The sequence below is a fragment of the Oncorhynchus mykiss genome, chromosome 17, assembly GCF_013265735.2.
Source record: "Oncorhynchus mykiss isolate Arlee chromosome 17, USDA_OmykA_1.1, whole genome shotgun sequence".
NCBI lineage: Eukaryota > Metazoa > Chordata > Actinopteri > Salmoniformes > Salmonidae > Oncorhynchus > Oncorhynchus mykiss.
In genome coordinates this window covers 64,591,879-64,736,057 of record NC_048581.1, presented here as the reverse complement: position 1 = coordinate 64,736,057, position 144,179 = coordinate 64,591,879, and the positions used below count along the sequence as shown (strand labels likewise).

At 42.5% G+C, this 144,179-nt stretch overlaps 3 protein-coding genes across 10 annotated transcripts; 2 read left to right on the top strand and 1 right to left on the bottom strand.

The window, feature by feature from the left end:
- The first annotated feature begins 37,996 nt into the window (after positions 1 to 37,996).
- On the top strand, positions 37,997 to 98,104 carry LOC110494387 (cyclin-dependent kinase 18). The gene is made up of 16 exons (XM_036950442.1): positions 37,997 to 38,270; positions 68,152 to 68,287; positions 77,778 to 77,926; positions 79,313 to 79,459; positions 81,191 to 81,247; positions 84,358 to 84,472; positions 85,158 to 85,252; positions 85,367 to 85,429; positions 87,948 to 88,071; positions 88,538 to 88,658; positions 94,508 to 94,605; positions 94,721 to 94,826; positions 94,914 to 94,956; positions 95,050 to 95,140; positions 95,268 to 95,345; positions 95,468 to 98,104. The coding sequence occupies exons 2-16, from the start codon at positions 68,179 to 68,181 to the stop codon at positions 95,500 to 95,502; spliced, it is 1,431 nt and encodes a 476-aa protein (XP_036806337.1). The 5' UTR covers positions 37,997 to 38,270; positions 68,152 to 68,178; the 3' UTR covers positions 95,503 to 98,104.
- A 210-nt stretch (positions 98,105 to 98,314) lies between these two features.
- On the top strand, positions 98,315 to 110,029 carry LOC110494388 (major facilitator superfamily domain-containing protein 4A). 3 transcript variants are annotated; one of them, XM_021569396.2, is made up of 11 exons: positions 98,315 to 99,003; positions 103,088 to 103,286; positions 103,469 to 103,723; positions 103,959 to 104,088; positions 104,350 to 104,465; positions 104,551 to 104,742; positions 105,217 to 105,364; positions 105,440 to 105,510; positions 105,591 to 105,711; positions 105,797 to 105,835; positions 106,253 to 110,029. In XM_021569396.2, the coding sequence occupies exons 1-11, from the start codon at positions 98,771 to 98,773 to the stop codon at positions 106,255 to 106,257; spliced, it is 1,509 nt and encodes a 502-aa protein (XP_021425071.1). In that variant the 5' UTR covers positions 98,315 to 98,770; the 3' UTR covers positions 106,258 to 110,029. The 3 variants fall into 3 exon arrangements, with proteins under 3 accessions (XP_021425071.1, XP_021425070.1, XP_021425072.1); XM_021569395.2 differs by lacking the exon at positions 106,253 to 110,029 and having other exon boundaries at positions 98,317 to 99,003; positions 105,797 to 105,899; XM_021569397.2 differs by lacking the exon at positions 106,253 to 110,029 and having other exon boundaries at positions 98,321 to 99,003; positions 104,569 to 104,742; positions 105,797 to 105,899.
- Positions 110,030 to 110,946: 917 nt separating this feature from the next.
- On the bottom strand, positions 110,947 to 127,864 carry LOC110494386 (ETS domain-containing protein Elk-4). Of its 6 annotated transcripts, none has more exons than XR_002469268.2 (7): positions 127,357 to 127,864; positions 115,035 to 115,252; positions 113,242 to 113,976; positions 112,828 to 113,076; positions 112,380 to 112,488; positions 112,036 to 112,161; positions 110,947 to 111,821 (listed from the first exon to the last, which is right to left on the bottom strand). XR_002469268.2 is itself a non-coding variant. In XM_021569390.2 (6 exons), exons 2-6 carry the CDS (start codon positions 115,239 to 115,241, stop codon positions 111,723 to 111,725), a joined length of 1,416 nt encoding a protein of 471 aa, XP_021425065.2. In that variant the 5' UTR covers positions 115,242 to 115,252; positions 127,357 to 127,864; the 3' UTR covers positions 110,947 to 111,722. The 6 variants fall into 6 exon arrangements, 4 of the variants coding, with proteins under 4 accessions (XP_021425065.2, XP_036806336.1, XP_021425067.2 ...); XR_005037048.1 differs by having other exon boundaries at positions 110,947 to 111,777; XM_021569390.2 differs by lacking the exon at positions 112,380 to 112,488.
- Positions 127,865 to 144,179: the final 16,315 nt, after the last annotated feature.

Here is a 144,179-nt window from a genome sequence, read left to right as displayed (position 1 = left end):
TGTTTCATCTGTGTATTTGTTATAGTTGAAAACAAGTTGTATGAGCTCAGGTCAATGAGGCCTACAGGCCATAACTAGCAAATAGAAGTTGAAAACGTTTAATGTTCACAAGAACTTAATAAAAAGATCTAACACAATATTAGGTGATAATATATGTATTATTATGGATTTATAATCAGCTATAAGGGGGCGCTCATTTTGGACCGGGAACACAGAATTAATTAACATGAAGCGAACACAACAGGAGGGTTAAGTACCTATCTAACTTTGCAAATTTTGCCCTTGGTGCCGTAATTGCAAAGTGTAAAGCCATGGGTGGCCTACATTTTCCCTGTTTTACTAAACTGTTTGATTCATTGGTGCTACGTATCATTACTTATGCTGCAGCAGTATGGGGGAACAGAATTGATTATTGTGTTAATTCTGTTTTTAACCGTGCCTGCAGATTTTATCATGGATTTGATACATTTATGCCAAAGCGATGTGGGCTGGAAAACTCTTTTGGCATAACCCATGGCTATGTATTTTATATAATTGACAGAGATTATGCGGCATGCCAAATGAACATTTATGTAAGCTCGTATTTTTATGGGCTAGTGATGTTGCAATTGCAACAATAACAAAAAATATACCATGTCAAGTCTTTTATTTTTGCTCCATTTATATTACTCACCTCACTGACAGTGTTTTCAAGAAATGACCGAAATGTTTTCGAATCAGCACTTTCAATGAGTGAAGAACTTAAATGGCAACTGATAAACAAACACGAAAGTAACAAACTACACACACACGGCCCCTCTTGTTATTGAGATTGGTCGATACACAAACACTCCCCTAGATAAACGTTTCTGTTATTTTTTATGCCTACCACAGTGCATTGATTTTAATTTGAGACTTTAACTCGAGACCTTTCAATGACCTGAGGATTTTTCTCTCTTCCTTCACCTTTTTCAGTCTCTGTTTTGCAGCCTGTTTTGCAGCCTTTTCCATTCTGTCTTCTTTACAACTACTCTACCCATTTCAAAATGTTTACCATCTTTGTCTGCCACCATGTTGTCAATTTTCCACAGAAGCTCTGGGACCCGTTGAAAGTTGAAGACGTGATACCTGTTCCCACATTTCTCAACCAGTCACTGGAGGGCCTCCCCTTCACTCAGAAGTACTCCTCGATGCCTGCCTTTCCCAGACATTCTCCATTGATGAACAGCACTATAGTGTGACTCCAGACGTTATCACTGAGAAGCTCAATGTGATCCTCCACTGCTCTTCTACGTTCCTCTGTAAATGAGTGGAATGCCTTTATGACCAGGAGGATTGCATGGGGTCCTGGAGGACACAAAGATGCACTCGCTTTTATCTGCTTTTTAACCAGCACAGAAGTTTTTTCTTCAGGACAGGAATTCCACCAGCCTGGCGTATCAACCACAGTGACCTTCCACCCTTCTACTTTCCCTTGTTTCTTCACACACAGTATAGCTCTCTTCAGTAAGGAATAGCTCCATTTTAATCTGGCCAGGATGGTGTTCCCTACTGCATTCTTTACACTAAACCTGCACCCCAGCAGCACAATCCTTATGTGACGGTGAAGAGGACGATCTAAAATGGAGAGGGAAGGAGAGTCAAAAAGAAAATGACATGGATTAGCTGTCTTGTGTCAGGCCTAGTAAATGGATTGATCGACTCCACATCAAAATCAACTTAGCTTTTATTAAAGTAGACTCTGGGATCTGGGTCATTTCAATTCTTGATATTTACCCATTAGGCACTTACCCATTGTCACGCTGGATCAGGCCAACACATGATAGTGTCAGAGAAGTTTGAAAGTCAAAAGATGCAATAAGCAATTCCATTACTTACCATAACTCCTGCAAGTGCGAGGAATATTCAGACAGAAGGCAATGGCATGTTCTTATAGAAGTAATGGCTATTTGAGTCCATTGTGATTCTGTGTGTCTGGCTGGACTAGCATGAGAGAGTTAAACAGATTGTAAAGGCTGGCTGGACTAGCATGAGAGAGTTAAACAGATTCAGCTGCTGACAGTGTGTAAGTGTTGTGCTTTTTCTCCAAGTTGCAAAGCAAGCAGAGCAGCAACTGGCTATTCTTTAGTTGAGCAGCCTGGTCTCATGGACTAAACTTAACATATTAAACATAAATCCGGGAAACTCATTTGGTATGGTTTCATAAGACACATGGTCACTTCATGCAAAAACAAAATCTTTTTAGCAACTTTTCAACTATTTACAACTTCAATTTGTGCATTGCAAATTCTAAAATATTACATTCAAAATGACAGATTCTAATAGAAATGAAAAATTATGAAATGCAAATACAATTTCTGATGAAACCACCAGATGGTGACAGGTGTCCCAGCAGGGTTAGAAAGCCAGGGAAGACCAGTCTACAGAGCTCAGGTGATATTAACAATATCAGTGAATGATACAAAGTTCCATCTTGAGTTGATCTTAAAGCTACATTCTGGGGTCTGGGAATAATGGTCAATTCAATTATTGAACCTTTGATTCTATTATTGGATAATATATTGTATAAATGTACACCAAGATAATTCTTTGTCATACCTCATCTTAGGAGGATCAGATGGGGACAGGGGTCTCAGCAGGTTCAGGCAGCCAGTCTGTGACGGAGCTGAGGTGAATTTTTGCAGATAAAACACTTTATTCTCTCTGTGCAGCAAACACTGGACAAGCCAGAGGCTTCACAGATTGAAACTATTTTAAGGCAGTCTGATAAACCTCCAAAGTTGATTTCCAAACTGTATCGAGGGTTGATGGAGGCTTTTCCAGATAGAAGCTATAGATGATGATGAATGGATACAGATATGTTTGAATGTCCAGTCATGTTCATATCATCTCAGACATCAATAGAAGGTTCTATATGCCAGTGAAACTGAATAACATGCACTCCGAAATGTAATTTCTCTGCTGGAGGTGTAAAACACAAAAAGGGACATCTTTTTATGTTATGGCCTTGTGAAGAAGGTTGGCTGAATTCTGGCAAAAAGTATGTTGCTTTATATAAACATGTCTACAGATTCTCCCTTCTCACTGTTTTTGTTTGCTTGGAAATGTTGATACTGGAAAATGTGTAACCAAGCATTTATAGCGTCTAAGAAATGCATTGCCATTAATTAGAAGGTTGGTTATCCTCCCACAATGTCACAATGGACGGTAGAAATGTCAAGTTATGTATCACTAGATTTGATCTATTACAAGATTAAGGGTATACTGGGCAACTTTCATAAGGTCTGGATGATTTATATGAAATACAGTACGATTAGTCTGTACTGAAAACATGCCCATGTCAGAGGAGATATCTATTTAGACAATTGCTAGCGCCCTGGGTGTCTGCTGTCCTGTGGGTTGTCACTCTGGCCTTGGCCTAACACACCCGCAACCAATAATGAATGTTTCACTAAGATCCTAAAGCTGAGTGGGGTGTTTTGGGTTGGGGCGCTACATGGTGGTGGACCCCTAAGGACAGAACGGGGTGACCCAGCTATATTGTGTGAAGTAAAAAGAGCTCTACAGTACTATTAGGCCTATGAGATGAATTATGTGGACGATGTGCTGTTTCTGTGTGTTAAGTGCAAAACTTTAAAATTGCAACTTCAATGGAAATGTCTATTCTATTATCTATACTTTTATGATTGTACTAGGTTTCCTATGGAAGATACTGTATACACTCCAATAAGTGCTCACATCATCTATAAATGCTTTACCAACATGTATAACTGTTAAAGTGGCAGACATATGAACACTTATAAATACATTATCATCATTTAAAACTGCTAAAAAGGATACATTATTTTAAAGGAGCAGACCTATTAACATGTATTAATACGTTATCATCATTTAAAACTGCTAAAAAGGATACATTATTTTAAAGGAGCAGACCTATTAACATGTATTAATACGTTATCATCATTTAAAACTGCTAAAAAGGATACATTATTTTAAAGGAGCAGACCTATTAACATGTATTAATACGTTATCATCATTTAAAACTGCTAAAAAGGATACATTATTTTAAAGGAGCAGACCTATTAACATTTATTAATACGTTACCAATATTTATAACTGACAAAAAGTGCTTAAATTCAACTCTAAATACACAGACCATTATCAAATGAGTTAACATTTATAACTTCTGAAAAGACACCTTAAAATGCATTTACATTTTTACATTTTAGTTCGACGCTCTTATCCAGAGCGACTTACAGGAGCAATTACACTTAAGTGCCTTGCTCAAAGGCACACTGGCAGGTTTTTCACTAGTTGGCTCTGGGATTCAAACCTCAATTTGCAAAAATAAGTCCTCCATCCATATTGGAAATTTAAATGCATCTGTCCAGGGGTGCAAATTTGGTTTTGGAAGTGGGGGGGACATAACGGTGAATGTACACTAGATAGCGATAAATTGCCGCGTGCCACTTAGCCCGCCCATTGCGACTCACTTGTGGGCGTGCTGGCAGCATATAGCAGCATGTTCGATTGTGCATCAAGAATTCAGCATATCAAGTTTCAAGTGGTGTTTACAGTATGTATTAATTTGTGATGCTATCCTTGATATGATCCTGTTATTGTCACATCTGCACATGCACATATGTGTGCCCATGCATCTATCAATCCAATGTTACCTTGATTTGTTATCAGGGATATTATACTTTAGTAATCCACAATGACCTGGTGATGTAAAAGTCTAATAATTACATTGTTCTCCATATTCCTACAGATACCTTGTAACTGGAGATTCCTTCAAAACGATTGCCTACAGTTAACGTGTAGGGCACAGCAAGGTTGGGTGACCAGGGCCATCTGGGACTGCCTCCTGGAGGAATTCAGGTGTGTGAATAACTTCATGAGGATGGACACAAGAGGATCTGTAGCTCACCACCATGTGCCAGAGGAGAAGTCTGCTGTTCTGCAGGATGTTTCAAGGGTGGGGTCTAACCACGCAGCAAGAGAGGCAATCCGTGTGCGGGAGCTCTTCACCTCCTACTTCTTCGAAGAGGGTGCTGTTCCCTGGCAACACCATAGACTATACTATGCACAACCAAAGTATCTTTTTAGAGCCATTCACATTGCAATAAGAGTATTCTTCCATTTACTTATCTATGTCAACTGCAGTTATTCAATTCCCAGTTTCTCTCCCTTTGATTCCTACTTCTCAGGTGAGGATGCTGTTTAGGTAAGGGTGTGATGTCTGTATAAAAACAAAACAGGCTATTTTAACCTGTTGAGTGTAGGGGGCAGTATTTTGATGTTTGGATGAAAAACGTACCCAAATGAAACTGCCTATTTCTCAGGCCCAGAATCTAGAATATGCATATAATTGTCAGAATAGAAAACACTCTGAAGCTTCCAAAACTGTCAAAATATTGTCTGTGAGTATAACAGAACTGATATTCTGTTATACTTCCAACCCGGAAGTGCTGTTTTTCCTGAAAGCTCTCTGTTCCATTGCCTGCCTTTGCTCCATTTAAAGGGATATAAACCAGATTCCTTTTCCTATGGCTTCCACATGTTGTGAACAGTCTTTAGACATAGTTTCAGGCTTTTATTTTGAAAAATGAGCGAGAAAGATCACATCGCGTCATTGGATGGCTGGGTTCCAGCAGCGTTTTGCACGCGCAACAGCTTGGAGCAGATATTTTCTCTCTCCTATTGAAGAAGCTACAGTCAGGTTGAAATGTTATCGATTATATATTGTAAAAACAACCTGAGGATTGATTATAAGAAACGTTTGACATGTTTCTACGAACTTTACGGATACGATTTGGAATTTTCGCCTGCCCGGTCGTGACCGCTCAAGCCTGTGGATTTCTGAACATAACATGCCAACCAAATGGAGGTATTTTGGATATAACAATAATCTTTATGGAACAAAAGGAACATTTATTGTCTAACTGGGAGTCTCGTGAGTGCAAACATCCGAAGATCATCAAAGGTAAGCGATTCATTTTATTGCTTTTCTGACTTCCGTGACCAATCTACTTGGCAGCTAGCTGTTTGTAATGTTTTGTCTGCTGAGAGAGATGTCCTTACATAAACGCTTGGTATGCTTTCGCCGAAAAGCTTTTTTGAAATCTGACATGCCAGGTGGATTAACAACAAGCTAAGCTGTGTTTTCCTATATTGCACTTGTGATTTCATGAAAATTAAATATTTTTAGTAATTTAATTTGAATTTGGCACGCTGCAAATCAGCGGATGTTGACGAAAATGATCCCGCTAACGGGATGGGTGCATCAAAAAGTTAAATCACCCACATTGAAAAAATGTAGAACAATTAGACACCCAATAACCCACACCTACACACTCATATATCAATATGATTGATGGATTGTGTTGTGCAGGCTCAGGTGTATAACTGTGGCTCTTTCCACCTTCAAAGAATCGGCAAGAGGGCCAACCATGGAGAATAGTAAGACACTTCATTATTTCTATAACTACACTAAATTGTTTGTCTTTGTGTGTCCTTTCATGTTTTTCAGCATAAAGTACTCTGCAGCCACTTAGTGTGGTGTGGACACCAGATGAGGCCACACACACAGATTCCTGTTGAACAGTGTCTTTAACTACCTTATTTTCTCCATAACAGTCTCTCTCCTTCACTTCTACCCTCTCTCCTCTTCTCCCTAAATCCTCTAGGTTATTTCAGCTGTGTCGGGGAACCCCTCCCGCATCTGAACTGGCTACATAGAGGGCACAGCATGATCAGAGGTGAGAGGTCACTTGGTCAGATCAACAGGAAGTATTATTAAGGAGATGCTTTGCATTGAAATACAGATAAAAATGCAGTAGTCCCAGAGTTAATGATCCCAGGTCAGTTTTGCATGTCACCTCCTGATGATTCTGATGACCAACAATGTTAGAATAAAAAATCCATCTGTCTCTCGTCTGTAGATATGTTTTGATGAGTGGGAGGATGCCAACCCCCAGTCCCATTATCACAACCTCACCCGCTCTCAAGATAACCTTCGGGCCTACTAGAGACACTTGTGTAATTGTGATGAACTGAGAGAATATTTGGCTAGCACTGATTCATTAATCAATGAATTAATTCATTAATAATTCATTAATGCTGCCTTCCCTGCTCCTAAGTTCTTACCTCTTTCCGTTTGTCTTTCACACCTCTCGCTTCCTCTTTCTTCCTCTGTTTTTATAATCCACAACAGATGTGCATTGAAGTACAGATTGAACTTGTATTTAAAATATTACAAGTATATTTATAATGCATGTATTTATAATACTTGGATAATTAACTTATTTCAATAAAGCATTTCACATTATCTACTGGGTGAAATTAAGTCCCTCATTTAATGAAATACTACACCTATCCTGTGTTTATCAGATCAATGTAGATGAAGGGCATTAGATATTGAGATGAGCTGGTTTTAGTGTACTTACATGATGCATAGGAAGTGGAGTGTACTGTTTAAAAAAAAAATATTTCTGCATATATTAGTTACAAATCAGCCTTTAACTAGCGAAATCCTGTTTCTAGTCGATTAGTTATAATGTGTAACCATTGATGTCCCAGGACGAAGATAGGTAAACACTGTTTTAGTGTATAATTGTAAATGTACAGGCTACAATGTGGGGATCTCATGAATGGTAATGGTAATTACATGTACAGTGGGGCAAAAAAGTATTTAGTCAGCCACCAATTGTGCAAGTTCTCCCACTTAAAAAGATGAGAGAGGCCTATAATTTTCATCATAGGTACACTTCAACTATGACAGACAAAATGAGAGAAAAAAATCCAGAAAATCACATTGTAGGATTTTTAATGAATTTATTTGCAAATTATGGTAGAAAATAAGTATTTGGTCAATAACAAAAGTTTATCTCAATACTTTGTTATATACCCTTTGTTGGCAATGACAGAGGTCAAACGTTTTCTGTAAGTCTTCACAAGGTTTTCACACACTGTTGCTGGTATTTTGGCACATTCCTCCATGCAGATCTCCTCTAGAGCAGTGATGTTTTGGGGCTGTTGCTGGGCAACACGGACTTTCAGCTCCCTCCAAAGATTTTCTATTAGGTTGAGATCTGGAGACTGGCTAGGCCACTCCAGGACCTTGAAATCCAGTGTGCAAAAACAGTGCAATTACCAAATTCGGACACTTTGGAGAGGTTGAAAGGGCACTTGAATGTACCCTGGATACCCCACTAAGCTGAAGCATTGGCATTTACCCAATGCAACTCTTCAGGTTTCAGGGAAGGTTAGGCCTACTCATTATGCATTACTGGTTACTGAACTACCTCAGTTACAATTCCCCATCCTTTGACCTCCTCTTCCTCCTCCTCACAGAGACCAATCTGAGCCACGGCACAAATATGACTGACAGGATTTGAAAAAAGGGTATTTTTCATGTCAGAAGAGCACATTAGCCCGCTAAGCCAAAGCCTGTAGCCAATGCAACTCTTCAGGCAAGGAGACTGTATGTTGTGCTCTGTGGAACCAACGCGTAATAGATGTTGAATTGAGGTCTGTGCCCAGTGAGAATTTTCTCATACTCATAATGAGTAGGCCTAACCTTCCCTGAAACCTGAAGAGTTGCATTGGGTAAATGCCAATGCTTCAGCTTAGTGGGGTATCCAGGGTACATTCAAGTGCCCTTTCAACCTCTCCAAAGTGTCCGAATTTGGTAATTGCACTGTTTTTGCACACTGGATTTCAAGGTCCTGGAGTGGCCTAGCCAGTCTCCAGATCTCAACCTAATAGAAAATCTTTGGAGGGAGCTGAAAGTCCGTGTTGCCCAGCAACAGCCCCAAAACATCACTGCTCTAGAGGAGATCTGCATGGAGGAATGTGCCAAAATACCAGCAACAGTGTGTGAAAACCTTGTGAAGACTTACAGAAAACGTTTGACCTCTGTCATTGCCAACAAAGGGTATATAACAAAGTATTGAGATAAACTTTTGTTATTGACCAAATACTTATTTTCTACCATAATTTGCAAATAAATTCATTAAAAATCCTACAATGTGATTTTCTGGATTTTTTTCTCTCATTTTGTCTGTCATAGTTGAAGTGTACCTATGATGAAAATTATAGGCCTCTCTCATCTTTTTAAGTGGGAGAACTTGCACAATTGGTGGCTGACTAAATACTTTTTTGCCCCACTGTACATGTAATTACCATTACCATTCATGAGATCCCCACATTGTAGGCCTAACCTTTTATACACTAAAACAGTGTTTACCTATCTTCGTCCTGGGACATCAATGGTTACACATTATAACTAATCGACTAGAAACAGGATTTCGCTAGTTAAAGGCTGATTTCATTTTCTATTTTAATTTTATATTTGCAATTTCATTGTGGCATGATATGAAAATATAAATGGATTCATCATTTTTACATTCTTATTTAACATTTAAGCATTTCATTTTCAAAGGGGCATGTAATCCACCTAATCCCTGACAAATAGGCAAGTTCAAACCAGCTACATCTGCCTGTCTCTTGTGGCACTGGGCAAAGTTTCATCAAATTTGAATTTTTGTGACACTGAATGCAGTAGTTGTTAGAGAAACAGCTTCTTAAAGACTAACTGAAATCAAAATCAGGAATGGGCAATGATTTAAATAGCTTCAGTAGGTTGTTGTTATAACTCATTGCTATTTAAGTTGTTGTTTCAAATTTAAAGGGGGGGGGGGGCTGAACATCCTGATTTGCCCTAATTTTTCTGCCTGGTCATGACTGAAGCCAAACGAGAGTAGTCTTGGAGGGGGGTTAATGTGTGTGTCCCTTGTGTGTTTGCACATGGCAAGAGTTTGTACATTCACTCTGACAAAACAGTACACAGTTACAGTCACTCAACCTTCTACGTGACCTGAAACAGTCTAACCAGGTCTTGTGTCTTGAAGTCAATAAATTACACAATGTAAATGGGACAATATTTTCATGTTGCACATCTTTTAGTTGTCTCATTAAATGCTTTCAATATTGTATATGAATTTCTACAATTTATAATTGGTTAGAGGTTTTTAAGTCAATGTAATTTGGAGCTATTGACATTTAAAAATATTGTCCCATGTATATTGTGTAATTTACTGATGATTCCTAACTATCCCCATAGGGATATAAAATGTCAAACCAAATTGACCGTGGGCATTACGATCAGGCCGAGTGCAGCTGCGCTCTGAGTTGATGGTTACTTGGGTGCTGCCAGCTGTGGGCAGGATTGAAATAAACCCAGCAACCCAAGGAAAACAGTTATGGTTCCCTTCATTCCTTTCATCTCGCCAATCTCCGTTTTGGATGAGACTGACTTTATTACCCAAATGATCCTATTTGCACTTTGTAGTACATTTTTGACACAAGCATCTATATTCCTCACTCATATCGATGTCATATAGGCTGTTCTCAAAAAGATACGTTGCTTATTAGTGGTAGTTGCTCTTTAAAGTACAATTTGAGATATTACCATAAAAACATATGATGATAGACATGCACCCTCTGTTTTTGTGTTTGTTAATGCAATTTTCCAAATATTATTAATGAGCATAAGCAATAACACTCAATGTAGCTGCATGCCGCAATGCAGGTTCCTAGGCATAGACAGGCAGACATACAGGTAGCTAGTCAGACAAAGGTCATTAGTATTAAGATATTTTCACAGAACAACCTTTATAATCATGATTTTCTTGCTGCTGATAGACACATAGACAAAGACACACACAAATTACCAGTTTCAATTACCAGTTTAAAATTCATATGCAAGGTGAGGTGGGTCCAAGATAGGCATAAAGACTGACAGACAGACAATTTTAGCATGATGAGCAATGAGAAATACATTTGCAAAAGCCTCACCATGTAGTTTTATTTATTTTGATTTATTTTCACCTTTATTTAACCAGGTAGGCTAGTTGAGAACAAATTCTCATTTACAACTGCGACCTTGCCAAGATAAAGCAAAGCAGTGCGACACAAACAACAACACAGAGTTACACATGGAATAAACAAACATACAGTCAATAACACAATAGAGAACAAAGTCTATATACAGTGTGTGCAAATGAGGTAAGATAAGGGAGGTAAGGCAATAAATAGGCCATAGGGTGAAATAATTACAATTTAGCAATTAAACACTGGAGTGATAGATGTGCAGAAGATGAATGTGCAAGTAGAGACACACTGGGGTGCAAAGGAGCAAAAAAATAATAATAACAGTATGGGGATGAGGTAGTTGGATGGGCTATTTACAGATGGACTATGTACAGGTGCAGTGATCTGTGAGCTGCTCTGACAGCTGGAGTTTAAAGTTAGTGAGGGAGATATGGGTATCCAGCTTCAGTGATTTTTGCAATTCGATCCAGTCATCGGCAGCAGAGAACTGGAAGGAAAGGCGGCCAAAGGAGGAATTGGCTTTGGGGGTGACCAGTGAAATACACCTGCTGGAGCGCGTGCTAGTTGTGGGTGCTGCTGAGATAAGGCGGGGCTTTACCTAGCAGAGACTTATAGATGACTTGGAGCCAGTGGGTTTGGCGACAAATATGAAGCGTGGGCCAGCCAACGAGAGCATACAGGTCGCAGTGCTGGGTAATATATGGGGCTTTGGTGACAAAACAGATGGCACTGTGATAGACTGCATCCAATTTGCTGAGTAGAGTTTTAGAGGATATTTTGTAAATGACATCACCAAAGTCAAGAATCAGGCAGGATAGTCAGTTTTATGAGGGTATGTTTTGCAGCATGAGTGAAGGATGCTTTGTTGCGAAATAGGAATTGATACTAAATTTGGAGATGCTTAATGTGAGTCTGGAAGGAGAGTTTACAGTCTAATCAGACACCTAGGTATTTGTTGTTGTCCTCATATTTAAGTCAGAACCGTCCAGAGTAGTGATGCTGGACGGGCGGGCAGGTGCAGGCAGCCATCGGTTGAAGAGCATGTATTTAGTTTTACTTGCATTTAAGAGCAGTTGCAGGCCACAGAAGGAGAGTTGTATGGCATTGAAGCTCGTCTGGAGGTTAGTTTACACAGTGTCCAAAGAAGGGCCAGAAGTATACAGAATGGTGTAGTTTGCGTGGGGGTGGATCAGAGAATCACCAGCAGCAAGAGGGACATCATTGATGTATACAGAGAAGAGAGTCGGCCCGAGAATTAAACCCTGTGGCACCCCCATAGAGACTTCGAAAAAGAGGCAAACGAAGCGGTCTTCTGGTCAGGCTCCGGAGACGGGCACATCGCGCGCCAATCCCTAGCATACTACTCGCCAATGTCCAGTCTCTTGACAACAAGGCTGATGAAATCCGAGCAAGGGTAGCATTCCAGAGGGACATCAGGGACTGTAACGTTCTTTGCTTCATGGAAACATGGCTCACTCGAGAGACGCTATCGGAGTCGGTGCAGCCAGCTGGTTTCTCCACGCATCGCGCCGACAGAAACAAACATCTTTCTGGTAAGAAGAGGGGCGGGGGCGTATGCTTTATGGTTAACGAGACGTGGTGTGGTCACAACAACATACAGGAACTCAAGTCCTTCTGTTCACCTGATTTAGAATTCCTCACAATCAAATATCGACCGCATTATCTACCAAGGGAATTCTCTTCGATTATAATCACAGCCGTATATATTCCACCCCAAGCAGACACATCGATGGCTCTGAACTAATTTTATTTGACTCTTTGCAAACTGGAATCCACATATCCTGAGGCTGCATTCATTGTAGCTGGGGTTTTTAACAAGGCTAATCTGAAAACAAGACTCCCTAACTTGAATCAGCATATCGATTGCGCAACCAGGGCTGGTAAAACCTTGGATCATTGCTATTCTAACTTCCGCGATGCATATAAGGCCATCCCCCGCCCTACTTTCGGAAAAGCTGACCACGACTCCATTTTGTTGCTCCCTGCCTACAGACAGAAGCTAAAACAAGAAGCTCCCACGCTGAGGTCTGTTCAACGCTGGTCCGACCAATCTGATTCCACGCTCCAAGACTGCTTCCATCACGTGGACTGGGATATGTTTCGTATTGCGTCAAACATCAACATTAACGAATACGCTGATTCGGTGAGCGAGTTCATTAGAACGTGCGTTGAAGATGTCGTTCCCATAGCAATGATTAAAACATTCCCAAACATTGATGGCAGCATTCGCGTGAAACTGAAAGCGCGAACCACTGCTTTTAATCAGGGCAAGGTGACCGGAAACATGACCGAATACAAAAAGTGTAGCTATTCCCTCCGCAAGGCAATCAAACAAGCTAAGCGTCCGTATAGAGACAAAGTAGAATCGCAATTCAACGGCTCAGACACAAAAGGTATGTGGCAGGGTCTACAGTCAATCACGGATTACAAAAAGAAAACCAGCCCAGTCACGGACCAGGATGCCTTGCTCCCAGGCAGACTAAATAACTTTTTTGCCCGCTTTGAGGACAATACAGTGCCACTGACACGGCCCGCAACCAAAACATGCGGACTCTCCTTCACTGCAGCCGAGGTGAGTAAAACATTTAAACGTGTTAACCCTCGCAAGGCTGCAGGCCCAGACGGCATCCCCAGCCGCGCCCTCAGAGCATGCGCAGACCAGCTGGCTGGTGTGTTTACGGACATATTCAATCAATCCCTATCCCAGTCTGCTGTTCCCACATGCTTCAAGAGGGCCACCATTGTTCCTGTTCCCAAGAAAGCTAAGGTAACTGAGCTAAACGACTACCGCCCCGTAGCACTCACTTCCGTCATCATGAAGTGCTTTGAGAGACTAGTCAAGGACCATATCACCTCCACCCTACCCGACACCCTAGACCCACTCCAATTTGCTTACCGCCCAAATAGGTCCACAGACGATGCAATCTCAACCACACTGCACACTGCCCTAACCCATCTGGACAAGAGGAATACCTATGTGAGAATGCTGTTCATCGACTACAGCTCGGCATTCAACACCATAGTACCCTCCAAGCTCGTCATCAAGCTCGAGACCCTGGGTCTCGACCCCGCCGTGTGCAACTGGGTACTGGACTTCCTGACGGGCCGACCCCAGGTGGTGAGGGTAGGCAACAACATCTCCACCCCGCTGATCCTCAACACTGGGGCCCCACAAGGGTGCGTTCTGAGCCCTCTCCTGTACTCCCTGTTCACCCACGACTGCGTGGCCACGCACGCCTCCAACTCAATCATCAAGTTTGCGGACGACACAACAGTGGTAGGCTTGATTACCAACAACGACGAGACGGCCTACAGGGAGGAGGTGAGGGCCCTCGGAGTGTGGTGTCAGGAAAATAACCTCACACTCAACGTCAACAAAACTAAGGAGATGATTGTGGACTTCAGGAAACAGCAGAAGGAACACCCCCCTATCCACATTGATGGAACAGTAGTGGAGAGGGTAGTAAGTTTTAAGTTCCTCGGCGTACACATCACAGACAAACTGAATTGGTCCACCCACACAGACAGCATCGTGAAGAAGGCACAGCAGCGCCTCTTCAACCTCAGGAGGCTGAAGAAATTCGGCTTGTCACCAAAAGCACTCACAAACTTCTACAGATGCACAATCGAGAGCATCCTGTCGGGCTGTATCACCGCCTGGTACGGCAACTGCTCTGCCCACAACCGTAAGGCTCTCCAGAGGGTAGTGAGGTCTGCACAACGCATCACCGGGGGCAAACTACCTGCCCTCCAGGACACCTACACCACCCGATGTCACAGGAAGGCCATAAAGATAATCAAGGACAACAACCACCCGAGCCACTGCCTGTTCACCCCGCTATCATCCAGAAGGCGAGGTCAGTACAGGTGCATCAAAGCTGGGACCGAGAGACTGAAAAACAGCTTCTATCTCAAGGCCATCAGACTGTTAAACAGCCACCACTAACATTGAGTGGCTGCTGCCAACACACTGACTCAACTCCAGCCACTTTAATAATGGGAATTGATGGGAATTGATGTAAAATATATCACTAGCCACTTTAAACAATGCTACTTAATATAATGTTTACATACCATACATTATTTATCTCATATGTATGCGTATATACTGTACTCTATATCATCTACTGCATCTTTATGTAATACATGTATCACTAGCCACTTTAAACTATGCCACTTTGTTTACATACTCATCTCATATGTATATACTGTACTCGATACCATCTACTGCATCTTGCCTATGCCGCTCTGTACCATCACTCATTCATATATCTTTATGTACATATTCTTTATCCCTTTACACTTGTGTGTATAAGGTAGTCGTTTTGGAATTGTTAGCTAGATTACTCGTTGGTTATTACTGCATTGTCGGAACTAGAAGCACAAGCATTTCGCTACACTCGCATTAACATCTGCTAACCATGTGTATGTGACAAATAAGATTTGATTTGATTTTGATTTGGTAAACCAGGCGAGGCAGTCATTTGAGAAACCAAGGCTGTTGAGTCTGCCGATAAGAATGTGGTGATTGACAGAGTTGAAAGCCTTGGCCAGGTCGATGAATTCAGCTGCACAGTGTTGAATGAACTGTTTCGCTGCCAGACAAGGCTCTGCTGATAGCCAGGTGTAGCAGTGGTAAGATGTTGGGACTGTTGTTGGGACGGCTTTATGTAGGCCCTAACAGTTTGTGGTGTGCATCCCACTTGTTTAAATTTTTTTGCTCCACCAAGATTTACATGCTAAAATCTCCACTGGGTGTTGTCTGTAGATTGATACGGTAAAACATTTATTTAACCCATTTTAGCATAAGGCTGTAACATAACCACACGTGGAAAAAAGGAAGGGGTCTGAATACTTTCCAAATGCACTGCATGTTAATGTGGGCAATTTGTAGAAGTTTTCTGGGAGACTTGATTGTTTTTATTGCTTTACTAGGAAGCTTATTAGAAGTAGACATGCCAATGTTATTTATGTTTGAGCTGATAGTGTAGGGTGAGCTGCACAGAGTGGACTTCCTACTAGGGCACAATGCCTCAGTGCTAACAGTATAACTGGTTCATAGGCACATGATAGTTGTAGGATCGACAGAGGCATTCAGGGGAGTTTAAGGGGCATAAATGAGGTTACTTACATTGTGACTGCCAACGCCCCTGGGATAATGTACATTTGTTGCAGCATTACGACAACTCAGCGACACAATGGTAGGGATTACCTGAGCTGGGCTTGGGTCATTGATAAGAAATTGTCCAGGAGCCAAGATGATTTGGATGGACTCTGTCATTTCCAGAAAGTGTCAAAGTTAACTATAAAAGGTATTCCAACAAAGCTACAGTAATCTTTTAGCCAGATGTTTAATGCCAGTAGCATCTTTCAGCCAGGTGTGTAATGCCAGTAGCATCTTTTAGCCAGGTGTGTAATGCCAGTAGCATCTTTTAGCCAGGTGTGTAATGCCAGTAGCATCTTTTAGCCAGGTGTGTAATGCCAGTAGCATCTTTTAGCCAGGTGTGTAATGCCAGTAGCATTTAGCTACTGCCAGTAGCATCTTTTAGCCAGATGTGTAATGCCAATCTTTCATACCTGCGGCACAATGATGGTACCGGACATAAAATAATTGGCAGCTTTTTGGAATCTTTCAGAGATAGAATCAGGTCTTTAACTGGCTGCAATTTATAGAAAATGGAGATAACAATAAATGGTTAAGTTTTCTCTAAATGGTAAACTGTGACAAATCCAGAACCAGCCATAGCCTTATTTCCGAAATTGCTCTCTGGTTGGCACGTGACGGTAACATCTTCAGAGATATCTAAAACACAGGAAAAGTTCTAAAATCAGGGAGTGGAGCATTGGAATAAAGCAACAATATAGCATCAACCATTTATTTTACAGATTCAGTTACACCATGAACAATTATGTTTCCATCTTCAGCTCAAGGTACATGTTCCAGAGAAGCTCTGGTATACAGTCCCTATAACCAGACATAAATTCAAATTATATAAATATACTGAACAAAAATATAAATGCAACATGCAACAATTTCAACGATTTTATTGAGTTACAGTTCATATAGGGAAAGTCAATTGAAATACACATATGCACAAAAAGCTTATTTCTCTCAAATGTAAAAATGTGTTTACATCCCTGTTAGTGAGCATTTCTCCTTTGCTAATATAATCCATCCACCTGACAGGTGTGGCATATCAAGAAGCTGATTAAACAGCATGATCATTACAGAGGTGCACCTCGTGCTGGAGACAATAGAAGGCCACTCTAAAATGTGCAATTTTGTCACAGATGTCTCAAGTTTTGAGGGGGTGTGCAATTGGCATGCTGACTGCAGGAATGTCCACAAGAGCTGTTGCCAGAGGATGTAGTGTTACTTTCTCTACCACAAGCCGCCTCCAACGTTGTTTTAGATAATTTTGCAGTATGTCCAACCGGCCTCAAAACCGTAGAGCACGTGTATGGCTTTGTGTGGGGGCAAGCGGTTCACTGATGCCAACGTTGTGAACACAGTGCCCCATGGTGGTGGTGGGGTCATGGTATGGGCAGGCATAAGCTACAGACAACGAACATAATTGCATTTTATCGATGGCAATTTGAAAGCACAGAGATACTGTGACGAGATCTTGTCGTGCCATTCATCCACCTCTATCACCTCATGCTTCAGCATGATAACGCACGGCCCCATGTCGCAAGAATCTGTACACAATTCCTGGAAGCGGAAAATGTCCCAGTTTTTCCATGGCCTGCATACTCTCCAGACATGTCACCCATTGAGCATGTTTGGGATGCACTGGTTCGATGTGTACGACAGTGTGTTCCAGTTCCCACCAATATCCAGAAACTTTTCATCGCCATTGAAGGGGAGTGGGACAACATTCCACATGCCACAATCAACGGCCTGATCAACTCTATGCGAAGGAGATGTGTCGCACTGCATGAGGCAAATGGTGACTGGTACTGACTGGTTTTTGGATCCATGCCTCTACCATTTTTTAAGTATCTGTGACCAACAGACCAACAGATCTGTGAAATCCATAGATTAGGGCCTAATGAATTTATTTCAATTGACTGAGTCCCTTATATGAATTGTAACGCAGTAAAATCTTTGAAATTGTTACATGTTGCATTGTACATTTTTGTTCAGTGTATATATATATTAATAATACTGTCCATTGACTTCTATAATCAATTTAAACAAATGAATCAACAACATGGGTTTTGGTACTGTTTAGATCTCTTTTGACTTTGCTGAAACACCCTTTCTTTTGGAGTTTCAGAATAGGAATAATGTTGTGTGGCAAAGGAGTTCCTATCCTGAGTTGTCTCTTCTGTACTTCTCTGACAGAGAAGATGCCTCTGATCTGACATCTAGGGTTACAAACACAGCAAAACCACTAACTGGAAAAAAAGAAAGTGTTATTCTATCTACCTCTCTCTTTGACTAAATACAAAGAAAAAAGATGTGACTGACAATTTTAGGATGTCTCTGAAATCTTAACTGGTCAATTGAGCTGTTCCTTCGTAAAAACAAGATTATTTAGCTCCAAACTGAAATAGGCTTTCCTTGGCTGTAGGATGTTAATGATGAACATTACCATCTTCTGGTACAGCATGTGAAGTCTCCCTGCTGAACTACTAACACCGAGACTCTGTGTTAGTACATTTGGCTAATTTCCTAAATAATTATGTAGTACAGTAAGCAGACCCCATCATTTATTGCAATGCTGATAAGCTTATTATTTTCTGAATTTTGTATTTTTTACACTTTTGAGCTATATTCTTATTAGTATATCTACTTGTTTTTAGGTGTATTGTGTGTTCAATTTGTGCTCACCTCTCACTCCTTCCCTCCCTTAATCTCTGTCCATCTCTCTCTGTAAAGTCAGTCTTATCTGCTGGGCTTGTGGCCAGTGGTGTTGTTCAGCAGGTTTTCATCAAGGATCTCTCTGTACTTTGCTCCGTTCATCTTTGCCTCGATCCTGATTAGTCTCCCAGTCCCTGCAGCTGAAAAACATCCCCACAGCATGATGCTGCCACCACCATGCTTCATCATAGGGATAGTGGCAGGTTTCCTCCAGACGTGACACTTGGCATTCAAGCCAAATAATTCAATCTTGGTTTCATCAGACCAGAGAATCTTGTTTCTTGAGCTCTGTCAGAGTGACCATCAGGTTCTTGGTCATCTCCCGAACGTTCCAATCTTCTTCCATTTAAGAATGATGGAGGCCACTGTGTTCTTGGGGACCTTCAATGCTGCAGACATTTTTTTGTAACCTTCCCCAGATCTGTGCTTCGAAACAATCCTGTCTCGGAGCTCTACGGACAATTCCTTTGACCTCCTGGCTTGGTTTTTGCTCTGACATGCACTGTCAACTGTGGGACATTATATATACGGGTGTGTGCCTTTCCAAGTCATGTCCAATCAATTGAATTTACCACAGGTGGACTCCAATCATGTTGTAGAAACACCTCAAGGATGATCAATGGAAACAGGATGCACCTGAGCTCAATTTCGAGTCTCATAGCAAAGGGTCTGAATTTACTTATGTAAATAAGTTATTTATGTTTAAACATTTTTATACATTTGCTAAAATTAAATAAAACTGTTTTTGCTTTGTCATTATGGAGTATTGTGTGTAGATTGCTGAGGATTATTTATTTTTCAATCCATTTTAGAACAAGGCTGTAATGTAACAAAATGTGGACAAAGTCAAGGGGTCTGAATACTTTCCGAAGACACAGTAAACACAAACACAGTGCATCAACAAGTTAATTTGCTCCTCCTCATGAAATATAATCGCTTTCTTCCCAGTTTCTCCATGTCATAGCCTGGGTGAGGGACTTGGGTGGGCAAGCCCATTGCACACACCAGCACATACAGTACACACACACACAATGTGGGCATAGAGGATTGTATCACCCCATGTCCCTGCTCGGTTTCCCCTTCCACTCTTACTCTGTTCACCCTTTCTTTTTCTATCTTCTCTTCTAGTTTTCTAAACAGGTACCTTCTTCTTCATCTGGCTACATTCACCTAATTTCTCTATGTTCAAAAAGAAAGATATGCAGGCGTCTCCTGATAGGTGCACAACAGATCTCCTCCCATTTGTTTTTCCTACACCTGCATGGATTTGTCTCTATTGTTGTTCCATACAAACCAGACCTGACTACACCATTCATACATATATAAGGCAAGATACCTGCACCCACATTTCTCAACAAGCCCCTGGAGGGCCTCCCCTTCACTCTCAATGTACTGCTTAATAGTTTTGTCTCCCAGCCACTTAGAAAAAGTGAACAGCACTATGGTGTGACTCACAGTAAGACGGCACCGAAGAGGATGGCTCCTAACCAACTGTGCTATTTTGTTAGTTTTTTGTGTTGTTTGTAACTTTCCCAAAAACAGGCCCAGGCTGACTTCTGAGAATCCAGAGGCGAGCAAGTAATTTCCCACTGCCATCCGTAGTGCATTGACGACGTCGTCCTCAGAGTGACAATACGTACATATCCCAACCAGAAGCCATGGATAACAGGCAACATCCGCATCAAACTAAAGGCTAGAGCTGCCGCTTTTAAGGAGTGGGACACTAATCCGGACGCTTATAAGAAGCTGTGCCCTCAGATGAACCATCAAACAAGCAAAGTGTCAATACAGGATTAAGATTGAATTTTACTCCACCGGCTCTGATGCTGATCAGGTGTGACAGGGCATGAAAACTATTACGGACTACAAAGGGAAACTCAGACGCAAGCTGCCCAGTGACGCGAGCCTACCAGACGAGCTAAATGCCTTTTATGCTCACTTCGAGGCAACCAACACTGAAGCATGCACGAGAGCACCAGCTGTTCTGGATGACTGTGTGATAACCCTCTCGGTAGCCGATGTGAGCAAGACCTTTAAACAGGTCAAAATTCACAAAGCCATGGGGACAGACAGATTACCAGGGCATGCGAGGACGAACTGGCAAGTGTCTTCACTGACATTTTCAACCTCTCCCTGACCGAGTCTGTAATACCTACATGTTTCAAGCAGACCACCATATCCCATGTGCCCAAGGAAGTGAAGGTAACCTGCCTAAATAATTACCGCCCCGTAGCACTCACGTCAGTAGCCATGAAGTTCTTTGAAAGGCTGGTCATGGCTCACATCAACAGCATCCTTCTGGATACCAGAGCCTGGCCCGCCTGACCCGCCACTATGTTAAACAGCAGAGAAAACCCCCTAAATGATATTTAATTCAACTTGAAATTTGTTGACTTTTCCTAGAGTGACCCCAACATTAGAAAAAGTGAAACATTGCCTTTGTTCATATTTCCATGAAAGCTGTATACCACCAGGGTACAAAGATTGTCTTAGGGTCATTTTTGACCTGGCAGTTATACAATCATTTACACACCACAAAAAACACAAAGACACACACACACACACATACAATGAAAAATTGAGATTATGGGTGCTACTGATTGAACTCAGCCAGCAGCTCCTGAAGAGGAAGATCACCATAGTTGTCACAGTTAGAAACAACATGCCTGAGCTCCCTCCTGAACTCCTCGCAACAAGGGGGAGAGAGGCCTTCTCATCAAAGCCTTCACCCCCACCACCACTCTAGTTTCTTACCTCCCAAAGAAGAACAAGAATGTGGTCCTCCTGAGCACTGCACAAAGTGGCTGAGTTCAGTGATCGTGAGGTCAGGAAGCCAGCCATCATCCTCGACCACATCCTCAACAAAGGGGGCATAGACAACCTGTAGAAGGTGATTGGAACTTACAGCTGCAGGAGGATGATTGCCCGCTGGCCCCTGGCCCTGGTCATCTTCCATAACATCATTGATGTGTCCTCATACAATTCCTTTGTGATATGGAACAAGATCAACCCTACCTGGATGCCTGATAAGCAGAACAAGAGGAGGGTGTTCCTGGAGCAGCTGGGAAAGGCACTTGTAATCCCACACATTCAAAGAAGGGAGCGCCTCCCCCACACAGCAGCCTCTGCAGCGCTTGTGAAAGCTGTTCAGGGGGCTGAATCTTGTCCTGATTCACCAGAGGCTGCAGCTGGGGCAGGCAAGAGGAGGAGATGCCAATTCTGCCCCCCAAAGAAGAACTGTAAAACAAATACTATGTGCTGCACATATGAGAAATACATCTGCAAAGTTCATGCACATACACTTGTATACTGTCCTACATGTGCTAATTAGAGTTGATTGATTTATGTTCTTCATGTTTTTGTTTTGTATCTATTATCTTATTTTATTCTTATTTATTGTTGTTATTTATAAGACTAGTATTTTGTAGTTGAATTCCTCATTGTACAGTATTTAAGAATATATCACTATGTTGCCAAAAAAGTTCAAGACTGTTATTGTTTCCCTTCAACAAAATGTCTTCAAAACTACTTTCTGCACATTTCTGCTACTTACTAAGGCTATACAAGTGATAACTCTTACTAAAAAAAAATTGTTTACACCTATGCAGTACCTTTAGTAATAATAATAAACCTCTACTTTAGTAAAGCAAACAATTATGACAGGTGTATTGTAATAAAAAGAGTGGTGTCCACTGATTAAATGCAGTCTTTCTGCATGGTGAACAGGGAAAACCCAAATATTTACAAAGTTTGTGATGAATGACATGTTCTTTCTTCATGCAAAATAGATGTGGGGGTTAAAATCCATTTAAGCTGCTTTATTTTAGGGTTTTAGTGAAGGCGGGTTATTTTTTAACCTTAGGACAAGGGGAGTATACAAAATGTTAAGACTACACAAGGGCTAGACTCACTCCAATTCGCATACCGCCCCAACAGATCCACAGATGACGCAATCTCAATCGCACTCCACACTGCCCTTTCCCACCTGGGCAAAAGGAACACCTATGTGAGAATGCTATTCATTGACTACAGGTCAGCGTTCAACACCATAGTGCCTATGAAGCTCATCACTAAGCTAAGGACCCTGGGACTAAACACCTCCCTCTGCAACTGGATCCTGGACTTCCTGACGGGCCACCCCCAGGTGGTAAGGGTAGGCAACAACACATCTGTCATTTGAATCCTCAACACTGGGGCCCCTCAGAGGTGTGTGCTTAGTCCCCTCTTGTACTCCCTGTTCACCCACGACTGCATTGCCAAACACGACTCCAACACCATCATTAAGTTTGCTGACGACAACAATGAGACAGCCTATAGGGAGGAGGCCAGAGAACTCTCAGTGCCGTGCCAGGACAACAACCTCTCCCTCAATGCGAGCAAGACAAAAGAGCTGATCGTGGACTACAGGAAAAGGCGGGCCGAACATGCCCCCATTAAGATTGATGGGGCTGTAGTGGAGCAGGTTGAGAGTTTCAAGTTCCTTGGTGTCCACATCATCAATGAACTATCATGGTCCAAACACACCAGGACAGTCATGAAGAGGACACGACAAAACCTTTCCCCCCCCAGGAGACCGAAAAGATTTGGCATGGGTCCCCAGATCCTCAAAAAGTTCTACAGCTACACCATCGAGAGCATCCTGACCGGTTGCATCACCACCTGGTATGGCAACTGCTCAGCATCTGACCGTAAGGCACTAGGTGCTCCTCTACTGGTCTTCTGCTTACCTCTTTAAATTAAGTATCTGTATCTATGACAAAGAGGAGTGCATGGGGTCCCAGAGGACACAGTGACACACTGTGCACAATCTCCTTTTGAACCAGCTCGATGGTGTTTTCTATAGGGCTGTATCGCCACTAGCCTGGTGCATCAACCACAGTGACCTGCCCCCTAACACATTCTCTTGTCTCTTAACAAACTGGGCAGTTCTCTACAGTATTGAGTAGTGAAATTGAATGCTTCACGGGATGCTGTTTCCTACAGCACTCTTCCTACAATACCTGGAGCCTAGAACCACAATACTCTCTGAGAGATGAGGAATATCACCTAAACAAGGGAGGGAGTTGACCAAAATGAACATTAGTTTTAGATTGTTGGACTTCAAATCAACTTCAATCAATTTGTCATATGCGCCGAATGAAACAAGTGTAGACTTTAAACTTGAAATGCTTACCAAAATATTTACCAAGTAGACTAAAATAAAAAGTAATAATAAAAAGTAAGACAATAAGAATAACAAGGCTATATACAGGTGGCACCGGTACCGAGTCAAATTGTCCGGTGGCGATTTTCTTAATTGTTCAGCAGTCTTATGGCTTGGGAGTAGAAGCTGTTGAGGAGCCTTTTGGTCCTAGACTTGGTGCTCCGCTACTGCTTGTGCGGGAGCAGAGAAACCAGTCTATAACTTGCAAACCAGTATCAGTCAGATAAATATCTGATTCAATAAAATAAAACATATTTTCTCACCGTCTGATCTGATTTGCATCCTCTTCCACCACTCATTTGATCTTTTGTTTTCTTCCTACTTTTTCTCTTCAACTTCCTGTAAAATTGTTCTGTCGATTTCATAATGTTGGCCTCTGTTTCTTTCCACCATCTTCTTTATCTTCTTGAGCAGCTTTGTGACTTGAGTGCCATTACCGCTTTTCTGATTGTTGAAGACCTGACACCTTTTCCCATTTTTCTTTTAGAGCCACTAAAGAGCCTCCCCTTTACTGTCAACGTACTGCTCAATGGATGTCCTTTAGTGTACAGCACTATTGTGTGACACCAGACTCGCTCACTGAGAAGCTCCAAGTGCTCCTCTGCTACTCTTCAGAATTTCTCATAGAAGTTCTCTAAATTCACATCAAATGAATAGAAGGAAAGTATGGAGTCCTGGAGTACACCGAGACACACTGCACGCAATGTCTATTTTCACAGTGACCTGCCTCCCTGCTACTCTTCCCTTTCTCTTCACACACATAAGCGTTGCCCCTGAGTTAAGGTTGCGCCTGTGTTAAAAGCCTCTCTGCCGAGAATGGTCTCTTCCCAACTTGCCTCGTCCCCAGCAGCAGCTCAATCTTCAGTTCTGAAGGAAGGAGAGAAAGAAATTATATACATAAATCTCACAAAATAAACTATAAGAATAGTTTCATAAATCAAGTAATCTCATTTACAAATGTTAAGATACTTTAGGACAAATTTTCTCACTACCTCTACAGGCCAGAATGCTGAATAAAATTACAGTTGACCAGTTGTCTGTTTGGTTGGTCCTTTTTGCAGGTAGAAATGTGCGACAAAATATCCACAAATTAGTGTAATCAACTCGACCTTAAGTCTGCTGGTCTGTATAGCGTTTGCATTTCCGTTTTTTATTTTCAATACAGTTGCAAATCAAACGTGACAAACACTTGTGTAATATGGCTGAGCCTAACTGAACTGCAAACAATTCCAGCTGATTGCAAGGAAATGTGCTTCAGTCGACTACATTCGGTTACATGTCATTATTGTTTACACATTGTGCATCGCGTGCAATGCGGCAACAGATTGAAAATGCAAGTGACAGAATTTACTGGCGCCACAAACAACGCTTTCCTGTGGATACCCTACCTCCACCTCCTACCGTCAAAAGGACCAACAGCATGTTCAACCGGCAAAGTAAGTATAAATATACTTTTATTCAACATTCTGCCTTGTAGAGACTATTTCATCTTTTTTTTACAGCGACTTCTTTCAGACTGATATTCATGGTGTAACCATGGTAACAGTCTGATGTTTAAGCAACTCCATACTCTTTCACTGTTCTACAAAAAACAGTTTTTGTCTCGATCATTACTGAGATTGGGGGAATTCCATCCTCTGTCAGCCAATGATCTATCTACAGTGACTTCAGAATGTACTCACACCACTTGACCTTTTCCACATTTTGTTATGTTACAGTCTGAATTTAAACTGGATTCAATTTAGATTTGTTTTTGTCACTGTTCTACACACAATACCACAATGTCAAAGAAATTATATATTTTTTTCTGAAATGTTTACAAATTAATTTAAAAGGAAAAGCTGAAATGTCTTGAGTCAATAAGTATTCTAGGACTTTGTTATGGCAAGCCTAAATAAGTTGCTTAACAAGTCACATATTAAGTTGCATGGACTCACTCTGTGTGCAATAATAGTGTTTAACATGATTTTTGAATGACTACTTCATCTCTGTACATCACACGTACAATTATCTGTAAGGTCCCTCAGTCAATTAGTTAATTTCAAACACAGATTCAACCACAAAGACCAGGGAGGTTTTCCAATGTTTCGCAAAGAAGGTCACATGTTTGTAAAAATAAAAAAGCAGACGTTGAATTTCCCTTTGAGCATGGTGAAGTTTTTAATTACACTTTGGATGGTGTATCAATACACCCAGTCACCACAAAGACACAGACTCAGGGATTTCACCATGAGGCCAATGGTGACTTTAAAACAGTTACATAGTTCAATGGCTGGGATAGGAGAAAACTGAAGATGGACCAATAACATTGTAGTTATTCCACAATACTAACCTAATTGACAGAGTGAAAAGAAGAAAGACTGTAGAGAATAAAAATATTCTGTTTGCAACCAGGCACTAAAGTAATATTGCAAAAAATGTGGCAAAGCAATTCACTTTTTGTCATGAATACTAAATGTTATGTTTGGGGCAAATACAATACAATACATTACTGAGTACCAGTCTCCATATTTTCAAGCATAGTGGTGGCTGCATCGTGTCATGGGTATGCTTGAAATCGTTAAGGACTGGGGAGTTGTTCAGGATAAAAACTAAACAGAATGGAACTAAGCACCGGAGAAAATCCTAGAGGAAAACCTGGTTCCGTTTAATTCACCTTACAGCAGGACAATAACACATGGCCAAATATAACTGAAATTGCTTACCAAGACAACATTGAATGTTCCTGAGTGGCCTGGTTACAGTTTTGACTTGAAAATCTATGACAAGACTTGAAAATGGTTGTCTATATAATCAACAACCGATTTGACAGAGCTTGAAGAATTTAGAAATTAATAAATGGGTAAATGTTGCACAATCCATTTGTGAAACGGTCTTAGAGACTTACCAAGAAAGACTCACTATAACTGCTGCCTAAGGTGCTTCTACAAAGTCTTGACTCAGGGGTGTGAACATATGTAAATGATATATTTCTGTATTTCATTTTCAATACATTTTCAATAAAATCACCTGTATATAAGTTACCCTTGTTTATTGAGGTGACAAGACATGTGTGCCCATTAACTAATTGGAACGTTATCTCAGGCTGAATGATGCTGGGGATACTTCAGTAGTGGAATGTTATCCCAGCATGAATGATGCTGGGGATACTTAAGTAGTGGAATGGTTAGTTGTCTGGTTGTGAAGGAGAGTCTGTGAACGGGCTGTCACAAACAGACCTGCCCTTACATCTTTCCAACGCCTAATTGACCTGTGTTTGGAGTTTTTTATGTTGAACGTGGCAAAAATCATACAGGTTCCTTCATATTCCTTTAGAAGTCGGGTAGGATGATAACGTGTCCGATAGTAACTGTGGGTGGTTGGCTGGTATTACGGTCTAGGGCAAGCCTAGAAGGAGATAAGGAGAGTGACGGAACCGGTGAGGGTGTTCTCAAGATAACTAGAGCTAACTTGGAGTGTAGGTCATAGACTACGACTAAGAAGCGCTAAAGTTTTTGCCAACTCTGTAAAACATCAACTCCGTCAGAGTGCTAAAAGATCTGATAGAATGGTTATGTTTTTATTAATAATTTTCCATATTTTACTAATGTTTGTATTGAACTTTTGTTTTTAGAGGCAAAAACAAGTCTGTTTTGAGTATTTGTCAACTCTGTCATTGGCTTGTCAACTCCATCACCAATGGCTAACCTCCATTGAATGGTAATCACCATTCAGCAACATATACTATTTGCTGTGCTAGACCTAAGGGAAAATGTTTGCTTTATAAATGTTGTTTTATGTTCTAAATCTAAAAAAACATGACAAAATGCTAACACATTTAGCCCTCGAGCCTTTAATAGTGCTAAAATAAAAGAAAAATAAGTTTGGAGCTTTTTATTACATATTTCAGTAATCTAATGTTATAATTAAACAATAAATGCCTTTAAACACTTTTTGGACAATAATTGTACAAATGAAATACCTTTTCTGGTGGCTGACAGAGTCGACATAAATAGCCCCAATGTTTCTTTTAATGGTTGTTCCTTAACATGGTGTGATAGCGGATACTTCGGTCTATCAAAATATATATCTCTAATTTTGTTAAGACAAATATTTGAGATTGTACCGTCTTTCAAGAATCCCTAAGCTCTAAAACAGCAATATTTTCTCTCAGTCTCATTGCAAAATAGCATGAGATTGGCTACAAAACTGCACATTTTCCCCTTTGCCCCATGGCAACAGAAAATATGTATACAAAAATGAATACAAATAATAATTTTTCTTTTTTTGTGTTGGGGGGGCTTGCTCGAACCTCGCGAAACTGCGCTAAAGCACTGATGTTCATAATACAATCTGTATGAGGAACTAATTGATACATTTTTTTTTAAAGATGATAGCTCTGCATTATAAGAAAATAAGTAAAGCACAGGTTAATATTCATTTGACAGGTTTGCAAAAATTATCTTCCTTTGTGTTGCTTCAAGTTAAGGAAGGTTTGAAAGATACAGCGCACAGTTAATTTCTCCCTCATAACAAGATATAGGTTTAACCAGTCAAATGAGAGGAGTCTCTCATGAAAAGATACTGTACCTATGTCTATGACATATAACTTGAAATATGAACGCACACCTGATAGACATAGACTAGTCAATAGAAAAAACTGTGAAACAAATGTTGTTGTTTTTTATCACAATGACTTTGCTGGAGTTCCTATCCTGAGTGGACTCTTCTGTACTACTCTGAGAGAGACATGCCTTTAGTCTGACATCTAGTGATACAAACACGTCAAAACAACTAACTGGGGAAAAAAGTGTTATTCTGTCTTCCTCTCTTTTTATCGATAGCTAAACACAAAGATAAAATGACCAGATTGACAATTTTAGGAAGTCTCTGAAATCTTAAGAAATAAATCACCACTGGTCAGTAAAAGCTTGTAAAGTAGATTCTTGAGTTGAGCTTCAAACTGAAATAGACTTTTCTCAGGCTGTAAGAAGGTTACATGGGTAAACATTGTCACCTTCTGGTGTGTTGGGGAAGTACACAGTATGAGGTCCCTCTTCTAAGTCCCCCTTCTATAATTACATTTGGCTCATTTGGCAAAAACTAATTGTGAGGTGTGGTAAGAAGATCACACACTTTATTGCAATGCTGATCTACTGATTATTTTCTGAATTTGAGTCTTTTTCACACTTTTGAGCTATATTCTTGTAAGTGTGCACTGAACATTTGAGGCTTAATGTGTGTTCTATTTGCTCCCTCCCTCCCTCCCTCCCTCCCTCCCTCCCTCCCTCCCTCCCTCCCTCCCTCCCTCCCTCCCTCCCTCTCTGTAAAGTCAGTCTTACCTGCTGGGCTTGTGGCAAGCGGTCTTGTTGGTAGAGCAGAAAAAAGAGAAGAAGACAGGTGGGAGGAAGGAAGAGGCAGAGCAGAGAGGGGGAGGAAGGAAGAGGCAGAGCAGAGAGGGGGAGGAAGGAAGAGGCAGAGCAGAGAGGGGGAGGAAGGGAGAGGCAGAGCAGAGAGGGGGAGGAAGGAAGAGGCAGAGCAGAGAGGGGGGAAGGGAGAGGCAGAGCAGAGAGGGGGAGGAAGGGAGAGGCCTATGCCCATTGAGGCTAGAAGGAGAGAGCTGTCTTGATAAAAGACAATGTGTCACTTACATATGCAACACGCCATGCTCATGAGTTGTTTAAAACAACAGGATTACAGGGTGTAGGCCTATGTTCTATACAGCCACGCTGAACAGAACACGCTATAGCACGCATAACGAATTACACGCTTGTTAGGGCTAAGACTGTTAGCCCTCAGAGGTGTGAAATGACTGGGGGATATTAACACTTTCAGCTTTAAGCTAGAAAGGAGGGGAAAGAACAAGCACAAAAGGTAATAATTTCAATCAAAGTATTTTCTTATATCTTTTGGGGTATATAACATATAATAATGATGGATTACATAACATTTAAATAGTGCTTTTCACATGGTTTTCCAAGTACCTAACCTGAGTGATGCACGGCAGCCATTTTGTGCTAGAATGGGCCATGTATCTACCTGCTCCTCTCTGAATATTGTGGATGGGTGGATGATGGATGAGAGTAAGCAGCAAGCTCCACGAGCTCCTTGACCCTTACCTTTAACATTCGGAATTAATGCTTAAACTTAACCTTCAAAATCTCCCCTGCCTCTCCCTCTCTGCCTCTCCCTCCCTCTCTCTCTCTACATTGCTCTTTAAACCCGCATCTCTCTGGTTGAGGAACGGTCCATTCTCTCTCCTCTTCCTCCCTGTCTTCTATAGCGCATCTGGATTGCATAATTCAAAAAGCTATTTTATCACTGAGAATTGAATTTGTATGAATGGAGCAGACTGAATGACACACACACACACACACACACACACACACACACACACACACACACACACACACACACACACACACACACACACACATCAATAAAGTGTTTGGACACTCTGATATATCTGAAAGGGAATGGTATTCACCATAATATTAAACATAGACTAGCCAATGCACAAAACTGTGGAACAAATGTATTTTGGTAATGTCTAGATTCTTTTTTTTACAACAATGACTTTGCTAAGCTCCCATTTATTGTGTAGTTTCAGAATAGGAAGGAATAGGCTAAATAGTTCCTATCCTGAGTGGCCTCTTCTGTACTTGTCTGAGAGTGGCACAGACACAGCAAAACCACGGAGAAAAAATGTTTTATTATGTCTTGTGCTCTCTTTATGTATAGCTAAACACAAATATAAAATGACCAGATTGACCATTTTAGAATGTCTCTGAAATTTTAGGAGATTAACTTAACTGGTCAGTAAAAGCTTGTAAAGTAGATTCTTGAGCTGAGCTTCAAACCAAAATAGACTTTTCTCAGGCTGTAAGAAGGTTACATGGGTAAACATTGTCACCTTCTGGTGTGTTGGGGAAGTACACAGTATGAGGTCCCTCTTCTAAGTCCCCCTTTGTAATTTTATTTGGCTATTTCGTTAAAAATAATTGTGGAATGCGGTAAGAAGATTACATCATTTATTGCAATACTGATCAACTGATTATCCCTCCCAGCTCTCCACCTCTCTGTCGCAGCTGGCAGGGACAGCCCCGGTCCAAACATAACCAGAAACCCAGAGAGAACACGTCTTATACAGTCAGTTATGATAATTCATGGTAATAACCCGAGTCTCCAGCATATCAAATTGTCAGTTCTCCCAATTAATGTCACCTCTCTGGGAGTACATTTAGCAGGCAGAGGAAAGAACAGTCACCTGTTTTGGCAACCTGAGCCTCACCACAGCAGACAGAGAGACAGATGTTTACCTACACCTGAAAACCTACCAAACAATGATTTACATGATTTTAACTTAAACCTATCCTATGCATTATATAATATTTGTGTACGATGATACGTTATGTAATAAAGCTTGTCAATAAGGAACCATAGAACAGGTTAACATTTAATCCATTGTAGAGGCTCTTGTAGGTACACACGGAAGCCATGTTAAAGTGAGGGAGTCGAGAAGAGTTGCAGAGTTTGAGGGGTATCTATAGATCAGATCTTTACTGGCCACATGTCCAAATACCTCCATGCCTCTACTCAGTTACCCAACTCTACCTAACTGGACTCAGGGGTAGACGTAACAGAGTAAACGTAAATCCGAGACACTCCAGTTGGTATGATATGTTCCCAAACCTTAAACCTTTAGCATAACCATTCGGAATGAATGCCTGAACTTAACCTTTGAAATCTGATGTTTATGGACAAGCCTCAGATTCTGCAGTGAGACTGTGAGAGCTTGTTGCTCTCTCTCTGTCTGAGGAAGGGTCCATTCTCTCACATCTCTGTCTTCTAAAGCCTCTCTCTCTGGATAGCATAATTAAAAGAGCCATTTTATCACTGAGAATTGAATTTGTATGAATGTTGCAGACTGAATGACACACACACACACACACACACACACACGCACACACACGCACACGCACACACACACACACAGTCTTGTATAACTAACACAATTCAGTCCCATTCAAAATTCTATTTTCCCTAACCCCTAAACCTAACCCTAACCTGAACCCTAACCCCAAAACTTAACCCTGACCCTGACCCTAAACCTAACCCTAGCTCCTAACCCTAACTCCTAACCCTTCCATAACCATAAACCTAATACTAACCGTAACCCTAAACCCCTAGAAATAACATTTGACCTTGTGGGGACTACCAAAATGTCCCCAGTTTTGTTTGTTTACCATTCTTGTGAGAACTTCTGGTCCCAAAAAATATAGTTAATGCATCCACACACACACACACACGCACGCACGCACACACACACACACACACACACACAGACACACACACACACACACACACACACACACACACACACACACACACACACACACACACACACACACACACACACACACACACACACACACACACACACACACACACACACACACACACACACACACACACACACACAGGAATAATTGCCTCTCTGCGATCTTCCCTCCAGTCTTTGGTGTCACCATCACCAAATGGACAATAAAATAATAGTCTACAGTGTGGTTCTCCAGTATGTGGCTGTCAGAGAGTTACACTATTGTGTAAATAGACAATATTTTAAACAGACAGTGAATACATTATTACCTGTCAATACAGCATAATCATATTGAGAAACCACTACAAAAATGTACATTAATTATAATTCACATTTCCTTTTGGTGTAGGATTATTTTCCTGCTGTAGCAAACTGGTTCAAATTAAGATCCTACATCTGTAATTAGTCTAGGCTGGAGGGTTCCTTCCTCTGCCTCTGCCTCTTCATGTGATGCTAATCATCTGCCCCTGCTTACCAAAAGTGTGTGTGTGTGTGTGTGTGTGTGTGTGTGTGTGTGTGTGTGTGTGTGTGTGTGTGTGTGTGTGAAGCAGGAGACAGTTAACTCTACTGTCTATGGTGAAATATAGTCAGTTGATGGCGAGACTCTCCTCCCACACTCAGAAGTCCTCTGAGTAATCCATGTGCAAACCACAATATTGCAGGCTAGTTTGCATTCATGTGTGCATGGTTGTGCATGGATGTGTGTGAGAACACACAGGAACGTGTGTGCAACAACCCATTCTGGTCTTGAAACTGTATCCATCCTACTGGACATCCTACTGGCTCTTTACAGGCTATCCAACTGGTCCAGTTGACTTGGTTGATTCAAAGTGTTGGATTCAGCTCCTGCATTGGGCACACACAGTATATTGATTATACAAATTTCTGTCGCCAAAATATGAGGACACAAACACGCACAGATTGTTCCCTCTCCTCTGCATATACCTGAGCAGAGAGAGAGAGAGAGAGAGAGAGAGACAGAGAGAGAGACAGAGAGACTCAGCTCCATGTCCTGTTCTCTGTTTGTTTATTTTAAAAAATGTACCCCTTTTTCGTGGTATCCAATTGGTAGTAGTTACAGTCTTGTCTCATCGCTGAAACTCCCGTACGGACTCAGGAGAGGCAAAGAGCCATGCGTCTTCCGAAACACAACCCAACCTAGCCGCACATCCAACCCGGAAGCCAGCCGCACCAATGTGTTGGAGCAAACACCGTACACCTGGCGACCTGGTCAGCGTGCACTGCGCCCGGCCCACCACAGGAGTTGCTAGTGTGTGATGAGACAAGGATATCCTTGCCGGCCAAACCCTCCCTGACCAGGACGACGCTGGGCCAATTGTGCGTCGCCCCATGGACCTCCCGGTCACGGCCGGCTGCGACAGAGCCTGGGCGCGAACCCAGAATCTCTGGTGGCGCAGCTAGCACAGCGATGCAGTGCCTTAGACCGCTGCGCCACCCAGGAGGCCCATCTCTGTTTGTTTATTAAATAGTAAACCCCCACTTTGATGCCAGCAGCTCCCTGGAATAGATTTACATTTACTGTTAAGTTCTTCTCCTAACCCAGCAGTGTGTTTCTGTATGTGTGTACACTCTGTAATGAAGGACACAGCCAATCTAATCAGTCTGAAGAATGTTCCAGGCTGAGCTCCTGGCAGTTGTTCCATGCTGGAATAGATTTACATTTTCTGTTATGTTCATCTCCTCATCCAGCACTGGATGTGTGTGTGTGTGTGTGTGTGTGTGTGTGTGTGTGTGTGTGTGTGTGTGTGAGAGAGAGACTACATTTCATTCATGTGTTTATTTGTGTTTCAATGGATTGTGCTGTTGTAAATACAGTATAAGACCACATTACTGATCCTAATTCTATTTTGTTATTTATATGAACTAACAATGGTGATTCTAAATAGAGAATATAATGGACTATTCTGGGATAGAGAGCTGCTTTAAGAGCTGACCTTCCGGCCCTAATAATTATGTCATGAGCATAACCTTCTTTCTGCACTAATGACGACCTTAGCATACAAGATGGATGGTTTTCTATAAGGTACATTATTATTTGTGTCAGTTCCATCAATATCAGGAAACTGAGACCATGAGATGACTTGGGTTTCCTAGGCTGTGCACACATCATATTTAATGCAAGATCATACCTGTGCTTTTAATTTGGCTGTGTCTCAAGTCAAATGACACCTTATTCCTAGGGGGAAGTAATGCACTATATGAGGTATGGCAGATTTTCCCTTTGTGACCCACTACCTGTGGTGGAAAGTTGTTTAAAAGGACACCTCCCCCAGAGAGGGTCAGATAGTCCCTGAATGAACAGAGAAGGTGTTGGGAGCTAAGGTTGCTGTGGAGGGTAAAATGAAATTAGGTCGTTGAGGAAGGTGAGGTAGCTGTGGAGGGTGAGGTGGCTGTGGAGGGTAAAATGAGATTAGGTCGTTGAGGAAGGTGAGGTAGCTGTGGAGGGTGAGGTGGCTGTGGAGGGTAAAATGAGATTAGGTCGTTGAGGAAGGTGAGGTAGCTGTGGAGGGTGAGGTGGCTGTGGAGGGTAAAATGAGATTAGGTCGTTGAGGAAGGTGAGGTAGCTGTGGAGGGTGAGGTGGCTGTGGAGGGTAAAATGAGATTAGGTCGTTGAGGAAGGTGAGGTAGCTGTGGAGGGTGAGGTGGCTGTGGAGGATAAAATGAGATTAGGTCGTTGAGGAAGGTGAGGTAGCTGTGGAGGGTGAGGTGGCTGTGGAGGGTAAAATGAGATTAGGTCGTTGAGGAAGGTGAGGTAGCTATGGAGGGTGAGGTAGCTGTGGAGGGTAAAATTAGATTAGATCGGTGAGGTAGCTATGGAGCGAGAGGTGGAAGGTGAGGTAGCTATGGAGCGAGAGGTGGAAGGTGAGGTAGCTATGGAGCGAGAGGTGGAAGGTGAGGTAGCTATGGAGCGAGAGGTGGAAGGTGAGGTAGCTATGGAGCGAGGGGTGGAAGGTGAGGTAGCTATGGAGCGAGAGGTGGAAGGTGAGGAAGTTATGGAGCGAGAGGTGGAAGGTGAGGTAGCTATGGAGCGAGAGGTGGAAGGTGAGGTAGCTATGGAGCGAGAGGTGGAAGGTGAGGAAGCTATGGAGCGAGAGGTGGAAGGTGAGGTAGCTATGGAGCAAGAGGTGGAAGGTGAGGTAATTGAGAGATGGTTGTGTTGATAATTCACCAGCAGAGGCGACGTAACAATGCACCAATGCAGATCAGTTATGTAGAACATGAAAACATAACAAAAATAGCCACTGACATACTTACTTACTGTAGGTAGACAGGAGAGGAGAGGAAGAAAACATCACTTCTGTCCCCCCCCTCTCTCTCTCCCTTCCTTCCAGACAGTCTTGCCTATGGGGACTGTTGCTAGTTACATTTTGAGGGATTTGTGTTAATTCCACTGCAAGCCAATAATACAATTAATCCTATAAGCATCCAATCATCAGCGGGCCTTTGTTACCCTACTTCCTGTTTTCTGGCCTCATTCCGGTCAGGAACTCTGATCCTGACATCTGAACCCTCAGCACCATTGCCATCAGTTACAAAACAATCTTATGCACCGCAAAGACCACTGTTCACACCGGTACACCTCCATTGAGAGGTTCAACACGTCCCCGAGTTATTCAATACTTTCATGTCTGAATGTCTATTAAATGTTGTTGGTTGGTTGTCCAATAGACAGTACCAGGCGAATATAGACAGAGGCAGGCACAGAAGAGTAGTCCTGTGTTGGCATCAAACATCTGTGGCCATATGGGCATAACCATGCCAATGGAATGCAGACAAGCCTGAATCAGATGCTGGGAGTTTGTGTCTGTCTGAGGAATGTCCACTTCTATGTTAAAGCAACATGAGCTCTACAGATAACATTCAGAATTGTATTTTTCCTAGCTCTCCGTTCAAGGTCAGGTTTGGTGACCAAACGTTCAAGGTCAGGTTTGGTTCGGTTCTACAGAATGATTGTATGTCTCCTTTCAGTGGCCTTAAAAGTCATGACCACAATACAGTCTTACTGTCCTACCTAACAGCTCTCATGTATGACCATTCACATTAGCCAGCTGAGCTGAAGCCTAGATGTTAGGTTTTAAGGGTTAACCTGAGTATTCAGGTGTCAGGGAAGGTTACTCATAAGGTGAGGATTGCTCAGGGAACTACCCCTGCTACATTCACACGTCACTGAGTTCCCCACTCAATACTCATAGATGCTGACTCACACACAGTCACACACACACTGCTGAAATGGGCTGTAGTGGAGCCGGTCGAGAGTTTCAACTTCCTTGGTGTCCTCATCACCAGCGAACTATCATGGTCCAAACACACCAAGACCGTTGTGAAGAAGGCAAGACAAAACCTTTTCCCCCTCAGGAGACTGGAAAGATTTGGCATGGGTCCCCAGATCCTCAAAAAGTTCTACAGCTGCACCATTGAGAGCTGGTTGCATCACTGCCTGGTATGGCAACTGCTCGGCATCTGACCATATGGCGCTATAGAGGGTAGTGCGTACGGCCCAGTACATCACTGGGGCCAAGCTTCCTGCCATCCAGGATCTATATAATAGGCGTTGTCAGAGGAAAGCCCATAGAATTGTCAGACTCCAGTCACCCAAGACATAGACTGTTCTCTCTGCTCCCGCATGCCAAGACTAGGATCAAAAGGCTCCTTAACAGCTTCTACCCCCAAGCCATAAGACTGCTGCTGTTTATCATCTATACATAGTCACTTCACCCCTACCTACATGAACATGTTCACCCCTACCTACATCTAACCTGAACCCCCGCACACTGACTCGGTACCGGTAGCGGTACCCCCTGTATATAACCTCGTTGTTGTTATGCTAATGTCTTACTTTTATAATTTGTTTATTACATGTTTTACTTTAGTTTATTTGGTAAATATTTTCTTAACTCTTCTTGAACTCCACTGTTGGTTAAGGGCTCGTAAGTAAGCATTTCATTCTTCTTCTCTTCTAGATGCTATGTCATTACAACTATCCCCACTTCAAAAATGTGTATTTATTTTACCTTTATTTAAGGTAATTAAGAAGAAATTCTTATTTTCAATGGCGGCCTAGGAACAGTGGGTTAACTGGCCTAGTAACTGTGGGTTAACTGGTCTAGGAACAGTGGGTTAACTGGCCTAGTAACTGTGGGTTAACTGGTCTAGGAACAGTGGGTTAACTGGCCTAGTAACTGTGGGTTAACTGGTCTAGGAACAGTGGGTTAAACAACAACCTTGGGGATTTGAACTTGCAACCTTTCGGTTACCAGTCCAACACTCTAACCACTAGGCTACCCTGTCGCCCCGCCAGTCAATTGTCACCATGTTCGAATAGTTCTCTCTCCTGTCACACACACACACACGCACGCACGCACGCACGCACGCACGCACACACACACACACACACACACACACACACACACACACACACACACACACACACACACACACACACACACACACACACACACTAGGAGGCATATTGAATTAGCTGATTAAAGTAAGAATCATGTCAACACTGCAGGGCTGGCTGAGGAAGGCTTGTGCTATGCTGAGCTGTGATTGGCTGTTGCTATAACAATGAGGGAGGGGGAGAAAGAGGTAGGGGGGCGGAGAGAGAGGCTGATTATAAAACCCTCCATATAGCTCTCTTTTCCTCTGGGGATTTTCTCTTCAGGTTTTCTTTTTCTTTTTCCTTTTTTCAGGCAGCGGAGTGATTGCATGCAGGAGGACGGAGGGGTTGAGTCGTGCGCTGTCAGAGGGGAAGACTGGAGTTGTTGTCTCTCTCTACCATTCTCTCTCTGTTTCTCGCTCTGGTCTGCGTCTTCTGCCTGCTCCGTCAGAATAACATTAAGACACACCTGGGAAGTCTTTGGACACCGTGAACAGAAGGAGAGCGGCTTCTGTTTCCTTTAGCAGACGACCTCTTCACTCCTGTAAGTACAACTGTTGCTGCTCTCTGTCTTTATCCCTCCCTCACTCTAGATCTTTCTCTGTATATCTCTCTCTATGTCTCTCTCTCTCGCTCTCTTTCTATCTATTTCTGTCTCCTTACTTTGTCTTTCTATTTATCCCCCCTCTCTCTCACCCCTTCCCCCCTCCTCTATGTCTCTGTGATTGTGATGGTCTGGGACATGTCATCCTGACTATGATTGATCAGAACCAAAAAGGTGACATCAGGTTTAGACTGACCCTGGGACAGTTCTAAGGGCACCTTCTCTACTGTGCTATGGACCATGCTCTGTTTTTACATATCTGGAACTTTGTGTGTTTCAGTTAATCCTAGTCACTCTGTGTTTGACTCCCGCAGTATTTTATTGTCAGAAATATTATTGTGGGAAATGTGTGTGTGTGTGTGTGTGTGTGTGTGTATACAGTGAGTTCAAAAAGTTTTGGGACAGTGACACATTTTCTTTTTGGCTCTGTACTTGAGCACTTTGGAACGATACAATGACTATGATGATAAAGTGCAGACTGTCAGCTTTAATTTGAGGGTATTTTCAGCAATATCGGGAGAACTGTTTAGAAATTATAGCACTTTTTGTACATAGTCCCTTCATTTTTGGGGACCAAAGGTATTGTGTTCACTTACACAGTAAAGTACCAGTCAGAGGTTTGGACACATCTACTGAAGGGTTTTTCTTTATTATTCTACATTGTAGAAGAATAGTGAAGACATCAAAACTATGAAATAACACATGGAATCATGTAGTAACCAAGTGTTAAACAAATCAAAATATATTTTAGATTTTAGATTCTTCAAGGTAGCCACCATTAGCCTTAATGACAGCTTTGCACACTCTTGCCATTCTCTCAACCAGCTTCATGAGGTAGTCACCTGGAATGCATTTCAACAGGTGTGCCTTGTTAAAAGTGAATTTGTGGAATTTCTTTCCTTCTTAATGTGAGACTTACTTGGAAAACGAGCAACGGACATTAGACCAGTGGAAAACTGTCCTTTGGTCTGATGATTCCAAATTTGAGATTTTTGGTTCCAACTGCCGTGTCTTTGTTAGACGCAGAGTTGTAGTTCCCACTGTGAAGCATGGAGGAGGAGGTGTGATGGTGTGGGGGTGCTTTGCTGCTGACACTGTAGGTGATTTATTTAGAATTAAAGACACACTTAACCATCATGGCTACCACAGCATTCTGCAGAGATACGCCATCCCATCTGGTTTGCACTTATGGGACTAACATTCGTTTTTCAACAGGACAATGACCCAAAACACTCCTCCAGGCTGTGTAAGGGCTATTTAACCAAGAAGGAGAGTGATGGAGTGCTGCATCACATGACCTGGCCTCCACAAATACCCGACCTCAACCCAATTGAGATGGTTTGGGATGAGTTGGACCGCAGAGTGAAGGAAAAGCAGCCAACAAGTGCTCAGCATATGTGGGAACTCCTTCAAGACTGTTGGAAAAGCATTCCTCATGAAGCTCGTTGAGAGAATGCCAAGAGTGTGCAAAGCTGTCATCTAGGCAAAGGGTGGCTACTTTGAAGACTCTCAAATATAACATATATTTTGATTCGTTTAACTTTTTTGGTTACTACTTGATTCCATATGTTATTTCATAGTTGATGTTTTCACTATTATTCTACATGGTAGCAAATAGTAAAAATAATATATATTCATATAATATATATACTGAACAAAAATATAAACGAGACAATTTCAAAGATTTTACTGAGTTACAGTTCATGTAAGGAAATCAGTCAATTGAAATAAATTTAGTAGACCCTAATCTATGAATTTCACATGACTAAGCAGAGGCACAGCCATGGGTGTGCCTGGGAGGATATAGGCCTACCCACTGGGTGGGCCCCACAAAAGGGCTTTATTACAGACAGAAATACTCCTCAGTTTCATCAGCTGTCCGAGTGGCTGGTTTCAGACGATACCACAGGTGAAGAAGCCGGATGTGGAGGTCCTAGGCTGCATGGTTCCTGTGGTCTGCGGTTGTGAGGATGGATGGATGTACTGCCAAATTCTCTAAAACGACATTTGGTAGAGAAATTAACATTCATTCATATGGCAACAGCACTGGTGGACATTCCTGCAGTCAGCATTCCAATTGTACACTCCTTCAAAATGTGAGACATCTGTGGCATTGTGTTGTGTAACAAAACTGCACATTTTGGAGTGGCTTTTTATTGTCCCCAGCACACGGTGCACCTGTGTAATGATCATGCTGTTTAATCAGCTTCTTGATATGCCACACCTGTCAGGTGGATGGATTATCTTGGCAATGGAGAAATATTTACTAACAGGGATGTAAAACACATTTGTGACAGACCACCTCGATTAGGTCTTTTGTAGCAAAATTTGAAACTGTGTTTTTTACATTGGATAAAAGTAGAGACTACGCGCTAAAAAATGGTATATCTTACACTGCAGTTGAGGAACAATAGGAAAGTAATTCTGTTTTGAAAGTTCACGCGCCAAGTCTAGGTCCAAGAAGCTTCTAAACAGCTTCTACCCCCAAGCCATAAGACTCCTGATCATCTAGTCAAATGGCTACCCAGACTATTCACATTGCGCCCCTTCCCCTCTCCACACCACTGCCATTCTCTGTTGTTATGTATACATAGTCACTTTAATTAACTCTACCTACATGTACATACTACATACTAACCGGTGCCCCCGCACATAGACTCTGTACCGGCACCCCCCTGTATATATTGACTCTGTACCCCCCTGTACATATTGTTATTTTTTTACTGCTCCTCTTTAATTACTTGTTACTTTTATCTCTTATTCTTATCCATATTCTTTTAAACTGCACTGTCGGCTAGGGGCTCGTAAGTAAGCATTTCACCTGTTGTATTCGGCGCATGTGACTAATAAAATATTATTTGACGTGGTAAACACACACTATATCAAACAAAATCTATGTTTATTTGTCACATGCACAGGATACAGAAGGTGTAAACGGTGCACTGACATGGTTACTTGCATAGTAGCAATATCAAAACAGAAAGTGTCCAGATAAAACTATTTTATAATTATTAGATGACGGTTACCCGACACCCTTTCCTAAATTGATGGGTCATGTGATGGAAATGCGCTAACCACCCCCCAGCCACATCTAGCTGAGTGGATGGGTCACTATAGTCTAGACATGTACACATGTTCATGAAATACAATAGATGGACGTAATCACACCCAGACACACCTGGCTAATGTGATGGGTCATGTAATAATAGGGCCAAAGTGGAGTCTTTTGTTTAGATCAAAGAACCGGCATAATCAATGAACCAGCATAATCCAATCCCTGTAGTATGAATCTGCAGGTAGCTAAAGCTCCTGTTAAATTCAGGGCATCAATGTTGTTGAGAAAAGTAGCAAAACTTGTGTAGTTCTCGATGGCTAACGTTATATCTTTCAAAAACGGCACTGTAGAAAGTACTATCAACACGTACTGAACAGCTCATGTTACAGACAGAAGCGTGCTACAAGGCAGACCAACTCTCTAGGTTTATTCCTAGGTTCTGGCCTTTCTAGGGAGTTTTTCCTAGCCACTGTGCCTCTACACCTGCATTGCTTGCTCTTTGGGGTTTTAGGCTGGGTTTCTGTAAAGGACTTTGAGATATCAGTAGATGTAAGAAGGGCTTTAAAAATAAATTTGATTTGATTTGAATCCAAACTCATCTCCCGTCATGTCCAGCACATCCATTATCTCAGCCAATCATGGCTAGCAGGAAGGTTCCTGACATTTTCTGTGGCTAAACCAACTCATATTTTAGCAATTTATTTATATTTATGGATGGAATACAAGTTTGTTATTAAGGCTCGTGAAAGATCATCCAAAAGGCATTTCTGCCCCCCAAAAAGTAATTCTGCTTTGAAAGTTGACAAACTTGTAACCCCACTTTTGAGAAAATGGCCCTTGAATATTTTTGGTACACCTACTGGAGAGCTCTTCTTTGTCTACACACATTCAGCATTGTTCACACCCTCTTAAGCCAGCCCCACCTATCTCTTTAAAGGATTCACATGTGAGGTCAAATGCTAAACAGTGAGTAGTGTAGTAAAGAGTACGACTAGTTGGTAAAAGTAGTAGCCAGCAATAAAGAAAAATTCAAGGTAAACAGAAAGTGTCCAGATAAAAAATTTAAAATATTAGATGACACACTTGTCTAAATTGACGGGTCAAGTGAAAGAAATGCTATAACCCCCAGCCACATCTTGCTAAGTGGATGGGTCTCTACAGGAGGTGTAAACGATACAGCCAAATGGTTACTTGCATAGTAGCAATATCAGAAACAGTGTTAATATAAAGAAAAAAAGAACAAGTGTCAATGCCAGCAGAGAAAGAACAACATAATATACAGTATGTACAAGAACAATATCAGTGATAGATGGGGTAGTTATATGCATACAATCAGAGGTAAAGTGGCTGAGCAGCAGGATAAAAAAATAAATAGTAGCAGCAACGTATGGCGTGTGTGTGTTAGGAGTGAGTCATGTGAATAGAGGCACTGCAGATAGTGCTGCTGACTGAGAACTCGCCCCCAGTGAACTGGTACGTCCGAACCACAAATGAACAAGGGAGTCTACATTTGGAGAGCCTGTTTCTGTCCTGCCCTTGACTTTGGTGCAGGGCATGTGATGTCCATAGCATCTTCATCGCAAAATTCCCTGATCTTCTCAAAAATATAAGTTTGTCTAGCTTTTGTCCTGTCCAGGTGGTGCTTGTACAGGCAGACCATCTATGGGAGGAAGGATGTCAGCGTTGCGCAGCAGCTGAAACCTGGTCCCTTCTAAGTCCGAACCCTCCTTGGAAACAATAACATCAGGCTCCAGAGTATCGAAGCTGTAAAACAGGAAATGACAAAGAAAATGTAAGACATTACAACCTTGCATAACATCAATTCACCTCCAAAGTTTAGATACGAATAATAACCTCATACAATACAATGAAAATTATATTCACCTGAAGTCCTGGTACTGCTTGATCTGTGTCAGCAGCCTGAAGTACGGAGTCAGGTGTTGTTGCCAGCCATTACTTTCCACCAGCACCGTACCATCCTCCAGTCCAACCAGCTGTTGGATGTTGACCCCTGTCACAGTGCTGTCCTTCCTCAATGATCATGAGGAAGGTGAGGGATCAGCCCCGAACTACACGGCAGGACCTGGTCAATGACCTGAAGAGAGCTGGGACCACAGCCTCAAAGAAAACCATCAGTAACACACTACGCCGTCATGGATTAAAATCCTGCAGCGCACGCAAGGTCCCCCTGCTCAAACCAGTGCATGTCCAGGCCGGTCTGAAGTTTGCCAATGACCATCTGGATGATCCAGAGGAGGAATGGGAGAAGGTCATGTGGTCTGATGAGACAAAATATAGCTTTTTGGTCTAAACTCCACTAGCTGTGTTTGGAGGAAGAAGAAGCATGAGTACAACCCGAAGAACACCATCCCAACCGTGAAGCATGGAGGTGGAAACAAAATCATACAATGTTATTTTCTGGATATTTGTTTTAGATTCCGTCTCTCACAGTTGAAGTGTACCTATGATAAAAAAATACAGACCTCTACATGCTTTGTAAGTAGGAAAACCTGCAAAATTGGCAGTGTATCAAATAGTTGTTCTCCCCACTGTGTGTGTATATATATTGTGTGTGCATCTATCCATCTATGTCCTTAATCAGTATAAAGGAGGACATATTGCTTACTTGTTGAGCAAAATCAAAGCTGTAATACATCCTGATGTCTTTGCTTGTTGGTTCAGTAGGGACCCCCAGAGACAACTGCAGGTCTTGACAGGTGGTCTTGCAGTCAGCAACCATCTTCTGGTAGACAGACCGCTCACTCTGAACAAGTGCTTGCTTGGACCAGCTCTCTTTTTGATTGGAGGTGTTAGACCATTATCCTTGTATGACTGGTGGAGGAGAGTGAAGCATGTTCTACTGATGCTAAAAGACAAATTCCAGATACAAATATTTTAGCATTATTATACAATAGATAGCCGTAATCACCGTCAGACACACCTGGCTAACTTGATGGGCCATGACATCATCTGGCGAAGTGGAGTATTTTGTTTTAGACATGTAGCTAGCTAGCTAGCTAGCTAAACAATTAACCAAAATCCCAATCCATAGAGTACTAGCAATACAAACCGATTGTCATAGCTAGTTAAAGTTAACAAAATAGGTTCAATGGCAGCTAGTTAGCTAGCTAACATAAGGCTATAACTAGCAATGCAAATGGCTTTCTGAGATAATATTACTCCACAGATCATACACGTTATGTTAGCTAGCGAGCCAGCCACCTAACATCAGCTAGCTAGCTAACAGTAAGCTTTAACTTGCAATGAAACAACTTTCTGACAAAATTAGAAACGTGTAACATCTGAACCTGTAGCTGGACTCTTGCCCGTATACATGAATGAACTCTTCACGACAGACTGCAACCCCTTTCATTAAATAACACGTCCTGTGTCGTTTCCATTTTGTTTGTACAGCTTGCTTGGCTCATTGTGTCATGTCACTCTGGTTCACATTGTCTGATTCATTTTCAGAGTCAGAGAGAGCCTGCATGATTCGGTCGTCCTCCTGAAAGTAGTACATCACAACTTCTTCCCACTGATAGCGGGAAGCGCCTGATAAGCACCTAGACATATAGCGGCCTAGACATGTAGCGCTATCGACTAGCCTGATAGTTCAGGGCAGCAATGTTATTGAGAGCAGTAGCAACACATTTGCACTTCTCCATGGCTAACATTATATCTTTAGAAAAAACTGCAGTTGAAAGGATTATCTACTCATAACGAGCATCTCATTATATAGACAGAAGATGCTATACGGCAGACCAATCCGAAACTCATCTCCCGCCGTATCCAGCCCATTCATTATCTCAGCCAGTCATGGCTAGCGGAAAGGTTCTTGTCTTTTTCTGTGGCTAAACCAACTAGGCTTGTAATGTAACAACTTCACCCGTATTTACAGATGGCATACAGGTTTGGTATTAAGGCACATGAAAGTTCAAATGTTGAAGAAGGCATTTCTGCCAAAAAACACATTTTGATAAAAAAATAAATGTTTGAACGCCTCTCCTGTGAAGGTAATGACTTGCGACATATGCCTAGTTTGCTGAAATGAGTCACATTTGTGCATAACATTTGAGAGACATTTTTTGGGGGTTTGTTTGAAAACTTTCTGGGATCTTTTACTTCATCTCATGAAACAGTATATATACATACAGTACATACTAAGTCGTGGAGGCCATGGGTGTTCAGTGGCATGTGTATGATGTGCCACTCAAACCACCTCGCTGGCCGGATTGAATGGGCCTGCTGGCCGTATGTTTGACACCCCTGCTGTAGAGTGTGTGTGACGTGTGCATGCTGCCATGATTGGCTGCTCTGTGCCAGGAATGGAGTGTTCATTGGCTGTGTGTGTGTGAGTGTGTGTGTGTCATGTTGGGTTGTATGGGGCACATTACACTATTTACATAATTCACATCCTATTGTTGGCTCTGACTCATCGAACACCCCCAAACCCGTTTTTAATCATGTTAATATGAAGCAAGAGCCACAGCATAGAGAAACAATGGGCCTGGATTCATCAAAAAAATACCACGGATATAAATACACTCACTGGGAATACAATCAAGCCCAGATTTATACACACATGCTAAGCCACACACCAAGCTGGTATCATTGTGTGTGTGTTTCAGTTAAACTTCTCACCTCTCCCACTACAAGATGTCCAGGCTCGAAAGTGATTCTCTCTCTCTCTCTCTCACACACCAAGGGAGAGAGAGAGAGACTGATCTGTTTCCCAAAACCATCGTTATTAACACTCGTAATCTTTTATTTATTTATTTCCCCTTTATTTAACCAGGTAGGCTAGTTGAGAACAAGTTCTCATTTGCAACTGCGACCTGGCCAAGATAAAGCGTAGCAATTCGACACATACAACAACACAGAGTTACATAATAAACAAAACATACAGTCAATAATAGAGTAGAATAATATAATTTATGCTATGAAATCCTAAGATTTTATTAGGGCAATTCCCCCTCATATCAAATAGCTGGCAAAACAATCCAAGCAATGATGGCATGGCCTATGCCCCCATGGAGGCAGAGCTGCTGCTGCTAGCAGACACTAATGGGCAGAGACGTAAGTAACTGAACAGCTTGTTTTGAACTATATCTTTTTTCAACGGGAAAATGTACACATTTACCACACTTTTATGAGCATTTAAAACATAATGGTGGGGCGCCACCCTTAACACCCTAATTGGTGGGCTGCCGCTGATTTAAATACATACCATGTTCAATCAGTTTAGTTATATTTTGCTACTTGTAGGCTACTGTCTGTAATTTGTCTCAATATACTTCACGATGTGTAACAACATGTGCATAATAATGTGCCAAATCTTGATTTAGGGTAAGCATTAGAATAACCACCAATATTTGCAGCCATAGATGATATCTTTCCAGGAGATGATCCGTCATCAGTATTGTGGAATGATTCTAAAGTTAAGGTAAGCTTTCAATGGAGAAAGCTGACCCGAGCGCAGCTTGCCTTTCTTTTCATCCTATCAGCATCGACACATGCCTCAAAAACACATTTAGCGAACGTTCTCTCTCTGCGGTGTTTTGGGAAACGAATGTTACATTTTTGCCTGTTGTAGGAAAGATGCAGTGTTAAAACACTAGTAAGCCTAAGTTCAATCGCTATCGGGAAACCGGGCCCAGGTGTCTAAGCCAAGGTCAGTCTGACATTATCAACCAACTCAGTGGAACTGTGATCAAACACCATGCTAAATCCAGTGATCTCTCCCTCATTCTCCTGGGGGTGTGCTTGAGGTTAGAGGAGGAAGGGGAATACCTGCACACTGTTTAGATACAACAGAGACACTAATGCAGCTCAACAGGAACAGTCAGCACATATGAGCTTTCATGAAAGACACATAATAGCCTTAACCCTTACACCCCCTTAACCCCAGCTGCAGAACATCATGTGCTGCTCAGAGGCCCCGGCAGAGACAGCAGATCAGGTGTGCTGCTCATAACAACAGCCATGTAATTCACACAACCCTTGCAGTCTGCATGGGGTCAATTTTATTCCAGAACAATCAGTCATTTATACCTGAAAGCTACAGTGTTTTCACAGAAACCATCCGCCTGATGTCTTCTGCCTTGAGAAAAATATGTCTTAATCCGATAAGGTGTTTTTACATTTTCACATCCAGACACATAGTTGTTTATAGTAAGAGCTTCTAGTCTTCCAGCTTTATAGTCATGTTCAGTGACTTCTAATGAGATGCATACAGAAACTTATCTGAGGCAACAAATTATCCACAATGATCATTGCAGTGACTTCTTCATCTCTGGCACTCTTGCACAATCACACTTTTTGAAAATAAGGATGTTTGTGCTAATTGTCTCTTTCTGTTTTTTTCCCCTCTGAGTGGTGAAGTGAACTGATGAGACCTCTGCCTGCTGGTCTGGTAGACTGTATTCTAATCTGGCTGGCTGTTCTGAGGCAGTCTGATGAGGTGATTTTAGATAATTGCCAGCTTGGTTCTCCAGAAGCTAACTCCAGCTGGGTAAGAGCTCATTAAAGACACTGGTTGTGTCCGAATACGCATACTACATACTTAAACCGCGTACTATTTACTCATCATCGCACACTATTTATCACGTACTGTTTAGTCAAAAGTATGCAGTATGCCATGGCGGTAACGAAGTATGGGCTCCTGATTGGCTGAATAGGTGGGATTTTTCCAAATTCAACAAACATTTAGGAATGGATCTATAGGCCTACTCAGGTTGGTTATAGGCAGACTATCACATTCAACATACAGTGCCTTCAGAAGGTATTCATACCCCTTGACTTATGCCACATTCTGCTGTTATACTGCCTGAATTCAAAATGTATTAAATGGTTGTTTTTTCACCCATCTATAAACAGTACCCCATAATGACAAAGTGAAAACATGTTTATAGAAATGTTTGCATATTTATTGAAAATGAAATTCAGAAATATCTAATATATACTGAACAAAAATATAAATGCAATATGCAACAATTTCAAAGATTTTACTGAGTTACAGTTCATATATGGAAATCAGTAAATAAATTAATTAGGCCCTAATCTATGGATTTGACGTGACTGGGAATACAGATATGCATCTGTTGGTCACAGATAACTTTAAAAACAAAAGGTAGGGGTGTGGATCAGAAAACCAGTCAGTATTTGGTTTGACTGCCATTTGCTTCATGTAGCATGACACTCCTTCGCATAGAGTTGATCAGGCTGTTGATTGTGGCCTGTGGAATGTTGTCACTCCTCTTCAATGGCTGTGCAAAGTTGCTAGGTATTGGCTGGAACTGGAACATGCTGTCGTATATGAGTATTTACACCCCTGAGTCAATACATGTTAGAATCACCTTTGGCAGCGATTACAGCTGTTTAGTCTTTCTGGGTAAGTCTCTAAGAGCTTTGCACACCTGGATTGTACTACATTTGCACATTATTATTTAAAAAATGCTTCAAGCTCTGTCAAGTTAGTTGTTGATTATTGCTAGACTGCCATTTTCAAGTCTTCCTATAGATTTTCCAGTTGATTTAAATCAAAACTGTAACCAGGCCACTCAGGAACATTCAATGCTGTCTTGGTAAGCAATTTCAGTTATATTTGGCCATGTGTTTTGGGTTAATGTCCTGCTGAAAGGTGAATTTGTCTCCTAATGTCTGTTGGAAAGCAGATTGAACCAGGTATACCTCTAGGATTTTGCCTGTGCTTAGCTCTATTCCATTTATTTTTATCCTAGAAAACTCTCTAGTACTTGCAAATGACAAGCTTACCCATAACATGATGCAGCCACCACCATGCTTAAAATTATGAGGTGGTACTCAGTCATGTGTTGTGTTTGCCCCTAAACATGCCTCAAACATAACACTTTTGTATTGCACCCTCCATATGGAGCCTCCGACGACATTTTCTAATCAAGCATAAACTGTCTTTTAGCCCTAGCGCTGAAACCTGTAGTGGCGGTCACTCCTCAACCATGATATGAGTAATGTTGATTTTTTTTGGTCTGAGGCACAGACGTATGGGCGAAAGGCCAGCAGTCAGCGCTAACCTTCTCCGGCCTCTATTTCACACACACACACACACACACACACACACACACACACACACACACACACACACACACACACACACACAAACACAGTCTTGTATAACTAACACAATTCAGTCCCATTCAAAATTCTATTTTCCCTAAGTGTTAGGTTATTGATTGTGAGAGAGCTGGGGGACAGATCGTAATAGGCAATTTGAGAGTACTCTGACATAAGGGCCAGATAAAACCATCAACAGAGCCAATTCGTCACCACTCAGCTGTCCAGGATATGATTACTTCACTACAACTGATCACATTCAAATGGTCAGGCTGGTGACATCATCAATGACAATCAGTAGCGTTTAGATGGCCAGGCTTTGACATCATCAATGACAATCAGTACCGTTTAGATGGCCAGGCTGTGACATCATCAATGACAATCAGTAGCGTTTAGATGGCCAGGCTGTGACATCATCAATGACAATCAGTAGCGTTTAGATGGCCAGGCTGTGACATCATGAATACTTTATGAAAGAGAATTGTTCAGCTCACTTAAAGCATTCCCACTGCCAGCCATTGTTATATTTGGGTCATTCTTGATTTTTGTTTTTACCATTATGATAACATTATGCCACCAGTAGGAGTATTAACACAAATGATGGTAACACTAATGACACATTTTAGATAATTGAGGATTTTCTAAAATTGATGCCACATTCAGTATTCTCAAATCTAAGGCCATTTACCCTTTCAAAACCATTTCCTAAAGTGTTATGATTAATCCTTTTGCTCGTAATATAAATTTAAATTGAGTAACACCAATGACACTTTATTTAGACACCAAATTATCAATGGAATCCTAAAATGTATGACATGCTAAAGTGTATAAAACTTTGGGACACAATATGTTATGTTACTTGTTATGTGTGACAAAACTGCACATTTTAGAGTGGCCTGTTATTGTCCCCAGCACTAGCTGCACCTGTATAATGATCCTGCTGTTTAATCAGCTTCTTGATATACCATACCGGAGGAGGGGGATGGATTAACTTGGCAAAGTAGAAATGCTCACTAATAGGGATGTGAACAAATGTGTGCACTTTAGAGAAATAAGCTTTTGGTGTGTATGGACATTTTCTGGGGATCTTTTATTTCAGCTCATGAAACATGGGACCAACACTTTACATGTTGTGATTGTATTTTTGTTCAGTGTAATAGTGATTTGTATTGTAAGGGGGGGGCTTGCTGATGTGTAGTACCCAGTTTTGTGCTGTTTAGGAAAACTAAGAAAACTGATGCTGTACATGATGGAGACGGAATCAGACCTCGGAAGAAACTAACTTACAGTAATAACAGTGATCGCTGTAGGGGAGAGTGGGGAATGTTGAGCTATTTTATACATTCAGCATCACTACATCAAGGGAAATGTTGTATTATTTCTAACAAAGATATCTACATATATTTTAAAATGTTGTCTATCCCTGGAGGTAATCAGAATTCATGCTGTCCAAAAAAATTGTCCTCTTGGCACAACATACGCCGGATATGGGGTAAATTGAGCATAGGGACAGGACAAGTTGAGCCACCTTGGGGTAAGTGGGTGATGGTAGTTCAAAGTTGAATTCATAGAATGGGGGTGTGGTATATCTTAAATGTATGCCTACGTTCAGATATTTTATCTTTTGTCAATGTACCTATTCAGTGTCATTCAGTCCATTGTTTCATCCTTTGCTGCTGCTCCAATGGAGTTCTTCCCTTCTCTCACTTCCTTGGCTGCTCTCCCAAGAACCTCAAGGGGGCTAGACCTTTGCTTGTTTTACATTAAATGTACAGTTTAACACGGGGCATGATGATGGCTGCTCTGTAACAATACAATTGCACTTAACAAACAAAGTCTAACTTGAGTTCATGGCTCAACTTACCCCAAGGCAAACATTGACTATATTAGCCGACACAGCTACAATGATGCACTTTCATGCTAGGTTTAGGACCTCATATTGTAGCTTATCAGCTTACCAACTTATCAGCTTACCAACTGATCTACTTTGATTGAGATACAAGCATCATGAAACCTATAATGCAATAAATTCCTTTGACATTGTGAAAATAATTTTTGAAACTAACTTGATTACCACTTTTTCTATGTGGTTTCTTCTTTCAGACTCCAAGAAATTATGACCTCTTCCTAAATCGTTGGTCACATTAATAATTGTGTGTACGATTTCCTAGAAACAAAGGGTGGCTCAAATAACCCTTTGGCTCAACTTATCCCACTTTCCCCTAGTTGGAATGCAAGCACACTGCTGAACATAACACGGACACACGTACACAACATCATACCCAACTGTGTGTGTGTTGTGTGTGGGCTTCAGAGCCATACTACTCATGATGACATCCCTAACATGTTCTTATCTGCTCTCTCCTGTGTGTGGTGGGACAGACATATTGACAGATGTTGAATCTAAGGCCCTATTCCCACTATTGAATAATGCAAACAAACCATACTACACTCTTGAATAATGCAAGAATTCACAAGCATGTGCAGCCAATTAAAGGGGTTATCTCCTCGTCTGTAGGTTACACTCATTGCCTTTCAGCTTCAAGACAAAATTACAGTTGCTAATAGCCGTCTTCATCAAGTAACAATAGACTAGACTATTAACCCTCTCATACGAATATAAAAGTACAGTAAGCCTACCATACAACATTACAACAAACCCAAGCTTCCTTTTTATCAACATCATGCAAATCATTGTGGTAAAAGCAAAAATTGTGAGTATTAGTGAATTCATTGCCACAAGCTGTTTTATATGGAAGCTCATACCTGCCACACACAAAAAAATGTTTTACTCATGATTTGTCAACGTGCACAATTAGTCTGATCAACTGTAGCCTACTGTTAACCACAGCTGCAGGTAGTCTAGAGAAACCACCTGGACCTGGCCAGGGCAAACGTAACGTCACATTTTTATAGCCTAAGCTATGTATTTATAGCTTAAAATAAGCCCATTTATTTCTGTTCTGGAAAATGTGAACGTGATCAAATTTGGTTTATATTCAAACTTCGGCTGGCTAGGTTACATGGGCCTTTTAAATCCAAAATGATTGATTGACTGTATGAGTATATGTTTAAAGACAGATGCAAAGGCCTGAAACCCTGCAGACAGCGAGCTCAGCCCCGTTAGTTTTATTGTCCAATCGCAGTGGTTGTCTCTTTGTCTAAGTAAAGGGTTTGTTTTCGTCTTCACTAGGAGGAGCAGCAGGAGTTTTTCAAGACTCCTGAGCATAGTGAATGACACTCTGCAGTAATACCCTCTGCAGCCCACTGCGGTCAACACAGCCAAGGTTGACATCGGATGTTCCAGGTGCAATCACATCACATGCATCTGAACAGTACATGAACACACACACATACATACATATATACTTTTGCAGGCTCACAAACAGACATGCTCACACACATTTACAATATACACTTTTACAATATTTATACTTGCTAACATTGAGTGCACACAAAGCCCTTGTGATTACAAGCACAATATGACTATAAGCAAAAAGCAATTGACCAAACATGATAAGAAGTGTAACATAAATGACCTATAACATAAAGCTGTATGTTCAGGCCTGGAACACAATGTTGCACTCTGATGTTGACCCAGCAGTGAGATATTTGTTTTTCACTCAGGCACATGGTTTACAGTAGGCCTTCTATTCAGAAAGAGAGAGCAAGAGAGACAGATACACAACAGACCAGAGGGGGAGAGACAGCGAGGGAGGACAAGAGAGAGACCAAAGAAAGGAGCATTTGTTTTATTACGAAGCATCATAGCCGCTGGCGAGAAAAATACAAAAGGTCATCTTTATTATTGTCTCACCACGGTTTAGGAGAGAGGGATGGTTGGGGAGGAGGGAGAGAGCGGGGGAAAACTCCCACCATGCATGGTGCGTCTCTAGAGTGCATGAGACACGTGACACTGTGATGTTAGACACATGACAACAGTCCCCATGGAACATGACCAGAGGAGAAACAACACAGCTCTTCACCATTGTACTTGTTATCTACAGTCACACACAATTACCACAACAGCCCTTTAGAATTAGAACATTTCATTAAAAGCAAATCAGTGCTTCCAATTCTCTGTTTTCTTTGTGCATAATCATTGTTTTATGTTCTGAGAGTAGCCTGTCTTTTTTTCTCTTGCACCTGGAAATAACCAACTTTGTGCAGGACATCGCAGAGGCGGCATGTGTCTGTGTGAGCGCGTGTACATTGGTGCGTATGTGATCTGTACTCTGGTACATGGGGGACAGATGTTCAATGTTCCTGTGTGTGCCTTCTGTCTGCCGTCCATCTGCCGTCCTCTGGGGACATTCTCAGTTGGAGTGAGTTGTGCATGTTGCACATATGTGTAGAGACAGAGTGTCTTGTTTTCCTACCTTATCAGGACCCCAGTGTCCTAACAATTCAATTCAATTTTTGAAAAGTAAACTTTTATCATGTCCTGAATTTCCTGAATTTGTTCAAATGCTATTTTAAGCTTAACATTTTTAAGGTTAGGGTTAGAGTTAGGTTAAGGAAAATATGATTTATTAATTTTTTTTTACCCCTTTTTCTCCCCATTTTGTGGTATCCAATTGTTGTAGTAGCTACTATCTTGTCTCATCGGTACAACTCCCGTACGGGCCGGTTACGACAGAGCCTGGGCGCGAACCCAGGGACTCTGATGGCACAGCTGGCGCTGCAGTACAGCGCCCTTAACCACTGCACCACCCGGGAGGCCTGGAAAATATTATTTTTAATGGTCAAACATTTTTACTCTCCAAAAAGTCGTGAGATTTCATGAAAATAAAGGGAAATGTCTTCAGCATTTAACCCAATCCCTCTGAATCAGAGAGGTGCGGGGGGCTGTCTTAAATCAACATCCACGTCATCGTCGCCCGGGGAACAGTGAGTAAACTGCCTTGCTCAGGCATTAAACAACAGATTTTTAACTTGTCAGCTCGGGGATTCGATCCAGCAACCTTTTGGTTACTGGCACAACGCTCTAACCACTAGGCTCTCTGTGTGTGTGGCTATCGGCGGTTACACAGGCAGCACTTGAATGACCAGTCTTTCAGTGCGTGTGAACTGTTGGGGCGAGAGTTAATATGACCAAAGGCCCAGCGTGATCCTTACTACTGCGCAGCTAGGCACACACACACTGCAGAAGAACAGTCTGTCCGTAGTACAGTAGAAAGACACACACGCATTCATTATTCTTCCTGAATTTAATTTATAAAAATAAACACCAGTGCTCCATCTTTTCTCTTCTTCTCACACCCCCCTTGCATCACATGCCATTCCTGCTACATGTGCTTTCCATCTCTTTCTAAACTCCTCTCTCATTTTGCAGAATTCCTAGAATGGACAAAGTCCATCAAACCTTGTCAATGGAAACCCAATATGGCTGAGGTGGTATTTAGGATTGTGATGCATACTTGCCATGGGACATTGAACATCTATTTCAATTTTCTCATCCTCTCTTTTTCCAAGGAAATATCTGTCTGTGTGTGACTGTTGTCTCCTCTCTGGTGACCAGAGCTAATGTTATTATGTTGGAGTGGACAGAAGGTCTGCCAGGTTCATATGAAGTCATTTTAAAATCACACTCATCAGATTAGACTGCTGACACACTGGGTGGTAATGGCTTTTCCTACCACTCAGCCCAGAAACACATTTCAGCCTATTGCAGGCTAGTTCAGGTGTGTATGAGCCAGAGAAGGAAAGGCACAGAGAAAGGCACATAGAAAGGCACAGAGAAAGGGACAGAGAAAGGGACAGAGAAAGGGACAGAGAAAGGGACAGAGAAAGGGACAGAGAAAGGGACAGAGAAAGGGACAGAGATGAGAGAAAGCGATGAGAGATGAGTCAGAGAGATCAGGGTAGCACCATTAAGGCCGTCTGTGTCCAGGAATGATCAGAGGGAATGAACGGCTGGACTGAGCACCCCAATACGACCAGATGCTCTTTGATAGTGTGACACACACACACACACACAGGAGACTAATAGAGAGTAGGAGACCATAGAAACCAGCATTCACTGCTGCTCAGAAAAAGATGAGAGAATGATGAGGGAGCGAGAACGATTAGAGAGATGGCTAGAGAGAGATGTAATGAGTGTGAGGGGGGGGGGGGGGTATGGTTATATAAGGTATTGACACAGCAGTGTCTGGGTTGTGAACAAGAGGTGACTGTATTGATTAAATGCTATCCTGCTGTTTTTCTGCCTCATTATTCAATCCATCAGTGATCTGAGATTAGCATCAACAAAAGCCAGGGAACACCACACACAGAGACTGCATCTTTGTCTCGCTGTTCCTGACCTCAACCAAAGACCACAAACCAATCACTGGCTGTTCTGTTTGGTGTGGAAGGGCATCCAGTGCACATTAGGTAAGGGTACATTGGCTCAGCAGAGGTCCACCTGTGCAATGCGCTGGCAGGATGATACCATCCCTCACTTATACAATTTATTAATTTAGCAGATGCTCTTATCCAGAGAGATTTACAGTTAGCGCATTCATCTTAACATAGCTAGATGGGCCAACCACATTTTTCCTTAATAAAGTAGCTTTCAGCAAAGTCAGAGCTAGTACGGGGGGAAAAAAAGTCAAGTGCAAGAGTTGGTTCACAAAAGGCATTTGGGGGGGATTATTTAAGATGCTCTTGGGAAGAGGTAGGGTTACAGATGGTTCAACCATTGGGGTGCCAGGACAGAAAAGAGCTTGGACTGGGCTGAGGGGGAGCTGTCCTCCCGTAGGGGTGGGAGGGCCAAGAGACCAGAGGTGGCAGAACTGAGTGCTCGGGTTAGTGTGTAGGGTTTTGAGCATAGCCTGAAGGTAGGGAGGGGCAGGTCCTCTTGCTGCTCCGTAGGCAAGTGCCATGGTCTTGTAGTGGATGTGAGCTTCAACTGGAAACCAGTGGAGTGTGTGGAGGAGTGGGGTGACATGGCAGAACTTGGGAAGGTTGAACACCAAGTGGGCTGCAGCATTCTGCATAAGTTGTAGGGGTTTGATGGCACAAGCAGGGAGCCCAGCCATCAGCGCGTTTAAGTAGTCTAGACGGGAGTTGACAAGAGCCTGGATTAGGACCTGTGCGAGGTAGGGTAGTACTCCATGGATATTGTAGAGCATTAACCTGCAGGAGTGAGTCACAACTTTGATGTTTTCAGAGAACAACAGGGTGTTGTGCAGGGTCACGCTAAGGTTCTTTGCACTCTGGGAGGGGGACACCGCAGAGTTGTCAGAGGTGATATAAATGTCTTGGCAGGTCATCCCTGGGAGGAAGAGCAGCTCTGTCTTGTCGAGGTTGAGCTTGAGTCATAGGATGAGGAAAGGGAGAAGAGTAGGGTCGAGGAGGCAGAATCAGGAGACAGAAGCATTTAACTGAAGGGAGAGATGATAGGATAGAAGAGGAAAGAGGGGGATTGAGAGAGAGAGAGAGATTGAGACAGTGCATTAACATCTGGGTAGGAGCTGAGTGGATGGGGTTGGAGAGGGAGACAAAAAGAAACAAAGTAGTGATCAAAGACCTGGAGGGCAAGTCAGTTAAGTACAAATTCTTATTTACAATGACGGCATAGGAACAGTGGGTTAACTGCCTTGTTCAGGGGCAGAACGACAGACCTTGTCAGCTCTGGATTCGATCTAGCAACTTTTCGGCTACTAGCCCAACACTCTGACCAATAGGCTACCTGCCGCCCCTAATATTAGTAGGCGAACAGCCTCTGGTAAAGATGAGGTCAAGCATATTGCCTGCCTTGTGAGTGGGAGGGGACTGTGAAAGGGAGAGATCAAAAGAGGCAAGGAAGGGAAAGAGAGTTGGAAATAAATGAATCGAAGGCAGACATCAGGAGGTTGAAGTAGCCAAGTACGGCGAGTGGTAAGCCATCGCCAAGAAATTAGCTTATCAAGGGGTCAAGCTCATTGAGGAAATCTCTAAGGGCACCTGGTGGGCGATATATGATGTCAAGCTTGAGGGGACAAGTGACAGCACGGAATTCAAATGAGGAGATGGACAGGTGAGTGAGAAAGAAAATATGATTGAAAATGTAGTGAGATTAAGAGAGAGCAGCTGGAGTAGCAGTGTTATCTGGGGTGATCCCTGTCTCCGTCAGGGCCAAAAAGTCAAGGAACTGAAGGGCTGCATAGACTGAGATGAACTCTGCCTTCTTGACCTCAGATTGTCAGTTCCAAACACTGACAGAGACCAGGAATTCCACACAGGTTGTGCGCGCAGGGTACACTAAATTAGAAGGGTTGCAGCCAAGGGGTGTAGAGCAAATAACAAGAAAAGCGAGAGGGTGGTATGGAGCCTTCCTCAATTTTCCTTCCTCTAATAACTCCGCACAACAACGAGACCGCCGCTGACACAACCACCGGTACACAGCTCCTGCTGAGAAAACAAAAGAGACTGAAGTACATTTATACGAATTGCCTTGCAGAGGTGAAGCGCGCACATCCCGGTACTAATGACAAGTCATTTTTCCAACAACTGTTTACAAATCGATTATTTCACTTATAATTCACTTTATCACAATTCCGGTGGGTCAGAAGTTTACATATACTAAGTTGACTGTGCCTTGAAACAGCTTGGAAAATTCCAGAAAATTGTGACATGCCTTTAGAAGGTTCTGATAGGCTAATTTACATAATTTGAGTCAATTGGAGGTGTACCTGTGGATGAATTTCATGGCCTACCTACATCTTTGCTCGACATCATGGGAAAATCTAAAGAAATCAGCCAAGACCTCAGAAAAAAAATTGTTTCCAAACGTACGCAAGAATAAATACCATGGGACCACGCAGCCATCATACCGCTCAGGAATCAGACGCGTTCTGTCTCCAAGAGATTAACATTCTTTGGTGCTAAAAGTGCAAATCAATCCCAGAACAGTGTTCTCCTGCTTGCAAGCCTCCCCCTTTTTCCTCCAAACATAACGATGGTCATTATGGCCAAACAGTTCTATTTTTGTTTCATCAGACCAGAGTACATTCCTCCAAAAAGTACTATCTTTGTCCCCATGTGCAGTTCCAAACCGTAGTCTGGCTTTTTTATGACGGTTTTGGAGCAGTGGCTTCTTCCTTGCTGAGCGGCCTTTCAGGTTATGTCGATGTAGGACTTGTTTTGCTGTAGATATAGATAGTTTTCCCAACCGTGAAGCACAGGGTGGCAGCATCCTGTTGTGGGGGTGCTTTGCTGCAGGAGGGACTGGTGCACTTCACAAAATAGATGGCATTGTGAGGAAGGAAAAATATTTGGATATATTGAAGCAACATCAAGACCTCAGTCAGGAAGTTAAAGCTTGGTTGCAAATGGGTCTTCCAAATGGACAATGACCCCAAGCATACTTCCAAAGTTGTGGCAAAATGGCTTAAGGACAACAAAGTCAAGGTATTGGGTGGCCATCACAAAGCCCTGACCTCAATCCTATAGAAAATTTGTGGGCAGAACTGAAAAAGCATGTGTGAGCAAGGAGGCCTACAAACCTGACTCAGTTACACCAGCTCTGTAAGGAGGAATGGGCTAAAATTCACCCAACTTATTATGGGAAGCTTGTGGAAGGCTACCCGAAACGTTTGACCTAAGTTAAACAATTTAAAAGCAATGCTACCAAATACTAATCGAGTGTATGTAGACTTCTGACCCACTGGGAATGTGATGAAAGAAAGAAAAGCTGAAATAAATGATTCTCTCTACTATTATTCTGGCATTTCATATTCTTAAAATAAGTGGTGATCCTAACTGACCGAAGACTGGGAATTTTTACTTGGATTAAATGTCAGAAATTGTGAAAAACTGAGTTTAAATGTATTTGGCTAAGGTGTATTTAAACTTCCACCTGCAAATGTATGTCCACTTAAGGCTAGGCATCCCACTAGCGGGAGACCTGTCGACATCCAGTGAAATTGGAGAGCACGCAATTCAAATAAATATTTTTTTTTTAAAGCGTCGTCGGGTTAGGGAGGGCTTGGCCGGTAGGGATATCTTTGACTCATCGCGCACCAGCGACTCCTGTGGCGGGCCGGGCGCAGTGCACGCTAACCAAGGTTGCCAGGTGCACGGTGTTTCCTCCGACACATTGGTGCGGCTGGCTTCCGGGTTGGATGCGCGCTGTGTTAAAACAAGTCACACAGACTGATTTCCAATTGTGACTCCCAGTACCAAAACTCAAAAGAAGAAACAAGCCTGAAACCTTGAACAGAGACTGTTGACATCTAGTGGAAGCCATGGGAATTGCAATCTGGGAGCTTGAATTGCATAGGACCCATAGCTTTTCATTGTAAGAGCATGGGATCTCCCCAAAAAAATCTGGTTGGTTTTTCTTTGGATTTTCTCCTACCATATCAATTGTGTTATAGTCTCATACATTATTTTAACATTTCTACAAACGTCAACATCTTTTCTATCCAATGGTACCAATTATATGCATGTCCTTGCTTCTGAGTAACAGGCAGGAGGAAATTCTGAAAAAAGGAACTTAACATGAATAACTTCTTAGGGCTAACATATCATGTGTTATACAAATTTGGAGTAATAAGCGTTTCTGCATCTCAACGGGAGAAACGGGCCAGCTACATTTCCTTGTTGTAAGCAAATCACAATACCCACAATTCAGTGATTTCAGGTTGTGGAGGACTGCCCCGTGGAGGTTCAAAGAGGAAGGCATCCGATCAGCCAACATCAGCGCAGCAGAAAAGAGCTAGCTAGCTTTCAGAATATACTGACAAGACATTCCAAAGCATAGACATTTAATGAGCCAGCTTATATTTTGGCAATGTGATTTGTAACTTTGCAGGCTGACATTAGCTTCATTAGGTTACGTTAGCTAACCTTTAGCTAGCTAGCTAACCAACGACCACAGAGGTAAACCAACTGTTCTCTATTTAGAGTCCGATCCCATCTGCATCAACATCAAGCTCATCACCAGGAACAAGTGTAAGTCACATTCTAAAATCGACTAAATCTTTCCCTGACTCCTCCATGATGAGCAAATAAATCTAATGGAGCAAGGCATAAACATGGTCCGTGTATTGTTGTCATAGTTGGTGTGTTTACAAGTTGGCTACAATTTATACAGTAGTTTTCTGTATTATGGAGGCTTAGTCGATTGTTCATGCAGGGCTTAAAGTGTAAATTGAAGAAAGGTAGGTACTAGTAAGGAGGAGATGGTGTGGGTGGGTGACTGACTGATGTCTGTTGGGGGTGGGTATTGTGTGTGAAGGTTAGTATGCATGATTTATTGACATGAAAAAAAAATGCCTTTCACTTTTGTTGGCAGTGCTTGTCTACTTAACAGCACAACTACAAGCCAACACTTTTTACATGTTGCATTTATATATTTTTTTCAGTATATAAACACATGTCAAGTGTTGGTCCCATGTTTCATGAGCTGACATAAAAGATTCCAGAAATGTTCCATATAAAGCTTCGCTCAAAGTTTGTGCACAAATTTGTTTACATCCCTGTTAGTGAGCATTTCTCCATTGCCAAGATAATCCATCCACCTGACAGGTGTGGCATATCAAGAAGCTGATTAAACTGCATGATCATTGCACAGATGCACCTTGTGCTGGTGATAAAAGGCCACTCTAAAATGTGCAGTTGTGTCACACAAAAATGCCACATCTCAAGTTTTGGAGTGTGCAATTGACATGCTGACTGCAGGAATGTCCATCAGAGCTGTTGCCAGAGAATTTAATGTTAATTTCTCTACCAAAAGCCACCTCTGCTTTATCAAATTTGGCAGTTTGCCCAACAGGCCTGACAACCGCAGACCACGTGTATCCACGCCAGCTCAGGACCTCCACATCCATCTTCACCTGCTAGATCGTCTAAGACTGTTAGAAACTGTCTCGGGGAAGTTCATCTGTGTGCTCGATGAGCTTCCCCAACTTCAGAGGGCAGATGCTCACCTTCCATGGCCACTGGCACGGTGCAGAAGTGTGCTCCTCACAGATGAATCCCAGTTTCAACTATACTGGGCAGATGTCAGACAGTGTGTATGGTGTCACGTGGGCAAGCGGTTTGCTGAGATCAATGTTGTGTACAGAGTGCCCCATGATGGCGGTGGGGTTACGGTATGGGCAGGCATAAGCTAGGACAATGAACACAATTGCATTTTATTGATGCCAATTTAAATGCACAGAGATATCGTGACGAGATCCTGAGGCCCATTGTCGTGCCATTCATCAGCCGCCATCACCTCATTTTACAGCACAGCCCCATGTCGCAAGGATCTGTACACAATTTCTGGAACCTGAAAATGTCCCAGTTCTGCAATGGCCTTTATACTCACCAGACATGTCACCCTTAGAGTATGTTTGGGATGCTCTGGATCGACGTGTACGACAGCCTGTTCCAGTATCCCCGATTATATCCAGCAACTTCACACAACCATTGAAGAGGAGTGGGACAACATTTCACAGGCCACAATCAACAGCCTGATCAAACTCTATGGGAAAGAGATGTCACACTGCATGAGGGAAATGGTGGTCACTGACTGGTTTCTGATCCACACCTACCTTTAAGGTATCTGTGACTAACAGATGCATATCTGTATTCTCAATCATGTGAAATCCATAAATTAGTTCCTAATGACTTTATTTCAAGTGACTGATTTCATTATATGAACTATAACTAAAATAACTGAAATTGTTGCAGGCTGCGTTTATATTTTTGATCAGCGTAATAACCATCATATCGAAGTAAACTTAATCACGTGAAGATATGCTGTGGTCCTTCCACTACGACTCGGGAAATCATGCAATTTATTGGACTTTCCATATGAAATAAGTTATGATGAACTTCACAGGGTGGTGAAAGTGCAAGGTCATTAGCTTGATGCTCCTTTCCAATAAATATTGAGGGTCCTATTCTGGTGACGTGATGATCGATGCTTGGCTGCCATTTGTCAATAATAATCTCATCATGTAGGCTATACCTGCACTGTATCCGCAAGCTGTTTTTTTAGAGCGCACATGCCAATACAGGATAGTGCACATTCACTATACAAAACCATCAGTAGGGTTGCAAATGTGATGGAAACGCATTTACTTAATGGGAATTTAAATCGCAAACTTTTTTATGTGCACTACATCATCATGCACAGACTTTTATCTGCAACAAGTCAATTTGATGGAAACATCTCTGCTGGGAAAATGTTCATATTTTATTTATGCCGATTTTAGATGAATCGCATGAAAGTCTGTCGCAAATTAGATGGAAACCTGATTACTACAGCATAAGTAGACATGGCTTGTATTCAAGAAAGCATGTATTTGCTCTGGAGACCGAGGTGAGTTTACACATCAGTATGAAGGAACAGTTATGGCAATGTATGACATATACAAAAGACAAATATACTACTAACGCTTTAATAAATACTAGAGTTCTATAAAGGGAATACTTGAAAATGGTGTATTTGGGTGGTGCAGTGAGGTGTTCTGAGTCACTTTGATACAAGGGGAGATCGTTGTTATGGGACCTTTCACATCTTCTCGAGTCCTCAACCTCTTTGTATCCAAGCGGTATTGTCTGTGAGAAAGACAAACGCTATTACACATTCATGAGTAATCATTGTGTACTGTCTGTATTCCTACTGTAGCAACATGGTGTAGCATGAGACATCTCACAGACATGTTAGCTAGCTAGCTACTACACACAGGTTTAGTTACTCCAAGAATAATATTATTCCTCAAGCCAAAGTCATTATTTTACCCTCTGCCATTATCATCAAAACATTTCTACAGTTTTGCTCCTAATGAGAGAACCACTGAGGCTAGCTAGGCTAGTTAGCTAGCTAGCGATAACATTAGACTACAGTACATTTTAGGTATAGTAAACACAGCTAGCTAGCTAAATTTGGCCAGCTATGGTACTAGCAAGCCCTGTTATGGCCGAATTGATCACCAAATTGTATTGAACAACACGGCCTTGTGTAAAAAAAAGCTTATATTGCTAGCTAGCTACCAACAGCAAAACAACTTACTCGTTTGTCATTTACCATTCTGAGTCCTGGTCCAGCTGGTCTCGCAATTATTCTCACTGTCTCAACTCCTCTTCAGTGTATTCTGGCTCAACTAAATAAGGCTATATGTTCCTATGTAAAAGAAAAAAAAATGTTTGGTTGTCCAGCTCTTCTTGGAAAGAGGAATCATCAGAAGCAGCCATTGTAGCTAATTATTTAGCATTCTTGGATAGACAGTGCACGGTAACATAGCTCCGTGAAACTCTAAACTAGTACTGCTCTCGTTTTGAAAAGCCTGCCTTCGAGAGTGGGAACAAGAAAGTATGGCTCCCGTCAGGCTTTAGTCTTTACAAAGCCAGGACAAATGAGTCAACCTAGACATCCTGCAAAGTCCTGGCAGATAGGAACCAATGGCTGTATTGAACAAGGAAAACCTTACCTACTCGCTGCTAGCGTGATCGTGCAATTGTTGAAACACAAAGGCCACAATAATTGCTACAAAACATGACACCATTCATTTTTAGATAAGACAGCAGGCTCAATCAACCAGTGACATCATTGGTTGAACTCTCCCGGCACAAAAATACAGCTATAGTGCATAATAGAGGTCGACCGATTAATTAGGGCGCATTCCAAGTTTTCTTAACAATCAGAAATCGGTAAATTTGGACGCCGATTTTGCCAATTAATTTACACCTTTATTTAATCTTTATTTAACCTTTCTGATCTCCCCATCCCGGATCCGGGATCGTGAATACAGACTCAAGCTCATTACCATAACGCAACGTTAACTATTCATGAAAATCGCAAATGAAATGAAATAAATATGCTAGCTCTCAAGCTTAGCCTTTTGTTAACAACACTGTCATCTCAGATTTTCAAAATATGCTTCTCAACCAATGCAAAACAAGCATTTGTGTAACAGTATTGATGGCTAACGTAGCATTTAGCGTAGCATTTAGCATTAGCATTTAGCGTTAGCATTAGCATTAGCATCCAGCACGCAACATTTCAACAAAAACATAAAAGCCTTCAAATAAAATCATTTACCTTTGAAGAACTTCAGATGTTTTCAATGAGGAGACTCTCAGTTAGATAGCAGATGCTCAGTTTTTCCAAAAATATTATTTGTGTATTAGAAATAGCTCCGTTTTGTACATCACATTTGGCTACCAAAAAAAAACGAAAATTCAGTCCTCAAAACGCGAACTTTTTTCCAAATTAACTCCATAATATCGACTGAAAACATGGCAAACGTTGTTTAGAATCAATCCTCAAGGTGTTTTTCACATATCTCTTCGATGATATATCGTTCATGGAAGTGTGCTTTCTCTCCTGAATCCCAGGAGAAAATGCCCGCACCTGAAGATTACGCACAAATTTAGACAAAGGACACCGGGCGGACCCCTGGAAAATGTAGTCTCTTATGGCCAATCTTCCAATGATATGCCTACAAATACGTCACAATGCTGCCGACATCTTGGGGAAACGGCAGAAGGTCTAAGCTTATTCCTGTCGCATTCACAGCCATATAAGGAGACATTAGAAAACAGAGCTTCAGAAATTCTGCTAATTTCCTGTTTGACGTATCATCTTGGTTTCGCCTGTAGAATGAGTTCTGGGGCACAATATGCATAGTCGGGCATCTTTTCGTGACAAAATATCGCGCTTAAAGCGGGAACGTTTTTTATCCAAAAATGAAATAGCGCCCCTAGAGATGCAACTGGTTAACTAGGCAAGTCAGTTAAGAACACGTTCTTATTTTCAATGACGGCCTAGGAATGGTGGGTTAACTGCCTTGTTCAGGGGCAGAACGACAGATGTTTACCTTGTCAGCTCAGGGATTCAATCTTGCAACCTTACGGTTAACTAGTCCAACCAACGCTCTAACCACCTGCCTCACGAGGAGCCCGCCTGTTACGCAAATGCAGTAAAAAGGCAAGGTAAGTTGCTAGCTAGCATTAAACTTAATCAATTATAATCACTAGTTATAACTACACATGGTTGAAGATATTACTAGTTTATCTAGCGTGTCCTGCGTTGCATAAAATTGATGCAGTGCGCATTTGCGAAAAAGGACTGTCGTTGCTCCAACGATCCTAACCATAAACACCAAAGCCTTTCTTAAAATCAATACACAGAAGTATGTATATACACTGCTCAAAAAAATAAAGGGAACACTAATAACACATCCTAGATCTGAATGAATGAAATATTCTTATTAAATACTTTTTTCTTTACATAGTTGAATGTGCTGACATGCTCCAGACTGTCACATGTGCTCAGTGTGAACCTGCTTTCATCTGTGAAGCGCACAGGGCACCAGTGGCGAATTTGCCAATCTTGGTGTTCTCTGGCAAATGCCAAATGTCCTGCATGGTGTTGGGCTGTAAGCACAACCCCCACCTATGGACGTCGGGCCCTCATACCACCCTCATGGAGTCTGTTTCTGACCGTTTGAGCAGACACATGCACATTTGTGGCCTGCTAGAGGTCATTTTGCAGGGCTCTGGCAGTGCTCCTCATGCTCCTCCTTGCACAAAGGCGGAGGTAGCGGTCCTGCTGCTGGGTTGTTGCCCTCCTACGGCCTCCTCTACATCTCCTGATGTACTGGCCTGTCTCCTGGTAGCGCCTCCATGCTCTGGACACTACTCTGATAGACACAGCAAACCTTCTTGCCACAGCTCGCATTGATGTGCCATCCTGGATGAGCTGCACTACCTGAGCCACTTGTGTGGGTTGTAGACTCCGTCTCATGCTGCCACTAGAGTGAAAGCACCGCCAGCATTCAAAAGTGACCAAAACATCAGCCAGGAAGCATAGGAACTGAGAAGTGGTCTGTGGTCACCACCTGCAGAACCACTCCTTTATTGGGGGTGTCTTGCTAATTGCCTATAATTTCCACCTGTTGTCTATTCCATTTGCACAACAGCATGTGAAATGTATTGTCAATCAGTGTTGCTTCCTAAGTGGACAGTTTGATTTCACAGAAGTGTGATTGACTTGGAGTTACATTGTGTTGTTTAAGTGTTCCCTTTATTTTTTTGAGGAGTGTATTTTTAAATCTGCATATTTAGCTAAAAGAAATCCAGGTTAGCAGGCAATATTAAACTAGGGAAATTGTGTCACTTCTCTTGCGTTCATTGCACGCAGGGTCAGGGTATATGCAACAGTTTGGGCCGCCTGGCTCATTGCGAACTAATTTGCCAGAATTTTACATAATTATGATATAACATTGAAGGTTGTGCAATGTAACAGGAATATTTAGACTGATGGATGCCACCCATTAGATAAAATACGGAACGGTTCTGTATTTCACTGAAAGAATAAACGTCTTGTTTTCGACATGATAGTTTCCGGATTCGGCCATATTACCTAAGGCTCACATTTCTGTGTGTTATTATGTTATAATTAAGTCTATGATTTGATAAAGCAGTCGGACTGAGCGATGGTAGGCACCAGCAGGCTCATAAGCATTCATTCAAACAGCACTTTCGTGCGTTTTGCCAGCAGCTCTGCTATTTATGACTTCAAGCCTATCAACTCCCGAGATTAGGCTGGTGTAACGAAGTGATGTGAAAGGGCTAGCTAGTTAGTGGGGTGCGCACTAATAGCGTTTCAAACGTCACTCGCTCTGAGACTTGGAGTGGTTGTTCTCCTTGCTCTGCATGGGTAACGCTGCTTCGAGGGTGGCTGTTGTCGCTGTGTTCCTGGTTCGAGCCCAGGTAGGAGAGAGGAGAGGTACGGAAGCTATACTGTTACACTGGCAATACTAAAGTGCCTATAAGAACATCCAATAGTCAAAGGTATATGAAATACAAATGGTATAGAGAGAAATAGTCCTATAATTCCTACAACCTAAAACTTCTTACCTGGGAATATTGAAGACTCATGTTAAAAGGATTCACCAGCTTTCATATGTTCTCATGTTCTGATCAAGGAACTGAAACGTTAGCTTTCTTACATGGCACATATTGCACTTTTACTTTCTTCTCCAACACTTTGTTTTTGCATTATTAAAACCAAATTGAACGTGTTTCATTATTTATTTGTGGCTAAATTGATTTTATTGATGTATTATATTAAGTTAAAATAAGTGTTCATTCAGTATTGTTGTAATTGTCATTATTACAAATACATAAAAAAAATGGTCCGATTAATCGGTATCTGCTTTTTTTGGCCTCCAATAATCGCTATCGGTGTTGAAAAATCATAATCGGTAGACCTCTAGTGCATATTTATGTCAAACACCCTCATTATGTAAGAAGACTGGAAAAAAAACACCCCAAATAGTGTCTAGTGGTGAAGTTCCCCTTTAATGTAGATGGCCCTAGCTAGCAAAAAGACAGTACTAGACAACAGATGAAGACAACAATTATACTTACCACTCCTGGAGATATCAGGAGTGATAACAAAGAAGTTACAAATTCACTTTCCTCTGTTCAGACAGTCTAATCGTTATTCTTTTTCACCCAAGGGGTTATGGTTAGTCGTGGTTGAAATTATATAAATGTGGTTGTAGAGTTGGACGCTTTTACTGTAAGAGAGTAAAGGACATGGTGTTGTTTGAGTAACTTTGCTTTGTTGTAGCTCCCTGGGCTAATGCTTTGGCTTTACCTCAGTGGGCTAACATGGCTTGGAGTAATACAGAAAAACAGGGTTCAATACCCAGTCATTTCCCTACACGTATGCCTTGTCTGACTGTCCCGCGCTCTCTTCATCAGGTACTGCTCCTCTGCAACATTAACAAGATGAAGAACTTTAAGCGACGTTTCTCTCTGTCCGTCCCTCGCACCGAAACCATAGAGGAGAACGAGTTCACCGAGCAAATCAACCAGCTCAACATCCAACACACTCAGGGTAAGACCTTTAACTCTACCCAACAATGCCCAATGACACAACAATCCTCTCCTCTGTCCTTGTCTCCAGTGGGTCTTGCTGCTATGAGCGTTGCTAAGGAATGACCAGTCCCTTTCACAGCGTATTGGGACTATATTTAGACACAGGAAGCTCAAAGTCCTGATCCCAGATCTTACATTACTCCCTCCATTCATGGATCAGGCCATTCTTGGATCCGTTTATAATCAAACCACCAGCCCAGTCATCTCTGTACCAGCCCCACTTAGTCTCCACGGCCTGATTAGTAGCACTGATTTCCGGCTGGGCTGAGGGAAGGCTGGGGGTTAGAAGAGGTTAAGACACATTTATACAAGCTCTTAGTGGAGATATGGAAGAGATGTGAAGGGGAAAGAGAGGTGTGAGAGTGTAATAGGGGATGCCAGGAGCTGAGGCTGATTAGCAGGGTTCAAGACACATTTATACAAGCAAATCTCCCTCGGTGTGGTCTATTGGGTCACACCCATCCCTGCAGCAGTGATATAAAACAATATTCACAATATTGATTATTATTATTTTAATTATATCAATATTGTAAATCTCCAAAGGGAGCTTTGGCAAAATGTACATTTTTACGTCATGCCAATAGAGCAAATTGAGAAGAAATTCAAAACCTTTTAAACAGTGTGTTCTTGGTGTTCATGCTGTTCACCATTTCTCATGCACACTTGACACAGCAACACTTGACCTCATAGTTACTTCTCTCACTATTGAGGCAGCTAACCTTGTACATAAGTTTAGTTTATTAGGATCCCCATTAGCTGGTACATATGCAGCAGCTACTACTCCTGGGTTCCACATAAAATACATGTACATGAAAGATTACAGAACAGTTATAGACAAGAACAACATGGAGCACACTGGGATTCAGAATAGAGGTCTGGATGGAAGGGAATGTAGCGTTGTGTGATGCCAGCCGTCATCAGCTGTCTGGGGGAAGCAGCTGTGTCTGATCTAACCCCAGAGAGTCCTGTATCCCCTGATGCAGAGAGAACTCAATGTCTGAGTGAGTGAGTGAGTGAGTGATAGAAGTGTTAATAGGCTCTCTGTCAATCCAGACATTCTGGCCTTCACAACCCCTTCTTCCATCACAGCCTATTTCAGACAATAACTGAACAAAAATGTCAAAGTAATCCTTGATTTGAATCAGGGCAAAGCTGTCCAACTGTCTGTCCATGTTTGGAGACGGACTTGGCTCACATTTTTCCCAGGATTAACCACATTCTCTGGATGTTCCTTCAACTCCTAATGAGGTTGGGAAACATCAGCAACAGACCTTCAAATAATGTTTTTTTTTTTCATGTTAAAATATAGTTCAATTAAATTCCCTGACACTTAAATACCATAACACACAATAAGTTGGTCACATCAGAGGAGCTGTCTTTACAGTGGTCACATTTATTGCAAAAAAAGAGAATAACACAATCAGCGCGCAGATCAGAATTACCATCTAGGTTCGTTAGGGAAGTTTTATCAACATAATATCCCCTTCAGTAGCCCTTCTCAGCTGGTAAGCAGCTACATCAAACTTAAAATGACAAAGAAAAGTTAGTCACACCTGAATTAGGCTGATTAATTCAGTATCATATCCCACAGGCTAACAATCTCAGACATGCACACACACCGCACATCTACAGTGTTACAGCTAACCTAATGAGACATCCCAAATCAGTTTGGATTAACACACAAGCCTAACACAATTACCACTCCACTACTGCAGGGCTAGCTGTGTGTGTGTGTATGTGTGTGTATGTTTGTGTACCAGGGAGGCCACCCGCTTGCCACTGCCAGCCTAATCTTTAAGTCAATCTAATACCTAGTTAATATCCAGTGCAGCTTCTCAATTAAATCATCATTTTTGATATTCTAACAAGTGTACTGATGGAAAGATAAATCAAATCAGTTCAGATGATTACATCAATCACTGTCATACTAACTTTTAACAGAGCCAGCCAGAGAAGAATGGATGTAGAAACATATTAGTAGCCTACAACGCTGTAGAAACATATTAGTAGCCTACAACGCTGTAGAAACATATTAGTAGCCTACAACTCTGTAGAAACATATTAGTAGCCTACAACTCTGTAGAAACATATTAGTAGCCTACAACTCTGTAGAAACATATTAGTAGCCTACAACGCTGTAGAAACATATTAGTAGCCTACAACTCTGTAGAAACATATTAGTAGCCTACAACTCTGTAGAAACATATTAGTAGCCTACAACTCTGTAGAAACATATTAGTAGCCTACAACTCTGTAGAAACATATTAGTAGCCTACAACGCTGTAGAAACATATTAGTAGCCTACAACCATAAGTTTCATTAGAAATCACATGTAGTGAGGAACCTAAAGTCAGCAGACAGTTCAGGCTCCATTTTAACAAACCTAATGCAGTAGTAAATCTAAGGGCTCCATTTTAACAAACCTAATGCAGTAGTAAATCTAAGGGCTCCATTTTAACAAACCTAATGCAGTAGTAAATCTAAGGGCTCCATTTTAACAAACCTAATGCAGTGGTAAATCTAAAGGCTCCATTTTAACAAACCTAATGCAGTAGTAAATCTAAGGGCTCCATTTGAACAAACCTAATGCAGTGGTAAATCTAAGGGCACCATTTTAACAAACCTAATGCAGTAGTAAATCTAAGGGCTCCATTTTAACAAACCTAATGCAGTAGTAAATCTAAGGGCTCCATTTGAACAAACCTAATGCAGTAGTAAATCTAAGGGCACCATTTTAACAAACCTAATGCAGTAGTAAATCTAAGGGCTCCATTTTAACAAACCTAATGCAGTAGTAAATCTAAGCACAGGCGGTAGCACTATAGGTCCAGGGGTGAGTCAGAAATATTTGTAGCTATTTTCACTATTACATTTTTCAGTGCACTTGCTGGCGTTGGAGCATAATTCTATAATATGAATAATAAAACACAGCAGACTATGGAGGTTTTTACACACATCCACATTTTTCACAGTAGCTGGAAAAAGATCCAATATGCAGCACCAGTCAAACGTTTGGACACACCGACTCATTCCAGGGTTTTTATTTATTTTTACTATTTTCTATATTGTAGAATAATAGTGAAGACATCAAAACTATGAAATAACACATATGGAATCATGTAGTAACCAAAAAAAGTGTTAAATCAAAATATATTTGAGATTCTTCAAAGTAGCCACCCTTTGCCTTGATGACAGCTTTGCACACTCTTGGCATTCTTTCAACCAGCTTCCAGTTTTATTTTTTAATATATATTTTTTATTTATTTCACCTTTATTTAACCAGGTAGGCAAGTTGAGAACAAGTTCTCATTTACAATTCCGACCTGGCCAAGATAAAGCAAAGCAGTTCGACACATACAACGACACAGAGTTACACATGGAGTAAAACAAACATACAGTCAATAATACAGTATAAACAAGTCTATATACGATGTGAGCAAATGAGGTGAGATAAGGGAGGTAAAGGCAAAAAAGCCCATGGTGGCAAAGTAAATACAATATAGCAAGTAAAACACTGGAATGGTAGATTTGCAGTGGAAGAATGTGCAAAGTAGAAATAAAAATAATGGGGTGCAAAGGAGCAAAATAAAATAAATACAGTAGGGAAAGAGGTAGTTGTTTGGGCTAAATTATAGGTGGGCTATGTACAGGTGCAGTAATCTGTGAGCTGCTCTGACAGTTGGTGCTTAAAGCTAGTGAGGGAGATGTGTTTCCAGTTTCAGAGATTTTTGTAGTTTGTTCCAGTCATTGGCAGCAGAGAACTGTAAGGAGAGGTGGCCAAAGAAATAATTGGTTTGACCAGAGAGATATACCTGCTGGAGCGCGTGCTACAGGTGGGTGATGCTATGGTGATGCTATGGTGACCAGCGAGCTGAGATAAGTGGGGACTTTACCTAGCAGGGTCTTGTAGATGACATGGAGCCAGTGGGTTTGGCGACGAGTATGAAGCGAGGGCCAGCCAACGAGAGCGTACAGGTCACAATGGTGGGTAGTATATGGAGCTTTGGTGACAAAACGGATTGCACTGTGATAGACTGCATCCAATTTGTTGAGTAGGGTATTGGAGGCTATTTTGTAAATGACATCGCCGAAGTCGAGGATTGGTAGGATGGTCAGTTTTACAAGGATATGTTTGGCAGCATGAGTGAAGGATGCTTTGTTGCGAAATAAGAAGCCAATTCTAGATTTAACTTTGGATTGGAGATGTTTGATGTCGGTCTGGAAGGAGAGTTTACATTCTAACCAGACACCTAGGTATTTGTAGTTGTCCACGTATTCTAAGTCAGAGCCGTCCAGAGTAGTGATGTTGGACAGGCGGGCAGGTGCAGGCAGCGATTGGTCGAAGAGCATGCATTTAGTTTTACTTGTATTTAAGAGCAATTGGAGGCCACGGAAGGAGCGTTGTATGGCATTGAAGCGTGCCTGGAGGGTTGTTAACAGTGTCCAAAGAAGGGCCAGAAGTATACAGAATGGTGTCATCTGCGTAGAGGTGGATCAGAGACTCACCAGCAGCAAGAGCGACATCATTGATGTATACAGAGAAGAGAGTCGGTCCAAGAATTGAACCCTGTGGCACCACCATAGAGACTGCCAGAGGTCCGGACAGCAGACCCTCCGATTTGACACACTGAACTCTATCAGAGAAGTAGTTGGTGAACCAGGCGAGGCAATCATTTGAGAAACCAAGGCTGTCGAGTCTGCCGATGAGGATGTGGTGATTGACAGAGTCGAAAGCCTTGGCCAGATCAATGAATACGGCTGCACAGTAATGTTTCTTATCGATGGCGGTTAAGATATCGTTTAGGACCTTGAGCGTGGCTGAGGTGCACCCATGACCAGTTCTGAAACCAGATTGCATAGCAGAGAAGGTATGGTGAGATTCGAAATGGTCGGTAATCTGTTTGTTGACTTGGCTTTCGAAGACCTTAGAAAGGCAGGGTAGGATAGATATAGGTCTGTAGCAGTTTGGGTCAAGAGTGTCCCCCCCTTCAAAGAGGGGGATGACCGCAGCTGCTTTCCAATCTTTGGGAATCTCAGATGACACGAAAGAGAGGTTGATTTAGGCAGATAATTGTAGAAAGAAGGAGTCCAGATTGTCTAGCCCGGCTGATTTGTAGGGATCCAGATTTTGCAGCTCTTTCAGAACATCAGCTGACTGGATTTGGGAGAAGGAGAAATGGGGAAGGCTTGGGCGAGTTGCTGTGGGGGGGGGGTGCAGTGCTGTTGACCGGGGTATGAGTAGCCAGGTGGAAAGCATGGCCAGCCGTAGAAAAATGCTTATTGCAATTCTCAATTTTAGTGGATTTATCAGTGGTGACAGTATTTCCTATCTTCAGTGCAGTGGGCAGCTGGGAGGAGGTGTTCTTATTCTCCATGGACTTTACAGTGTCCCAGAACATTTTTTAGTTAGTTTTGCAGGAAGCAAATTTCTGCTTGAAAAAGCTAGCCTTGGCTTTTCTAACTGCATGTGTATAATGGTTTCTAGCTTCCATGAACAGCTGCATATCACGGGGGCTGTTCGATGCTAATGCAGAACGCCATAGGATGTTTTTGTGTTGGTTAAGGGCAGTCAGGTCTGGGGAGAACCAAGGGCTATATCTGTTCCTGGTTCTACATTTCTTGAAGATGTTTAAGATGGTTAGGAAGGCATTTAAAAAAAAATAACCAGGCCTCCTCTAGTGACGGGATGAGATCAATATCCTTCCAGGATACCCCGGCCATGTCGATTAGAAAGGCCTGCTCGCTGAAGTGTTTCAGGGAGCGTTTGACAGTGATGAGTGGAGGTCGTTTGACCGCTGACCCATTACGGATGCAGGCAATGAGGCAGTGATCGCTGATATCTTGGTTGAAGACAGCAGAGGTGTATTTAGAGGGCAAGTTGGTTAGGATGATATCTATGAGGGTGCCCATGTTTAAGGCTTTGGGGAGATACCTGGTAGGTTCATTGATAATTTGTGTGAGATTGAGGGCATCAAGCTTAGATTGTAGGATGGCTGGGGTGTTAAGCATGTTCCAGTTTAGGTTGCCTAGCAGCACGAGCTCTGAAGATAGATGGGGAGCAATCAGTTCACATATGGTGTCCAGAGCACAGCTGGGGGCAGAGGGTGGTCTATAGCAGGCGGCAACGGTGAGAGACTTGTTTTTAGAGAGGTGGAATTTTAAAACGCCCAATTTTTCAGTTTTTGATTTGTTAAAAAAGTTTGAAATATCCAATAAATGTTGTTCCACTTCATGATTGTGTCCCACTTGTTGTTGATTCTTCACAAAAAAATACAGTTTTATATCTTTATGTTTGAAGCCTGAAATGTGGCAAAAGGTCGCAAAGTTCAAGGGGGCCGAATACTTTCGCAAGGCACTGTATATATTTAACTAGGCAATCAGTTAAGAACAAATTCTTATTTTCAATGACAGCCTAGGAACAGTGGGTTAACTGCCTTGTCCAGGGGCAGAATGACAGATGTTTACCTTGTCAGCTCAGGGATTCAATCTAGAAACCTTTCAGTTACTAGACCAATGCTCTAACCACTAGGATACCTGCCGCCCCAATAAGATAGGTTGTAATAAAATTAAACTGAAAAACAAGCAAATACATGTAAAATGTAATGATTTAATCGACAGGATAAAAAGACACGCATTGCTGTTTGAAAAACAAGCCATTTTTTACAGGTTACAGTTTTCAGATAACTTCTAAATACGAGGTTCCCCGGTATTCAGAGGTCTCTCGTTTCATGATGGGCATGGACACGTAGCCTACATCATGGAGGGGGGTTTAATCACGTCCAAAACGGGACCTACATGGCTAAAATAATGTGGGCCTCCCATCTGAGCGCAAGCGAGCTGATATAAGACAGGTGAATTGCCGAACATGGCATTATGGCTGGAAAATGATATAAGACAGGTGAATTGCCGAACATTATGGCTGGGAAATGATATAAGACAGGTGAATTGCCGAACATGGCATTATGGCTGGAAAATGATATAAGACAGGTGAATTGCCGAACATTATGGCTGGAAAATGATATAAGACAGGTGAATTGCCGAACATGGCATTATGGCTGGAAAATGATATAAGACAGGTGAATTGCCGAACATGGCATTATGGCTGGAAAATGATATAAGACAGGTGAATTGCCGAACATTATGGCTGGAAAATGATGTAAGACAGGTGAATTGCCGAACATGGCATTATGGCTGGAAAATGATATAAGACAGGTGAATTGCCGAACATGGCATTATGGCTGGAAAATGATATAAGACAGGTGAATTGCCGAACATGGCATTATGGCTGGAAAATGATATAAGACAGGTGAATTGCCGAACATGGCATTATGGCTGGAAAATGATATAAGACAGGTGAATTGCCGAACATTATGGCTGGAAAATGCCAGTGCACCCGTTTTTACATGACGAAATTGCAAACTAACATACGTTTGACACGAAAGCCGCCTTAACGCCAGCAAGAAATAGAGCCCTTCATGTCTGTCCACTTCTCCAATGATTGTGTTTCCTAACTTGCCATGTGAGAGCCTGCAGTCTGCCCTTTACTACATAATTCACTTCAATAGATATACATCTCCCATCTCAGACAGGACTAGAACAGTGTGTGTGTGCATGTCTCACCTGACCTGGCTCCAATTAAGAGCAGACAGGATCGGACTAGAACAGTGTGTGTGTGCATGTCTCACCTGACCTGGCTCCAATTAAGAGCAGACAGGATCGGACTAGAACAGTGTGTGTGTGCGTGTCTCACCTGACCTGGCTCCAATTAAGAGCAGACAGGATCGGACTAGAACAGTGTGTGTGTGCATGTCTCACCTGACCTGGCTCCAATTAAGAGCAGACAGGATTGGACTAGAACATTGTGTGTGTGCATGTCTCACCTGACCTGGCTCCAATTAAGAGCAGACAGGATTGGACTAGAACATTGTGTGTGTGCATGTCTCACCTGACCTGGCTCCAATTAAGAGCAGACAGGATCGGACTAGAACATTGTGTGTGTGCATGTCTCACCTGACCTGGCTCCAATTAAGAGCAGACAGGATCGGACTAGAACATTGTGTGTGCATGTCTCACCTGACCTGGCTCCAATTAAGAGCAGACAGGATTGGACTAGAACATTGTGTGTGTGCATGTCTCACCTGACCTGGCTCCAATTAAGAGCAGTCAGATCAAAGGGTTGCTGTAACTGTGATATTTAAATTATGAGCCAAACAGGCTCCCTTTCTCTCTCTCTGTCTGTGCCCACTCACAGCAGGAATATTAATCAAACTTAGAACCATTCATCTATTGCCACTTCATTCCATCCAATTCCCCCTCTCTCTCCTTCATTGATCTCTCTATCGCTCTTTTGTCACATCTGTTTTTGTCACCTTATTTTTCTAAACACAGAGCTACTTGCCTCCTAACTTTTAGCTCAACTCAAATCTAACATCTAAATCTCCATCACCACCTGCATGGATGTACACCCAAAAATGGTCTCTGTGTGAGTCTCTGTGTATGTAGGAGTAGCCAGGGCTTTTTAATTTCCACTAATAACAGGCTGTGATACTGTATTTGTCAGAGAGAATAAGTAGACAGAGAGCGAGAGCTCACTGGGCACACACTGGTTGAAACCATCCTCGACTAACCTGTGCCCTCGCACACTGACTCTGTACCGGTACCCCCTGTATATAGCCTGGCTACTGTTATTTTACTGCTGCTCTTTGATTGTTATTTTTAACTTCTTTTTTTACTTAACACTTTTTCTTAACTGCATTGTTGGTTAAGGGCTTGTAAGTAAGCAATTCACTGTAAGAGCTACCTGTTGTATTCAGCGCATGTGACATTGATTTGATTTGATGTTATCACTTCATTTCAGTGAAATTACGTTGAATAGTCATTGAGTTGATGTCTTTGCCCTCTGAGAGAGAGAGGATATCTCCCTCCGTTTAGCCACATGCTCACATGCTTTTGTTAACAATCAGTGTCCCCATGGAAACACGGAGTTAAAGAGCTCACCGCAGTCTACATCAAACACCCCGAGAGGCAGCGGGCTGAACACACATACGCATGTGCACACACACACACACATACACAGAGGTGTCAGTCGATGCGATGGAACAGACATATCCACTCCAAACACATCCAACAGCAGCTAGACCAACAACCCATTCACACACAGGATCAAACCAAGGCTGAAACACAAGCTGTTCAGAGGACTGTAAACACATGCACATATTTCCACACTGTAGCTGATGCAGCCTTGTGTAGTATCTGAATGAGTGCTGTCTTTTTTATAATGTAAAGTGTAATTGTCCACTCAATCTGCTGTGTACAACACTGAAGAGAGGATGTTCAAGCAAGCCTGTCCGTGTGTGTTTAAGGCTACAATATGGAGTATTTCTCAGCATCTGTGTGTTAGTTTTCCATAACTCTAAAGTGTGCGTTCTCGCTCTCCGTCTGACCTGCAGCACTGACTCCAGACAGCCTGACCCTGCCGTCGCTGCACCCTGAGGCCAGTCCCAGTCCAGTGAGCCCTGAGCCAGCCACGCCCGGAGCACAGTCCCCCTCCCAGCTCCAGTACCGCAGCAAAGCACCCCACCGACACTTCTCTATGGTGGTGAGACAGGGAGGGAGAGTTGGGGAGAAGGAGAAATAGGAACGTTTAGAAATGATAAAGTTCACATTGACATGCCAATTAGGATAGTCTAGCTCACAACACCAAAGTGGTTTCAATCCGAGAGGAACTGCTATACTGAGAGGGACACTAAAGCAAATGTAGCCTCCTGTACAGATGTAGGTCAAACCTTACTTGAAGGGGGTATACATAAGACATTCATAACACCTTTTACAAAACCAGTTATTACACCTTTATAATATAAGAGCTACTGACTGGGTTCCTCTCCTCCCTCTCAAAACGGAGTGGTTATAACTTCCTCTCAGCCTCAGAGCAGCAGCAGCTGCTACACAGCCCACAGGGAATTACAAGCCATCGTCTGAATGTTCTTTCTTTTCCACATAACCCGCCGGGCCAGACACCTTTAGTTCGAAAATTCAGCCATCTTGCTTTTCAACAAAAATAACTGCAAAGAGAGACAGTCACAAACACGTGTTTGTGCATGCACACACACACACACACACCCTGGGGAAATTCACATACACACAAACACCTTATTTCAGACAGTTCCAGAAGTGTGGTGCAGAGGGGGAAGTGTGAGATAGATAGTCACTCACAGGAGAAACTGTGTCATAGGGTGGAAGAACAGATTAACAGAAGAGGATTGATTCGTCTTGTCCTACATTAAGACAGGTCTGCATTCAGAACCACAGACAGAATAGAAACACAAACAGAAGATTACTTTCTCAAACTAATGATCGTCTAATCATCCCTAGCTTTAAGTAGACACAATCACTCCTTACCTCTACACTATAAAAACCGACCACAACATTAACCCTACAAATAGCACTGTTGGCCATTTGGAAAGTCAGTCAATCATTTAGCATTACACAATAATACTGTTAGCAATACTCTTTGGATACTATGAGATTAGAAAGGTTCAGAGTTCAGAAGCACAGTTGAAAAATATATGGCACATGGAAATTGAGAAAGGATGGGCTACGGAGATAGGCAGGGTGGGCTACGGAGATAGGCGGGTTTGGATTAACAGCACATGATCTGTAATAGTTAGGACCGAAAATACCATATACCATTTAATGTGTAAATCAAACTATATTTTGTGTCATGTAATACTGTGTATAGAAGTACCATGTATGTGAAAGTTATGAATAATGTGTATGTAAAAGAAATGGCATTTATTTTAGTAAAACAAAGTCCTCCAAAGAGGGTGGTGGATGGAGGAATAAAAAATAACAATAACAACAACAATAATAAACCTGTTCTGGTCCAATGTGTCATGTGAGAATATTGCCCATTTATGATTTGTGTATTTGCACAAATAATGATTGTGTGAGTGTTGCATATCGATGACTGATTGATTCTCTGCAGGATGTGAGTAAGCGTATGTCTCTGCCCATGGACATCCGCCTGCCTCCAGAGATCCTCAAAAAGCTGCAGATGCAGAGAGAAATGGAGAATGAGAACAACTCTCCTCCCTGCAAACCCCTCAGCCGCATGTCACGACGGGCTTCACTGGTTAGTACCCCTATACCCTAATACAGTTGTTCCCAATCTTTTTCGGTTACTGTACTACCAAGTGAATTTTGCTCTGCCTGGAGTACCCCTGAAGAACCCCCCCATTTGAATTTTACCAGTAGGCCTATGGTCCCATGAGTCTTCAAGTACCCCTTGTGGATAGACCAAGTACCCCAACTGGTCCTAGTACCCCTTGTTGGGAACAACTGCTCTAATATCACAATACCCTAACCCAAACCCCTCAGCTGCATGTCACTACAGGCTTCACTGGTTAGTATCACATACCTCAAACCCCTATATACCCATACCGCAATACACCCATACCCCTATACCCTAAACACCCTAAATCAATCCACTCAGACACGTCGTGACAGTCATCACTGTTCAGTACCCTGTACCCCTTTACACTCATACTGCAGTACCCTAATACACGCATACCCTAATACCCTAAATCAAACCCCTCAGCCGCATGTCCCTGCGGGCTTTACTGGTCAGTAGACTACCCCCTGTACCCAACACCATGATCCCTAAACCATATGGTCATAACCTTACATACAGTGCCATGAAAAAGTATTTTTCCCTATATACATTTCTCAGATTGTACATGTTTTTTCTATACTGAATGTTAGAGCTTCAACCCAAACCTAATATTAGATTAAAGGAACCTGAGTGAACAAATAACAACAATTACAGACTTATTTCATTTAATTGATAAACAAAGTTATGCAACACCCAATTCCCCTTTGTGAAAAGGTAATTGCCCCCTTACACTCAATAACTGGTTGTGCCACCTTTAGCTGCAATGACTGCAACCAAACGCTTCCTGTAGTTGTTGATCAGTCTCTCACGACGCTGTGGAAGGATTTTGTCCCACTCTCCCATGCAGAACTGCTTTAACTAGTGACATGTGAGGTTTTAATCATGAACTGCTCATTTCAAGTCCTCCCACAACATCTCAATTGGGATTCGGCCTGGATTTTGACTAGGCCATTCCAAAACTTAAAATGTGTTGCTTTTTAGCCATTTGATTGTATCTTTTGGATCGTCTTGGTCCTGAGGCAGCAAAGCATCCCCAAACTATCATATGACCAACATGCTTGACTGTTGGTATGAGGTTCTTACTGTGGAATGCAGTGTTTGGTTTTCACCAGGCATAATGGGACCCATGGCATCCAAAAAGTTATACGTTTGAATAATCTGTCCATAAAACAGAGTCTTAAAAACATTGTCAGAGTCTTGATCATCCAGATGCTTCCAGGTGCTTTTTAGCAAACTTGAGTCAACTTTTTGGACGACATGGGTCCCATTATGCCTGGCGAGAACCAAACACTGAATTCTACAGTAAAACCCTCATACCAGCATTCAAGCGTAGTGGTGGTAGTGTGATGGTTTGGGGATGCTTTGCTGCCTCAGGACCTGGACGACTTTCCTTAATAGAAGGAACCATGAATTCTGCTCTGTATCAGAGAATTCTACAGGAGAATATCAGGCCATCTGTCAAAGTCCAGACCTAATCCCAATTGAGATATTGAGATGTTGTGGCAGGACTTAAAATGAGCAGCTTATGCTTGAAAACTCACAAATGTTGCTGATCTACAGCAGTTCTGCAAGCAAGAGTGGGCAAAAATTGGGCACAAACAGCTATTGAGCGTAAGGGGGCAATTATTTTCTCACATAGGGGGAATTGGGTGTTGCATAACTTTATGCTACCTTGTGTATTTTTCCATACAGTCTGACATTGGCTTTGGAAAGCTGGAGACGTACGTGAAACTGGGAAAACTGGGAGAGGTAAGAATGTCGCTATGGTTACGCGTTTTCAGCTGCAGTTTAAGGCACACGTCCAGCTGTTTTAATAGGTGCAGGACACAGAGAAATTAGAATGGTTGAAACTAAAGGTGTGTGGGTATTCCCAGTGTAGTTATTCAGTGTGTGGATTTTCACCTTCTATTTAACCCCTGAGATGAGAGGAATTTGTGTATTTCATAAGAGAAAGTAAAATAAAGTTCTTTATAAATCTTTAGAACTATGAAATTATGTTTATTAAAAAGCAGAAAGACTCCATCCCAAACCTATTTCTAAGTTGCTAGGTCAAGCCATGTGGTAATTAGCATTGGGGGGGGGATTGTCACATGGAACTTGGTTGGTTGTCCCTATCAACTCCATTATAACCATATATTAATTGGGGACATTGCCACTGCCAGTATACAATAAATCCCAAGCTCTTTTGTGCTGTTGCTATAAAGACCTCCCTTACCAGTAAACACAAACCCTTTTGGCCGACATATCAAAATGTGTTGGGAATATGTAGTGTGGAGAGCGTTTACACAGAGGAAAGACGTCGCCGACAGCAGAAAATAATGTTGATGCCTGGCCGACGTGTAAACGATGTAGAATTTAGAATGTAGATATTCTAAATACATCTGAGACGTCTTGCCAATTTGCAAACGATGTCTAAACGGCATCTCCCCGATGCATCATGTATACATCCGTTGGGCAGAGGAATCTGCGCCATCTGGGTTTGTTGCCGCACACATTGTTTCTGACACACACCCACACAAACCTACTCAAAATGTCATATGTTGTTCTCAAGTCAAAAAATCCAGAATTTTGTTTGAAATATTGTTTGATCAAAGAAAGGCTTGGCTAGTTCTAAGACTATGTATGCTATAGTGCTTCTTTTCCTGTTCCAAAAGGTTTCTTTCTATAATGTTGAAAAGAGTCTTGTAAGATATACTGGTGCTGAGAACTACACGAGAGTAAAACGTGTGACAACCAACCCCGGTCTCCCCTACTGCATACCTAGTTCTACATAGCAATATTAGATTGATTTATAGAACTGGTGTGTGTAGTCTCACACACAGAGGCTACTTATCTGTTGTCTCAGACTGTACTCATGAACCCTGAGTTACTGTTAGTGCAGAGGAGCAGTCAGACTAAATAGGCTACATATGTCCTAGTCATGCTCAGTCATTAGGGTCAACAACTGGGCTACATCTGTCCTAGTCATGCTCAGTCATTAGGGTCAACAACTGGGCTACATCTGTCCTAGTCATGCTCAGTCATTAGGGTCAACAACTAGGCTACATCTGTCCTAGTCATGCTCAGTCATTAGGGTCAACAACTGGGCTACATCTCATAACAGAAAGTTGTCCCCTTCCACCTCTCCTCAGTCACTCCGTTTCACAATAGCTGGATAGGTGTAAGCAATCCCTGTATTTAGTTTCCTTCATATTGCTTCATATTGAAACCTATGCAGTCCTGCCAGATCTGTGGAGGAGTGAACATGGAAGACAGCAGGGTGGGAGCAGTGTTCTGGAATGGCATGCAGTCTAGGTCGAGGGGGCGGGGGTTAGTTTACTGTAAACACATGTCCTAACAGAACTAGTGTCTGGTCAACTATGACTGCTCATCTACATAACAAGGTGGTCATGTTTAAAATACCTTACATCCTGCCATGAGACAAGCCAATGTTTCAAAAAAAGAGACAGCAATGACAAAGATACCTGGTAGCCAAACAAACCTTCTTTATAAGTTAGGGATAAGGTTATGGGGTAGGGTTAGTATTAGGGATAAGGTTATGGGGTAGGGTTCGTGTTAGGGATAAGGTTATGGGGTAGGGTTTGTGTTAGGGATAAGGTTATGGGGTAGGGTTAGTGTTAGGGATAAGGTTATGGGGTAGGGTTTGTGTTAGGGATAAGGTTATGGGGTAGGTTTCGTGTTAGGGATTAGGTTATGGGGTATGGTTCGTGTTAGGGATAAGGTTATGGGGTAGGTTTCATGTTAGGGATGAGGTTATGGGGTAGGGTTAGTGTTAGGGATAAGGTTATGGGGTAGGGTTAGTATTAGGGATAAGGTTATGGGGTAGGGTTCGTATAAGGTTATGGGGTAGGGTTCGTGTTAGGGATAAGGTTATGGGGTAGGGTTCGTGTTAGGGATAAGGTTATGGGGTAGGATTAGTGTTAGGGATAAGGTTATGGGGTAGGTTTCGTGTTAGGGATTAGGTTATGGGGTATGGTTCGTGTTAGGGATAAGGTTATGGGGTAGGTTTCATGTTAGGGATGAGGTTATGGGGTAGGGTTAGTGTTAGGGATAAGGTTATGGGGTAGGGTTAGTATTAGGGATAAGGTTATGGGGTAGGGTTAGTATTAGGGATAAGGTTATGGGGTATGGTTAGTATTAGGGATAAGGTTATGGGGTATGGTTAGTATTAGGGATAAGGTTATGGGGTATGGTTAGTATTAGGGATAAGGTTATGGGGTAGGTTTCGTGTTAGGGATAAGGTTATGGGGTAGGTTTCGTGTTAGGGCTAAGGTTATGGGGTAGGTTTCGTGTTAGGGATAAGGTTATGGGGTAGGGTTAGTGTTAGGGGTAGGGTTCGTGTTAGGGATAAGGTTATGGGGTAGGGTTCATGTTAGCGATAAGGTTATGGGGTAGGGTTAAGGTTATGGGGTAGGGTAGGGTTAATGTTATAGGGTAGGGTTAATGTTATGGGGTAGGGTTAATGTTATGGGGTAGGGTTAGTGTTAGGGATAAGGTTATGGGGTAGGGTTAGTGTTAGGGATAAGGTTATGGGGTAGGGTTAAGGTTATGGGGTAGGGTAGGGTTAATGCTATGGGGTAGGGTTAGTGTTAGGGATAAGGTTATGGGGTAGGGTAGGGTTAATGTTATGGGATAGGGTTAGTGTTAGGGATAAGGTTATGGGGTAGGGTTAAGGTTATGGGGTAGGGTAGGGTTAATGCTATAGGGTAGGGTTAGTGTTAGGGATAAGGTTATGGGTTAGGCCCAGTAGTCAGGGTTTGACATTTGGCATGGCCATAAAGTGATGACCATTGTATATGTAAAAAACTGATGTGATTAACTAATTATTCCTGCTTCAATTACTTCCTGTTCCTGTGTAGGGGACATATGCCACGGTGTTTAAGGGGCGGAGTAAACTGACGGAAAACCTGGTGGCGCTGAAAGAGATTAGGTTAGAGCACGAGGAGGGAGCGCCCTGTACAGCTATCAGGGAAGGTAAAAACACACAGCACCCTATACAACCATAGTCTCGGAAATGCCTAGAGCTACAGTGCTAGGTCTGGGAATGATGTTGGATTTGGAGGACGCTCTTCACACAGACAACTCTCCCAACAAATCACGAGTGGGTGCTTAAAAATAATCCCCTCAGAAACATGACAGAGGTGGACACACAATATGGACGAAGATAGCTAGGTTAGTTTTATCCACAGCCAGTCAGTGGTTGTAAGCTTGTAACACTAACGTCATAGCGCATGCAAACGACTCGCTTGCAGAATACACTCATGGAAAATATCCTCGGCAAGCTCCATCTAGCTAGCTGCTGGAAACATTTACGGCAGGGCTCTGGGCTGATTTTCTGGCGTCCAACTCCACCCTTTCCTCTCTTCCAAACTGACGGCGGTCTAAGTACAGACGTGTATGCTGGAACATTGGTACATTGTGGGAGGCATCACGTCCATCTAGAGAGACTAATACAACCATCAAACCTCTCCTAACCTCTTCTCACCCCTCCTCACAAAACACATACTGTACCAACAGGGTTTTTGCCTCAGATTTACTACAGTAGCTTTTCAGAAGAACTCAGGAGTAGAACACTACCACCCAGTGGCGCTAAAATGTCATTAGAGTGTCCTCACTCCTCCATGCAGCATCCAACCATTTTCTCTGTGCGTCTCTGCAGTGTCTCTACTGAAGAACCTAAAACATGCCAACATTGTCACGCTGCATGACATCATACACACAGAACGCTCCCTCACTCTAGTCTTTGAGTACCTGGTGAGTAGTACACACCTTTCAAATACTTCATGATCAGTATAATAACCTGTGTTATATCTGCTTGTTTTACTTACAAGTTAATGTTCTGAAAATGTGTGCCTGTGTGTCTCCCAGGACAGTGATCTGAAACAGTACCTGGACAACTGTGGAAACCTCATGTGCATGAACAATGTCAAGGTTAGTCCAGCCTACTGAACACCGTTAATCATCATCAGACAGAGACGTTATGGCTTCCCTCGCTCCTTCTCCCTCTCCTTCTCTCTCTCTGCCCCCTCTCCTTCTCTCTCTCTGCCCCCTCTCCTTCTCCCTCTCTGCCCCCTCTCCTTCTCCCTCTCTGCCCCCTCTCCTTCGCCCTCTCTGCCCCCTCTCCTTCGCCCTCTCTGCCCCCTCTCCTTCGCCCTCTCTGCCCCTTCTCTCTCTCTGCCCCCTCTGCCCCTTCTCTCTCTCTGCCCCCTCTCCTTCGCCCTCTCTGCCCCCTCTCCTTCGCCCTCTCTGCCCCCTCTCCTTCGCCCTCTCTGCCCCCTCTCCCTCTCTGCCCCTTCTCCCTCTCTGCCCCCTCTCCCTCCTCTCCCTCTCTGCCCCCTCTCCTTCTCCCTCTCTGCCCCCTCTCCCTCTCTGCCCCCTCTCCTTCTCCCTCTCTGCCCCCTCTCCTTCGCCCTCTCTGCCCCCTCTCCTTCGCCCTCTCTGCCCCCTCTCCTTCGCCCTCTCTGCCCCCTCTCCTTCGCCCTCTCTGCCCCCTCTCCTTCGCCCTCTCTGCCCCCTCTCCTTCGCCCTCTCTGCCCCTTCTCTCTCTCTGCCCCCTCTCCTTCGCCCTCTCTGCCCCCTCTCCTTCGCCCTCTCTGCCCCCTCTCCCCCCTCTCCTTCTCCCTCTCTGCCCCCTCTCCTTCGCCCTCTCTGCCCCCTCTCCTTCGCCCTCTCTGCCCCCTCTCCTTCGCCCTCTCTGCCCCCTCTCCTTCGCCCTCTCTGCCCCCTCTCCCTCTCTGCCCCTTCTCCCTCCTCTCCCTCTCTGCCCCCTCTCCTTCGCCCTCTCTCCCTCTCTGCCCCCTCTCCCTCTCTGCCCCCTCTCTGCCCCCTCTCTGCCCCCTCTCTGCCCCCTCTCCCTCTCTGCCCCCTCTCCTTCTCTGCCCCCTCTCCCTCTCTGCCCCCTCTGCCTCTCTGCCCCCTCTCTGCCCCCTCTCCCTCTCTGCCCCCTCTCCGCCCCCTCTCCTTCTCCCTCTGCCCCCTCTCTGCCCCCTCTCCTTCGCCCTCTCTGCCCCTTCTCCCTCTCTGCCCCCTCTCCCTCTCTGCCCCCTCTCCCTCCTCTCCCTCTCTGCCCCCTCTCTGCCCCCTCTCCTTCTCCCTCTCTGCCCCCTCTCCCTCTCTGCCCCCTCTCCTTCTCCCTCTCTGCCCCCTCTCCTTCGCCCTCTCTGCCCCCTCTCCTTCGCCCTCTCTGCCCCCTCTCCTTCGCCCTCTCTGCCCCCTCTCCTTCGCCCTCTCTGCCCCTTCTCTCTCTCTGCCCCCTCTCCTTCGCCCTCTCTGCCCCTTCTCTCTCTCTGCCCCCTCTCCTTCGCCCTCTCTGCCCCCTCTCCTTCGCCCTCTCTGCCCCCTCTCCCCCCTCTCCTTCTCCCTCTCTGCCCCCTCTCCTTCGCCCTCTCTGCCCCCTCTCCTTCGCCCTCTCTGCCCCCTCTCCTTCGCCCTCTCTGCCCCCTCTCCTTCGCCCTCTCTGCCCCCTCTCCCTCTCTGCCCCTTCTCCCTCCTCTCCCTCTCTGCCCCCTCTCCTTCGCCCTCTCTCCCTCTCTGCCCCCTCTCCCTCTCTGCCCCCTCTCTGCCCCCTCTGCCCCCTCTCTGCCCCCTCTCCCTCCTCTCCTTCGCCCTCTCTGCCCCCTCTCTGCCCCCTCTCCCCCCTCTCCCTCTCTGCCCCCTCTCCCTCTCTCCCTCTCTGCCCCCTCTCTGCCCCCTCTCCTTCTCCCTCTGCCCCCTCTCCTTCGCCCTCTCTGCCCCCTCTGCCTCTCTGCCCCCTCTGCCTCTCTGCCCCCTCTGCCTCTCTGCCCCCTCTCCCTCTCTGCCCCCTCTCTGCCCCCTCTCCGCCCCCTCTCCTTCTCCCTCTGCCCCCTCTCTGCCCCCTCTCCTTCGCCCTCTCTGCCCCTTCTCCCGCTCTGCCCCCTCTCCTTCGCCCTCTATTCCCCCTCTCCTTCTCTCTCTCTGCCCCTTCTCCCTCTCTGCCCCCTCTCCCCCCTCTCCTTCTCCCCCCTCTCCTTCGCCCTCTCTGCCCCCTCTCCTTCGCCCTCTCTGCCCCCTCTCCCTCTCTGCCCCCTCTCCCCCCCTCTCCTTCGCCCTCTCCTTCCCCCTCTCCGCCCCCTCTCCGCCCCTTCTCCCTCTCCGCCCCCTCTCCTTCGCCCTCTCTTCCCCCTCTCCGCCCCCTCTCCTTCTCCGCCCCCTCTCCTTCTCCTTCTCCCTCTCCGCCCCCTCTCCTTCTCCTTCTCCCTCTCCTTCTCCCTCTCCGCCCCCTCTCCCTCTCCCTCTCCGCCCCCTCTCCTTCTCCCTCTCCCTCTCCCTCTCCCTCTCCGCCCCCTCTCCTTCTCCCTCTCCCTCTCCTTCTCCCTCTCCCTCTCCTTCTCCCTCTCCCTCTCCTTCTCCCTCTCCTTCTCCCTCTCCTTCTCCCTCTCCTTCTCCCTCTCCCTCTCCGCCCCCTCTCCTTCTCTCGCTGTCTCTGTAGATCTTTATGTTCCAGTTGTTACGTGGTCTGTCCTACTGCCATAAGAGGAAGATCCTTCACAGAGACCTCAAACCTCAGAACTTGCTCATCAACGACAAGGGAGAGCTCAAACTAGCAGACTTCGGTATGACACACACACACAGAGATAGTCTCACCATACAGATACACTGACATTGGTAACCTAGTAACAGATCTCCCTCTATATTATCTAGGGCTGGGACGATACCATCGCGTTACTCTTTAGTATCGTGTCAAGGAAAGAAAACACGATTTAACTTCTTTAGGAAAACTGCCCTAATGTTAGAAACAAACAGCAGTATGTTGACATCCAGAGTAATTTATTTATTTTCCAAGCTATAGCACACATTAATTTACCTACAGATTGTTTTTAAAAGGACCAAAGAGTTTGGTCTGCTTCCTGTTTTTATTCTAGGCATACAAACAAAAATTGCAAAATTGGTATTGTCCCAGCCCTAATATTATACCAAACCTTTTCAACACGTATCCTGCATGTAGATAGAAGACCAGATCAATAGATAAAATGCTCCCTCTTTGAGATCCAGCTCATGACTGTTTGTTTGATTGGTCAGGTCTGGCCCGGGCCAAGTCTGTGCCAACTAAGACCTACTCCAACGAGGTGGTGACTCTATGGTACCGCCCCCCTGAAGTACTGCTGGGTACCACAGAGTATTCTACACCCATCGACATGTGGTGAGTACATTCCACACATATACACACGCATATGCGAGCGTGCGCGCACACACACACACACACACACACCTCCATTCTGACTCACAGAGACAGAGGCATTTCAACAAACCTACTCAGTGTCACATTGTTTAAAACCCCTTAAGGATCGGCCCCTCTTTTTTTTTTTTTCAATTTTCGACTAAAATGACATACCCAAATGTAATTGCCTGTAGCTCAGGCCCTGAAGCAAGGATATACATTTGCTTGGTACCATTTAAAAGGAAACACTTTGCAGTTTGTGGAAATGTGAAAGGAATGTAGGAGAATATAACACAATACAAAAGGGGAAAAAATAAAAACAAATTCTACCATCTTTGAAATGCAAGAGAAAGGCCATCATGTATTATTCCAGCACAGGTGCAATTTAGATTTTGGCCACTATATGGCAGCAGTGTGTTTGCAAAGTTTTAGACCGATCCAATGAACCATTGCATCCATGTTCAAAATGTTGTATCAAGACTGCCCAAATGTGCCTAATTTGTTTATTAATAACTGTTCATGTTCAAAACTGTACAGTCTCATCAAGCAATAGCATGGTATTCTTTCACTGTAATAGCTACTGTAAATTGGACAGTGCAGTTAGATTAACAAGAATTTAAGTTTACTGCCAATATCAGAAATGTCTACGTCCTGGGAAATGTTCTTATTACTTACAACCTCATGCTAATTGCATTAGTTTACGTAAGCTCAATCATCCAGCAGGGGACCCACCGATCCTGAAGAGGTTTTAACCTTCATTAACACTACCAGAGTGAAAACCTAAATGAGGGAGAACATGTTTTGATTAGATATGTTTACCACACTATGAATCATCACAGCAACATAGCTAAGCTGTTCCTTTACTTAACTCGCATGTAAGCCACCACTCTTGATGTGAGCAATCACCATGGTGATCATTTCTGCATCACATTCATTAACCTTGAATCTCCAAAGGCTATTATCCAGCAACACAACAATACAGAACCTTTCATAAACTCATTTGCAAAACATTCCTTTCATCAGTGGATGGGTCTCCATCGGCGCAGACACCCTCAGTGATAAACAAAGGGAAGCAGTGTACTCTGACACCCTGCCTCTTACACAGGCCTGCTCGTGATCCCTACACAGTCTTTGATGTGTGTCTGTGTCTCTGTTCTACCGACGAACCTCTTGCTGTGTGTGTGTGTGTGTGTCTGTGTGCAGGGGTGGGGCAGATTAGTGTGTGTGGACATTTTTAACTATACTTACAGTGCCTTGCGAAAGTATTCGGCCCCCTTGAACTTTGCGACCTTTTGCCACATTTCAGGCTTCAAACATAAAGATATAAAACTGTATTGTTTTGTGAAGAATCAACAACAAGTGGGACACAATCATGAAGTTGAACGACATTTATTGGATATTTCAAACTTTTTTAACAAATCAAAAACTGAAAAATTGGGCGTGCAAAATTATTCAGCCCCCTTAAGTTAAGACTTTGTAGCGCCACCTTTTGCTGCGATTACAGCTGTAAGTCGCTTGGGGTATGTCTCTATCAGTTTTGCACATTGAGAGACTGACATTTTTTCCCATTCCTCCTTGCAAAACAGCTCGAGCTCAGTGAGGTTGGATGGAGAGCATTTGTGAACAGCAGTTTTCAGTTCTTTCCACAGATTCTCGATTGGATTCAGGTCTGGACTTTGACTTGGCCATTCTAACACCTGGATATGTTTATTTTTGAACCATTCCATTGTAGATTTTGCTTTATGTTTTGGATCATTGTCTTGTTGGAAGACAAATCCCCGTCCCAGTCTCAGGTCTTTTGCAGACTCCATCAGGTTTTCTTCCAGAATGGTCCTGTATTTGGCTCCATCCATCTTCCCATCAATTTTAACCATCTTCCCTGTCCCTGCTGAAGAAAAGCAGGCCCAAACCATGATGCTGCCACCACCATGTTTGACAGTGGGGATGGTGTGTTCAGCTGTGTTGCTTTTACGCCAAACATAACGTTTTGCATTGTTGCCAAAAAGTTCCATTTTGGTTTCATCTGACCAGAGCACCTTCTTCCACATGTTTGGTGTGTCTCCCAGGTGGCTTGTGGCAAACTTTAAACGACACTTTTTATGGATATCTTTAAGAAATGGCTTTCTTCTTGCCACTCTTCCATAAAGGCCAGATTTGTGCAATATACGACTGATTGTTGTCCTATGGACAGAGTCTCCCACCTCAGCTGTAGATCTCTGCAGTTCATCCAGAGTGATCATGGGCCTCTTGGCTGCATCTCTGATCAGTCTTCTCCTTGTATGAGCTGAAAGTTTAGAGGGACGGCCAGGTCTTGGTAGATTTACAGTGGTCTGATTCTCCTTCCATTTCAATATTATCGCTTGCACAGTGCTCCTTGGGATGTTTAAAGCTTGGGAAATGTTTTTGTATCCAAATCCGGCTTTAAACTTCTTCACAACAGTATCTCGGACCTGCCTGGTGTGTTCCTTGTTCTTCATGATGCTCTCTGCGCTTTTAACGGACCTCTGAGACTATCACAGTGCAGGTGCCTTTATACGGAGACTTGATTACACACAGGTGGATTGTATTTATCATCATTAGTCATTTAGGTCAACAATGGATCATTCAGAGATCCTCACTGAACTTCTGGAGAGAGTTTGCTGCACTGAAAGTAAAGGGGCTGAATAATTTTGCACGCCCAATTTTTCAGTTTTTGATTTGTTACAAAAGTTTGAAATATCCAATAAATGTCGTTCCACTTCATGATTGTGTCCCACTTGTTGTTGATTCTTCACAAAAAAATACAGTTTTATATCTTTATGTTTGAAGCCTGAAATGTGGCAAAAGGTCGCAAAGTTCAAGGGGGCCGAATACTTTCGCAAGGCACTGTATGTGGACCAGAAGTCCCCATAAGAATAGTAAACAAACCCCCAAAAAAGGAAAAAGGCTATTTCTAAGGGGTTTAGGTTTAGAATTAGTGTTAGGGGTTAAAGGTTATATTTAGGAGTTCGGTTGAGGGTTAAGGTTGGGGAAAATAGGATTTTGAACAGGAGTTAATTGTGTGTCCCCACAAGTTTAGCAAAACAAGACTGTGTGTGTGCATGCTGGCTCCCATGTGATGTAATGTTATGATTCCATCAGTGTGTGTGTGTCTCTCCAGGGGTTTGTTATTTCCATGGAGACACTACCAGAGGGGACAGTTTACACGGTCCCAGAACCCACGGGACTGAGTGTCCTCAATTTATCAAGCAAGATATTGAGCCCTGCACGTCTCCTTGCTTTATGAAGGGTTATCCTTTGTGCCTACAACTCAGTGCAACAATTTCAATGTTAAGGTAGACATGTTCAAGTTAAGAAACATCCGTTTTAAGGGAATACTTTAGCTACCCTAATCATGATGTTTCTACTGAACAAGTAGGTTGCTCACCTGCAGGTACTCCGACTCCGAAGTAAGAGTTATTTTGTACCTCCATCCAATCACAATCACTCTATTGAGACATATTGCAGACTCGTTGAAAAAGATGTTGTTCATCTCCTTAAGAACAAAACAGGAGTACATATCTTTCCAGAATTTATCTAAGGATTAAAAACAAGCTTTGCTTGATTTACAATCCGTTATGTCAGTCCTTACCTCCCTGCTGATAAGGGTGGGTTGGTTGTACTCATGGATAGGACTGTTTATGTATAGGAGTGTCAGACAACTTCTTGACAACACCTTTTTACAAGAAACTCAGAAATTACCCTACTTCCCAATTTCAGAACACGATCTTTACCGTCTTAGATGGGTATTTAAGTTCTGGTCAGATAACCAAAAAAGAACACAACTTTTTGGCTTTTCAACACTTAAAATTGCTACTTTTTATACTTTGCCGAAATTACACAAAAATGTTACAAAACCTCCAGGGCGCCCTATTGTAGCGGGCATTGATGCAGAAACGGCACCTTTATCATTTTTTGTTGACTTTTTGATTAGACCACTCGCAGAACAGCTCCCCTCCTTGGTAAAGGACACCAGCAGTATGATCTCTATCATTGAATCTCTTGATCCTCTTCCTGAGAATACTTTGTTAGTTACTTTTGATGTTGAGTTATTATACATTAATATTCCACACGAGGGCGGTATTGAAGCTCTGTAACATTTTCTTCTGCAATGTGATACCTTCCAGTGCATGCTTTATAACATTGGCTGAAATAGTATACACACACACACACCTATTTCACGTGTCATTATTTCTTTATTCAGACGAAGGGTACTGCTATGGGATCCCCCATGACTCCTAACCATGCTCATTTGTATGTGGGTTACATCAATTTTCAATTCTCTCAAAAATACTTTCTTGCCGAACATCATTATTTGGCAACGGCATATTGATGGAGGGGTGATGCCAAAGAGCTCCAGGCATTCCATGCTTTTCTTAAATCTTGTTCTGATCATCTGAGATTTACTATGCAATCTGACACGCGTCAAATCAGTTTCCTTGATCTTCTGCGAGGATAATGTTCTATACACTGATCTTTACAGGAAACCTACTGATCGTAACCGTTTGTTGAGGGCTGATAGTTGTCACCCGATTCCCTTGAAAAACAGTTTGCTCTACAGCCAATTCTGTCGAATCAAAAGAATTTGCAAAAAACGAATCACATTGACAAAAAGAGACGCAAAGAAAATTAAAGTAGAGGGGGTACAAAAATGGTCAGATTAATAATGCCATTGAGAAAATTCAAAACAAACCGAGAAATTATCTTTTTCAAGGTCAGTCTCGCAAAAAGAAGCATTCTTGCGTTCTAACTACCCGCTATTCAAAGTGCTCTGAACAAATTAAGGAAATCGTTCACAAATATTGGCACATTCTAAGATCCGGTGACAGTATCGGTAATGCGTTTTCGACCCTTTGATCATATTCTTGCGGGGCAGAAATCTCAGAGATTAACTGGTAAATGTAGATCCTTCAAACACCCCCAAACAGGGATACAGATCCCAATCAAAGGTGTTATCACATGCTCCACTAAGGCAGTTAGTTATCTTATAACTTGTCCTTGTGGTAAAAATTACGTGGGTAAAACAAAGCGCGAATCTCAGAGCATCGTAGCACCATCAGGTGCAAAAACTCGACTTACCCAGTTGCAGCCCACTTTTTGGAAGCAAACCACTTGATTTTGTCCCTACGTTATATCGGCATCGAACATGTCACCCTCCCTAGGAGAGGGGGTGACCTCGACAATTTGTTAAAACAAGAGGCTGCCTGGGTCTTTCATTTAAAGACCCTTGCTCCCTTTGGACTCAATGTAGACATTGATCTGAAGACTTTGTGATTTGCTATTGTAAATGTTTGTAGTCCCATGTGGCTGAATTGTATCTTTGATCGTATGCTATCCATTTATGTTTTTGGAATGTTATTTTTATATCTGAAGATTAACCAATGATATCAGGCCACACCCGGCCATGATTACAGACACCTGTGTGTGTCCTTTGACACTATATAAAACTAGTGACCCACAGTGTTTGTCATTATACCCTGATGAAGACAGCACTTCTGTCAAAACTTTGGTTATTGCATCTGAGCTCCTAGAGTGTGCGGCTCTCCTTTAATTTTAAGACACTACCACCATTACCACCTCCCTTCAGGCATTAGTCTCCAAAGATCAATTTGCTGTGTTTGTGAGCAGCACATCCATGATGCATCATGGGTAAATGGTGACTGACTGACCTACAAATAATACTGAGTATTTATTTATGACGCAAGGTGATTTGTAGATCAGTCTTGACTCAACTTTAAAGTCGGCTGCAATGTCGAACGTTCCCCTTCACTTTCCATTTAAATCATGTGTCTGTGCTTTGTGTGTGTTAAAAGGGGCGTGGGATGTATTCTATTTGAGATGGCGACGGGTCGTCCCATGTTCCCCGGCTCCACAGTGAAGGAGGAGCTGCACTTAGTCTTCAGACTCATTGGTAATTCTATTCTTTCATTTACACCACAGGGAGCCATCTTGCTGGGGTAAGTAGTGAGGATTCAAATAAATACAGACATAGAATATGAAGAATGACCCTCTCCCGTCTCTCTCAGGTACACCAACCGAGGACAGCTGGCCAGGTATCTCCAATAATGATGAGTTCAGATCCTACATGTTCTCCCAGTACAGACCTCAACCACTCATCAACCACGTGCCCAGGTTACACAACCACAATAAGACCACTTACCAACCACTTGCTCATGTAACATAAATCACAACTAAACAAGTACTGTGTTTCTTCTCCAGGCTGGATAGTGAGGGGATTGACATGCTTACTGCTCTACTCCTGGTAAGAAGCCACTCCTACACCAACCTGTAACCACTAGTGTTGTATACCAAACCGCTATTCTGGTTTTAAGTGTGTATCTCTGTTTTATTTCAGTATGACACTAGGACCAGAGTCTCGGCTGAAGCATCTCTTAGACACCCCTACTTCCTTAGCCTGGGAGAGAACATCCACAGCCTTGTAGACAGTAAGACACACACACAGATGTATTTGACATCAGTCATGTGCTGAGGATGATGTATTAAGTGGCAATTTGTTTTGTGCATTATGTGCAGAAAACAGCATTGACCAATATTTCTCACCCCCCACCTTAGCCTCCTCAGTGTTTTCCCTCAGAGAGATTCAACTACAGAAAGACCCAGGCCACCGCAGCTCAGTGTTCCAGCCTCCAGGTACATTCTCAACACAGCGCAACACATATTACGTCCATAAACCATCACAACAATACGAAACGACTACTGGAAATAAACCATGTTCAGTCATGTCATGCCCGTGTTCTCTTTACCAAACCCAGGTCGAGGAAAGAACAGAAGACAGAGCATATTCTAAAGGATGACCAGCCAGAGGGGTGCAGACCGGGAGAGTCTATTCTAAGAAAGCTTGAAGGAGGAATCGGATTTGAAGACAAACACACACCAATCCCCCCATACAAACACAAATACAAACATGGAGGTCATATCCAGAGCCCTATACTACGAATGTAGTTTGAGGAGTTAGCGAGGTCTCCTCTGAGTTCAACTTGGTTCAACTTTAGCCAGGTACATTTTTATGTCAACTAACCCTTCAGATCTAACCCGCTCTGGGCCAGTCTAAATAAAAGACATTTAAGTGTCTGAACCACGAGTTAAGGACCAATGAAATCAGATTGCATCATCCACGTCATTTGAGGAAGACAACTGATTAAATATTTTATTAGGCAAATGTTTGCGTGTAAAAAAATCCTAATGTTAAAATACCTATCACATTTTATTAATGACAAATGCATTTGAAACATCACACACAGTAGAAATGTTGTATGACTTTATAAAAGTATTTTATTGATGGAGTGGGGAGAAAATGTGCTCATGCATTGATAACCACACCAACGAAATACATCAAAACGTCACTTCTGAAGGTCCATTTCAAATAATATCCTGCTGAATTTTGATTTTGGCACAAATGAAAATGTGGCACTGACTTGCCCATGAATTGATGTTTCAACATTGTCTCAATGAAGAGTTCGGGGTTCGACTACTCACATGCACGCACAGTTACAACCCTGCTAGGGTTAGCGGCAGGCGGACGAGCAATATCCACCGTTGTAGAACGGTTGAAGCCCGAGCTGGAATTGGAAGCTAACTGAAGCTGGCTAGCTTCAGAAAACACTGAGTAGATAGATCTAGTTTGCATCGTAGTATACCCCTCTGGTCAACCTCAAAGGTCTTTCCTGGTTAAATAAAAGTTAGATGAACAAACATATCTGATCCCCTCACGCTCCCGAGAACAGAGAATGGATACAGACAGGGTTTCTGAGAATGAGCTTGCACTGCACCTCAAAAGGTTTGGAGATTAGGTCCCTCACTCCATACAGATCCTATTAAATTGCTAAAAGGAGCTATGTCATAAACCCTCAAAGTTCCAGAATGGGATGATAATGGCAGCTATTTTGGTCAGGGAGAAATCCAAAACAGTCTAATTGGAATGAATGGCAGTAGAGGCATAATCTTGATTTTACTTATGCAAGAAAATAAAAGTAAGACGTGGTATAGCAGAAATTGTGTAAAACATTGTCATATAATTATACCGTTTATGGGGATTTTTTTTAAACCAATTCTCTATAAATAGCCTATAGAATGAATATATATTATATAAACAGACAATAAATGTCTAAATTATTGATTCCTTCAAAAGCTATGAGTGTTATATGATACAAAATCAGTACTTGTTGCATTTGCAACTTGTCAGGGTATGGCTATTGATTGACAGCATTGCTTGTATGGAATGTTGGCATATTGCCAGTTAATTTGACAAAATATTGGAATCATTCCACTTAAAATGGTTGGCTAGTTAGATAAACATACCGTGCAGATAATCTTCAAATTCATTGTTTTACACAATATCTTATCACAGAACTGGCTTATCAACTCCCTTGCCAAAATGGCTGACCTTTTATACCGTCATAAGAAGGTTAATGTCCATTCTCTGATGCGCAGTCGGGCATCAACCATAAAATTAATGTTCAAAACAATAGTGACGAAATGTGCAACCCATGAATATTAGCATTCTACTGTCATGTTAGTAATACACTGGATTCCCACTGCTGATTCTGGGGACTGACCAGGAACTCTCTCCCATTCTCCTACTCAGTAACCTCCCCTCAGCCCCATGCAGACATCCAAGCCAACCAATCACTCTGCATGTTTCACTGACCTCTTCTCTTTTCGCCAAATCTACTTCTCCCTTTCCATTCCTTCTGTCCATGCCTACCGTGAATCTGCTAAAAGCTGTCTGCCCAGCACTTTCACATCTGATTAAGTAAAGGAGACAAGGAAAAGAAGCCACTTTAGACTAATGAGGTGCAGTTAGCTTTACCACACACGGGAGAAGAAGCCAATACTCTTATAGAGCTACCTTTCCATGTGTCCTTTGCTTTCTCACCCCCAAACTGAAAGAATTGAAGAGGTGAAAGCAATATGGTGGACACTGTCAGTGGTCATGAAGGAAAGAAGGTGAGAGTCAAGCCATTTAAAATCGTTGGGATCCACTGGGAGAGATGGTGATATGTGTGTTACACTTTAAAACTTCCACTCTCTATTTTAGCAACCCATGAGGCAGAAGTATTATTGTATGTGTTTTGTTGTGGTAAATTAAGATATTTTAAGTACTTGTAATGAAAGGAAATATGTATTTTAACAGATGTTTTCATGTTCTTTCTCAGTGAATTTTATGCCAGATGAAACAAGAGAGGACTCTATTAAATGACTGTAGATGTCTAAATGTTTTATAAAAGACAAGTATATTTAGATTTTGTATGAAATGTGATATTCTTGTGTGATTTGTTTACTGCGCTATCATTAAAACCAGAAACTGAATGTATTGTGATCGCCAAGAAGCCAAACGTGATCAAATAAGAAATAACAAATAAATGAATACATTATATCACTCTGTAGTACATTGACTAGCTCTCATTCAGTACTAATACAGTATACAATACAGTCTGAGTGTCTTCCATTATGATTGAAAAGAAAGAGAACATTTGAAGTGTTCAACAGGCCTTGCCACAATTCCCAATCTGTCTTTAATACCACGTTGGCTATCTAATCATCCTTATTTTGTTACTCATGATCCTTTGTATGATATTGACTAATCTACCTATTGAGACCATGAGGACCGACAGGTGGCGCTAGCTCCACAACAGAGGCCAAATAGACAGGTCTACAGATATATTTCATAAACAGATCCAGAAAATGTAGTCATCCATACAAATGCATTACACGGAAAATAACGCGTAATCATGACACTTCACATCGCCGTGGAAGATGCCCTAGTCTCCTACACTGCGGCACAGTTAACTGATGGACATCGGTTTCCAGGGGAGGGCACTGCTAGTTCGACAGGTTTATCAGCGTGACGTGACTGGAAGGCAAATAAAAGTTTATCAACTCTCCGTAACAACCATATATGCTAGCCATATGCAGGCATCCCAACTTTGCCAGTCCACTTAAACAAACGTCAAGGGTTGTGTTGTCGGCGCGCTTAAAGATTCCTTAAAACCTTCCTCCCAATGAAACCATAACCTGCTCCAGCGTTCATCACGCAACCCACAAGCAACAACGAGATGATGTTAGTAGATGATCGTGTCTGGGCTCTGTTCAAGGGACACTGGCAGCACACACTGACTTACTGGAGCGTGTTCTTCAGTTTCGGGCTGTGTATCGCGTTCCTGGGGCCGACCATCCTGGACCTGAGGTGTCAGACTCAGTCCACTCTGCAGGAGATCACTTGGGTCTTCTTCGCCCAACAGCTCTTCCTCATGCTGGGGAGCGCCCTGGGAGGACTCTTCAAGAAGACGTGAGTGAAAGCTGTCTGGTTTTGACTAGATGGTATACAGTTAATGTCAGAATTTACTTCTCGTAGCAGGCAAGGATAATTTCCATAGGTTCGAGGAATTCGTTTAAGGTTAGGCTAGCCCAGGGTTTCCCAAACTCGGTCCTGGTCCCCCCTCCCTGGGTGCACGTTTGGATTTTTGACACAGCTGATTCAAATAACCAACTCCTCATCCAGCTTTGATTACTTGAATCAGCCTTGTAGTTAGTGCTAGGGAAAAAAACTAATTGCACCCAGTTTCTGATGAACTCCACCAATGGAGTTGAGCAGAGACCAGGCTTTGTAGAATTCAGCTTGGACTACATTCACCCCAAGTCAATACTTACAATAATTGTACTATGAAACGCTTACCTTGTACCTATGTTTGTCCTCTGTAGTGTTATGATTAGTTTACTGAAATCCATACTTTTTAATAAAACCTTAATCAAATACAACCAGACTATATCCTTGTTGCCATCTTAGAGCAGCAGCAATGAGCAAACAGTCATTGGTTGATTTGATTAAATGTTTTTTTTAAAGTATATATTTCAGCAAACAAAAGGCACGCACGCAAATACAGAGGACAAACATAGGTACAAGGTAAGCATTTCATTATTTACATTTTTGGAAGTATTGACCTTGGGCAAATCGATGTAGTCGGAGCTGAATTCGACAAAGCCTGGTCTCTGCTCAACTCCGTTGGAGTTCATCAGAAACCTTATTCATCATGGAGTTGAGTTGTCAGCTAGGTTTATGCAGGTACAGACTGGGACCAGAAACTGCCCAGCATCTATTACACACCCGCCCTTTTATGTTGAGGCCCCCATTTATTAGCCAAATAATAATTTATGCAGGGCCATTAGGCTAAAGATGGCCCAGCGGATCTGACATTTACCACCAGAACTGCTCTATGACAAAGATAGCCTCAAACTCAGCTCTGGACCTCGAAGCCAGTTCCACTGCTTTTTCTTCTTCTCATTGTTCCTCTCTAATCATGAACTGATTTAGATTTGGGACACCAGGTGGGTGCAATTAATTATCAGGTAGAACAGGAAACCAGCAGGCTCTGGACCTCATAGGGTAAGAGTTGAATTCCCCTGGTCTTATAATATTGATAAGACACTGACCACTCTAACAATGGAAATGCGTCCTCAAAGATGGGAGGAGGCGAGATCAGGTGGGACCATTCTAGCCAATGAGGGCAGATATGCTTGTAACAGGCCATAGAGATAGATAGAAGGGTGATCTTTATCTGTGCCATTTTAGCTTCTGTGACAGCATGGGCAGCGCTATAATGGACCCTTTGTGTCCGGAAGTAATTTAGCCATTTATTGTAGAGTTGCTATTTTCTTGAGTTTTCACGTGTCAATTAACTTGTGATATTACTGGAATGCTCATTATACAATGATCAAAAATATAAACACAACATGTAAAGTGTTGTTTTCATTAACAGAAATAAAGGATCCCAAAAAATTTCCATACGCACAAAAAGCTTATTTCTCTCATTTTGTGGACAGATTTGTTTACATCCCTGTTAGTAAGCACCTTGCTAAATTGTCTGATACCAGCCACCCAAACAGCTGATGAAACTGTGGCTTTGCACAACTGAAGAATGTCTGCACAAACGGTCAGAAACCGTCTCAGAAGCTCATCTGCATGCTCGCCATCCTCACCAGGGTCTTAACCTGACTGCAGTTCGGCGTCACAATCTACTTCAGTGGGCAAATGCTCACTTTCGATGGCCACTGGCTCGCTGGAGAAGTGTGCTCTTCACGGATGAATCCCGGTTTCAACTGTTCCGGCCAGATGGCAGACAGCATGTGTGGCATTGTGTGGACGAGTGGTTTGCTGATGTCAACCTTGTGAACAGAGTGCCCCATGGTGGTGGTGGGGTTATGGTATGGGCAGGAAGGCATAAGCTATGGACAAGGAACACTAGCATTTTACTGATGGCAATTTGAATGCACAGAGATACAGTGATGAAAGTCTGAGGCCCATTGTCATTCCATTAATCCGCCATCACCTCATGTTTCAGCATGATAATGCCCTGCCCCATGTCGAAAGGATCTGTACCCAATTCCTGGAAGCTGAAAAAGCTGAAAAAGATCAGACTGTTTCCGAACTCATTCATTCAGGCTCTCTACAAAAAACTTGTTCCAGGCCACGGTCAGCGCAGCAACCAAGATGACAAACTCCTGAAAGTCCACTTCGCCGTCTTTGTTTTCATCCAGATCACTCATGATCTTCTCTACTACCATAGGGTCCTTACTTGCCGCCAGGAAATCACTCACCAGACATTGAGCATGTTTAGGATGCTCTGGATCGACATGTATGACAGCGTGTTCCAGTTCCTGCCAATATCTTGCAGCTTTGCACAGTCATTGAAGAGGAATTGGACAACATTCCACAGGCCACAATCAACAGCCTGATCAACTCTATGCGAAGGAGGATGTGTCGCGCTGCATTACTGTTTTTTTGATTCACCCCCCTTCCTTTTTATTACGGTATCTGTGACCAACACATGCATATCTGTTACCCTAGTCATGTGAAATCCATAGATTAGGGTCTAATTTATTTCAATTGACTGACTCCCTTATATGAACTGTAACTCAGTAAATCTTTGAATTGAATGAAATTGTTTCATGTTGCATTTAATATTTTTGTTAAGTATTAAGTCTGATTTAATCCACAAATATGATAGTCCGTTTAAAAGGTTAAGGCAGCGGTTCCCAAACTAGGGGTCGCGACCCCATGTGGCTTTGCCTGATATAAATCCAGAAAAAATACAACAAAATATATATTATAATATCGTCTTTGTATCTCAATCATTGTACTGTGGTTAACCTTAACGTTCAATTCAACCAGAGAGCACCCTTAGATCATGGGTAAAAGCTGCACTTGACCATTACACTTGAATCATTCCCACAGTGAATGGCTAGGCTTGCTACGCCATGAAACCACACACTATCGCAGAACACTTTTATATTACCGGCCGGCGGCCGCAATTGATATGGTGAATAAAATGTGTGGGGAGACACAGAAACTCACATCAATACCTTTGTCAGATAACTGTTAAACCAAGCATTTATGCTACTGCTAGCAATCAAGAGGAAACTCTGACTGAACGACTCAAACTCCCCAGGTTACGCCCTCCAAATGGACGTTAGCTGTCGAGATGCCCATGCAATGACTTATGTTCGGTATACGTGTCGATGCCAACAAGGCCTTGAGCCTGACTGAGTGTGAATCTCAGTGATGCTCATGAATTGAAAAGTTGAGTATTTTGCTCTCTCACCACCCCAGAATATAACAAATGATTTCCCTCTGACAACTGGAAATATTGTTCCTATACTAATTACGTTTGTTTGAACCAAATGTATCTGTCTGTCCTTGTGACCTTCACATATCTCCAGTTCAATAGTTCTGCTCCGATATGTTTCCTGAGCTACTGCCACATGACTGGTGTTTAAATACACATACACCTGTATCAGAGCTGAAGAGATAGAGAGGAGAGAGAGAAAATGGTGAGAAGAGCGCGAGAGACGTGGGGGAGGGAGAGACCTAGAAAAAAAAGAGATTTACATTCTGTTTTTAATTGCAGCTTGTTGAACAGAACATTACTACTGAGGCCACTACACAGTTAGTGGAAAGTTGGCAAGGCAGCAGTGTAGATAAGGCGTCTCCTGCTGTACACAAGGTGCCTCAGGGGGTCTGATAAACCAGGTAAATAAATGGCTCTTACCTAGGTATTGGGTCAAGGTGACATTCCAGCTACAATACTGCCCACGTTAGCAGAGCTGGAAAAACAGCCCCTCATCTACCCCTCCATGGAGTTGCCTCTAGCACCGGGCTAAGGCCAGAGAGGGAGCAAAAGAGGGCTGGGTCCCGTCACTTCCTGGATGGCAGACCAGATGAGACTGGAAGTGGAGAGAGGGTCAGTAAGGGTGCTCAATTCAATGAAACAGAGGGAGCTATAAATTGTAGTTAAATGAAAACACTTCTTTCCCAAAAGCCACTATTACCCAAAAGAGTGCTCTAATATCCTCCCCCCCCCCCCACCCCTTTCCAGGCTCCGCTGCTCCCTCTCAGCTCTCTTCGTCTCCAGTCTTGTCATCTCCGTGGTGTTTGCCATCATCCCACTTTGCCACCATGTGCTGATGCTGGCTGTTGCCATGGCGATATCTGGCACGGCAATGGGGGTGATTGACACCATCGCCAACCTGCAGCTGGTGAAGCTCTACCAGAAAGACTCAGCCATTTTCCTACAGGTCAGGGAGAGGCAGGAGGAAGGGATGGGGGGGAGGAGAAAGTAATGGGGGTCAGGGGTATTTTGATCACAAATTATGCAAAGATGATTCAAAGAACAGGTGGTCATTTTCTCTCCTTCTCCCACCATACCCCCCTCCATTTTCCTTTCTTTCTCTCCCATTCCTCCCTGTCTTCTACCCAGGTCCTGCATTTCTTCATAGGGCTGGGAGCGTTGGTCAGTCCCCTGGTAGCAGACCCATTCCTGTCGGAGGGGAGTTGTGTTCTGGGGGGGAACATGACAGCCAACTCCTCCACTGACCTCCATCACCTCCGCAGCTACCTGGCAGGTAAGGGGACAACCCCTCTGCACAACGTATCCCACCACTACCACCTCCACACAGAGGGCATCATCACCACCAATGTGTCCTACGCATTCTGGATCATGGCTCTTATCAATGTAAGTGTATGAACACTTTGTTAGCAGTTGGATTGTGGTGATGTGGCTGTAGGTTGGTGTTGTAGGTTGATACTGTAGCTGCAGGTTAGCATTTGAATAGCAAAACAAAAGGGAGATTGTTCTGCAAGGCAGGCTTCCTCGATCACTGAAATGGCTCTTTTGCATAGACCGTAACGAGGGAGTCACAGAGAGAGACATGTTTTATTTTTTACAACTGCGTGCGTGTTCTGTCTAGCTGCCTGTACCAGTAGCAGTGTATGTCTTGATGTATCGTGAGAGGCTGTTCCCCTGCTCGAACCACAGCCCACGTCTACTGGACAAGGAGAAAAACTCACAGAAGAACCAACAGGACCACAATATCCAGGGTAAGACCACCCCTTACCCAACTCAGGGTAAGCCTCACAATGCTCCCCTCACACCTCCACAGATCCAGTGTTAAACCCCCCCCCCCCCTCAAATATATACAATGGCTGCCAGGGTAGAATCCCATACAGCCCCATCTCCAAATGTCTCACCAACTAAAACATGGCTAGTGCTGGGCTGGAATAAAAGCCTGCACAACCTGTAGCGCTACAGGTGTGGGGTTGAAGACCCCTAAACGAAACCTTCCTGTGCTGTCCATCCAGGTCACGGGGGTTTGTTTGGCTGCTGTAACTATGCTGATGTGAAGGATCGCCCTGCCTCCTATTTCCTCCTCTACATTCTGGGTGGAGCCGTGCTCTTCATCACTGACGGCATAATAGTGAGACTGAATAGCCCCCCCCCCCCCCCCCCCCCCAAACACACACAACTGTTAGTGCTATCACCATCAGCCTTCTAACCTACAGATTTGTTCTCTTACACAGGGTTCTTACACAGGATTCATTTACACCTACGCAGTGTCTCCTCCCCTCTCTCTGCCTCACAAGACGGCAGGCTGTCTGACCAGTGTGTTCTGGGCATCCGTCACCGCGGGCAGACTGGCGTCTATATATCTGTCATACAGATACACACAACAACGACTCATCTCGGTCAGCCTGGTACGGACACACACTTGTGTTTTTGCATTCTGTATGAGTAGTGAAGTGAAACCGCTTTTAAAACAGATGTTATTTGAGAGATGATGAAATATTTGATGGGTGTTTTTAAAACAGTCCAGTGGATGGCTTTCTTGCACACGCACAGTATACACACACACAATGCATCCATGCACACGTGAAGAGCAAGAAACGCAATTTGAATTCAAATAGTCATACATATCTGCATCAATGTTATTTTGTGTTTCTTTGCGTTTCTTGCTCTTCACGTGTGCATTGTGTGTGTGTATACTGTGCGTTTCATGCGAAATGCATAGCAAGCATATAGATGCTTAACAAGTGTATAGATTACAGGTGGTAGATAATGCTGATGTCCTTACAACATTTAGGGAAAAAGGCATGGACATGATATGACCATGTGAAAATAAATAATTTACCTCCACTGTCCTGCGCTCCCTCCCTCTCTCTGTGTTTCAGGCAGGGATGATGGCGGTGCAGTGTCTGCTGTTGATCCTGTACTCCAGCCCTGTGTTCCTCTTCATGGGGACGTGTGTGTTAGGCCTCTTCATCAGCAGTGTGTTCCCCTGCATGGTGGCCCTCACAGAAGACATGGTCAACTATAAAGGTATGTGCGCACACACACACAGTAAGAAAGCTGTATTTAAATGTTAAAGGGTAAAGTGTCCTCTCCCCATCTTAGGGTGTGCCACTACTGTCCTGGTGACCAGTGCTGGTACAGGAGAGATGGTGCTGCAGCTTCTCACAGGACAGGTAAGGAACTCAGGGGGGTTACTGCTCTGTGAATAGGCTAGCCTGTGTTCTCTAGGTGTAATGCGTCTTTCTCTCTTCAGTTGATCCACAGTAAAGGCAGTTATAGTTTCATGTTGGTTGGTATGATATCATCCTGCATCGGATTCACAGTATTCCTGGGCCTAATCTACATCCAGCATCTACACAAGAGCTCCCAAGCAGGTACACACTCACACATACATCAACAGGTTGTGAGGAAACTATTTTAGTCAACTAAATCTCAAATCGTATTTATTTCCCTCCACAGCCACTAGTAAGGAAATGGCCATGACAGAGAAGCCTTCAAGTGAGTAAGAGAGGCCGTGAGGATGAATCAATGGAAAGAGAGGACTGTTTAAACAAATGGTGGAGAAACAGAAATGACCCAAATGTTTAAAATGGCTGGAGGAAAGACAGTCCAATGTTACCCGACTTCAGTCCCTCTGCTCCTTTCATCCAGCTCTCAACACCTAGACAATCAAGTTAAACCCCCCCCCCAGATCAAACAAACTGATTGATTCAGCTGGCCTTATATACCAAAATACATCTTCCAATTTATCATTCTAAGCAGTATGAGTGGAGACAGTATTGTATGTTTTTGAACTGGGAAATGTTTTATGCACTACCTGTCTGACCATGACTGTAGCATTCATAAACCAGGAGTTGGGAGAGTAAATGTTAACTTGTTCATGTCTTTTTAAATGCTCTCTGACCCATGACACAGTGTAAAGCCATGAACAGGTGGAGACCAAAGCTTCCTCCATTGGCATGCTGTTTATTCAAACTCAACGGCAGCTGGTGTCCTGCTGGATCCTTACTGCTCCATGTCTTATAGAGCGTTCATGTAGACAGTGACCCGTGTGACTCCAGTGGAGTGGTCACATGAGGACAGATGGTGTTGCTATGTGAGCAAGGTGTGGTGGTTAGTTACCTCGTAAAACTCACTGGATTAGGAAAACATACTTCCAAATCTAGTCTTCAGAGGCTAAGGAACAGACAAACAGGGTGACTAGAGCAAGGTTTTTTTAATAGTCTTCTGTTAAACGTTTCCTATTTCACCTCAAACACAAACAGCTTGTAAACATTTGAAAAGCATTGAACAAATAATTTACAGAAGTGAACAAAACAAGAACGATAGAAGCAAATGTACTGGTTTCATAATTGAATTGTGATTCAAATAAAAACAATTGTTAAAATGTATTTTTTTTTTACAGAAATATCCACTAGGTGTAATGCTGGGTTGAATAGGGTCGAATGAATGAAACCTGAATCAGAATGATCACACCTACAATATGGCTGCCTATTCAGAGGTTGTCTTTATCAAAACTGGTCATATTATAGAACTCTGACTACTGTATCAAGTTAACAAATCTAACTCTTTAGAAAATACACATTTGTAATAGGGCTTAACTAAAGGGACTCTGCCACTTTAAGAGGCATTAGGATTTTAAATGAAGCAATCAGCAGTTGAAATGATAAAGCGGTGACTCACCCTTGTTTCGGTAAAAAGCTGAGGATGGGGCTGGAGAAATGTAAGCACTCAAATTCAGATGGATGCGAGGACTATATCAAAACTATAGTTTTAAACATGTTTTGAGGCTATATAGTGTTTGTTTACGTTTACTTTTTTTTCAAACACGAGTAAAACAAGCTTATTCTGGGTTCTGTTGGCCAGGAGATTTGAACTAAGCTCAATAGGTACATATTCATAAGTCAAATGGATGTAGCAACTGCTGATTGCCCCTTTAAAGACGCACTTCCTTAGAATAAACATTTTAAATGTAATCTTTAGATTTGCAATATTAAAGTATTTTGTGCATAGTTTTACTGTTGATTTGGGAAAATAAATGTACAGAATTCGTTTACAACTATAATTAGGGTTAATATAGATTTTTCAAACACAGGAAAAAAAGTTATTTAAAACAAAGGACAAATCCAATACGACAGGTACCCTATTGTTCTAAGTGCCAATGTTGACACACACACACACACAATATTAAAGTCCAATGCATCAGTTTTTCAACATCAAATATTTTATGGGCAACGATTACCTTACTGATTGTTTAATAAAATTTGTCAAAAAGCAACAAAAATAGCAATATCTCAATCAATAATTTTGCTAGGACTGTCAGGGAGTGGTCTGAGTGGGGAGGGGGAAACCGAAAAGGAGTTAGGTTTGGAATTGTTTCTTATTGGTCTATTAACTAATTTACCGCATGGTGTCGCCATAGAAGGCCAAAACTCCATCCCACCAAAACGGGCTTAAATTTCAGGCAGTCTTTTCAAACAGCTCTTAAACAGAAAGGGCATTATCATTTTCACAATATCATTTTCACAATTTCATTATTCTTCCAACCTCTGGATGGATGGATAAAAACACATGAAATCAAGTCTGACTGCACTGGGCCTTTAACAATATCAAAATACTTAACAAAGACGGATTTAAGTTTCCCTCTGTAAGGCTTTGATTTGCAAATAGTCAAATGTCATCATCACTTCCCAACACTGAGTAAAGAAAACCCACGGAAAAAACAAAATCAAATAAGACATCAGCGTTAAAAACAGACTGCAGAACAGCATTGAGCCTAGCATCTGGCCATGTTACAAAAACACATTACAATTCAGTCGGGGGGGTAAATGGAATTCAGCTGAAGTAAATACACACTTGTGTTATTTGATTGTCTTATTTACTTGTCAGATACAGAGGGAAAGGGAGCTTTGATTGTGTATGGAAAATGTCTTAGTTGTGCAAAATCGAGCTTAGCAGAATCACTCTAAACAGGATTCTGGTACATTAAAACCTCATTCATTTTCCTGATTCACAGGACTTGCAAATGTGGGTGACGATATTCCATACTGCTGGAATCCTTAATTGTGAAACAGCCACGTCCGTTTGCGATATTAGAACAAAGAAGTTACTGCAAACAGTTTTTTCCCCCCTCGGACATCATTGTACGCACGATAGAAGACCTATGTCCTGCATTTTTTTTCTCAGCTCGGCCAGAATAACAACAACAATGGTGGTGTGGCCAGGGGCACAGATTCCATCTTTAAGGCAACTGTCATTAAAATCAAAATAACTATACAAACCTGTTCTAAAACATGAATCATACAAAGAAAATGTGTTAAGTCACAAACCATATTGCTTTGTGTCATACTTTGTGAACACCCTGTGTGGGTTTTCTCCCAGTAGCCTGGGTACCAGACTGGTTATGCCTTCAACCATGCCACATCAGTGCCCTTCCCAAAGTCTTGGCACGGTGACATGTTGGCAAAGCAGAAACAGACTGACACCAACCAGGCTATTCACTGGCCATGTCATGGGAATGGCTGTTTCACCCCCACCTGTTAGTTCAATGGGAGAGGAAACATACTGTACATAGGAGAGCAGACATTAGACAAGTAAAGGACTGGTAGAAATCTAGAATACTTACACTCTGTATTCTAGTACTTCACCAAATACTGTTGTAGTGCTCTGTTGAAGTTTGCGCCCAGGGAGACCAGGGCAGTGGGGAGGAGGGTAGAGAGTGGACAGGGGAGGGGATGGCTGTTCCCACACTCCTCAGGTTTGGCTTTAGAGGTTTAAGGCACCACGTTAACATGGCTGATTCTTATGGCGCAACCTTACAGGTTAGTGACAAACTCCTCTGCCATCCAACAATTCAATTCTATCAGAGTCCAGATGTGATTTCCCTTCACACATTTCATGTTTTCCTTATAGCTTCACAACAGAAATGCACAGCCTTAGGGTTAGTTTATGGCGAGGATCCTTATTTGCTCAATCTCCACAAGGTTAGTAGTTATTTGGCAAAGGAGGTGATATTAATCTGTCCAACTATCTGAGGCGGCAGGGTTGTTTATAAGTTAGGAATGTGGTTAAGGCTAGGTTTTAGGTTGGGGTTACAGTAAGGGTTATGGCTTCTCATAAACTGACCTATAGCCATAGGGCCTTTTTGCATACATAAATTCAATATCTTCCAAGCATCACACATGCATAAGTCCCATAAATATGCATGTTTTTCTCTGGTAGAGACTGAGGTGGTTTGGTTCTGTTCTGATTTGGCTGCCTGTATACTGGTCTAAGTGAGAGAATTACAGTAAGGACATTTTGTTATGGCAAAAGACCATTACACACCGCAGAGAGCAGAGTCACGACCTCACACTGCTTCACTTATAGTGGCAGGCCTCGCACTGCTTCATATATACTGGCAGGCCTCGCACTGCTTCATATATACTGGCAGGCCTCGCACTGCTTCATATATACTGGCAGGCCTCGCACTGCTTTATATATACTGGCAGGCCTCGCACTGCTTTATATATACTGGCAGGCCTCGCACTGCTTTATATATACTGGCAGGCCTCGCACTGCTTTATATATACTGGCAGGCCTCGCACTGCTTTATATATACAGGTAGGCCTCGCACTGCTTCATGCAGTTGAAGTCGGAAGTTTACATACAGGTTGGAGTCATTAACTCGTTTTTCAACAAACTATAGTTTTGGCAAGTCGGTTAGGACAAGTCATTTTTTCCAGCAATTGTTTACAGACAGTGACTTATAAGTGAAATAATCTATCACAATTCCAGTGGGTCAGAGAATTACATACACTAAGTTGACTGTGCCTCGAAACAGCTTGGAAAATTCCAGAAAATTATGTCATGGCTTTAGAAGCTTCTGATAGGCTAATTGACATAATTTGAGTCAATTGGATGTATTTCAAGGCCTACCTTCAAACTCAGTGACTCTTTGCTTGACATCTTGGGAAAATCTAAAGAAATCAGCAAATAGAACTGTTTGGCCATAATAACCATCATTATGTTTGGAGGAAAAAGGGAGAGGCTTGCTAGCCGAAGAACACCATCCCAACCGTGAAGCACGGGGGTGGCAGCATCATGTTGTGGGGGTGCTTTACTGCAGGAGGGACTGGTGCACTTCACAAAATAGATGGCATCATGAGGTACGAAAATTATGTGGATAAATTGAAGCAACATCTCAGGAAGTTAAAGCTTGGTCGCAAATGGGTCTTCCAAATGAACAAAGACCCCAAGCATACTTCCAAAGTTGTGGCAAAATGGCTTAAGGACAAAGTCGAGGTATTGGAGTGGCCATCAAAACCCTGACCTCAATCCCGCAGAAATATTGTGGGCAGAACTGAAAAAGCGTGTACGAGCAAGGAGGCCTACAAACCAGACTCAGTTACACCAGCTCTGTCAGGAGGAATGGGCCAAAATTCCCCCAACTTATTGTGGGAAGCTTGTGGAAGTCTACCCGAAACGTTTGACCCAAGTTAAACAATTTAAAGGCAATGCTACCAAATACTAATTGAGTGTATGTAAACTTCTGACCCACTGGGAATATGATGAAAGAAATAAAAAGCAGAAATAAATCTCTTATTCTGACATTTCACATTCTTACAATAAAGTGGTGATCCTAACTGACCTAAGACAGAGAATTTTTGCTAGGATTAAATGCCAGGAATTGTGAAACTTAGTTCAAATGTATTTGGCTAAGGTATGTAAACTTCTGACTTAAACTGTATATACTGGCATGTAGATGAGGGGATTGACAGTTAAGGGAAGAGTAGAGTTGGTGTTGGCAAGCATTTTCCATCTAAGAGAGCCGGTGAGGAGAAACATTAAGGTTAGCTGGTTAAAACACGTTAAAAACATAACTAATAACTGGGAAATGATCCATTAAAAAGCATCTAAAAACTGAGTTGGGAATTGACAACACACCATCAAACAGTTTGTTGTGAAAGTGTGAAGTTCCACAAAAAGAATAGAAGGAAACTATTTAGGTTGAAATAGAAAGAAAAAGGTCTGTAATCCCTTTGGTCTCAGAGCGGAGACACAATTGGCTGTTCAGGTAAAGTGATGCACATTTCTGACTGGTCAGCATCAAATCACTAGTCTTTGCAGCACTGGTTACCATGGCAATTCCTAAAAATACTTCTTTAGGAGAGGTGTCAATGGAGACCTGAAGATGGCAAGTTAAAAGAACAGGAAGTGTTCAAGGAATCAAGATGTGTGCGTGTTGGAAACCTCTAACCGTCTCAGTCCCTCCTGGCAGTGGATGGTCCTCATTTATCCAAATCATCAACCCCCATGTCTCCTGTGTCTGTTTGGGAGTGTGCGGGTAGAGCAGAAGTAGGGCCTCTGCGTCTGGGGGCTCCACAGGTTCCAAGGGTAAGGTCCCTTATGTCTTATGGGAGTCTGGAGTGAGGGGTCCGGGGGTGTTGGTCCCATCCAGACTGTGTGTGGGGATATGGAAATGAGGGGTGAGCACTGAGGGGAACTGGAAGAGAACACAAGAGAACACAGAATAACTTCAATGGGTCATATAGAGCAGAATTTGGGTCAAAAATAGATACAGTATAGAGCAGAGACACAGAGACAGAACAGGCTCGAGCAGGAACCAATGAGGACAGAAAGCGTGATGAGAGAAAGACACTGAAGTGCAGAAAGGGATGAGAGAGGATTGCGATGAGAGAGAGGGGGTGTGTTCTGACCTGGAACAGGGTGTGTGCTCCCTGCTGGCGGCGGGTGGCAGGGCTGAGGGGAGCCACCGGACTGAGCGTGCTCCAGAAGTGGATGTTAGACAGCAGGGGACTGGGGGTCAGCAACAGAGTGGGCGTCTGTAAACACACACACACTAGTAGTTAGGAAAAAGACAGAAACAATGTCAAGAAAAAAACTTCAAAACATACTCAAATTGCCATTTGGGAATATCTCAAAATTATCACCAATTGGTACAAAAATATTCTCAATGCTGAAATTAGAGCTGTAAGTGATAGTATTTTAATTGAAAACAACTTTCTCTTTTGTATCCATAATGGAGGTTTTGATTGTTTACCAGCAGCCCAAGGCAAAGCCAACCCAGATGAGAAGCTGGCCAGGGGCTGGCTCCAACGGAGCCATCTCATGACCGCAGTAGCATAGATGTTAACCCACAGAGGGAAAATCTGAGAGAATAATGAGACCATTGTCAGGTCCTGCTGATATAATCTAATATTATGATCACAACAGGAACATGTGGTCAAACGGCCAACATCCCATTGACAGGCCAAAGGAATGACAACAGTTGTTGTCTTGACATATCAGTTCAGTCAGAGAGGAAATGTGTTCAATAAAACTACAGCACTGCTGCCATCTGCTGGGGAAAAACTATCAATGACGTTTGTTTACATGTCACATTTACGATTAGGGATGAGGTATCTTCTCCTAATCAAGAATACATCTTAAACAATACTGTGAGTGTGGAGTGTAAAGATTGTGGAAAAATGTGTGTGTGTGTGTCTCACCTGTAGCAGTGCTGGCGTGAGAGAGGCGGTGGGTAGTGAGGGGCTGTAGAGGTTCATAGGTGAAAGGTCAGAGGCAGTGACCACCAGTGTAGGAGTGGAAAGCTCCAGGACTTTAGGAGGCTTGCGGGCCTTGCCCCCTGTGATATGGCCACTCGCACACACCGGAGACAAACTCATCTCCCTATTCCCTCCCTTGTCCCCGTTTCCTCCACATACCTCACCACTTGACACATGGCCAGAACTCTGCACCTGACAGAGAAAGGGAGAGAGAATGAGAAGCACACAGTCAGTTGAATCACAGAAAGCAAAAACATGAATGCTAAATCCATCTTCGTGTTGAGTAATCTACATCTCAGTGGATTGGACAAAGATGGACTCCATGTCGCAGAAGGTGTGTGTGCACATTATTCTTACCGCCTGTATCTGAATCTCTGTCGGTTGTGAGGAGATGGACTCGATGTCACTGTCAATCACCAGCTCCTGGGTGGAGTCCGGCACCATGCTGGGGGAGGGACTCCGAGAGGGCACCTCTGATAAGCTGAAACTATGCAGGATTCGAAGATTCGAGGATTCCAAGGTCTTGGTTTGCTCAAACGCATACACAGCCTGAGGCAGGAGGGTGGAATGTGTCCTCACTACATCATCTATGGGAGGTGGGACTTGGAGAGGGTACAATGGCGGACTGGATGTTTCTATAGTAACCTGAGGTGGTGGAGGGCTTCTCTTGGGAGGGGTGGTCCCAAACTTGATGACTGACGGCGATGGCATTGGCTGAGAGGGTGGGTCTTGGGCCCGGGTATTGGACTTCCTGTCGGCCATCTTCTCTCCGGGGTTCTCCATCTTGATGGACTTGAACAGCTGCCGTCCATTTTGCAGCGAGGTGAGGGTGAACGAGGTGTACAGACCAGAGTGGATGTAGTCATTACGGTTGGACGGCTTAGTACTGGACCCCCGTGTTGCTGTCACACCTTCACTCCTGTCCCCACCCTCATCATCTCTGGATGTGTTGACCCCCCTCTCTGAGAGGGGCAGGCCACCCCCTGCACCCCCCTCCCCATCGGGCCGAACAGAGGCATCCCCTTTCAGAATGTCTGGGTATGAGACAAAGCGGTACACAAACTTCTGCCCGTTCACCTTCTTAATGATGTTCTACAGGAGAAAACAAGGAGAGGGATGTTACATTGTGGAGAAAAAGTAGACAGCTGAACGAAAGACAGACGCTCTCCTCCCTTTGACTGTCCTTTCTCCCTCTCTTACAAAAACAGCCCACAGAGTAACTTCTGCGTGGGAATGTTCCATCCTTCCTGTCTGTGCCAAACAAACAGCCAATCAGGCCTGTCGTGCTCGGTCTTCAGCTAAACACAACTCACCACCCCACCCACTGACAGATGCAGGCTGTCTTTAGGCCAAACCACAGAGAGAGTGGGCAAGATACACAGCAACCGAGCAGTACTCTGAAGGACTGGTGCTGGGTGGTGACATGTCACAGGAGTGCTTAACCACAAAGAATTCCTTGCCCACAGCTCTACCCAGCCTAGCACTAAACTAAACCTAGGGCCCTATAAAATTCGGATTGCTGAGAACGCGGACGGAATCCAGACACTAAAATAGAATTCAACAGTATTCAAAAAATGTACTGAACTTACAAGGAAATCAACTAAATGTGTTGAACTTATAACTTCCTGAAGAGGCAACGCGGGAATGCCCGTCTGTGTGCGTGTTTGTCTACCACTGTGTAGCTGTTAGCGATGATGCTAATGATAACAGTCTACTGATAGGTGGAAAGGCATTCCCAAAAACATTCTATTAAATGTTAACTACAAAGTAACCTATGCCTACATAGCAGAATTATTATTTGCATCAATCCAGTTGCGATTTATTTAGCAAACATATATGCGCTACAGAAACACTGCCAACCAAACAAGTCTCTTGCTGGTGTGTACTTGAATTAAAGGGTATCTACACCCAAACATGAAAATGTCTTAGTGGTCTCCTGATGTGGTTTAAGCATTGTTGTAGACTTAGAAAAACAACAAAGTTGGGTGTTCTATTTAAAAAGTGTAAATGAGAAGTCAGAAACCTGGACAAATCTGAAACTAAACGGAAAAATAAAACCGATTTTATAGGGCTCTATGAACCCCGGCCTCATTTTCTCAACTTGCCTCATCGATGGGCCCCTTGTCTATGCTAATGTGAGGTGTGTGTACCTTGTCATAGTAGTATCTCAGGGCTCTGCTAAGCTTGTCGTAGTTCATGTTGGGTTTGTTCTTCCTGGCGCCCCACAGCTTGGCCACCTCCTCCGCCTGCAGCAGCTTGAACTCGCCCTCCTCATTGGTCCAGCAGATCAGCTGATCATTGGTGGGGTCCAATAGGAGCTGGAGCAAGAACTGCCACAGGGTCACAGAGCTGTCCATGCTCCCCGCTACTGAGAAAAAGAGATCAGACATGCAGAGTGTCACCAACAGACAGTTATCAAACTGTTGAACTGCGACTACTCATAGCCTGATAGAGACCCCGATTCAGAATCTGCAGCCTCAGTCAACAAGCCTCACATACCTGCCTTTTTCTGCACTCAACGTGAAAGCAAAAAATTATAATTGGCACCAATGCTATCAGACATCAATATAAGTGCCAGCATTTTCTAATCATCTAATAAAAAGTTTCTGTTTGGAATTCAAGGTGATTTGAAGATCAGTGTTTCAGCACAGCCTAGTGCCTTGGTCAGGCCTTTCATCTCAAACGTTCTTAAAACAGTGTTTTTTTTTAATTCAATCAGTCGTAACGACGACAAGCTGTTTTCTAAAAAAACGTTTGGAGAAATGGTGTACACATTCCTTAATTTGCTCCAAGACCTCTCCATCACGGTTGACAACTCCACGATGTCCAAAGTGCAAATAACCTTGGCGTGACCCTGGACAATAGCCTGTAGTTCTCTACAAACATCAATGCAGTGACTCACTCCTGCAGGTTCATGAGTTCGACTCAAACTCACACGAGGAGCAGAGCAGGTCCATTTCCAGGCTCTTTTCATCTCCCTACTAGACTACTGCAACTCGCTGTTGGCTGGGCTCCCTGCTTGTGCCATTCAACTTATCCAGAACACTGCAGCCCGCCTGGTGTTCCACCTTCTCAAGTTCTCCCATGTCAACCTGCTCCTCCACTGGCATTCAGTCGAAGCTCGCATCCACTACAAGACCTTGAACACTTGACGTGCCCCAGCCCACCGAAACATTTTTGACTTGTAGAGGTGCAGATGACACTTGGAGGACAACAAAGGAGCAGGGAGCTTTGTGCTGTAGTCCTCAGCTGTGAACTTGACAGTGAGCGAACACACAGGCTTTGAGAGGAGAGCTCTACTGTATAAATGTCATATATAGGAAGTAAGGGGGATGCTACTCCAGTCCAGGCCCATTAAATGGCAAGGTGGAGCCCACACCTATCCTGTCCCTTAAGATACCACAGGGATAGGGACAGGATTAGGTTTGTTTTCAAACTCAGGAACAGCATTAGATTTTCAAATGAAAAGTAATTGACAAGGAAAGCTCAAAACTGATTTCAATTGATTGATTGGGCCTATAAATGCTAAACAGGAAAATTATACATTAATCATGAATAGCTTAAAGAGTAACTACATTTAAAAAAACAAATCCATTTGTAACTGGCCTATCTGGCATCGATATGAGTCAGAAACAGTTATTCTTCTTTCATATTTGACAAAAAAAAAGTCAGTCTTGCCTAAAACGGATCTTGGAACATCCGTGCGTCACAACGGGTAATTTTATTTATTTATTTAACCAGTTAAGAACAAATTCTTATTTTCAATGACGGCCTAGGAACAGTGAGTTAACTGCCTGTTCAGGGGCAAAACGACAGATTTGTACCTTGTCAGTTCGGGGGTCTGAACTTGCAACCTTCTGGTTACTAGTCCAACGCTCTACAAGGCTACCCTGCCGCCCCAAATGAAGGTTGGGTTTTGATTTGACGATGTACACTTGCACTTTAACATGGGGTGAGCAGTTGAGGTGATGGTGCTCGATCCAATAGCATAGACAGAGACAGGTCTACCCAGCAGAACGACTTTGTTTACATAAGACAACACACGTTGCATTGTTCTACTTCAGAAATACTGCACAAAACACCTTTAGATATAAAATTGCACAACCAAAACATACTCTGCAAAAACGTTAAAATTACAAACTTCTTGAGTTATCATTCTGGGAATTTTGAGGAAGTGAAATGTGCTTCTGCAGAATCGGTCAGGAAACACACCTCCAAGACTGAAATCTTGTTTTTCTAATGAGCAACAGAAATGCCCATGCCAATCAGTGGGTTGATTGGTTTTATAACATCAAAGTAACCTACAGTGCATTCGGGAAGGTATTCAGACCCCTTAACTTTTCCCATATTTTGTTACATTACAGCCTTATTCTAAAATTGATTAAATATATATATATATATATATATATATATATATATATAGTGCCTTGCGAAAGTATTCGGCCCCCTTGAACTTTGCGACCTTTTGCCACATTTCAGGCTTCAAACATAAAGATATAAAACTGTATTTTTTGTGAAGAATCAACAACAAGTGGGACACAATCATGAAGTGGAACGACATTTATTGGATATTTCAAACTTTTTTAACAAATCAAAAACTGAAAAATTGGGCGTGCAAAATTATTCAGCCCCCTTAAGTTAATACTTTGTAGCGCCACCTTTTGCTACGATTAGAGCTGTAAGTCGCTTGGGGTATGTCTCTATCAGTTTTGCACATCGAGAGACTGAATTTTTTTTCCCATTCCTCCTTGCAAAGCAGCTCGAGCTCAGTGAGGTTGGATGGAGAGCATTTGTGAACAGCAGTTTTCACTTTTTTCCACAGATTCTCGATTGGATTCAGGTCTGGACTTTGACTTGGCCATTCTAACACCTGGATATGTTTATTTTTGAACCATTCCATTGTAAATTTTGCTTTATGTTTTGGATCATTGTCTTGTTGGAAGACAAATCTCCGTCCCAGTCTCAGGTCTTTTGCAGACTCCATCAGGTTTTCTTCCAGAATGGTCCTGTATTTGGCTCCATCCATCTTCCCATCAATTTTAACCATCTTCCCTGTCCCTGCTGAAGAAAAGCAGGCCCAAACCATGATGCTGCCACCACCATGTTTGACAGTGGGGATGGTGTGTTCAGCTGTGTTGCTTTTACGCCAAACATAACGTTTTGCATTGTTGCCAAAAAGTTCAATTTTGGTTTCATCTGACCAGAGCACCTTCTTCCACATGTTTGGTGTGTCTCCCAGGTGGCTTGTGGCAAACTTTAAACAACACGTTTTATAGATATCTTTAAGAAATGGCTTTCTTCTTGCCACTCTTCCATAAAGGCCAGATTTGTGCAATATACGACTGATTGTTGTCCTATGGACAGAGTCTCCCACCTCAGCTGTAGATCTCTGAAGTTCATCCAGAGTGATCATGGGCCTCTTGGCTGCATCTCTGATCAGTCTTCTCCTTGTATGAGCTGAAAGTTTAGAGGGACGGCCAGGTCTTGGTAGATTTGCAGTGGTCTGATACTCCTTCCATTTCAATATTATCGCTTGCACAGTGCTCCTTGGGATGTTTAAAGCTTGGGAAATCTTTTTGTATCCAAATCCGGCTTTAAACTTCTTCACAACAGTATCTCGGACCTGCCTGGTGTGTTCCTTGTTCTTCATGATGCTCTCTGCGCTTTTAACGGACCTCTGAGACTATCACAGTGCAGGTGCATTTATACGGAGACTTGATTACACACAGGTGGATTGTATTTATCATCATTAGTCATTTAGGTCAACATTGGATCATTCAGAGATCCTCACTGAACTTCTGGAGAGAGTTTGCTGCACTGAAAGTAAAGGGGCTGAATAATTTTGCACGCCCAATTTTTCAGTTTTTGATTTGTTAAAAAAGTTTGAAATATCCAATAAATGTCGTTCCACTTCATGATTATGTCCCACTTGTTGTTGATTCTTCACAAAAGAATACAGTTTTATATCTTTATGTTTGAAGCCTGAAATGTGGCAAAAGGTCGCAAAGTTCAAGGGGGCCGAATACTTTCGCAAGGCACTGTATATATATATTTTTAAACTCAATCTACACACAATAATGAAAGTGAAGTTTTTTTTGTTGCAAATGTATAAAATAAAAAACTGATACCTTAATTAAATAAGTATTCAGACCCTATGAGACTCGAAATTGAACTTAGGTGCATCCTGTCTCCATTGTTCACCTTTGATGTTTCTAAAACTTGATTGGAGTCCACCTGTGTTAAATTCAATTGATTGGACATGACTTGGAAAGGTCCCACGGTTGATAGTAGAGGTCGACCGATTATGATTTTTCGATACCGATTATTGGAGGACCCAAAAAAGCCTATACCGATTAAATCAGCAAATTTCATATATATATATATATATATATATATATATATAGACAATTACAACAGTACTGAATGAACACTTATTTTAACTTAATACATCAATAAAATCCATTTAGTCTAAAATATTGAAACATGTTCAATTTGGATTAAATAATGCAAAAACAAAGTGTTGGAGAATAAAGTAAAAGTGCAATATGTGCCATGTAAAAAAGCTAACGTTTAAGTTCCTTGCTCAGAACATGAGAACATATGAAATGAAAGCTGGTGATTCCTTTTAACATGAGTCTTCAATATTCCCAGGTAAGAAGTTTTAGGTTGTAGTTATTATAGGACTATTTCTCTCTTTATCATTTGTATTTCATATACCTTTGACTATTGGATGTTCTAATAGGTACTTTAGTATTGCCAGCCTAATCTCGGGAGTTGAAAAGCTTGAAGTCATTAACAGCGCAATGCTTGAAGCATTGCGAAGAGCTGCTGGCAAACGCAATAAAGTGCTGTTTGAATGAATGCTTACGAGCCTGCTGCTGCCTACCACCGCTCAGTCAGACTGCTCTATCAAATCATAGACTTAATTATAATATAGTAACACACAGAAATACGAGCCTTAGGTCACTAATATGGTCAAATCCGGAAACTATCATTGTGGCATCCATAAGTCTAAATATTGCTGTTACATTGCACAACCTTCAATGTTATGTCATAATTACGTAAGATTCTGGCAAATTAGTTCGCAACGAGCCATGCGGCCCACAATGTTGCATATACCCTGACACTGCGTGCAATGAACGCAAGAGAAGTGACAATTTCCCTAGTTTAATATTGCCTACTAACATGAATTTATCTTAACTAAATATGCAGGTTTAAAACAATATACTTCTGTGTATTCATTTTAAGAAAGGCATTGATGTTTATGGTTAGGTACATTCGTGCCACGATTGCGCTTTTTCACAAATGCGCTTTTGTTAAATCATCCCCCGCTTGGCGAAGTTGGCTGTCTTTGTTTGGAAGAAATGGTCTCCACACAGTTCACGAGCTAGGCTGCCCAAACTGCTGCATATACCCTGACTCTGTTGCACAGAACGCAAGAGAAGTGACAATTTCCCTAGTTAACTTCTTTAGGGGGTGTGGGACGGTAGCGTCCCACCTGGCCAAATTCTAGTGAAATTGCAGAGCGCCAAATTCAAAAACAGAAATACTCATTATAAAAATTCATAAAACATAAAAGTGTTGTACATTGGTATAAAGATTAATTTATTGTTAATCCAACCACGGTGTCAGATTTGAAAAAGGCTTTAACAGTAAAACGCATACCATGCGATTAGCTGAGAGTTCCCAGCAAAGTAGAGGAGTTACAAGTCAGAAATAGCGATAGAATTAATCACTTACCTTTGATGATCTTCATATGGTTGCACTCACAAGACTCCCATTTACTCAATAAATGTTTGTTTTGTTCGATAAAGTCCCTCTTTTTATCAAAAAACCTCCGCTTTGTTTGCGCATTTTGTTCATTAATCCACGGGCTCAAAGGCAGTCACAACAGGTAGACAAAAAATCCGAAAAGTATCAGTAAAGTTCGTAGAAACATGTCAAACAATGTTTATAATCAATCCTCAGGTTGTTTTTAGTCATAATAATGAATAATATTTCAACCAGACAAAAGCTTCTTCAATATAAAAGGAAAACAAGGCACGCTCTCGGTCGTGCACATGAAAAACCTCTGGGACACTGCATTGTCCACTCATTCAGAGTGGTCTGACTCCCTAATTTTTCAGAATACAAGCCTGAAACAATTTCTAAAGACTGTTGACATCTAGTGGAAGCCATAGGAAGTGCAAATCGAGTCCTACGTGAATGGAATCTGTATAGGCAGTAAATGAAAAACTAAAAACATTCTTAAAATCCCACTTCCTGGATGGATTTTTCTCAAGTTTTCGCCTGCCACTTCAGTTCTGTTGTACTCACATACATTATTTTAACAGTTTTAGAAACTTTGGAGTGTTTTCTATTCAAATCTACTAATTATATGCATATCCTAGCTTCTGGGCCTGAGTAGCAGGCAGTTTACTTTGGGCACGCTTTTCACCCGGAGGTGAAAATAGTGCCCCCTACCCTATTGAGGTTTAAATAAATTCATGTTAGCAGGCAATATTAAACAAAATATGCAGGTTTAAAAATATATACTTATGTATTGATTTTAAGAAAGGCGTTGGATGTTTATGGTTAGGTACACATTGGTGCAACGACAGTACTTTTTTCACAAATGCGCTTGTTAAATCACCCGTTTGGCGAAGTAGGCTGTGATTCAATGACAAATTAACAGGCACCGCATCGATTATATGCAACGCAGGACAAGCTAGATAAACTACTAATATCATCAACCATGTGTAGTTAACTAGTGATTATGTTAAGATTGATTGTTTTTTATAAGATACATTTAATGCTAGCTAGCACACCTTACCTTGGCTCTTTGCTGCACTTGCATAACAGATAGTCAGCCTGCCACGCAGTCTCCTCATGGAGTGCAATGTAATCGGCCATGATCGGTGTCCAAAAATGCAGATTACCAATTGTTATGAAAACTTGAAATCGGCCCTAATTAATCGGCCATTTAGATTAATAGGTCGACCTCTAGTTGATAGTACATGTCAGAGCAAAAACCAAGCCATGAGGTTGAAGGAAGTGTCCGTAGAGCTCCGAGACAGGATTGTGTCGAGGCACAGATCTGGGGAAGGGTACTAAAAAAATGTCTGCAGCATTGAAGGTCCCCAAGAACACAGAGGCCTCCATCATTCTTAAAGGGAGCAGTTTGGAACCACCAAGACTCTTCCTAAAGCTGGCCGCCCGTCCAAACTGTGCAATTCGGGTAAAAAGGGCCTTGGTCAGGGAGATGACCGAGAACCTGATGGTCACGCTGACACAGCTCCAGAGTTCCTCTGTGGGAGAACACCACTCCTCCAATCAGGCTTTTATGGTAGAGTGACCAGACAGATGCCACTCCTCAGTAAAAGGCATGACAGCCCACATGGAGTTTGCCAAAAGGCACCCAAAAGACTCTCAGACCATGAGTAACAGAATCCTCAGTTCTGATGAAACCAAGACTGAACTATTTGGCCTGAATGCCAAGTGTCACATCTGGAGGAAACCAGGCACCATCCCTACAGTGAAGCATGGTGGTGGCAGCATCATGCTGTGGCAATGTTTTTCAGCGGCAGGGACTGGGAGACGAGCCAGGATCGATGGAAAGATGAACAAAGCAAAGTACAAAGAGATCATTGATGAAAACCTGCTCCAGAGCGCTCAGGACCTCAGACTGGGGCGAAGATTCACCTTCCAACAGGCCAACAACCCTAAGCACACAGGCAAGACAATGCAGGAGTGGCTTCGGGACAAGTCTCTGAATGTCCTTGAGATGTCCAGCCAGAGCCCGGACTTGAATCTGATCTAACATCTCTGGAGAGACCTGAAAATAGCTGTGCAGCGATGCTCCTCATCCAACCTGACAGAGCTTTAGAGGATCTGCAGAGAAGAATGGGAGAAACTCCACAAATATAGGTGTAGCAAACTTGTAGTGCCATACCCAAGAAGACTAGAGGCTGTTGCCAATGGGGCTTTAAAAAGTACTGAGTAATCAGAAATGCTATCAGATCCCCAAATGAGTACATTTATAGTAGCAGTCTAAAGTTTGGGCACACCTACTCATTCAAGGGTTTTTCTTTATTTTATATTTTTTTACAATTTTTTACACTGTAGAATAATAGTGAAGACCTCAAAACTATGGAATACTGTAGTAAAAAAAAAAAAGTTAAATCAAAAGATATTTTACATTTGAGATTATGTATGTACGTACATTTGAAGTCAGAAGTTTATGTACACCTTAGCCAAATACATTTAAACTCAGTTTTTCACAATTCCTGACATTTAATCCAAGTAAAAATTCCCTGTCTTAGGTCAGTTAGGATCACCACTTTATTTTAATTATGTGAAATGTCAGAATAATAGAGAGCATGATTTATTTCACATGCATAGTGGGTCAGAAGTTTACATACTATTTTAATGTATTTGGTAGCATTGCCTTTAAATTGTTTAACTTGGGTCAAACGTTTCAGGTAGCCTTCCACAAGCTTCCCACAATAAGTTGGGTGAATTTTGGCCCATTCCTCCTGACAGAGCTGGTGTAACTGAGTCAGGTTTGTTGGCCTCCTTGCTCGCACAGGCTTTTTCAGTTCTGACTACAAAATGTTCTGTAGGATTGAGGTCAGGGCTTCTAGTTCAGTTGTCTTTAAGACATTTTGCCACAACTTTGGAAGTATGCTTGGTGTCATTGTCCATTTGGAAGACCAATTTGTGACCAAGCTTTATCTTCCTGACTGATGTTTTCAGACGTGGCGTCAATAAATCCACATAATTTTCCTACCTCATGATGCCATCTATTTTGTGATGTGCACCAGTCCCTCCTGCAGCAAAGCACCCCCACATCATGATGCTGCCACCCCCGTGCTTCACGGTTGGGATGGTGTTCTTCGGCTTGCTAGCCTCCCCTTTTTTTCTCCAAAAATAATAATGGACATTATGGCCAAACAATTATATTTTTGTTTCATCAGACCAGAGGACATTTCTCCTAAAAGTATGATCTTTGTCCCCATGTGCAGTTGCAAACCGTAGTCTGGCTTTTTTATGCCGGTTTTGGAGCAGTGGCTTTGTTCTTGCTGAGCGGCCTCGGTACATCCCAACATCACATCTGCAGGACAGATACAGGATGGCAACAACAACTGCCTGAGTTACACCAGGAATGCACAATCCATCCATCAGTGCTCAGACTGTCCGCAATAGGCCGAGAGAGGCTGGACTGAGGGAATGTAGGCCTGTTGTAAGGCAGATCCTCACCAGACATCACCGGCAACAACGGGCACAAACCCACCATCGCTGGACCAGACAGGGCTGGCAAAAAGTGCTCTTCACTGACGAGTCACGGTTTTATCTCACCAGGGGTAATGGTCGGATTCGCATTTATTGTCGAAGGAATGAGCGCTACACCGAGGCCTGTACTCTAGAGCGGGATCGATTTGGAGGTGGAGGGTCCGTCATGGTCTGGGGGCGGTGTGTCACAGCATCATCAGACTGCCTGCAATGACAACAAGCTCAATCTCAACACTGTGCGTTACAGGAAAGACATCCGCCTTCCTCATGTGGTACTCTTCCTGCAGGCTCATCCTTACATGGCCCTCCAGCATGACAATGTCACCAGCCATACTGCTCGTTCTGTGCGTGATTTCCTGCAAGACAGGAATGTCAGTGTTCTGCCATGGCCAGCGAAGAGCCTAGATCTCAATCCCATTGAGCACGTCTGGGACCTGTTGGATCGGAGGGTGAGGGCTAGGGCCATTCCCCCCAGAAATATCTGGGAACTTGCAGGTGCCTTGGTGGAAGAGTGGGGTAACATCTCACAGCAAGAACTGGCAAATCTGGTGCAGTCCATGAGGAGATGCACTGCCGTACTTAATGCGGCACACCAGATACTGACTGTTACTTTTGATTTTGACCACCCCTTGTTCAGGGACACAATTTCTGTTAGTCACATGTCTGTGGAACTTGTTCAGTTTATGTCTCAGTTTTTGAATCTTATGTTCATACAAATATTTACACGTTAAGTTTGCGGAAAATAAACGCAGTTGACAGTGGGAGGACGTTTAGCATTAGTTCCTTTCACCTCTATAGTGGCATCCAGCTTAAGCAAGGCCCAGCTCCACTGTTTAACAAGAAACACCTCATTTTCACCCCCCCACCCCACCCAAACTTTTCTGATCGGATCTACACGAATCATGAAGGTCACCTATTTTGGATTCAAAATGGCGAATTTTGTCAAAGGATGACAAGTTTGTAACCCAGCAAAATACTATGCCATTAAAGCTCAAACTACGCTGAACAGCACTATCACAATAACTGTGTATTCTTGGCGGCATAAGAGTGGACATTATGGGCATAGTTTTAGTTTGACTGTTTATTGGCCTAACATGCTGACCACACCACTCGCGTTGCAAAATAAAATGTACACATACATGTTATTCAATCATTGCCCCCAAACTCCTCGTGAGCGTCTGCATGCCCAGGCCCTGAAACAGAAATTGCTTATATTTGTGACGCTCAACGTGCTGCATATCGGGCCTCTCCCATCTCCTCATTGGTTTTTAGGAGCATATACCCACGTGGGTGATTGAAAGATGAACTTAGGTCCACACTCCGGTAGGTTGTAGTAATGCTGTAAAGTTGGTTGCCAACCGCCTTATAAAGTCCAAAGAAGAAAGGCGCCTTAAGGAAGGAGAGATGACGAGAAACACATTTGGTTTACTGTTTTATCTGTGGATTAATTGTCTGAGTTAAGGACCTTGTGCATTTCAGGTAAAATAACAACACAATGTTTACTTGGGCTCCAGAGTGGCGCAGCGGTCTAATGCACTGCATCTCAGTGCAAGAGGCATCACTACAGTCCCTGGTTCGAATCGAGGCTGAATCACATCTGGCCGTGATTGGGAGTCCCATAGGGCAGCGCACAATTGGCCCAGCATCGTCCGGGTTTGGCCGTCATTGTAAATAAGAATTTGTTCTTAACTGACTTGGCTAGTTAAATAAAGGTTAAATAAAAAAATAAAAAATTATATACCAGGACAAATTAGCTAGCAACAGCAAGCTAGCTAAATTGCCATACATGTGTAATGCTTTTTGACCTGTCCCCAAATTAATACATTTGGTTCTGAGTTTGTTTTGATATTTCTACCTGTGTCATGATTGCTTCTGGTGTGGGTGAACATTCACGCGCGTCCAGTTCGGTCAGCATGTGGAACGAACTGCAAAAATCACTGAAGCTGGAGACTCATATCTCCCTCACTAGCTTTAAGCACCAGCTGTCAGAGCAGCTCACAGATCACTGCACCTGTACATAGCCCATTTGTAAACAGCCCATCTATCTACCTCATCCCCATACAGTATTTATTTATTTATCTTGCTCCTTTGCACCCCAGTATCTCTACTTGCACATTCATCTTCTGCACATCTACTATTCCAGTGTTTAATTGCTATATTGTAATTACTTCACCACCATGGCCTATTTATTTCCTTATCTCCCTTATCTTACCTCATTTGCACTCACTGTATATAGACTTTTGTTTTATTTTTTTATACTGTATTATTGACTGTAGGTTTTGTTTATTCCATGTGTAACTCTGTTGTTGTGTGTCGAATTGCTGTGCTTTATCTTGGTCAGGTCACAGTTGCAAATGAGAACTTGTTCTCAACTAGCCTACCTGGTTAAATATGTTTCTTTTCATTTTAAATGTGTCATAAATACCAAAAAGCCTCTTACATCAGAACTGATAAGGAGTATACATTTGTTGCACTCTGCATATATATATTTTTATTCAAGCAAGCAGGCCAGATCAGGTTGTGTAATGAACACTACCTACAGTGTGTGTGTGTGTGTGTGTGTGTGTGTGTGTGTGTGTGTGTGTGTGTGTGTGTGTGTGTGTGTGTGTGTGTAAGAGGCTTAGATGAAAAGTAAATCTGCCCTGACTCATCTATCCCTGACACACCCCCACTCATTCTCACGGTGTAAAACGGTACAGACTGGCTCACAGTGAGGCCACCAAGGGACACAAGATTATAGATATGATTAGAGCGTTTCTGATTATGTAACGAGGACGAAACAGCACTCAGCTAGGACCCACAGAGCAAAGAGCACAGACAGTGATGTCACTTGTAATATATGTTGCAGTTAAGTTGTCGTTTGGCCACCCAAACAATATTATATAACAAAAATCACTAAGATATGGTGTAAAAATGTGATGCATAGTTAGCAGTTAGAAAAAAGTAATGTCAACAACTAACAGTTGGCTAGCTTTAAATCACAGACTCTGTGAAATGGCCATGTTGTAACGTTAGCTAACAGTTAACGCTAGCTGCACGAAATCAACCACTTGTTAGCTTGCCAAATGCTGATATTTTGGCTAGCTATGCATTTACCTAGATTGCAGCTAGTGCAAGTACTTATATCATTAATTTCCCTACGTTGTCACATATCTTACAGTTTAGAGTAACTAGCTTACTAGGTTAACTGCAGTAGCTTACCTTACTAGTCGAGCTCGTTGAAAATTTGAGCCACCCAGAAGTGTCGATACAACTCCCAAAACATGACAGAAAATGAGCTTGCTAGCTGAGTAGCAAATGGCTATCGAGTACGTGAAAACTATAAAATTGCCATATACATTTTTGGAAGGGAAAAATGTGTGCTAATCTTTAAGAACAGGAAATTAAACGCATGCTGAGATCACTTCCCCTTGTTTGCGTTCCATATGCGGGTTGTTTTCTGTCCCCGCTGTGGTTTTGAAGTGTCGTCGCGCCAACCACTTTTACTTTCAGCTACATTTGTCTCAACACAAATGTTTACAACGATGCTTCACTTTTGCTGTTGATCGAAAAACACGTTACATGTTACATTATAATCTAATATCACAAGTTACATTGTAACAGGCAAGTTTGCAAAGACTTGACTGTTGTTGTCATGCCTCTGCTATGCTCGTCGCGAGAAGCATTCGCGCGTGGGAGGCATGGTGAGAAATATTGCGGCAACAGCTTCTTCTTCTTCTTCGTTGTATGAATTTCCGGGAGACTATATGCTGTGTTGCTTATTGTTGCATTCGCAGGTCGGAGTGCGGATTGCACGTTTAGGTCCCCCCCAAAAAAGGGAATGGGAAAATCTTAAATTGCACCTCCATCTAACCCTTACAAGCATTTCCTACATCCTCACCAAACTACAGATGTCACAAACAACAGGAAAATTATTTTTCATTTGATCTACCTCTACACTCAACACTAGCCCACTGATCACCCTGTTGAACAGCGCCCTGTTCCAGTGAGAAAGCACGCCACAGTTTGATCCCCGAGCTCAACAAGACAGACAGGGTATGCTCAGTCTCTCAATTGCCACTGGGTCTACATCTCACCAAACTGCAGGTGTCACAAACACAAGACATAGTTTCTTCATTTGATCTACCTCTACACTCAACACTACTGATTACCCCGTTGAACGGCAGGCACCCTGTTCCAGTGAGCAAAGCATGCCACAAAATGAGCCCCAAGCCAAGTGATGTGAAGCGCTCGCTTCCTCTGGGCGAGGATGCACAAAATAATCTAAACAATTCCACTTCTTAAAACTTTCACAGATTTAACCATTCCCAGTTTGTCCTTTACCCAGCTTGACACAATATATGGGTTGGGCAAAATGCAGGAATCCACTCTTTACAAAAATCTCACTTCCACTGGTCCAACATCTTCTCCGGTAGGATTCACAGGGAAAATATTGGAAGTCTCTACCACACCTGTCGCCACAGGTAGGCCCACTTCATCCTCGTCTGGCTCAACCTCAGAGCTCTCACCACTGCCGACCGACTCCATTTCGAGATCCTCAAGGTTCTCAAGAGAGCATGAATAACTAAAGGTAAGTTTAAATGGTTTCTATTCAGGAGACAAAAGTACATACTCAGGAGTCGAAGGTGTGTACTCAGCAGACCAAGGTCTGAACTTAGCTTCATTCTTACGCATTTGTGTCATCGCACCTCTTCCAGAAAAACCTTTACATTTTCTAGCTAGCTAGTTATGGTTCCATGAATTTGATTTCCTCAGATTTTACCCATATCTAGCTAACTATCTGGTTGTCTTCAGAGAAAGCTATGAACGAGACTACAGACACAAACTCACTTCCCTTGCAGCAACCGGGTGTGCCCAAATAAGCGCTGAAGGCTATTAGTTTTTTTATGTTTTTTTCTTCTTCTTCTTTTTTTACAAGTTGTAAATTTGTGTTATGTCATTTATTTAATAATTGTGCATTCACAACAACATTTGTAATTTCGTAAATACCAGCATACGACTGGGTAAATACAAATTGTTGATACAAAATATATTCCTTTTGATTTAGAAAGTGAAAGCAGCTCTGGATATTATTTTATGCACAAAACAAATGCATAACAATCACAAGCCTTATAGTGACCTCCGTTTAATGGTATTTCCCAGTTCAAAACGTGAATGCACCCAACTCGTATTTACAACTTAACAACTGGTAATTACCACTTTCCCACTTGGTTATGAACAAAGCATAAAAAAAAGCTTATTTATTTCAGCCTTTCAGGTGTCCCCGTTATCCAGAAACACGAATCCAGGTAGGAGCCACATGTTCTGTTATAAAATAATAGGTTATAATAGGCTCTTTTCTGTTTGATAAGTGAATCCGACATGTAAAATGTGTTTATGCTTACATATGCTTTTGACAGTACAATGTTCAGAGCAGTGCTAAAAGGTCAGAGATCAAACTAAATTCAGGACAACCTGCTCAACAAATACCCCACCTGACCATAGTGTGGCAGCCTGGCACCAAATATTGATTTTATTGATCATCAGGTTTTCAAATGGGGAAAGAATGTACTCAGTGTCTACTGTCCAGAGATGGATTGTATGCTGCCCCAGGAAAAGAAAAGGCTTTTTCTGTACCGTGGAGGTATCTGGGGTGTGGTATTGGAGTGTCTAACTCATACCTCTATTGATCAGATGCTTCAGTGACTGTGGTGAAATTAAATTCAGCTACTATGTTTCATTATCACGAACTAGCCCCAAACAAAGTATACGGTCATAACAAGCATAATGTATGTAAAGGGAACTTGTATGAGACACAGTAATATAGGCTAGTAGGTATATTATACCAAAACGGTGAAATTAATGTAATACTTTAGTAATGTTATGTTAGTTTAGCTTAGTCTGCGAGAGTGTGTTACCTGTGCAGTTCACAGTATTGAGGGCACTAGATGAAGAATTATTAATAGAATAGTCATGCCAGATTGGAATTGCTGCATGACTGTAGCCACTGATATTTACCAGATCAACAAAAAAATACTAGTTTACTATAGAATACTACAGTACCTACTGTAGAATTCTTTAGTAAACTGTAGAATCCTATACTCTACACTGTAGTATCCCTCGATCGTGTAGTGCTTACTGTAGGCTTTTGTAGTATACTGTAGAAAACTTTACTACACACTATACTATCCCTTGATCAAGTGTAATACTTACTTGAGAATTTTCTAGTATACTGTGGTAGAAAGAATATACCTATGGTGCCTTTATTATGTCATGAGACATTTTTACATCATGTGTGTTTCCGATCAAATAGCGCCATAGCAAATACAAATTGCTTCGATGTAAATATGAAATAAAATGTTAACAAACACACCATATCTCTCAGTTCTATTACATTACATATTAGAGTCATTAGACGAAGGAGTCTTCTGTATGGAGGAGTTTTGTTAAGCACTCTGAAGCTAGGTCTGAACATTAACATGCATTGCTTCAGCCACGGTTTGGAAGCAGAAGCACCTTATCTTTCATATCAGTGAGAAACAATAATAAATAAACTTTCAATTGATACTCACCTTTAAAATATTGGTGTTAGTGTTCCCACACACCCATTTCTCCATGTTACAGCACGTGTTTAGGGAAGGCAGAGTGACCCCCTGTGCTAATTAGTTATCTAACACTAATGAACGCAACAAATAAAATAAAAAACAGAAATATACAAACAAGAGTACATAAACCTAACAGACAGTATTACATATCAAGATTAATTTTACATTTGTTAAATACTTTTATGGTCCGTATTGATTTTTTGTTTTTACATTCACTGATCATTTCAAAATAATATTTACATTCTATCTTAAATAATGTGAAGAGGGGTTTGTTCTCTGCCCACTTCATTTTATGGACAAATAATCTTCCATGAAAGATAAACACATTAACAATGAAAGTTAAATCAGGGTCCATATCATTTGGTTCAAAGTAAAACATAATATCAGAGTCTTTCAAATTAACATTAATAGTTGTCTCTTTTAAAATAAAATCTTCTAACTCACACCAAAATCTTCTGCCATAAGAGCAGTCCCAAAATAAATGGTCAAGAGTCTCTGGGTCACAAGTACACGTCCAGATGAAGAAAGATCTCTTAATAACCAGGAGTTAAATCTCTTTCCAATTTTCTCTACATTAAGATAGAAATTTAAGTTGGCTCTTTCTCTCTGATCTTTGCTAACTGTAATACCAAGATATGTGACCACATCTTTTACAGAGATATTACATACTGAGTTTAAGTCACATCTTTTACAGGGATATTACATAAGTCACATCTTTTCTCTACGGTAATAATTGACATTTCCTAATATTCAGAGATAAACCTGATACATGTGTGAAGGCATTAATACACTCAATAGCTTTCTTGACTTCATTATAATCTTTCAAAAAAATGGTGGTGTCGTCAGCCAATTGTGAACATTTGATCTCTTTGTCTTGTATCTGAATACTCCTAAAAACTATCCTTATTTATATAAAGTGCCATAACTTGTGTGACCAATAAAAATAAGAAAGGAGAAATTGGGCATCCTTGTTTAATTCCACGTCTAATGTCGAATCTTTGTGAAGTTCCATGGGATAATTTAACAGGGCTGTTACTATTATTGTAAAGTGTCTTAATTACACTTTGAAAATATTGACCAAAGCCAAAATATCGAAGAGTCTCTAAAAAAAAATAATGTTCAACTGTAATGCCTTGTAAAAGTCTACAAATAAAATTAAGCTATCTTCCATAATGTGCTCATTGTGGTCTAATCAAGTCCAATACTAGTCAAATATTATTACATACAGTGCCTTGCGAAAGTATTCGGCCCCTTTGAACTTTGCGACCTTTTGCCACATTTCAGGCTTCAAACATAAAGATATAAAACTGTATTTTTTTGTGAAGAATCAACAACAAGTGGGACACAATCATGAAGTGGAACGACATTTATTGGATATTTCAAACTTTTTTAACAAATCAAAAACTGAAAAATTGGGCGTGCAAAATTATTCAGCCCCCTTAAGTTAATACTTTGTAGTGCCACCTTTTGCTGCGATTACAGCTGTAAGTCGCTTGGGGTATGTCTCTATCAGTTTTGCACATCGAGAGACTGACATTTTTTCCCATTCCTCCTTGCAAAACAGCTCGAGCTCAGTGAGGTTGGATGGAGAGCATTTGTGAACAGCAGTTTTCAGTTCTTTCCACAGATTCTCGATTGGATTCAGGTCTGGACTTTGACTTGGCCATTCTAACACCTGGATATGTTCATTTTTGAACCATTCCATTGTAGATTTTGCTTTATGTTTTGGATCATTGTCTTGTTGGAAGACAAATCTCCGTCCCAGTCTCAGGTCTTTTGCAGACTCCATCAGGTTCTTCCAGAATGGTCCTGTATTTGGCTCCACCCATCTTCCCATCAATTTTAACCATCTTCCCTGTCCCTGCTGAAGAAAAGCAGGCCCAAACCATGATGCTGCCACCACCATGTTTGACAGTGGGGATGGTGTGTTCAGCTGTGTTGCTTTTACGCCAAACATAACGTTTTGCATTGTTGCCAAAAAGTTCAATTTTGGTTTCATCTGACCAGAGCACCTTCTTCCACATGTTTGGTGTGTCTCCCAGGTGGCTTGTGGCAAACTTTAAACAACACTTTTTATGGATATCTTTAAGAAATGGCTTTCTTCTTGCCACTCTTCCATAAAGGCCAGATTTGTGCAATATACGACTGATTGTTGTCCTATGGACAGAGTCTCCCACCTCAGCTGTAGATCTCTGGGCCTCTTGGCTGCATCTCTGATCAGTCTTCTCCTTGTATGAGCTGAAAGTTTAGAGGGACGGCCAGGTCTTGGTAAATTTGCAGTGGTCTGATACTCCTTCCATTTCAATATTATCGCTTGCACAGTGCTCCTTGGGATGTTTAAAGCTTGGGAAATCTTTTTGTATCCAAATCCGGCTTTAAACTTCTTCACAACAGTATCTCGGACCTGCCTGGTGTGTTCCTTGTTCTTCACGATGCTCTCTGCGCTTTTAACGGACCTCTGAGACTATCACAGTGCAGGTGCATTTATACGGAGACTTGATTACACACAGGTGGATTGTATTTATCATCATTAGTCATTTAGGTCAACATTGGATCATTCAGAGATCCTCACTGAACTTCTGGAGAGAGTTTGCTGCACTGAAAGTAAAGGGGCTGAATAATTTTGCACGCCCAATTTTTCAGTTTTTGATTTGTTAAAAAAGTTTGAAATATCCAATAAATGTCGTTCCACTTCATGATTGTGTCTCACTTGTTGTTGATTCTTCACAAAAAAAGACAGTTTTATATATTTATGTTTGAAGCCTGAAATGTGGCAAAAGGTCGCAAAGTTCAAGGGGGCCAAATACTTTCGCAAGGCACTGTATATGTCTGCCCTTCATAAAACCAGACTGGGTATCGTCAATGATTTGGTCAAGACCTTTTTTCAGTCTTTCTGCAAAGATGGATGCAAGTATCTTTCCATCATTGTTCATTAATGTGATTGGTCTCCAATATTCTAAAATCAGAGAATCTTTGTTTGGTTTGGGTATTACAGAAATGAGGTCCTGTGTCATAGAAACAGGCAGGACCCCCAAATCAACTGCCTCCTTAAAAACATTAAACATAAATTCAATAATATCCTCCTGAAAATATTTATAGAATTCACTGATAATGCCATCATTCCCTGGAGATTTGTTCTCTTTTAACTTGCTGATACATTTTTTTATTTAATTAATAGAAATAATTTAATCACAAGACTTTTGGAAGTCTTCATCTATGAATTTAGCACAGTCTTTGACAGAGTCTAGAAAGGCAGATATGTCACTAGTAGGACAGGCATTACTGGTATAAAGGTTACCATAGAATTCTGAAACATATTTTGAAATATCTTTGGGGTTTTCATTTTCTTTGCTATCTATATTGAGCTTATGAATAGATGTAAATTCAGAATTCTTTCTTTCTAAATTGTAAAAGTATTTTGTATTTTTTTTACCTTCCTCCAACCATCTCCTTCTTGATCTTACAAATGCCCCTTTTGCTCTCTCTTGATACATTCGGTCCATTTCTAGTATCTAACACTCTCTTGTAACCAGTGTGAAATTGCTAGCTAGTTAGCGGGGTGCGTGCTAATAGCGTTACAATCGGTGACGTCACTCGCTCTGAGACTTGAAGTAGTTGCTTTTGTGGAGAGACAGGTAAGGATGCTTCGTGGATGGCAGTAGTTGATATGTGCGGAGGGTCCCTGGTTCGAGCCCAGGTAGGGGCGAGGAGTTGAATGGAAGCAACACTGTTACACTCTGAACACCTGTGTGTAACGGAAGAAGGCCACCAGAAACGTGTTGTCACTGACAGATAGTGTCAGCTGCAACTGTGATAAAGCTTGTTAAAACAGTGTATAATTTGCATTTTTGAAATTATTTTGATGTAATATGAAAGTAAAGGGCTTTATGTTTGTAGAACTATACGCCATTGAGAATCAATTCACATTTAGATTAAGAATTTGGCTGTTTTCGCTGCCAGAGCCAGTCTCCCTCTGAAAATAACATACACTACATAACCAAAAGTATGTGGACACCTGCTTGTATCATTCCAAAATCATGGACACATATTTGGAGTTGGTCTGCCCATTGCTGCTATAACTGCCTCCAGTCAAGTTCTTCCACACCAATCTCGACAAACCATCGCTGTATGGACCTCGCTTTGTGCACAGGGTCATTGTCATGCTGAAACAGGAAAGGGCCTTCCCCAAACTGTTGCCACAAAGTTGGAAGGATAGAATCATCTAGAATGTAATTTTATGCTGTAGTGTTAAGATTTCTCTTCACTGGAACTAAGGGGCCTGAATCATGAAAAACAGCCCCAGACCATTATTCCTCCTCCACCAAACTTTACAGTTGGCACTATGCATTTGGACAGGTAGCATTCTCCTGGCATCCGCCAAACCCAGATTCATCCGTCGGACTGCCAGAGGGAAAAGTGAGATTCATCACTCCAGGGAACTCGTTTCCACTGAGTCCAATGGCAACTGGCTTTACACCACTCCAGCCAAACGCTTGGCATTGCGCATGGTGATCTTAGGCTTGTGTGCGGCTGCTAGGTCATGGAAACCCATTTCATGAAGCTCCCAACAAACAGTTCTTGTGCTGTCCCTTTCTGTGAGCTTGTGTGGCCTATCACTTTGCGACTGGGATGTTGTTGCTCCTAGATGTTTCCACTTCACCGAAACATGACCCGCCAAACCGCACTTCTTAACGCCCGCCTGCACCAATCTGTCAGAGGAAACACCATTCAACTGACGACAGGCTGACCTTGGCCTGCCACAAATACTTTTTTTATTTAACCGTTATTTTACCAGGTAAATTGACTGAAAACACATTCTCATTTACAGCAACAACCTGGGGAATAGTTACAGGGTAAAGGAGGGGGATGAAAGACCAAATTGTAAGCTAATCACAAGAAGTCACGGGAGCCCAATGAGCCAAGTAAATGAGCCAAGACTCCCCGGTGAGCCAAGACTCCCCGGCCAAACCCTCCACTAACCGGGACGAAATTCAATACTTGACTGAGAGACCTGACACAGAGGAAGTGTTAGTCATTAAAAAAAAAACGATGCAACAAAAGTCCATGCAACATACAGTGCCTTGCGAAAGTATTCGGCCCCCTTGAACTTTGCGACCTTTTGCCACATTTCAGGCTTCAAACATAAAGATATAAAACTGTATTTTTTTGTGAAGAATCAACAACAAGTGGGACACAATCATGAAGTGGAACGACATTTATTGGATATTTCAAACTTTTTTAACAAATCAAAAACTGAAAAATTGGGCGTGCAAAATTATTCAGCCCCTTTACTTTCAGTGCAGCAAACTCTCCAGAAGTTCAGTGAGGATCTCTGAATGATCCAATGTTGACCTAAATGACTAATGATGATAAATACAATCCACCTGTGTGTAATCAAGTCTCCGTATAAATGCACCTGCACTGTGATAGTCTCAGAGGTCCGTTAAAAGCGCAGAGAGCATCATGAAGAACAATGAACACACCAGGCAGGTCCGAGATACTGTTGTGAAGAAGTTTAAAGCCGGATTTGGATACAAAAAGATTTCCCAAGCTTTAAACATCCCAAGGAGCACTGTGCAAGCGATAATATTGAAATGGAAGGAGTATCAGACCACTGCAAATCTACCAAGACCTGGCCGTCCCTCTAAACTTTCAGCTCATACAAGGAGAAGACTGATCAGAGATGCAGCCAAGAGGCCCAGAGATCTACAGCTGAGGTGGGAGACTCTGTCCATAGGACAACAATCAGTCGTATATTGCACAAATCTGGCCTTTATGGAAGAGTGGCAAGAAGAAAGCCATTTCTTAAAGATATCTATAAAACGTGTTGTTTAAAGTTTGCCACAAGCCACCTGGGAGACACACCAAACATGTGGAAGAAGGTGCTCTGGTCAGATGAAACCAAAATTGAACTTTTTGGCAACAATGCAAAACGTTATGTTTGGCGTAAAAGCAACACAGCTGAACACACCATCCCCACTGTCAAACATGGTGGTGGCAGCATCATGGTTTGGGCCTGCTTTTCTTCAGCAGGGACAGGGAAGATGGTTAAAATTGATGGGAAGATGGATGGAGCCAAATACAGGACCATTCTGGAAGAACCTGATGGAGTCTGCAAAAGACCTGAGACTGGGACGGAGATTTGTCTTCCAACAAGACAATGATCCAAAACATAAAGCAAAATCTACAATGGAATGGTTCAAAAATAAACATATCCAGGTGTTAGAATGGCCAAGTCATTGTCCAGACCTGAATCCAATCGAGAATCTGTGGAAAGAACTGAAAACTGCTGTTCACAAATGCTCTCCATCCAACCTCAGAGCTCGAGCTGTTTTGCAAGGAGGAATGGGAAAAAATGTCAGTCTCTCGATGTGCGAAGTTGTACTTTGGTCTGTTCATATTTCTCTCAACTTGACTAGTCTCCCAGTCCCTGCCGCTGAAAAACATCCCCACAGCATGATGCTGCCACCCCAATGCTTCACCGTAGGGATGGTATTGGCCAGGTGATGAGCAGTGACTGGTTTCTTCCAGATGTGACGCTTGGCATTCAGGCCAAAGAGTTCAATCTTGGTTTCATCAGACAAGAGAATCTTGTTTCTCATGGTCTGAGAGTCCATTAGGTGCCTTTTGGAAAACTCCAAGTGGACTGTCATGTGCCTTTTACGGAGATGTGGCTTCCGTCTGGCTACTCTACCACAAAGGCCTGATTGGTGGAGTGCTGCAGAGATGGTTCTCCTTCTGGAATGTTCTCCCATCTCCACAGAGGAACTCTGGAGCTCAGTCAGTGGCCATCGGGTTCTTGGTCACCTCCCTGACCAAGGCACCCCCCCCCCAAACTTCTTCCATTTAAGAATCATGGAGGCCACTGTGTTCGGAGCTCTACAGACAATTTCTTCAACCTTATGGCTTGGTTTTTGCTCTGACATGCAATGTCAACTGTGGGACCTTATATAGACAGGACCTTTCTAAATCATGTCCAGCTGGCTAGCATTTACTGCTAGTTAAGTTGTTAGCGAGCAAGTTAGCATAAACTAGCCCTAATTAGTCTAGTCATTGTCTAAATGACTGGTAGAAACACATTCATAACCATAAAGTGGTAATTAGCCCCCAGGGGCCAGTTACCCCCTAGTAAGGTGGGGGGTGAGTTGCCCCCAACACTCTCATCCAACATATTACTTACTACTTTACAAAAAAGGATCTACATTTTTGTGTCTAAACTGGTGGATTATTTATCTTAAGGCTTTCCTTCTTGTATGTAAAAAAATAAATAATTGGAATATATCTACAACTTTTTCAACATTTCAAAAAATTAGATGAATTACCACAAAATCGTTTTGTTGAAATATCTCCAAAAGTTGTGATGACACAGAGGACATTTTTTTGTTGAGCAAGAGCAGCTAAGGAAAATAATTTGGAGACAGCATGTGGTCTTTGTCTTGTTTTGCACACGTTGTACAAAATAATAAAATGCAGTACTACAGGATATTTCTTAACGTAGCTCTTTATTAGCTAGCTATAACTGGCATGTTCACCTATCGCCAACCAGGATCAAACTGACCATGACCTAACCATTTGGGTGGTCTTAACCAATCATAGCACAGTATGATATGGTGGTAAAATGCATCCAATTACAATTCAGTATGTTTACACATATGAATGTTATAGTCTTAATATTAATTACAAGGGCAGAGTTAGCCCCCAGAGGGCTAATGACACATGTTCATAATTGTTACTCTTTTATTTTGCAGATGCTCTTATCCAGAGCATCTTACAATAGTGAGTGCATACATTTTCATATTGGTCCCCCATGGGAATCAAACCCACAGCCCTGGCGCTGCTAATGACATGCTCTACCAACTGAGCCACATGGGACCACATACTGCCTTTGTCATGATAACTAGGCCTTCATTATGGCTATGCTTGCTACTTTTGTTAGCTTTATATTGTTTGTTTGCCACGTTATGTAGCCATTGATAAATTAGCTTGCTATAGCTTTGGCTTACCATGCTATATTTATGCATAACTTTGCTAATTTACACTGAGTGGACAAAACATTAAGAACACCTGCTCTTTCCATGACATAGACTGACCAGTTGAAAGCTATGATCCCTTATTGATGTTACTTGTTAAATCCACTTCAAATAAGTGTAGATGAAGGGGAGGAAACAGGTTAAAGAAGGATTTTTGAGCGTTGAGACAATTGAGACATGGATTGTGTATGTGCGCCATTCAGAGGGTGAATGAGCAGGACAGAAAATGTAAGTGCCTTTGAACGGGGTATGGTAGTAGGTGCCAGGCGCACCGGTTTGTATCAAGAACTGCAACACTGCTGGGTTTTTCATGCTCAACAGTTTCCTGTGTGTATCAAGAATGGTCCAGCACCCAAAGGACATCCAGCCAACTTAACAACTGTGGGAAGCATTGGAGTCAACATGGGCCAGCATCCCTGTGAAACGCTTGACACCTTCTAGAGTCCATGTCCCGGCCAATTGAGGCTGTTCTGGGGGTAATATTAGGTGTTTTTAATGTTTTGTACACTCAGTGTATAGTATTCACTGTAGTGTTTTTGCAGACATGACTGTAGTTACACCTGCCAACTAGGGTTAGCTAAAATGGCACAACTACCAGACTAGACTGTTAATGTTTTGTATACTGTCACGTTTGTAGTCGGACGGCATGGACCAAAACACAGCATGGTAAGTGTTCATGATACTTTATTACTCAAAAACACTAACAAAACAACAAAGAGGAAAAACTAACAGTTCTGTAAGGCAAAATGACTATACAGAAAACAACTACCTACAAAACACAGGTGGGAAAAAGGCTGCCTAAGTATGATTCCCAATCAGAGACAACGATAGACAGCTGCCTCTGATTGGGAACCACACTCAGCCAAAAACAAATAAATAGAAAACATAGAAATAAAGAAACTAGAATGCCCACCCTAGTCACACCCTGGCCTAACCAAAATAGAGAATAAAAGCCTCTCTATGGTCAGGACGTGACATATACTCAGTGTAGTATACTAGTCATGTTCGCAAAAACTCAACAGTAAATACTACAGTATACTATGGTCATGTCTGCAAAAACACTACAGTGAATACCAAGGGTTGGAACCGGTTCAGGGAACAGAACCAAAAACCATAAAATAACTAAATTATGTAATGAAATGGCTAAAGTACACGTTAGCTAGTCATTGTGAGTGAGGGTCTGTTTCTTTGTATGAGGCAGGCCAACATCAATTGCCAAAGTGAAATGGAACAGCACTTTATGTTCCCTGTTCTCCCTGTACTCTATAGGTATGTGTATTCTAGCTGTTGATACAGGGCTCATATGTGAAACTATTCTAACTGAACATTTTCTTTCACAGTGGCACTGACTCCGACTGGGAGCCCCCAGTGCCAAGGTGTCCATCCCCCTCTGAAGCTGGTTCATCCAGCTGTACCCCTGCTGTCTCTGGCTCCACACCTCCCGGGCCATCTAGTGTCCAACACAAATAAGAATGGGAAGAAGAAACAAGCAGGCAAAAAGGTAGCATAGAAGCCCATATCCATGTCAGATCTTTTCTGCTATCTTTCACTGGTCATCTACATGGGGCTGGTGAGGCTGAAAAGCCTGAAGGACTACTGGAAAACGTCATCTCTGTACCAACTGCCTTTCCCCATGACTGTTATGTCCTGCAAAAGGTTTCTGATTATTTCACAGGCACTTCATATCAGTGACCCAAAGGTTGATGAAGAGAATGAGAAGAAGAGAGGCACAGCAACGTTTGATAGACTGTGCAAGATCAAACCGCTCTACCACAGCATTGTTGAGGCCTGCAAGACGTACTTTCAGCCAGCCCAGAACGTGTCAATCGATGAGAGGATGGTAGCCTCAAAGGCAAGAATTGGCCTCCAACAATACATGAGAAACAAACCAACCAAGTGGGGTTACAAGCTGTTTGTGTTGGCTGATTCTGTATGTGCCTACACATGCAATTTCTTTGTCTACGAGGGGAAGAACAGTTTTGCTACCGGTAAGGGACTTAGCTATGACTCTGTAATGGAGTTATTGGATTTTCAACTACTAGGGAAGGGCTACAAACTGTTTGTGGATAACTTCTACACAAGCCCTACCCTGTTTGCAGACCTAAGAAAGCTGGATGTGTGGGCTTGTGGCACCATTCGTACCAACAGGGTGGGCTTTCCGAAGACGAAGGTGAACGAAATGCCTAAGCGGGCTGAGCGTGGGAGCATGCGATGGATCCGTGAAGATGGCCTGCTTTTTGTAAAGTGGATGGATACCAGAGAGGTGGTGATGTGCTCCACTATCCACAAGTCCTTCAGTGGGGATCATGTTGTCAGGCGTGTGAAGGACGGTGCCGGGGCATGGACCACCAAAAATGTCCCCATTCCAACTGCAGTAAAGGACTACAACAAGAGCATGGGAGGTGTGGACCTTTCGGACGCGCTAATAGGCTACTACAATGTTCTCCACAAGACAATGAAATGGTACAAGACCTTCTTCTATCATTTCATCGACATTTCTGTGGTGAATGCATTCATCCTACACAAGGAAATGGCTAACAGCTGTGGAAAGCCCTTCCTCTCACAGAAAGCCTTCCGAGAGCAGCTCATCAAGGAGCTTGCTGGCTACAGCACCACTGCACCAAGCCCTGTCCCTTCTGCTCCTGCCACAAGTGTTCATCTGCCCAAATATATTTGTGCAGGCATGGATGTGCCTAAGGGCCAAAAGGGCTCAGCATGGAGGCGTTGCTGTGCTTGCAAGATGAAGTCTCCCATCACATGCACCACATGCTCAGTGACCCTCTGCTTTACATCAGAGAGAGACTGCTATGGCATCTGGCATCAGCAGCAGAATATTGAGTTTTGGCAATGTTGGTGGGGTTATATGTCAAATTGGGTGGGGGCTAGGGTCAGTATGTTATATCTGGAGTATTTTTCCTGTCTTATCCTGTGTCTTGTGTGAATTTAAGTCTGCTCTCTTTCTCGCCTTCTTTCTCTCGGTGGACTTGAACCCCCGGGACCATGCTTCAGGACTACCTGACATGATGACTCCTTGCTGTCCCCAGTCCACCTGGCCTTGCCGCTGTTCCAGTTTCAACTGTTCTGCCTGCGGCTATGGAACCCTAAACTGTTAATTTTTGCTCTTGAGGTGCTGTCCTGTTGCACCCTCTACAACCACTGTGATCTCCACCCGGCACAGCCAGAAGAGGACTGGCCACCCCTCATAGCCTGGTTCCTCTAGGTTTCTTCCTAGGTTTTTGCCTTTCTATGGAGTTTTTCCTAGCCACCGTGCTTCTACACCTGCATTGCTTGCTGTTTGGGGTTTTAGGCTGGGGCAATATAAATAGATTTGATAGAGGACTGAGGGTCCTCCAAATATTGAAAGTGTGTAAATAGTTACCCATGTTACTTTGTAAATGTATATATATATTTTCTTTTCATAAACATTTTTTTCATTTTGTATTTTTTTTTCACTTTTCTTTTCATTATTTTTGTAAAAATATATTTTTATTTTTGTGGGGGGGTGTGTTAGAATACCATTTTGGTATTTTGTATATAGTTATTTGTTTGAAAATGTATACCTTCACCAATTTGGCCACTTGGGTACATTTGGGCTACTTGTGTGGGACACCTGGGTAACTTCATGATAAATGTTATGTAGCACACTCATTTTGGAAGTTATCATTCTGAAACTTTGCACAAGTACTGTTGCCCTCTTATATTTTTCACTGAAATTGTCCCCATCGTCTTATCTGAATGTTTGTTTTATCTTGTTCATTTTAAAGATGATGATACAAAAATAAATAGAAAAAACATGTTTTTTTTCATTGTTTTATCTAAACCAGATCTATTGTGTGTTATTCTCCTACATTCAATTCACATTTACACAAACTTCAGAGTGTTTTCTTTCAAATGGTACCAAGAATATGCATATACTTGGTTCTGTGCCTGAGCTACAGGCTGTTAGATTTGGGTATGTCTTCAGGCGGAAATTGCACAAAGTCGGGGGGTAGTTCTAAGAGGTTTTTAATGAATAGAACCTGAACCGGAAGCAAAAGTTATCTATACTGTTCCGGAACAGAACCGTTATTTTAAAAGCATGGGAACCGGTTAATAACGTTATTTTACTTTCCGGGCATTTTTTCATTGCCACAAAAATCCTAACAAAGCTCCTATGCAAAGCCCTGACTCTGTCACTCAGAAAGCAGCATCTGCCTGCTAGCTGAAAATCTTTGCCAGTGGATGTGCTTATGTGTAGGCTACCTGCCCCACTCCTCTGAAGCATAGGTTACTATAGTCTACTGACAACTTTACAAGCATGATTCAGAAATTAGGGAGAAATGTTTAAAATAATGGATCCACTTTTTCAATGCTAGTTAAAGATACTATAGTTATCACGTTTCACATTGGATTTATTAACTACAAAAAGGTAAAACATGTTTTTAATTCTACTGCTGCTTTGCACACACAAGCTTGTTAGCTAGCTAGCCAGCTAACTAACTAACGTTTGCTCTGGTCCAATGTTAAACCAATTTGGATGTTCAAAGATATTCAAAGTTCCTCCATAGAAGCCGCTCCTCCGTAGTATAATTCTGTGCGCCTAATTCAGATAATTCATGTCATAACAAGATGCCCAGCGCTTCAAGGCAAGCTTCCTCCTTCCTTCCTCTCTTGCTCTCTCCTCACCCACAAAATGTCAGTTGCATTGCACACCCTACACTGACTGGCAGCACAGTGTGTGTTTGTCTTTCCTTATGAGTATACCATGCTGTTACCGCAAAATGCAATTTACTCTTAACGACTTCACTATACAGATTAAATCGCTTACCCGCTGCATAGCAAGCTGCGCTATCCACACTGATTGGTGAAGTAATTTAACCTTGTGCTAAATGTAAAAAAAACATGGAACGGAACACAAAAAAAATATATTCTAATAATGAATAATAATGAAACGATAGGAAAATAATTACAACCCCTGATGAATAATATAGTAATCTACAGTCATGTCCGCAAAAACACTACAGTGAATACTATAGTATACAGTATAAATATAGTAATACTACAGTATTTAGACCATAGTAGACTAGTGTATTTTTTTATGTGGGTCTGCAAAGTACACTGAGGTTATCAATTAAAGAGAAAATGTATGCTACTAACATCACACTGGTTCAAGCGCTGGCCAGAAAACACAGGAAACAAATGTTAAAGATTTGTCAAACCATTTAATCACTGTTGGGGTATATCAAAATTGTGGACAAATTATTCTGTGAGGGTTTACGGAGATGGACTGTATTGTATTTTTTACTGAGATGGGCCTAGTACCTGCACATAGTAGAAGTAGCCCGTCGGCACAGATTTAGGATCAGTTGGGATACCCTCCCTCCCCAATCTAAACCTCAACCACTAACCTGTGAAGCGTGAAGTCACCTGT

Excerpts from the sequence above, each read along its gene's own strand:
- LOC110494387 (XM_036950442.1), top strand. The coding sequence starts at position 68,179 with ATGAAGAACTTTAAGCGACGTTTCTCTCTGTCCGTCCCTCGCACCGAA. Across the intron at positions 68,288-77,777 it reads CAACATCCAACACACTCAGG|CACTGACTCCAGACAGCCTG; the intron begins GTAAGACCTTTA and ends TCTGACCTGCAG. Across the intron at positions 77,927-79,312 it reads ACCGACACTTCTCTATGGTG|GATGTGAGTAAGCGTATGTC; the intron begins GTGAGACAGGGA and ends GATTCTCTGCAG.
- LOC110494388 (XM_021569395.2), top strand. The coding sequence starts at position 98,771 with ATGATGTTAGTAGATGATCGTGTCTGGGCTCTGTTCAAGGGACACTGG. Across the intron at positions 105,365-105,439 it reads AGACATGGTCAACTATAAAG|GGTGTGCCACTACTGTCCTG; the intron begins GTATGTGCGCAC and ends TCCCCATCTTAG. Across the intron at positions 105,712-105,796 it reads ACACAAGAGCTCCCAAGCAG|CCACTAGTAAGGAAATGGCC; the intron begins GTACACACTCAC and ends TTCCCTCCACAG.
- LOC110494386 (XM_021569390.2), bottom strand. The coding sequence starts at position 115,241 with ATGGACAGCTCTGTGACCCTGTGGCAGTTCTTGCTCCAGCTCCTATTG. Across the intron at positions 112,162-112,827 it reads TCACGCCAGCACTGCTACAG|ACGCCCACTCTGTTGCTGAC; the intron begins GTGAGACACACA and ends GTGTGTTTACAG. Across the intron at positions 111,822-112,035 it reads GAGCACACACCCTGTTCCAG|TTCCCCTCAGTGCTCACCCC; the intron begins GTCAGAACACAC and ends GTTCTCTTCCAG.